This window comes from Armigeres subalbatus, chromosome 1 (genome assembly GCF_024139115.2).
Source record: "Armigeres subalbatus isolate Guangzhou_Male chromosome 1, GZ_Asu_2, whole genome shotgun sequence".
NCBI lineage: Eukaryota > Metazoa > Arthropoda > Insecta > Diptera > Culicidae > Armigeres > Armigeres subalbatus.
Window position 1 is genome coordinate 229,738,693 of NC_085139.1, and position 131,384 is coordinate 229,870,076.

Consider the following 131,384-nt stretch of genomic DNA (forward strand, 5'->3'; position numbering starts at 1 on the left):
AACAACTGTGGAAGTGCTTAATGAACACTAAGCTGCGAGGCGGCAATGTCCCAGTGGGAGATGTAATGCCAATGAAGAAGAAGAAGAACAGCAAGAGGAAGTGGAGTCTCTGAATTCTCCACTTTCTTCTGAGAAACAAGGCCAAAGCACGGAAAAATAGAAGGAAGCTGGAGACTTCAGATGTTCCTTCTAACTCTAACATTGGAAATAATTCTTCTCCTATCGAACTGAGCAATCAGTTTGATTTGATTCATGACGAAATTGAGCAAATCGAATCTACTCCTACCCCAGGTGATTCGATCCATGCGAAAGAAGCAAAGGAATCCCCTAAATCACTGGATGAGATTAAAATTGAAGTTTCTCAATTACTTTGATTTTCACCAGTCCAATTACTTAATTATTATTATTAATTATCACAATTACTTAAGTAATTAAGATGGAAAAGAAATCTCGCTCTGGTACTTCCCAGAGTGGTATTGCTAAATGCTAAATGCATCATTTGTGGAACCTTTCACGCCAAGGACGCCTGGTCTGTGAAAGAAAATTCCAATAAAATTAAATGTACCAATTTTGAGGGCAATCATAAATCCAGATTCCGAGAATGCCCTTCACGCAAAAAAGGTTTGAAATTCCATGCAAAATTAATGACGGGAAATTCTAATAGGATGTCTGCTTCCAATTTTGATTGATCCAATGTTCAAAGCAAATACCAAAACTAAAACAAAGGTATCCAATTTACTCAAAGGTATTCAATTAACTCAAAAAACTGTCATTGGACTTCGTTTTTAAGGATCCAAATAATTTTTTGAAAATTAAAATTGGAATGCCCGTTCTTTAAAGGGAAAGGAAGATGAGTTATTCAACTTCCTATCAGTTCATAATGTGCACATTGCCATTATAACTGAAACATATTTAAAACCTGGACTCTTCATCAAAAGAAATCCAAATTATTTTGTTTACCAAAATAATCGTCTCGACAGCGCCTGTGATGGGGTCGCCATTGTTTTGGACAATTTTCCTTCATTGCAGCTTTTCAATGCAATCGGCAGCAAAGGAATTTGTTGAGAGCTGATCTTCAAATTCTAGCTCGCAACATATCTAAGTTCTTCGTAATTGGTGACTTCAATGCCAAATACTGTTCATAGAATAATGCTCAAAGCAGTTCCAATGGTAAAATTTTATTTGCAGATTGTTCTGCGGGATATTATACTATTCCATATCCCAGTGGACCAACTTGTTTTTCTTCCAGTCGAAATCCTTCTACAATTGATTTAGGTTTAACGGATTCAAGTCAGCTTTGTGGCCAATTGGTAACTCATGCTGACTTGACTCTGATCACCTTCCTGTGACGTTTGAAATCTCACAAGAAGTCATTAATAATCTAATCAACTCTACTTTTAACTATCAAAGAGCTGATTGGGATTTTTATAAAACGTATATCTATAGGAATTTTGATGTTGATATTCCTCTCGATTCCAAAAGTGATATTGATAATGCTTGTCGAAGAAAAATAGCAACTTCGAGAATAATTTCTCAAAGTTGGATCCCAGTTCGAAACCCTTTTGGAAATTTACGAAAATACTTAAATATCCTCAAAAGCCAATTCCAGCGCTTTAAGAGGGAAATAACATTTCATTAACGAATGACGAAAAGGCTCAAAAACTTGCTTAGTATAGGTCTCACTAGTTCTATTGAGGATCAGGTCAAGCGAATGTTCGAAGACATTCTCAATCTAGAGAATGTTTTTGACGCTTCGTTGGGATTTGTGATTTGTTGGATAAAGTGATCTATTACTAGAAACCTTAAAAATATGGAAGCCCGGGTGATAATGGTATTTTCTACATACTTATCACAAAACTTTCTGAGAACTCTTTATCTTTTTCATTTCATTCATTTATTTTGTTTACATCTAAACATATAACACTGAATCAACAATTTGATGCCACAATACACGGTTCGAGACCGCATCTCTCTGCGCCCCACGCTCGCCAAGTCGTTTTGCACCTGGTCTGCTCGTCTAGCTCGTTGCTCTCCACGCAGTCTCATACCTGCCGGATAGTAAGCGAACAGCGTCTGTGCAGGGTTGCTGTCCGGCATTCATGCAACAAGCCCTGCCCTACTGGGTTCGCCGTAGAGCTGGGCGAGCTCTGGTTCGAGCAAAGATGGTCCTAAGTACCCGTTTCTCGAATACTCCGAGTGTTTGCAAGTCTTCCTCGAGCATTGTCCATGTTTCATGTCCGTAAAGAACAACCGGTCTTATTAGCGTCTTGTACATGACACATTTGGTGCGGTGGTGGAGCTGGAGCCCGTAGTAGGCCCGACTTCCACAGCCAATGTGCCGTCGTATTTCACGACTAACATCATTATCAGCCGTTAGCAAGGATCCAAGGTAGACGAATTCCTCGACCACCTCGAAGGTATCCCTGTCTATCGTAACACTGCTTCCCAGGCGGCCCGCACTCTCTTTGATGCATTCACCACCAGCCCAACTTTTGTTGCTTCGCGTTTCAGGCGGGTGTACAGTTCTGCCACCTTTGCAAATGTTCGGCCGACAATGTCCATGTCATCCGCGAAACAAATAAATTGACTGGATCTGTTGAAAATCGTACCCCGGCTGTTACACCCGGCTCTCCGCATGACACCTTCTAGCGCAATGTTGAACAACAGGCACGAAAGTCCATCACCTTGTCTTAGTCCCCGGCGCGATTCGAACGAACTGGAGTGTTCGCCCGAAATCTTCACACAGTTTTGCACACCATCCACCGTTGCTTTGATCAGTCTGGTAAGCTTCCCAGGGAAGCTGTTCTCGTCCATAATTTTCCATAGCTCTACGCGGTCTATACTGTCGTATGCCGCCTTGAAATCAATGAACAGATGATGCGTTGGGACCTGGTATTCACGGCATTTTTGGAAGATTTGCCGCACAGTAAAGATCTGGTCCGTTGACGAGTGGCCGTCAACGAAGCCGAGTTGATAACTTCCCACGAACTCATTTACTAATGGTGACAGACGATGGAAGATGATCTGGGATATCACTTTGTTTGCGTCATTAAGGAAGAAGACATTGCAACAAATGTCCAACAAATAATTTCCAATTTTGGACAAAAATTGTCTATTGCAACGATTAGCTCGTTGTACCCTTAGTATAAATAAGGTTAAGTTTAGTGCAAGTTTAAAACATTGTACATAATTCCTACATGGTTCAATTCAACCAGAGAAAAAATCCTAACTGCCAGAAGCAATTGACCTTTTCCGTTAACAAATTTCATTCGCTTGATCGATTCTTTGGCTTATTTAAGGTCAACTTTCCCAAAGAACCCATGTTTTTCGACGCCTCTAATTATTTTTAAAATTTAAAACTAAAATCGAAAAAGTATTTTTTTAAGATTGGCCCGATTTTGAACGAACATCGGATGAATTTTTCAAACCAGTTCACATGTGCAGCACTTTTTCGGTTTTTGTTTTCGATTTTAAAAATAGTTAGAGGCTTAAAAAATATGGGTTTTTTGGAAAAGTTGACCTCAAATAAGCCAAAGAATCGACTGAGTCAATAAAACGAGATACAATTTTTGACGAGAAAGGTCAATTGAAATGTATTAACAATAACCAAAATTGTATCATGGCAAATAAGGATGATAGTATTAAGAAAACACGGAACTCCTAGTCGAAGAGATGAATGCATGTATCAGATAATTAGCAAATAGAAGAAGTTAAAAAAAAGCTAGGAGCATTGCTCATTTTGTTTCTTCAAATAATAAAATTAGGCGAAACCGGCTTAACCTTTCAAATCGAATCACTTAGTGTGAATTTTCCGCTGCGTATGCTAATTTATCACCAACTTCCACCGAGACAGTTGCCTCCAATTTCGTATTCAAGATCACCAAAACCTCGACCTTCACCTATCGAATTTTGGTGTTTATCTGCTAATGGAGATTCCGTCTGCGTGTCAACAAGATCCACGCCTAATCGCTTGGCTCGGCACGACCACCATGCACCGGAACAGTCAGCCCAGGAAAACCAGAAGTCTCCGCTAAAAACGTTTGATACATTCAAATCTCCGCTGGCGTAGTCTCATCGAAGCAATGGAAACGAAAAAAAAAACCCGCCTGTTTGAGTGGCAAGTCCGAATGGATGTGATGCAACATTTTACTCTCCCTTGCGTTTTACTGCTTCGGCTGTTTTTCCGTCTTTTGTTTTGATTGAAGAGCTGAGCGTTGAATGCCGGCCCAGATGACCAAGGCCGCCATTACTGAAAGGTGGATCACATTTGACATTGAAGGAAGGCTTCTGCAAATTGGCTGGCAGTCGCTGATGATTTGCCGGTGGAGATCTCTCTCAAATGATAGATCGGGGCCGGGTTATTGACATTGAGTGACGATCGCTCGTCGTACCATTGCCGGTGGATGATTACCCACCGGTCGATGCTGTGCGGAGATCAAAACAAAACCAACGATAATTGAGTATGTTTATTAGATTTATTGGCACTGCTAGAAATTGCTAGTCGCGGTCACACAGCTGGCTTCGCGCTTAGTCGGTACTTAATTAGGCGATGGGCCCATCGAGAGAACTAACGTTGATTGTTTGCGTTAGTTCCATCGATTGTCGCAATAAGACCCATCGTGAACTGCAGTTGATTTGTTTTCTTATTGGCTTATGTACATTCACACATAATCATTTTCTCAAACCTTACAAACTAGAGGTACCCAGTACATGTTTGTTGAAAAAAAAACACAGTAGTCAATACTATCACAGAGAGATCCCCTTAAATAAGAAATTGGAACATTGCATTCAGGTAGTTTTGCGTTGCCAGCGATCATGGCTTGACCGTGGTGGCATTTTTCCGAGGTTTGATCGCGTTGTTCAGCTCCTGTTTGTAGAAAGCTACGTTGTATTTGGTTTGCTGAAAATGAAAACCGCAATGAATTAGTCAAAACAATCATAAAAAACAATGGTATAAATTTGCGTGGGCATTACATTCCATGCTTCATTCCATTCCAGTCGGAACAATTTTTGCAGTCCTCGGTAGTTACGATTCAGGATGCGACCCAATTCGGCTCGGGAGATTCGATACTTTTCCGTTGTACTAGTTGCTGGGTCAGGGGTCGTCGTTGGCAGAAGGGGCTACAATGATTGTGAATACTTTATTTTTCATATCAACACATTTCTTTTCATTTTGAGTATTCATAAATCTAACATTGATTCGAAGATTTATGAAAAACTCTCGGTTTTGATTGCGAAACGCTATTTCTAAGATCCTAATGTCTAAGTTACGTTACATTTGGCGTCGTGGTGGTGAAGGTATCGGAGAACTCGTTCCGCGCAACATCGTAGACCCCCTGCAGCGTCCAGGTGGTGTCGTTGTACTGCTGGTAGATCAGTTTGCCGATTTCGGCAATCTTCTGGAAGAAGCCAAGTGCACGGGTGTGTCGGATAAGCTGAGCCGTTTTCAAAGTAATAGAGCACACCAGCAAAAGCACACACAAGATATAGACCAGAGGGAGAATAAGAAGTGAAAAATGGAAAAGTAATGCAAGACAAAACACACTGTTAGTAGGTCAGACCCGCAAGTGTCTGTAGGTAGGGTAAATTTAGTATTGATTTAGTAATTTCCAGCCCAATATCTAATTCACTCAAAATAGAAAAGAAAAACCCATTAAAACGCATTAGTACTTACCGATTTCTGAGAAGACTTGGCCTTCGGTGCTGACCTTATGTTGGCTTGAGTACAGCTGGCTGCCAACAGGAATATCACTAAGGCTAGCTTCCACGGGGACATCGACAGGACGGACATTGCTACTACAGGGAAAGGATGAAATGGCTGCCGAATAAATTTGAAGAGACTTTAAGAATTATCTATAAATTTATATTTGCTCGAGTGGGTCGTTTACCATTCACCGTAAATGTTTTTCAAACAAGCTTTTGATAGTAAAATAAAAAGTAATGATATCAAATATTCAATCCATTTTCAATTCAGTACAACACGGAGCTTAATTTCTATTTCAAGAGGATCAAATTAGTTATATTCCATCATATAACCAACGTAGATTTGGTCGTATTCAATGTATAAATAATGTGAAAATCAGAATATGCAAAAACCATGCACTATGCCCACTGCACGCCGAATCATCTTTTGTAGTTGCGCTAGCTCATGCAAAATGTTTTAACGGGTCTTATTCCCATGCAAATGCTGATCTAAATTCTTGCACATTGTTGAACACCCCAGATGCTTATCAGGTGGTAACCTTGGGTAGATGGGAATATGCAAGGAGTGATTAGGCCAAGGCAGCCCTTCCTCAGATTTTATCTAGGGACATGGACATGACAGGACCCTTAAAAAGTAGACGTTATCCATGCGAAAATATAATTTGGAGCGTCTCCATTCGACGAGTGCTTATTCTGCCACCAACGGCAACTTTCGGCCGTCTTCAAACGGTTATAATTTGCCCTTTAAAGTAAATTTGTCTCGACCCAACCTGATAGTCCTGAATAGGACCGAATTGTGTTTTAGTAGGGAAAGCACCTGTCATGCGAACTGGGGTCGTGGGATCAAACCCCACCGAAGGGGCGGTTACCCTCCAATACCTTTTCCGAACTAAATCTATCACTTGTTGTACATATGCATAATCAAGTTTCAGACATAGTAATGTTTTAACACGCCAATCACTAAATCAAGCACCGAATGGTATGAATCTTGAAGAAAATCAGACTTGAGAGCTGCTTCCAGTGTTGAAGGCCACCGATGCGAAAATTTGCCGAGTTCCACTTGATTGCTGCGGGCTACGAAATGGTGAGTTGACGCCTAACATAGACAATTGAACGCCAGAGGGTGCGTCCTGTGGGGTCTGCCTAGGATGTGGTGGGGTTTGACAGTGGGCTCTGTTGAACTTCTATAAAAAGCTGCACGTGTCATCAGGCAGGCCCTTTCAAAGCGACCGTGTGCCGCTCAAAGCGCACTAGCCTAGTCTTGGTGTTGGATGGGACTTTAAACAAATTTGATCCGACTGAAGATCGGATCCGACGAACCATGAACGCATTATGGGACGCAATGGTCTCGGAGAAATGAGCGAAAACAGAGAGCAGTTCGCAGAATTTTGTGGTAATAACGACATGGTGATCGGGGGATCGCTCTTCCCTCATCGACCGGTTCACAAGGTCACGTGGGTCTCCCGTGACGGCTTTACAGAAAATCAAAACGACCACATCTGCATCAGCCGAAAATGGAGACGGAGCCTTCTTGATTTACGGAATAAACGTAGTGCCGATATCGCGTCTGATCATCACCTCCTCATCGGCGAAAGAGCGGAGAGAGTCGGTACACCACACGCCGACTGGAAGATGCCACGGTGAAACGGTCCTTCGTTGAAGGAAGGTGGCAGCGTGGAAGACCTATGGACCGCCGTCAAGAATGTCATCGCCATCAGCGAGAACAATCTGGGCGAACTGCGCACCCAAAGAAAACAATGGATCACCGATGAGACCTGGAGGAAGATAGAGGTGCGAAGAGAAGCCAAAGCCGCGATAGAGCGATAAAAAACCAGAGGAGCAAAAGTCTCACAGCCTGTCAACGATACTCAGCTCTTGAGAAGTAAGTAAAACGCTCATGTTGACGGGACAAGCGAGCGTGGGCTGTCGTAGGAGAGAGAGCCGCCGTAACCGGGGACATTCACCTCCTCTACGATATCTCACGACGCTTAAGCGGGGCGAAGATGAATGCAACGATGCCTGTGAAAGACGCGAATGATTAGTTATTGACCGACCCAACTGACCAGCTGAAACGCTGGTTCGAGCACTTCGAACAACTTTTTCAAGTGCCAGCCCGGCCACCACCTTGACCTGCCTAGGATCCGACGTATAACACGCGTCAATACTGAAGCTCCATCACTGCTAGAGATTCAAACAGCCATCCAAAGCATGAAATCGAATATAGCTCCAGGGGTCGTTCGCATATCTGACCCCGTCCGCTCAACTACTGCATCGTTTATTTCGTAATATCTGGGACACCGCAACTTTCCCAGTCGACTGGATGCAAGGTATCTTAGTGAAGGTACCCAAAAAGAAATTCTGAGAAATTCTTCTAAATTTCTCCTGGACATTTTGATGACAGTTTTTTCTCGGGAAACAATCAAACATCCCTTCTAAAGGAATTTTGAAAAATGACAATATAAGAATTCCAAGCAAATTTTAAATGTTTCCTCTAACATTTCTGAATGAGAAAATTTCTAGAGATTCTGAGTGGTGAATTAGGCAGAACTATAGGCTAAGTTTTCGAGAATAAATTAATTAAATTGAAGATGGGAGTTCAGGAGGAATACACAAAATGGCTCGATATGATTTCCAATGTTTTATTCCTTTGTTACTCTCTACATGGTTATAGCTGTTTCGCAAGTAAGTATTCAAAAAGCACTTTTATATGATTCTCAATTTAGTTACCGTTTTTCAATTTGGGAGTTTCCAGATTTGAAAATAAAAAAAAAATCCAAACTGAGGAGAATTTCGTGAAGAAATGTAAGCAAAGTTCAGCGAAATTTTCTGAAAAAAAAATCAGGATTGTGCAAATGCAGAAGAATTTCTTGGGAAATTCTGGAAATCCTAAATTAGCGTCTAGATTGCTTGTGAAGCTCGTTAAACGATTACAAGAGCTGTTTTATTCACAGGACGCCGGGATAGTTTAGCAGACATTCGCGAGAAATTAAAGAAACATTTTTTGGAGAATTCCAGAAGAATTTTTCATGAACACTTAGAAGTGTTTCCCGAGGAAACAGATCAATGCCCTTGAGAGCCCTGGAGAAATTCTCTGGGAAAATCCGAATTATTATCAATTTCCGCTTGTGATTATTTGCAATTTCAAGAAAAAGTTTCCTGAAACAAAAATCATGTCTAATTGATCTGGAAAATGGTCGTTCCGCAGGCCCGGGATTGTGGCTGATGTGGCCGGATTGGATCCAAATGGCCCAGGGACCTTCAGAATATTATTTCCAACATTTCCGTCATTGACGTCTGTTTTAAAGGGCTTTGAAAAATTATAAACTGCAGTCCGAATCCGAAGACCTGGGTTGTGGCCGATGTGATCGGGTTGAACCTAAGTGGCCCAAGAACCCTTAGAATATTATTTCCTGTAAAACCAAGATGTTTGAGGTGTGATATGATCTGTTTTGACTTAATTTAGGAAATGGCCATTCCGTGAGTCCTGTAGATTGTGCCACTTTTGTACCGGATGTAGTCCAGGTACCCTGAACATATCTTTCTCATCATTGCATTGTGAAATCATGAAGTTTGAGATGTTACACGACGTGATTTGACTCAATTTAGAAAAAGTCCAATCTGTCCTCTGGATTGTGGCCGATGTGACCAGATTGAACCCAAGTGGCCCAAGTACCCCTTAAAATATTATTCTTATCATTGCTTTGTGAAATCATGAAGTTTGAGGTGTTGCACGATCTTTTTTGAAAGAATTAAGGAAACGGCCATTCTAGAGGTCCCTCGGATTGTGGCCGAAATGAGCCCGAGTGGCACAAGAACCCTGAAAATATCATTTCTTAGTGAAATCATGAAGTTTGAGGACCTGTTTTGGTTCAATTTAGTAAATTGCCATTGCGGACGTTTCCCGGATTATAGCCGGATTGAACTCGAGTAGCTTAGGAACTTTGAAAATATCATTCCCATCATTGCTTTGTGAAATCATGAAGTCACCTACACGAATGGCCCCTGCAGTCGGGGACAACTTTCCCATCACGGGACCAGAGTAGATCAATGAAAGTAGATACTAAAATATGGAGCACACAATGCATTGCAAAATGCAAGCACACTATTTTATGATTCATTGTGTTCCAGAAAATGCTGATCCTGAGAAGAACCAATTTTCCTTCCCCAATGCGTTTTTCCAATAACTAACTGTATCCCAACACTTGTCGGAACCTTGCGTTGAAATTTTACTTCGTGTTTACTTGCGATGCATGTACGTGATTGGTTGGTTTTCCGATTTTTGAACTTTTTATCAATTATCGATAATAAATAGCTAAGAATCAGTATTTTCAGATAAATACAAGGAAGTGTTGACTCATCCTTGATCTGATGGTACTCATATATAAATAAAACTCAATTTCATTCCGTTCTGGTCATTCAAAGTAGTTAGTTCGTTTTGAAGTAATTCCCTGTCTTTTTTTTAAAAAGCCCTTCTGGCAATACGAATCCTTTACTGGCGCAGTCGGTAGGATCCGTGAGTGTTGAAAGTTTGTGATTTCGGGAAACCGATTGCGACGGATTATCGCAGTTTAGTGAATTGCAAGTGACACTCCTGGCGGATCGAACATCAACCACCTCTCCCTGGCTTGGACAGACGGAATCCCCGAAGGATTATCGGGCAACCGGCGAAATAACATCGCTCTTAGAAACCGTAAGTAATAAATCAATTCTAAAAAATCTAAGTGTTTAATTTGAAGAGTACAGGTGAAAAGTGAAAATCTAATCACATTGTAGACTAACGTTTAATAAATCAAGTGTTTAATTTAAAGAGGAAATCAAGTGTCGTGAAACATCTTCATTTCAAATCGAATTATATTGCAAATCGTAAAATAATAAATCAAGTAGGACGTGTCGTAAATCATCGCTATTAGTAGTGTAGTGCATGCTCACGAGAGCTATGTCTGAAGATTTAAATGCTAAAGTCGAGGAACTGCGACAGCTCCTAGCACAGCAGAAATCTCAATTAGAAAAATTGCAGAATGCAAACCCAAGGGGAAGTCAATCTGCAGCACCTACTCACAGAATTTTTGATCCATCAATAATTCCCGACGTTATTAAAATGATCCCGGGATATGATGGGACGTTAAAACTCTGCCTAGCTGGATTTCATCGGTAGAGCAGAAGATTGGTTGTGCTGAGAAATTTGTTCCAGCAGCCGATTTAAATGACGCTCGATCGACTTGGGTATCGATCATTAGAGATAAAATCTCCGGCAAGGCTAATGATGCCTTGATTAGCAACAATACTCCCTGCGTATGGGACGAGATTAAAAAATGTTTGAAAGATAGATTCGGAGATAAACGCGATCTTTCGACTATTTTAAGTAAGATTCCTTATTTACAACAAAGGAATCTTAGTATTGAAGATTTTTACTACCAGTGCGATGCCATACTATCGAACCTTCGGGCTAAGGTCACACTGGATAACAATTTAACAGCATGCGCGGGTAACATCATTGACACCTATGAAATGATGTTAACCAATGCATTTATAGATGGGCTTTATGATCCGATATCAGCTCTTACTAGAACGAGTAATCCGAGCAACCTCTTTTCGGCTTATCAACACGCACTAAATCAAGATAACGCTGCGAAACGGCAAAAGGAGCGAGTAAAATTACAATCTAGATCGAATCCCGAACCTCAAAGAATTCAAAAACCTTTATCAGCTCCACCTTATAACGCAAATTGGAACCATAACTTCAGGCAACCACCTCAAAACCCAAACTTTTTCAGGAATTTTAACCAACCACCACGGAACTATAATGAGAATTTTAGGCCATTTACGTACCAACCCAGAATGTTCACTCCCTACAACAACAACTCTGCCAACAGGAACAATCCAACACAACCCAATGCTCCACTTGCCATAAAACAGGAAAATATTTCCCAAAACAACTTTAAGCGGACCTTCCCTTCTACCACTCAAGTAAATTTCCAGGATCAGAGTGAAGAGGTAAATGACGAAGCGTACGGGTATATTACGCCACCTGAAACACAAGCACCGGATAACTACTCTGAAGAAAGTTACGATTACCAACCTCAATATACTCTCCCAGAAAATACTCCTTCCACAAAGGACGATTCGAATTTTCAGTCAGAGTCGAATCAGAATTACGACGAATAACGTCCGACAAATTGTTATTCGAAAATAGATTTAATTTTCTTCCCTATGTCGTTGCTAACACAAATGTAGGACCCTTGAGACTTCTTATTGACACCGGAGCCAATAAGAATTATATAGATCCCGCAAGAATACCACCAGAAACTGTTAAACCTTGCAGAGTCAGCAGTGTGAACAACATCAAAGGAAAATTTAATATCGACAGAAGCACTGATTTGATCATATTTAGAGATAAAGCCCCCATAACTTTCAACCTCTTTAAGTTTCATCAATTTTTCGATGAACTTATAGGTTACGAGACCCTTAGCATTTTACAAGCAGAAATCATCACTACCTCAAATACTTTGAAATTCCCACAGTACTCCATTCAAATGTCTCGGAAGCATCCCGATTCCTACTCTATCACCCTCAATGCATTCGAAGAAACCCCCAAAAACCTTAATACTAAACTGGAAAATGGCGACTTCTACATCGAACACCCAGTTCCGCTAACACATGATATAATGATCATTCCTGGTATCTACACCACGAAAGATCACAAAGCCAACGTCCTCTTGAAAAATTGTTGTAATTTTCCTGTAAGTCTTCACCCGAATACAATTATACCCTCAGAGATAAATAACTTCGAAGAGTTATCACAACAGAAAATGGATAGCTCAGACTCTAAAAACCAATCAATTTTTGATTCTTGCACGATTGATCCAAGGCTAAGGAACCAACTTCAATTGGATCATCTGAACTCGGAAGAGACAAATAAACTTTCCAAGCTCATTTCGAAATACCCACATCTTTTCTACGTCGAAGGCGATAATCTAACTTTCACCAATGTCGTAAAACACAGAATAGCAACGAGTGATGATATCCCCACTCATGCTAAAAGTTATCGGTATCCATATTGCCATAAGCAAGAGGTAGAAAACCAGATAACGAAAATGTTATCCCAAGGTATCATTAGGCGTAGCACATCTTCATGGTGTTCACCCATCTGGATAGTCCCTAAAAAGGTCGATGCCTCCGGTAACCAGAAATGGCGTTTAGTAGTGGACTATCGTAAATTGAATGAAAAAACAATTGGCGATAAATATCCACTTCCTAACATAACCGAGATTCTCGATAAACTCGGAAGATGCCAATATTTTTCCACACTGGACCTTGCCTCTGGGTTCCACCAGAATCCAGATAGAGGTTCACCCGAATGATGTCCCTAAAACAGCATTCTCAGTTGACCACGGGCTATATGAATATGTCCGTATGCCTTTCGGTTTAAAAAACGCCCCCGCAACCTTTCAACGCGTTATGGACAACGTGTTGAGAGCGCTTATTGGCAAATGCTGTTTAGTATACATGGACGATATAATCGCCTTTTCAACCTCTTTACAGGATCATATAGAACATCTGGAAAAGATCCTCAAAGCTCTAAAGAAAGTTATTCTAAAGATTCAACTCGACAAGAGTGAATTTTTACGTAAGGAAGTTTCCTTTCTCGGACACATTGTTACCGATCAAGGAGTAAAACCCAACCCCAATAAAATAGAGGCTATTAAAAAATGGCCATTACCTAAAACTCAAAAGGAATTGAAAGGATTCCTAGGAATTTTAGGCTACTACAGAAGGTTCATTCGTGATTTTGCCAAGATCACAAAACCTTTGACTGCCCAATTGCGTAAAGACCAACATATAGAACATACTCCCTTGTTCAAAAAAACATTTGAATTTTGTAAGACACTTCTGACGCAAAGTGATATCTTACAATACCCTGATCTCGAAAGACCTTTTATCCTGACCACAGACGCTAGCAACTTTGCTATCGGCGCGGTCCTTTCCCAAGGAGTAATTGGCAAGGACAGACCAGTGGCATATGCATCGAGAACTTTGACAAAAAGCGAAGAGAATTACTCCGCTATTGAAAAGGGACTCCTTGCAATAGTATGGGCTACAAGATACTTTCGTCTATACCTTTATGGACAAAAAATTATGCTTATACTGACCACCAACCTCTTACGTATGCACTTAATCTCAAAACACCAAATACTAGATTAGTGAAATGGAGGTTACAGTTAGCCGCATACGATTTTGACATAAAATATCGGCCTGGAAAACAGAATGTCGTAGCTGACGCTCTCTCCAGAATTCCCGCCGAAATAAGCTTAAACGAAGAGGACTCTGATTCCAGTTCAGTTCATTCTGCGGATACAGACTCCTCGGAATTCATTAAATGCACCGAAAAATCGTTGAATGTGTTCCATAATCAAATTATTTTGAGAATTGGAAACGATTCAGAAACTTATGAAGAAATCTTTCCCAAGATACACCGACGGACAATTACTAAAATTAATTTCGGAATGGCAACGTTAATTCGAATATTCAGAGACTGTATGAATCCTAGTAAGGTTAACTGCATTCTTTGTCCAGAAAACATTATACAATCGCTACAAGTAGCATATAAAAACTACTTTAGCCGATGTAAAACATTCAAGGTTCTAATAACTCCAAAGGTGGTAACCGATTTACGAACAACCGAAGAGCAGAACACGATTATAGCCGATACGCATGAAACCGCGCATCGCGGAATTCTCGGAAACAAAACCGCTATCTCCAGACGGTTCTATTTTCCAAATCTCTAACAAAAGGTGAGAAAGTACGTAATTCTATGTAAGATTTGTAATAAACAAAAATATGAACGCCATCCCTATAAAATTCAGCTATCCGAAACCCCCATTCCAAAACAGCCTCTCGATATTATACATGTGGACATTTATAAAGTTCAACCAAACCTGTCTCTAACTATAGTGGATAAATTATCAAGATTCGGCACCATGCTTTCAATTGAATCACGATGCATTGCAGATGTTAGAAAAGCGTTATTAAAATATTTCTCAATGTACGGTACACCGAAATTGATTGTGTCAGATAACGAACCTGCACTTAAATCAATTGAGGTAAGAGGACTGTTGCTCGATCTTAATGTACAACAGTATTTTACACCTTCAAATTGCAGCCAAGTTAACGGAATTGTAGAGCGCTTCCACTCTACAATAAGTGAAATTTTTAGAACCAATAGCCATAAATATGAAGAACTATCCAACAAGGAAAAAATCTTCATCGCTTGTTCATTATATAACAACACTATTCATTCTTCCACGAAACTCAAGCCCCGCGAAATATTTTACGGAATAAAGGATGGAGTTGAAAGACCTCTGAACATTGACGCTATTGTGGAATACAGAGATAAAATTTACGATGAAACTGTTCTAGCACTTACGAAAAATCAGAAAACCCAACTTAGCTACCACAATGCAAATAAAGAACCACCCCCGATTTTAGAACCCGGCTCAAGAGTTCTTGAAAAGTTACCAGGCGTAAAATCAAAAACAAGGAGACAATACAGATCAGCTATAGTTGCAACTGATCGGAAACAAACATACGTAGACTCGAAACGACGGAAATTACACAAATCTAAATTACGCCGCATTAGAAAGTGAACAACCGGTCCCCCTTCTGATAAATTCACATAGCATGTAAAATCGAAAAACATACTAATTCTTTTTCATTTTTAGGCAAAGCCTATGCTTTGGATACCCTTAAAAGGAACACAAGGAATGAATCGTTGGAACCTCAACGTCATAACAATCATCATCCTGAACGAAAATCCCATATCCCCTCGAATCATCCAAATCACTAACCTGGCCCTCAATCCCGGACTACTTACCCTTCAAGACGGTTATAGTTTTCTGAAAAAGGGCGATCATCAACTTTTCCATTTTGATAAGAAAATTATTTTGAGCTTTTTAGTGGAATGTTTTCACCTGTCATAAGACTGTCACTTAACCGGTGGAATTCAATGGGATTGTATAAACTCGTCTTATGACAGGTGAACTTTTCCATGTTATTGACTTAAAACGGTACGGACCCATCTTCAGAAACCTAGAAATCAATATAATTGGTGTGAACTCTCTTGGAAACCACACAGAAATAACTGATCTTCTTAGCTCAAAGTTGAGCAATACTCTGGAACTGTTTAATGAACTCCAGCCAAAGTCTCGTAACAAACGAGGATTGTTCAACTTTGTAGGATCAGGAATCAAAATTATTACTGGAAATTTGGACAATAATGATCTCATAAAGATCTCAAAAAATATGGACGAATTGTCTTCTAAATCAAACAATTTAATCACGGAAAATAATGAGCAAAGACGTATAAACTCACAATTTCAAGATAGAATCAATAGGATTATCAGAAAGCTAGAAGTTCAACAAAATCAAATTACTAAAAATTTAATCGCAGTCAGGAATAAAAGAGTAGCAACGGATTTCACAATATTTAAGGAAGTGTTCAAAATCAATGTAAATCTAGACTTCTCGATATTTCGATATTTTCGAAGCCATCAAACTTTCTAAACTTCAGGTTCTCTCGAAAAACATATTGTCATCATTAGAATTGGAATTCGCTTCAAAAAAGTTAGAAGAAAAAGGTTTAATTATAAATAGCTCAGAAGAAATTTATGACTTTCTAGAAGTTTCCGCCTATCATAATCAAACAAAAATTGTATTTATCATCTCTATACCATTGTTAGAAAATGAGCTATTCGAAAACTTTATTATAGAACCTTTACCAGTAGGGAATAAAATTCTGCAAATGAAATACACCCACGTCATAAGAAGTAACAGTTCTACCTTCATCGTAACCAGTAGTTGCAAACGGATTCAGAAAAGGAAGCTATGCAATCAGGATAATTTGGTCGATATTACTCACGATAGATGCATTCCCAATTTACTCAAAGGACAATCAGCGAATTGCTCGTTCACCGAATGTACCTACACTTCCGAGATCAAACTCATTACTGGAAATCTCATAGTTTTGAAAGCAGCCAAGTCGATTGAGGTAAAGAATACTTGTGGAATCTCTGACAGGAATTTAACAGGATCATATTTGATCGAATTTCATAACTGTTCCGTTCAACTGAATGGATCTCATTTCGAGAATACCGAAATGATCCAAACAGAGTCCCTTATAATATTATCACTCGATGGCCTTTCTATAGCCGAAAGCAGCTTTGAGCTAACACCGACCATCGAAGAAGTTAACATCAAAAACAGGAAATTCCTGGAGCATTTTACCATGGCCCACCAAATTGGCACGTACTCATCATTCACGATGTCCTCCATAAGTTTCATACTGATTATCACCGTAACCAGCCTCATAGTCAGGAGAACGTGTTCCCAGAATCCTAAATCTGATCTTCAAAAGGTACAACCAGAGACGGCAGGAAACGCTAAACGAGAGAAACCGGAAAAGCTAACATCTCTTACGAATCGAGACGATTCTCATCTTAAGAGGGAGTAGTTATTGAACCCACCCCCTGTACCACCAAATCGATCAATACCCTGGAGCATTGCAACAACAACAAGTTGCCACATCTATCAGCCTTCTCCGCCCGGCAACCAGCCACTCCGAAGTCAATGGCGAGCATCAGCAATAACGACAGTGCAGCGGATGATCGTATTTCATTAGGACTTTAGGTAGTTGTTAGTTGTCAGCGAATTCCATAAACCGTTGGTAATAGCATACAATAAAACTCAATTTCATTCCGTTCTGGTCATTCAAAGTAGTTAGTTCGTTTTGAAGTAATTCCCTGTCTTTTTTTTTTTTAAAAAAAGCCCTTCTGGCAATACGAATCCTTTACTTATATAATATATATAATACTATTATCGAAAAGGTCATTTAACCGGATAGTTCGTTTAGCAGAAAGGGCCATTTGGCCGAACGGGGGACATGTGGCTGAAAATGTCGTTTGGCCGAACAGGTCATTTGCCCGAAGCATCGATTGGATAAATAGGTCAAAGTGAAAACTGAAGAAGTAAGAAATGATGAGTAAGAAGTGGATTGACTCGTACTTTTCACCTTTCACAGTGAGATCTTGGAAAAAATGTCTCACCCAACATTTCTCCCTTATCGCCGTAAGAAACAAAAAGTGTGAAGAGAGATAAGACGCTTAATTTTGAACTTCTCATTGCTTATTTTTCACTTCTCAATTCTTACTGCAAAAAGGGGAAAAACGAGACACCTCACTACTCACTCATCAGTTCCTACTTCTCATATCTCACTTTTCTCAGTGATTAGTGAGAAATAATATGAAATGATGAATGAGAAATGAGGCAGACAGCAGACGTCTCACTTGTCAATCCCCATTCATCATTTTTTACTTCTCATTTTTCATTTCTCACTTCGCACTTCTCTCTCTCTTTTCACAGTTCTGCTTAACGAACATCCGGGAAAAACGCCATTTTCGGCCAAACGACATTTTCAGCCATATGACCTTTTCGGCCAAACAACATTCGGCCAAAAACCTATTCGTCCGTATGACCTATTCGGCCAAATGATTTGCGGCCTGATGGATATCAGCTAAATGGTTGTTCGGCCAGGTGGCATTCGGCCAAAAGACCTTTCCTTAGATTTGTGTCAGCCTTTTTCTGAAACCTGAACCCTGCCTGGTGACCTACGGCTTGTACAGGGGTTAGACGAAAGGGCTGAATTTTGTCGAGATTTGAAATTAGCATTACTTTGTTCGAGATAATCCAATATTGATAAAGCCTGAACCAACGTTCCTGCCATCATCCTGACTCTTGGATAGGTCCACGGACATCATAGATGTTCCGAGTTATTTGGGGGACTGCTGAAAAAAATGCATATTTTTTATCTATCTGTCAATGTTTGTGATATGTATTTTCATCCATTTTTATGATTTTCTGTATATAATTTGCCGACCAATATCTTTCTTTCTTCACTGGCAATAAGCAGACCAATAATGCTCGAACATCTATAAGAGACATGTTCTGAAGTATGCTATTTTGCAAACTAACCCGAATATCTTGTGAAACTTTGCGAACATTTTTCGGAGTTCGTTTTCCTGGGGTCTCATTAGACTGCACTTTTGTACGTTGGATCACATGGTTAATTCGTTCCGAATGATACGCTCTAGGTTCGTGCTTTTCTTTTCGGTGCGACGAAAATAAGAAGAATCTTCGTTAGAAGAATGTGGCGAGAAATGTCTTTCACTTGGCACTTTTTTCTCAAGAACAAGCCTGAAAGATAAACGAAAATCGTGCCTACTTGATGAAATTCTTATTTCGTTACATCATTTTTTTCCGCAACGGGACTCGAACCCAAAACACCAACACAAATGGACTGACAGTGAGGGAAAAAAAGTTATCTCTCCCCATACCTTTTTTTTCTTTCCCGAAATGATTTCCCGTCGAAATAGGATCGAATGATTCTAGATTGGAATCAGGCGAATATGGATATCAAACTTCACGGTTTTGCGATATGATGATTATTGAAACATTTTCAGGATCATTTCAGATCATTGCAGGATCATTTCGTTCTAGGTGGTTCGAAACGAAATTCCGCGGAATTGGAGCATGGCGAAATCTGATTTCTTGATTTCGTTTCGTTTCGTAAAATTACAAAAATTTCGCTGGGGGGTCCCGTAGCGTAGTTGGCTACACGTTCGCCTTATAAGCGAATAGTCATGGGTTCGATTCCCAGCCCCTTTATCAAACCCTCGTCAGTCGCCAGAAGGCGCAGTTCGTACGGTGGCGTTTTGGGGAACGCGCCTCACCGAGACGGCTGCCTGATGACGACTGACAAAACTGTTCTTCTCGGAGGCATTCCTCCAACGTACTTCGATTAATGGCAACCGAACAAAGCAACGATCACTGGATTCACCACATGGACAAATGAACACAATGGACTCACGATGATATGGACTGGCAACGACAACAATAACGAATTATGGACATCCAAAAATAGATTCTGTGTGGACTCTGTACAGCAGAGTACCACAGTAGATCACGGCACAGTAGCGGTTAAAAACACAGAGTGCCTACCAAATAAATATACGAATAAAAAAAAAAACAAAAATTTCGCTAGAAAAAACTGAAATTTTTGGCTACGCCGCTGAACAAAATCATAAAGTTATTTTCTAAACTTTATGTTATACATTTTTTCCTATAAACGCTTACTATATCAACCGTCTGAAACGGTCGAATACATTCCACTAAAAGAGCTTTATATATTTTGCTTACTATATAATCCCATTCTGAGTCGTATACGTATTTAGTTTTCTTCTATAAAACGTCTTCAGTGTTTGGTTAGAAATGTCTAACAGGAAACGAAACCCTAGTAGCCCACATGCAACACATAGGTTACTGCAACTCATATATGACCAGTTTTAGTAACAATCAAGTTGTCGTAACCATATGTGTCTTACTTGTGCTATCCGGGAAAGTATCTGTAACTATTCTATCCTTTATTTCTAAAGTGATCCAACTAAATATTTAAGACGTCAGGCTCAGAATGTAAATATAATCAGATATGAATCAGATCAGTATAACTTTGTCAAAAAGGCAAAGCCGTGGCGTGGATTCCTAGGGCCCTTGTGAAGTCGTTTAGAGCGCCTCTTTCTTATTAAAGGTCAATTTTTTCTTTTCCACTTAGGCCCTAAACCAGGATTTAGCACATTAAGCACTAAATAGAGCACCGCTTAAGAGTTAAGAAGCCCCAAAATGCAACATTTTACGTTCAAGCAACAAATTGAATCTTACCTAAAAGTAAGATTCAAAAGTTCAGAGGTTTGAAGATACTCCACACAAAAATCAATATTCGGCAAATCATCGAAATATACTCACAGCCCCAAGATTTAAATTTATATTTTGTGATGTTCTTTAAATAATTGCACAAAATCGATCGTGTTGCTGCTGATCACGGGGCGGTAGCTAGACTAGAGCGAGAACGTGAAGTGAAAAAAAATCTGCCTTGCAGAGCATAAATTTGTTTAATCAGTGTGCGATCAATCGTGTTAATGCTGATCACGCCAGCTAGTGCGGGAGAAGACGAAGTGAAAAAATTAATGTCCGAATCGAAGAGCACAAAACTATTTAGTGCGGAATCGATCGTGTTGTAGGAGCTTATTAAACGAAGCACACTGAATTTGCGTTGGATTGATTGGAAACACGATTTTCGTCTTCGAGTCTTCAAAATAACTTCGTTTACAATAAATATTTAGTCGCTTACCAAGGTGGCGTCACTTGAATTACCTAAATTCAACTAACCAATGATTCCTTTCCCGTGGCGCACACGGAGATGCAGAGAATTCCTCGGTCTCTTTTAACAATTAATGTCAGCCTAATACTCCTCTCCTTATAGCAGGAGTATCCCATGTTTGGTATCTTGTGAAAAGGGAAATTAGTTTTCCCAATTATTTTGGTTGGTTTGACGTGAAATTCGATATTATAAATTTCAAATGTGAATCAAGTGTCTCAAGCGATAAATCTAATTTCAGAGGTTGTTCATTTTGAACGAGTAAGTGGTAATTTAGTGCCAATTTCTTATTCAATTTTGAGGTCTGTATATCAATCGTATCAAGGTAAGCCATTTGTCTTTTATATGATTGACGAGTCGAATACGGTTCTCATATAAACAGTGAGTTACCGCCAGCGACGCTGTGCTAGTGTGTTATCCTCAATTATGGATAGTGTGCTATAAAATACCAATGCATCATTTGTGTAGTTGGTATACCTGTCCCTTTTTCAGTAATATCAATACATGACTACCATACTCAGTCAATGTACGCTTTGTGCACTAGCTACTGCTCGTCTTCTAATAAAGCGCAAGTAAAATCGTACTAAACTATAAATGTCGTACTATTGTACTCAAAGAGTGAGTTTAACTTGCAGTTCTTTCGCTTCCCGAATCAAATTAGATATCAAATCGACCTACATATTCATGGTGAGTAATAAAATTTCAACACTTACTTGTCCATTGGCTGAAATTCTGATAAAATTCCTTAGATAGATGTGGAAGACGATCTTCTAATGTTCGCAGAGAGTGAAAAAGCCACTCAAACCACGGTTGCTGACATTGTTCCTCCACCAATCAAGCGTGTTGCAAATTCGCCAGCCTCTAACGAAGTCAAGACGCCTCGCATAAAGCCCAGTGTATCGTCGGAATCACTTAAATTGGTGGTTAGACTCTCCGAGGACTGTGTCGACGAACAATTTTTCCAGGCTTTGATGACGAAACTCTCTAAGTTTCAACAAAACCATGCTGACGAAGCAACGTTTCCTACATTTTCCGGATCTGGACACTCCCAAGGAACTGTATGGTTCACAGCATGTGATGTCTACAGCAGAGATTGGTTAATCAGTTATCTTCAGCAGATAGCAAGAAAAAGGATTCTTCCAGAATTTGATGTCCAATCTTCTGTATCCATTCAGCCTTTGAGAAAAAATATTTTTTCGGCGCCTATGGTACCAAAGTTGGACAAAACATCTCACCAAATAGTATTGGACATCAAGTTCTGGAAGGTATCCCGTATTTGCCCACCAGTGAATGGTAAACATACTATTATCATGGGATAAAAACATTTTCAAGATTGCAAAACTCACTGGTCCATCAATAACAGGTCCCAAGTGTCCTGGGAAAGCAACCTCGGCTCAAGGTGTATGATCATATTTGAGGGATCCTTTTTCAATGGACTGGCAACAGAAGGCCAACAAAAGTTTGAGTAAATTTGAGTAACATTGAGTAAATTTTACCGGAGACGCATTTTCCCAAAAATTTGGAATAATAAAATCAAATTTACATTTTTCTGCAAATTAACTGTTACTTACATGTTATAAGTGATGTGCCTGAAGATTGTATGTAGTGGGAAATATGTAAAGTTTCTTGACAAATTTATTGGAACAAAATGCACATGAATCACTATTAAAGGGGGACGGGTCATTTGGCCGAAACCCATTCGAAAGCCATTCGACCGCATGCTACTGGGCCGAACAGACCATTAGGCCGAAACCCATCTGGTCGAAAGTCATTTGGACGAAAGGGTCATTTGGCCAAAAGGGTAATTTGACCGAAAATGTCGTTTGGCCGAATGGGTCATTTGGCCGAATAGTTCATTTGATAAGTGAGTAATTAGGAATAAGAAGAGAGACGTTTCACTTCTCACAGTTCATTTTTCTCTTCCCACTGTAAACAATTAGAAGCGCGAAATGAGTAGTGAGACGTCTCACTATCCCCTTCGCACTACTCACTGTAAAAAGCGAGACGAGAAACATGAAGAGTGAGAAGTGAGACGTTTCACTTCTCACTCCTCATTTACCACTTCTCGATATAAATATAGACGTCTCACTACTCACTTTGCGCTTCTCACTTTGACAGCGTGAAGTGATAAATGAGGAGTGAGAAGTGAGATATCTCACTTCTCTTTCCTCATTTCTCACTTCTTACTGTAGAAAGCGAGTAGTGCGAGGTGGGTAGTGAGACATCTCACTACTCTCTTTTTACAGCAAGAAGTGTGAAATGGGGAGTGTAACATGTGGTGTGTCTGTCATTTCGAGATGTGTGAGATTTTCGCGTTTTTGTTCCGTATTATAAATGTAGACACCAAAAACACATTTGAATATGCGTGAAGCATTACAACCACACATCACCCACCGGAAAGGATGCAGCCACACCACAAACCAGTTCCGCTATTCACCACCAGTTACAGCATCACGGGCGGCCATTGGAGGGTGGCATAGAAGGCGCCATGATAAGCGAAAAGCTCGGAGGGGAAAGTAACTTGGTCGAGGGTTCTGGAAGGATATGCGACATTGCTTGGAATCAATTTGAAAGCGATATCCAAACACGACATACGTCTAAACATTTATAGAAAGCATCAATTAGAAGCAAGTGGAAGGAAAGCCTTGTGAGACAGTGGAAGCTGTGAAGTTGAAGAAGCCATCAGGAACCCCTTATTGTTCTTCGGTTGGATTTTCCTTGGTTGTTACATGTGTCTCTGGACCGTGTGGGCTCGAAGAACGTCCAGTGACGAGTTATAGTTCCGGCCATAAGTTCCTAGCCGCTATTCCTGCTCGAGAAGGTCCGCAGAAGCCTTGTCCGTGGTAGCTGCCATTTTGCTTGAAGGGCCGTGCCGCCGTCGAACCCATCCGCGAGCGACTCGGTCAAGGAGCAGCTCCGCTGCGAAGGGACAAGTGTTCATCGCCTGCTTGGAGGAGAAACGGAGGAAAGGCGTCTGAAGGTGGTGAAACGGTGAAGGGGCCCCTTCAACAGAAGAAGCGGAACAAAAAAAGGATTTTGAGAAGGTAGGAGATAGCCGATTAAGAAAGTGGGAGTGAAGGTACCTGGATGCTACGTAAGATAAAGTGGGTTAAACTGCAAAACGATATTCAAGTGTTTTCTTGGTCGCAAAAAGTCAAGCGCGTATGCCGACCCTGAGGTTATGAGGAGGGGAGTCTCATGTGTGCCGAAGTGAGGGCTGCCCCATTAGTTACAAGAGTGAGCAGTGAAAAGTCTCACTTCTCACTCCACATTTCTCACTTCTCGCTAAAAAGGAGAGTAGTGCAAAGTGGGTAGTGATACGTCTCAATACTCATTTCGCGCTTCTCACTTTTCACAGTGAGAAGTGAGAAATGAGGAAAGAGTAGTGAGACTAATCATTCCAAATTTCTCACTTTTCAAATGAACTATTCGGTCAAATGTCCTATTCGGCCCAATGACCAATTCGGCTAAATGACCCTTTCGGCCAAATGATCCTTTCGACCTAATTACCCTCTCGGTCAAATGATACTTTCGGTCTAATGACCCTATCGCCCAAATGACCCTTTCGGCCAAATGACCCTTTCGGCCAAATGACCCTTTCGGCCAAATGACCCTTTCGGCCTAATGACCCTTTCGGCCTAATGACCCTTTCGGCCAAATGACCCTTTCGGCCTAATGACCCTTTCGGCCAAATGACCCTTTCGGCCAAATGACCCTTTCGGCCAAACGACCCTTTCGGCCAAATGACCCTTCTGGCCAAATGGCCCTTTTGGCCAAACGACCCTTTCGACCAATTGACCCTTCCGGCCAATTGACCCATTCGACCAAATGACCCACTTGCTCAAATGACTTTCGGCCTAATGGTCTGTTCGGCCAAATGGTATATTCGGCCAACCAATTTTCGGCCTAGTGGCATTCGGCCAAATGGCTTTCGGCCAAATGACTCTTCCCCCATTCTGAACGGCAGCAAACCATCTTGAAATTCAAAATAGTGTAAGAATCTGTTGCGGAATTTCCCATACTGCCAAATTTTCATTTAAATAACTTGAATTTAGTGGGTGGAACAGCACATGTACCATTTTTCCTGGCAACGAAATGGCCATTGTGATATATACCAGTAATTAAAATGTGCATATCTCCAGATTTAGTTATCAAAAATCGCTTTTTCGTCATTCTCTTACTAGATCTTTGCAAACCCAAATAGAAGTCTTTATGTAAAAATCTCAAAATTGACAATAGTGATTTATGTACCACTTATTCTGGCAGCAGGTCACGTATCTCTGCGTCGGTGTCCGTGAGCTGATGATGAATATTATTTAAAATTTACAGAAAAATACATTTCCATTCAAATCTAATGCTAAATGAAGCAATATGAAGAAGCTGTGCACATTTTTTTGGAGGGAGTCAATATACTAATAAAAAGATAGGAACAAGTGAAAAGCTTAAAGATTTCCGACGAGTTATTATAAGGCCCTTTGTAGAAGAATCATAGGTCGACTTGAACCCATTATTAACGAGAGGAAAGTATTAAGCTCATCCCGGAAATGTTCAAACTATGGCAGTAATATTTATCAGGCCAGCTGGGAATCAAATATAAAATTGTGCATCTGCGTGCGTCCAGAAAGAAAGGACTGAAAGAAAGAAAGTCTGTAGTCTGTACTCTGTACCCCGTGTACCAAAAAAAAACTGCGTGGGATAAATATATGAAAATACATGAAAATTGGTAAGGTAGGGGAAACCAAAATAAAAAAAATGGTTTTAAGATTCAATATTACCGTTTTGACTCAAATCCCGAACACAATTTCTTCGGTTTTTTGTATAGAGATTGCAAAAGAATTCAAGATTCTATGGATCCTACACAAATACAGATTTATGAAAATTGTATCCGGCGTCTCAGATAAGTTAAGATTTAGATAAATTACTAAACACTCTTGATTGAAATATAAATTAAAAACATTGACAATTAGTGGGGTTTATCTTCTTCTTCTATATAAATAAAAATAAATTTATGTCTGTCTGACCCAGATAGACTTGAAAACAACTTAACCGATCGGAATGAAAAATTTGGTGCAGAGTTTTTGGCCCGGAAAAGGATCTTAAAATGGTTCGAGATCCTTACACCATCTGGAAGGGGGGGCTGTCATACAAATGGATCACAAACACAATCAAGCAAAAGGAACCAAATCTCAAAAACATTTTTTTTATGAATTAATTTGAGCACTGCAATCAAAAGCTTTCATGTTGTTCTGTTGATTGCGCTATGCAAATTAAATCATGAAACAATTTTCACTTAGATCCTTTTGAAAAGTTAAGCGAGAAATATGGAGGATTTTGAAGAAAATAAATGTATCTATAATGGTTTGAGACCCCTCCGCACTTTGAAGGAGGTGGTTCCCATACAAATGAAATGCCCATTTTTTAAAATAATCATTTTCTGGCCAGACGAACCTCGACGGGGCTGCTATTACTGTAATTACTGTACAATTTTAAAAATATTTCTTCTTAGATCAATTTTGGTGCGGCTTTGGAAAATCTTCATACTATTTCACATCAACTATTTACACAACACAACCAATTGCACACACTGAAATTTGTCGAGCCCCGGATAAATTCTCGGTTAGATTGTTTGAAACGATATATGTACAATATAAGTCGATGGATGAAACTTATTGTCTTCATTTGAGTTTTTCAAACCATCAAGTAGAAACTGCCTTCGAAATAGTTTTGTTTTATAACACATCAATCGAATGTACAAGGAAGTCGTTAATTCAACCAACCATAAATCCTCAAACACTGATAAAAAAAAAACTAGTCCACCTCACTGCCTCCAATTCTTTTCCGGTCTTTTAGAACTCCCTTCACTAACTGCACTGCCCCTCCTTATGATGCCACCAGCAGCCTCATCTTTGGTGACTGCTAGTCCCCCAGTCACCGGATCGCTGCTGGTGGCAATTCCCCACTAAGTGGTTTCCTTCCGCTTCCAATCCATCGCACTAATTTTCAGACACTTCACTGCTTCGCATTTCGCTTTTTTTATTGTTTCACTCAACTCAATTAGCCACTAAACGCTTGTCAGGGTGCCACCGACCTTGATCTCTAAGGCTTAATGGTTCACCCGAATTGGTGCTGTAGCAGGTGGCCCACAACGCGCCGCACTTTAACCACGCGCGTCGTCGTTGTCATTGCCGTTGTTGTCATTGTCACCCTCTGATCGTTGTCGTCGTCGTTGTAGTCGCCCCGTAATTAAGCGGTTTTCCTTCTTCCCAAACAACTACGAGGGGTCTTGCCCAGCTCACTGTGGCAGCAAGTACCTGCACGGTTCGAATCGCCGACGAACGGATTGCGATTGTTGTTGAACGGCGGTGGACGGCGTCCGGATCGAGACTAAAGTCAACCCGCGAGATGAATCTGGCTCTAGGCTCGGAATTGGCGCGACGCATGACGCGCGGAGGCATCGATCGAACGGCTAGAAGCTTTTTTGTTGTTGTTCCTCGTGCGCGCGTGCTAAGTAGCGATTGTTCGTCGTCGGATCTTAACGTTCTTCTCTATGCGCGCGTGTGTGTGCGCGCGAGCGCGAGTGACCGCGTGGTGCTTGGATGCAAAGTGATAAGGCCGCCGGTGGCTTACTCTATGTAGCGCACCGAGTGGTGTGACGACAATCAAATTTGCGTTCTTCGGCGTGGCCGAAGGGATATTGAAAGGGTGGGGTTGAATGAAAACCTGCAAAATTGGAAACCGAAGGCAGGAGAAAACATTAAACCTATTCTCATCAGCCGGAAAACAATACTTTAAATTGTCTTTAATTTCGACTTTGTGTTCACCGTCCATCATCGTCAAATTATTGGCAATATTGGACACTCACAATATTGTTCTATGGGTACGTAAAACACTCTAATAGACGTCAAATATTTGAACAAATCTTCAACACCCGAAAATCCAGCAGAGTTTCAGTTGTAAAACCAATCTCTGCTTCTTCGTGTAAATCAGCGGTTCTTAACCTAGGATAGATGTACCACTGGGGGTACCTTCGCTGGCCCCAGGGAGTACCTAGAACAAAAATGCATAATGGCGGATGTATTACAATTCCAATAAAAACTTATTGATATAGTTTTGAAATTTCTTATTTCAAAACTTTGTATTGTGCATAATATGCATGGCAATCAGTAAATCAAAGACTTTTGAATCCTGTCTACCCCAAGCAGAGCAGTGTATGTATGAAAGGCTGTGGGACAAAAAATCATAAGGACAAAACGTCAAATGAACAAATGCCTTAAGTTAAGAGACATCAAGGCCTTTTTTCGAAAAGCTCAGTAGCTTCGTTGCAAGAAGATTTGAAGCCTCCTTTCTAGAGGATCCTTCCGAAGCAACTCGTAACCTTCCTTACAAGAAGGTCGGGAGCCTTCTGCCAATAGGCTTGGAAGCCTCCTGCCAATAGGCTTGGAAGCCTCCTGCCAATAGGCTTGGAAGCCTCCTGTCAATAGGCACGGAAACCTCCTTTCAAGAGGCACGGAAGCCTCCTTTCAAGAGGCTCGGAAGCCTCCTTTCAAGAGGCTCGGAAGCCTCCTTTCAAGAGGCTCGGAAGCCTCCTTTCAAGAGGCTCGGAAGCCTCCTTTCAAGAGGCTCAGAAGCCTCCTTTCAAGAGGCTCAGAAGGCCTCCTTTCAAGAGGCTCGGAAGCCTCCTTTCAAGAGGCCTCAGAAGCCTCCTTTCAAGAGGCTCAGAGGCCTCCTTTTAAGAGGCTCAGAAGCCCCTTTCAAGAGGCTCAGGAAGCCTCCTTTCAAGAGGCTCAGAAGCCTCCTTTCAAGAGGCTCAGAAGCCTCCTTTCAAGAGGCTCAGGCCTCCTTTCAAGAGGCTCAGAAGCCTCCTTTCAAGAGGCTCAAGCCTCCTTTCAAGAGGCTCAGAAGCCTCCTTTCAAGAGGCTCCAGAGCCTCCTTTCAAGAGGCTCAGAAGCCTCCTTTCAAGAGGCTCAGAAGCCTCCTTTCAAGAGGCTCCAGAAGCCTCCTTTCAAGAGGCCCGGAAGCCTCCTTTCAAGAGGCTCAGAAGCCTCCTTTCAAGAGGCTCAGAAGCCTCCTTTCAAGAGGCTCAAGCCTCCTTTCAAGAGGCTCAGAAGCCTCCTTTCAAGAGGCTCAGAAGCCTCCTTCAAGAGGCTCCAGCCTCCTTCAAGAGGCTCAGAAGCCTCCTTTCAAGAGGCTCAGGCCTCCTTTCAAGAAGCCTCCTTTCAAGAGGCTCAGAAGCCTCCTTTCAAGAGGCTCCAGGAAGCCTCCTTTCAAGAGGCTCAAGCCTCCTTTCAAGAGGCTCAGGAAGCCTCCTTTCAAGAGGCTCAGAAGCCTCCTTTCAAGAGGCTCAAGCCTCCTTTCAAGAGGCTCAGAAGCCTCCTTTCAAGAGGCTCAAGCCTCCTTTCAAGAGGCTCAGAGCCTCCTTTCAAGAGGCCTGGAAGCCTCCTTTCAAGAGGCCTGGAAGCCTCCTTTCAAGAGGCCCGGAAGCCTCCTTTCAAGAGGCTCAGAAGCCTCCTTTCAAGAGGCTCAAGCCTCCTTTCAAGAGGCTCAGAAGCCTCCTTTCAAGAGGCCCGGAAGCCTCCTTTCAAGAGGCTCGGAAGCCTCCTTTCAAGAGGCTCAAGCCTCCTTTCAAGAGGCTCAAGCCTCCCTTTCAAGAGGCCTGGAAGCCTCCTTTCAAGAGGCTCGGAAGCCTCCTTTCAAGAGGCTCAGAAGCCTCCTTTCAAGAGGCTCAGGCCTCCTTTCAAGAGGCTGGAAGCCTCCTTTCAAGAGGCTCAGAAGCCTCCTTTCAAGAGGCTCAAGCCTCCTTTCAAGAGGCTCAGAGCCTCCTTTCAAGAGGCTCAGAAGCCTCCTTCAAGAGGCTCAGAAGCCTCCTTTCAAGAGGCTCAGAAGCCTCCTTTCAAGAGGCTCAGAAGCCTCCTTTCAAGAGGCCCGGAAGCCTCTTTCAAGAAGGCTCAGAAGCCTCCTTTCAAGAGGCCTGGAAGCCTCCTTCAAGAGGCTCAGAAGCCTCCTTTCAAGAGGCTCAGAAGCCTCCTTCAAGAGGCTCAAGCCTCCTTTCAAGAGGCTGGAAGCCTCCTTTCAAGAGGCTCCAGCCTCCTTCCAAGAGGCTCTGGAAGCCTCCTTCAAGAGGCCCAGCCCTTCAAGAGGCCCAGCCTCCTTCAAGAGGCTCAAGCCTCCTTTCAAGAGGCTCGGAAGCCTCCTTTCAAGAGGCTCGAAGCCTCCTTTCAAGAGGCTCAGAGCCTCCTTTCAAGAGGCTCAGGCCTCCTTTCAAGAGGCTCAGAGCCTCCTTTCAAGAGGCTCAGGCCTCCTTTCAAGAGGCTCAGAGCCTCCTTTCAAGAGGCTCGGAAGCCTCCTTTCAAGAGGCTCGGAAGCCTCCTTTCAAGAGGCTCAGAGCCTCCTTCAAGAGGCTCAGAGCCTCCTTTCAAGAGGCTCAGGCCTCCTTTCAAGAGGCTCCAGGAAGCCTCCTTTCAAGAGGCTCAGAGCCTCCTTTCAAGAGGCTCAGGCCTCCTTTCAAGAGGCTCAGAGCCTCCTTTCAAGAGGCTCAGAGCCTCCTTTCAAGAGGCTCAGAAGCCTCCTTCAAGAGGCTCAGGAAGCCTCCTTTCAAGAGGCTCAGGCCTCCTTTCAAGAGGCTCAGAAGCCTCCTTTCAAGAGGCTCAGAGCCTCCTTTCAAGAGGCTCAGGAAGCCTCCTTCAAGAGGCTCAGAAGCCTCCTTTCAAGAGGCCCAGGCCTCCTTTCAAGAGGCTCAGGAAGCCTCCTTTCAAGAGGCTCAGCCTCCTTCAAGAGGCTCGGAAGCCTCCTTTCAAGAGGCTCGGAAGCCTCCTTTCAAGAGGCTCAAGCCTCCTTTCAAGAGGCTCAGGAAGCCTCCTTTCAAGAGGCTCAGAAGCCTCCTTTCAAGAGGCTCAGAAGCCTCCTTTCAAGAGGCTCAAGCCTCCTTTCAAGAGGCTCAGAGCCTCCTTTCAAGAGGCTCAGAGCCTCCTTTCAAGAGGCTCAGAGCCTCCTTTCAAGAGGCTCAGGCCTCCTTTCAAGAGGCTCAGGAAGCCTCCTTCAAGAGGCTCAGAAGCCTCCTTTCAAGAGGCTCAGGAAGCCTCCTTTCAAGAGGCTTGGAAGCCTCCTTTCAAGAGGCTCAGAAGCCTCCTTTCAAGAGGCTCAGAAGCCTCCTTTCAAGAGGCTCAAGCCTCCTTTCAAGAGGCTCAGAAGCCTCCTTTCAAGAGGCTCAGAGCCTCCTTTCAAGAGGCTCAGAGCCTCCTTTCAAGAGGCTCAAGCCTCCTTTCAAGAGGCCTCAGAAGCCTCCTTTCAAGAGGCCTGGAAGCCTCCTTCAAGAGGCTCAAAGCCTCCTTTCAAGAGGCCCGGAAGCCTCCTTCAAGAGGCTCAGAGCCTCCTTTCAAGAGGCTCAGGAAGCCTCCTTTCAAGAGCTCAGAAGCCTCCTTCCAAGAGGCTCAGAAGCCTCCTTCCAAGAGGCTCGGAAGCCTCCTTCAAGAGGCTCAGAGCCTCCTTTCAAGAGGCTCAGAAGCCTCCTTTCAAGAGGCTCAAGCCTCCTTTCAAGAGGCTCAGAGCCTCCTTTCAAGAGGCTCAGAAGCCTCTTTCAAGAGGCTCCGGAAGCCTCCTTTCAAGAGGCCTCAGAAGCCTCCTTTCAAGAGGCTCAGAAGCCTCCTTCAAGAGGCTCGGAAGCCTCCTTTCAAGAGGCTCAGAAGCCTCCTTTCAAGAGGCTCAAGCCTCCTTTCAAGAGGCTCAGAAGCCTCCTTTCAAGAGGCTCAGAAGCCTCCTTTCAAGAGGCTCAGAAGCCTCCTTTCAAGAGGCTCAGAAGCCTCCTTTCAAGAGGCTCAGAAGCCTCCTTTCAAGAGGCTCAAGCCTCCTTTCAAGAGGCTCAGAAGCCTCCTTTCAAGAGGCTCAGCCTCCTTTCAAGAGGCTCAGAAGCCTCCTTTCAAGAGGCTCAGAAGCCTCCTTCAAGAGGCTCAGGCCTCCTTTCAAGAGGCCTGGAAGCCTCCTTTCAAGAGGCTCCGGAAACCTCCTTTCAAGAGGCTCAGGAAGCCTCCTTTCAAGAGGCTCCAGCCTCCTTTCAAGAGGCTCAGAAGCCTCCTTTCAAGAGGCTCAGAAGCCTCCTTTCAAGAGGCTCAGAGCCTCCTTCAAGAGGCCTGGAAGCCTCCTTTCAAGAGGCTCAGAAGCCTCCTTTCAAGAGGCTCAGGAAGCCTCCTTTCAAGAGGCTCAGAGCCTCCTTCAAGAGGCTCAGAAGCCTCCTTTCAAGAGGCTCGGAAGCCTCCTTTCAAGAGGCTCAGGCCTCCTTTCAAGAGGCTCAGAAGCCTCCTTTCAAGAGGCTCAGAAGCCTCCTTTCAAGAGGCTCAGAGCTTCCTTCCAAGAGGCTCGGAAGCCTCCTTCAAGAGGCCTGGAAGCCTCCTTTCAAGAGGCCTGGAAGCCTCTTTCAAGAGGCCCGGAAGCCTCCTTTCAAGAGGCCCGGAAGCCTCCTTCAAGAGGCTCAGAGCCTCCTTTCAAGAGGCTCAGAGCCTCCTTTCAAGAGGCAGGAAGCCTCCTTTCAAGAGGGCTCAGGCCTCCTTTCAAGAGGCTCAGAAGCCTCCTTCAAGAGGCTCGAAGCCTCCTTTCAAGAGCTCAAGAGGCCTGCCTCCTTTCAAGAGGCTCAGAAGCCTCCTTTCAAGAGGCTCAGGCCTCCTTTCAAGAGGCTCAGGAAGCCTCCTTTCAAGAGGCTCAGAAGCCTCCTTTCAAGAGGCTCAGAAGCCTCCTTTCAAGAGGCTCAGGAAGCCTCCTTTCAAGAGGCTCAGGCCTCCTTTCAAGAGGCCTGGAAGGCCTCCCTTCAAGAGGCTCGGAAGCCTCCTTTCAAGAGACTCAGAAGCCTCCTTTCAAGAGGCTCGGAAGCCGCCTCCTTTCAAGAGGCTCAGAAGCCTCCTTTCAAGAGGCTCAGAAGCCTCCTTCAAGAGGCTCAGAGCCTCCTTTCAAGAGGCTCAGAAGCCTCCTTTCAAGAGGCTCAGAAGCCTCCTTTCAAGAGGCCTGGAAGCCTCCTTTCAAGAGGCTCGGAAGCCTCCTTTCAAGAGGCTCAGAAGCCTCCTTTCAAGAGGCCCGGAAGCCTCCTTCAAGAGGCTCAGAAGCCTCCTTTCAAGAGGCTCAGAAGCCTCCTTCAAGAGGCTCAGAAGCCTCCTTTCAAGAGGCTCAGAAGCCTCCTTTCAAGAGGCCTGGAAGCCTCCTTCAAGAGGCTGGAAGCCTCCTTTCAAGAGGCTCAGAAGCCTCCTTTCAAGAGGCTCAAGCCTCCTTTCAAGAGGCTCAGAAGCCTCCTTTCAAGAGGCTCAGGCCTCCTTTCAAGAGGCTCAGAAGCCTCCTTTCAAGAGGCTCAGAAGCCTCCTTCAAGAGGCTCAGAGCCTCCTTTCAAGAGGCTCGGAAGCCTCCTTTCAAGAGGCTCAGGAAGCCTCCTTTCAAGAGGTTCAGAGCCTCCTTCAAGAGGCTCAGAAGCCTCCTTCAAGAGGCTCAGAAGCCTCCTTTCAAGAGGCTCGGAAGCCTCCTTTCAAGAGGCTCAGCCTCCTTTCAAGAGGCTCAGGAAGCCTCCTTCAAGAGCTCAAGCCTCCTTTCAAGAGGCCTGGAAGCCTCCTTTCAAGAGGCTCAGAAGCCTCCTTTCAAGAGAGCTCAGGCCTCCTTTCAAGAGCTCCTCAAGAAGCCTCCTTTCAAGAGGCTCAGAGCCTCCTTTCAAGAGGCCCGGGAGCCTCCTTTCGAGCGGGTCGGATGCCTCCTGTCAAGAGGCTCGGACGCCTCCTCTCAAGAGGCTCGGAAGCCTCTTTCAAGAGCCTCGGAAGCCTCCTTTCAAGAGGCTTGGAAGCCTCCTTCCAAGAGGCTCAAGCCTCCTTTCAAGAGGCTCAGGAAGCCTCCTTCCAAGAGCTCAGGAAGCCTCCTTTCAAGAGGCTCAGGAAGCCTCCTTCAAGAGCTCAGGCCTCCTTTCAAGAGGCTCCAGAAGCCTCCTTTCAAGAGGCTCAGAAGCCTCCTTCCAAGAGGCTCAGAAGCCTCCTTTCAAGAGGCTCAAGCCTCCTTTCAAGAGGCCTCAGAAGCCTCCTTTCAAGAGGCTCAGAAGCCTCCTTTCAAGAGGCTCAGGAAGCCTCCTTTCAAGAGGCTCAGAAGCCTCTTCAAGAGGCTCAGAAGCCTCCTTTCAAGAGGCTCAAGCCTCCTTTCAAGAGGCCTGGAAGCCTCCTTTCAAGAGGCTCAGAAGCCTCCTTTCAAGAGGCTCTGGAAGCCTCCTTTCAAGAAGCTCGAAGCCTCCTTTCAAGAGGCTCGGAAGCCTCCTTTCAAGAGGCTCGGAAGCCTCCTTTCAAGAGGCTCGGATGCCTCCTTTCAAGAGGCTCGGTAGCATCCCTTCAAGAGGCACCGAATCCTCCTTTCAAGAGGCTCGGAAGCCCCCTTTCAAGAGGCTCGAAGCCTCCTTTCAAGAGGCCTCGAAGCCTCCTTTCAAGAGGCCATGAAGCCTCCTTTCAAGAGGCTCGGAAGCCTCCTTTCAAGAGGCTCGGAAGCCTCCTTTCAAGAGGCTCGGAAGCCTCCTTTCAAGAGGCTCGGAAGCCTCCTTTCAATAAAAATCTATTTCACCCACGACCATTTCACATTTGATCTATATTCAACGAAAGATAAAAAATGCTTTGCGTTAGACTCTAGCGACTACGATGTGCGAAAGGAACACCCCATAGAATGCGCATGAAGTGCAATTACGAAATCCTTCCAATCGCGCACCGTTCGACCCGAGGTGAATTTCATTCAAGCTTTTTCTTCGGCCACTCTATCGGGGAGCAATCGGCAGCTGGAACCAGCTGAAGGAGAATGTCGAAAAACTCTTCACAAAAAAAAAATAAAACTGGATATTTGAAGTGGTTGAAAAAGCTGTTTACCGTGCGCTGCCTAGAAGGCATAAACAGTGGCTCGGTCCGGTTTATTGGCAAATACGAACAAACAACAGTTATGATGGCTGCATTGATTTGCGTTGCACTGCACTAACGAGCGCCAACCGACGACCCGGTCATGCGGCAAATCTACGAGAGGGAACCTCAAGATGGTTCTGTTTTTGCATCTGATCGGATTTTATTGACTTTCCTGAGGACGACCAGTTGGGCAACTGCGCCGAGCTGAAGTTATTTTTATCTCGTTAAAGACTTGCATTTATTCAAGAACTCAAAAACTCTGAGAAATTGAGGGTCGCTGTGACGGTTGCGCGCCGATCACGAAAGGCATACGCAGAACTGCTCAAGGCAATCAACAATCTTGAGAGCGATGCAGCAGCAGCAGTGGTGGTCCTCGGGTGACTATGGCAGATATCTATACTGAAGGTACTAACAAAAGACCTCCATGCCACGGCAAGTGACGAGCCGGTGCCAAAAACCGTTCACCGATTTCCACACCTCGCCGGACAAGAACTAAGCAAATGAAGGAATCTAAGCCGCATACAGCCACATCAAACAACACAATGGGCTAATGAGCGGCTTGCGAGCGTGAATTGACTCCCCATCACGCTAGGTGGGTAATGGTTATGCACATCGGACGGACCGGCCTGACGCGGCATTATTCGCGCGCACCTTCTGATGAGGGGTTCGATTATACGTTTGGGGGCGAATGGGCGTCTTTGTTGTAGGCACCTACTTGTCATAGTTGATCGGATGAGGGAGTTCTGTGCGAGGTAGTAGATCGGTACGCCGATGGATGCTTCATCGATGACGGCATATGAAACTGCTCCACAGTGATGGTGCCGGCTCAGAGATCTACCAGCGAAGCGTTTTATAATCACTGTGATTCGATTCCCATCCATTCATCAACTGTTGACGTTTGGATGCGTCGTCGCGGTAAGCATGATTGCTATCAGTTACACGTTTTGGAATCGAATGCGATGTTTTAACTTGCTTAGTCTAACGGGACTGTTCCGATTGAATGCAAAAGTCTAACGAATGGACGCGTACGTGCACGTAGTACAGGGAGCCGGTCGCCGTCGTCGTCGTCGCTGCAGTCGTAATAGTCGTCATTGTAGGCGATTGCCGGTAGTTGATAGCCGTTATTAACAGCCCGATCGATAGCACGTGTAGATCTTACGCAGGAGGAAGTTGTTCGAAGGGGCTCGTTAGTATGGAACTGGCTTGATTTGGCGTTACGCTCACTCGACATTTTATAACCAAGCCGAGCAAAGTCAGAGTCATGGCGGTGGGGTATTCGTTCGGCTCAACAGGTTGATGCTTGGGTGTGGAATTCTAACCGGCGAGAATGATTTAATTGATGAATGCGAAGGCGTGACGCAATGACAAGTGCTATGCGGATCAGATTGAAGATCAAGGACGCTAATTCATAAATGAGAGTGAAGCTCATTTTGCGTTATGTAAAGCATCGTCGAGGAGATTATTTTGAAATAGAACATCTAAAAGTATGAATTGTCATTCAAACCCATCAAAACGGTCTGTATGGTAAGAATTATTATGATATGAAGCTAAAATTGATCATTTTCAAAGGTAGCTTTCATGTCAGGCGCAGAAACTATCTCTTCATCTAAACAAGTAGATAAAGATTTAAAAAATATGTCTTCATCACCTAGATGAAAGTAATTCACAGAGGTTCACATAATCACTTAATATCTGTGCGAATAAATCAGCTCTATTTCGAGATTTTCTGAAGAAATAAGTCAGTTATGAAGCCTGAATAGTGGTTTTTAAAGCACTTTCAGGTGAACAATTTGGTTGTCAATATAGAGAAAAAAAATATAAAAATCGAGTCCACTGAGTGAGAGTCCGACATGCCATGTCTCAGCCATTTCTTCCAACCAAAATTCATATTTTTAATATTTCATCCATAAAATTCGACCAAAACTTCTGACCTAGCTGCATCCATTTCCAACGAAAATTCATCAGAATTTCCAGAGGATATTTATCCGAATTTCCAGAGGAAACTCATCCAAATTTCCAACGGAAATTCATTCGAATTTCCAACAGAAATTCATTCGAATTTCCAAAGAAAATTCATTCGAATTTCCAACGGAAAATCATTCGAATTATCAACGGAAATTCATTCAATTTCCAACGAAAATTCTTTCAATTTCCAACGGAAAATCATTCGAATTTCCAACGGAAATTCATTCAATTTCCAACGGAAATTCATTCGAATTTCCAGCGGAAATTCATTCAATTTCAACGGAAATTCATTCGAATTTCAACGGAAATTCATTCGAATTCAAAGGAAATTCATTCGAATTTCCAACGGAAATTCATTCGAATTCCAACGGAAATTCATTCAAATTCCAACGGAAATTCATTCAATTTCAACGGAAATTCATTCAATTTCAACGGAAATTCATTCAATTCAACGGAAATTCATTCAATTTCCAACGGAAATTCATTCAATTTCAACGGAAATTCATTCAATTTCCAACGGAAATTCATTCGAATTTCAACGGAAATTCATTCAATTTCAACGGAAATTCATTCAATTCAACGGAAATTCATTCGAATTCCAACGGAAATTCATTCGAATTTCCAACGGAAATTCATTCAATTTCCAACGGAAATTCATTCAATTCCAACGGAAATTCATTCGAATTTCCAACGGAAATTCATTCAATTTCAACGGAAATTCATTCGAATTCAACGGAAATTCATTCGAATTTCAACGGAAATTCATTCGAATTTCAACGGAAATTCATTCAATTTCAACGGAAATTCATTCAATTCAACGGAAATTCATTCAATTTCCAACGGAAATTCATTCAATTTCAACGGAAATTCATTCAATTCCAACGGAAATTCATTCGAATTTCAACGGAAATTCATTCAATTTCAACGGAAATTCATTCAATTTCAACGGAAATTCATTCAATTTCAACGGAAATTCATCCAATTCAACGGAAATTCATTCGAATTTCAACGGAAATTCATTCAATTTCCAACGGAAATTCATTCAATTTCCAACGGAAATTCATTCGAATTTCCAACGGAAATTCATTCGAATTTCCAACGGAAATTCATTCGAATTCCAACGGAAATTCATTCAATTTCCAACGGAAATTCATTCAATTCAACGGAAATTCATTCAATTTCAACGGAAATTCATTCGAATTCCAACGGAAATTCATTCGAATTCCAACGGAAATTCATTTCAATTTCCAACGGAAATTCATTCAATTTCCAACGGAAATTCATTCAATTTCAACGGAAATTCATTCAATTTCCAACGGAAATTCATTCGAATTCCAACGGAAATTCATTCAATTTCCAACGGAAATTCATTCGAATTTCCAACGGAAATTCATTAATTTCCAACGGAAATTCATTCAATTTCCAACGGAAATTCATTCAATTTCCAACGGAAATTCATTCAATTTCCAACGGAAATTCATTCGAATTTCCAACGGAAATTCATTCAATTTCCAACGGAAATTCATTCGAATTTCCAACGGAAATTCATTCGAATTCAACGGAAATTCATTCGAATTTCCAACGGAAATTCATTCAATTTCCAACGGAAATTCATTCAATTTCAACGGAAATTCATTCGAATTTCAACGGAAATTCATTCGAATTTCAACGGAAATTCATTCGAATTTCCAACGGAAATTCATTCAATTTCCAACGGAAATTCATTCAATTCAACGGAAAATCATTAGATTTTCCAACGGAAATTCATTCGAATTTCCAACGAAAATTCATTCGAATTTCCAACGAAAATTCATTCGAATTTCCAACGGAAATTCATTCGAATTTCCAAGTTTACTTTGGAAATTCATTCTAATTTCCATCAGAAATTCATTCGAATTTTCAACGGAAATTCATTCGAATTTTCAACGGAAATTCATTCGAATTTTCAACGGAAATTCATTCGAATTTCCAACGAAAATTCATACGAATTTCCAACGGAAATTCATTCGAATTTCCAACGGAAATTCATTCGACTTTCCAACGGAAAATCATTCGAATTTCCAACGGAGAATCATTCGAATTTCCAACGGAAATTCATTCGAATTTCAAACGTAAGTTTATTCGAATTTCCAATTGAAATTCATTCGAAGTTCCAACGGAAATTCATTCGAATTTCCAACGGAAATTCATTCGAATCTCCAACGTAGATTCATTCGAATTTCAAACGGAAATTCATTCAAATTTTTCAACAGAAATTCATTTAAATTTTCCAACAGAAATTCATTCGAATTTTCAACGAAAATTCATTTGAATTTTCAACGGAAATTCATTCGAATTTCCAACTGAAATTCATGCATGTTTGCAACGGAAATTCACTCAATTCAACGGAAATTATTTCGAATTTCCAACGGAAATTCATTCGAAATTTCAACGGAAATTCATTCGAGATTTCAACGGAAGTTCATTCGAATATCCAACGAAATTCATTCAATTTCAACGGAAATTCATTCGAATTTCCAACGGAAATTCATTCGAATTTCCAACGGAAATTCATTCGAATTTCCAACGGAAATTCATTCGAATTTCCAACGGAAATTCATTCGAATTTCCAACGGAAATTCACTCGAATTTCAAACGGAAATTCATTCGAATTTCCAACGAAAATTCATTTCCAGAGGAAATTCATCCGAATTTCCAGAGGAAATTCATCCGAATTTCCAGAGGAAATTCATCCGAATTTCCAGAGGAAATTCATTCGAATTTCCAAAGGGAAATTCATTCGAATTTCCAAAGGGAAATTCATTCGAATTTCCAAAGGGAAATTCATTCGAATTTCCAAAGGGAAATTCATTCGAATTTCAAAGGAAATTCATTCAATTTCAAAGGAAATTCATTCAATTTCAAAGGAAATTCATTCAATTTCAAAGGAAATTCATTCAATTTCAAAGGAAATTCATTCGAATTTCCAAAGAGAAATTCATTCAATTTCCAAAGGAAATTCATTCAATTTCAAAGGAAATTCATTCAATTTCAAAGGAAATTCATTCAATTTCCAAAGGAAATTCATTCAATTTCCAAAGGAAATTCATCTGAATTTCAAAGGAAATTTATTCCAATTTCAAAAGAAAATTCATTCCAATTTCCAAAGGAAATTCATTCCAATTTTAAAGGAAATTCATTCCAATTTCAAAGGAAATTCATTCAATTTCAAGGAAATTCATTCAATTTCAAGGAAATTCATTCCAATTTCCAAAGGAAATTCATTCAATTTCAAAGGAAATTCATTCAATTTCCAAAGGAAATTCATTCAATTTCCAAAGGAAATTCATTCAATTTCAAAGGAAATTCATCCCAATTTCAAAGGAAATTCATCTGATTTTCTAAAGGAAATTCATTCAATTTCAAAGGAAATTCATTCAATTTCAAAGGAAATTCATTCAATTTCAAAGGAAATTCATTCAATTTCAAAGGAAATTCATTCGAATTTCCAAAGGGAAATTCATGCGAATTTCAAGGAAATTCATTCGAATTTCCAAAGGGAAATTCATTCAATTTCGAAAGGAAATTCATTCAATTTCAAAGGAAATTCATTCAATTTCAAAGGGAAATTCATTCAATTTCCAAAGAAATTCATTCAATTTCAAAGGAAATTCATTCAATTTCCAAAGGAAATTCATTCAATTTCAAAGGGAAATTCATTCAATTTCCAAAGGAAATTCATCTCAATTTCAAAGGAAATTCATTCAATTTCCAAAGGAAACTCATTCGAATTCCCAAGGAAATTCATTCAATTTCCAAAGGAAATTCATTAAATTTCAAAGGGCAATTCATTCGAATTTCCAAAGGTAATTCATTCAATTTCAGAGGAAATTCATTCAATTTCCAAAGGAAAATTCATTCAATTTTCAAAGGAAATTCCTTCGAATTTCCAAAGGGGATTCCTTCGAATTTCCAAAGGGAAATTCTTTAGAATTTCCAAAGGGAAATTCATTCAATTTCAAAGGAAATTCATTCCAATTTCAAAGGAAATTCATTCAATTTCAAGGAAATTCATTCAATTTCCAAAGGAAATTCATTCAATTTCAAGGAAATTCATTCAATTTCAAGGAAATTCATTCGAATTTCCAAAGGAAATTCATTCAATTTCAAAGGAAATTCATTCCAATTTCAAAGGAAATTCATTCAATTTCAAAGGAAATTCATTCAATTTCCAAAGGGAAATTCATTCAATTTCCAAAGGAAATTCATTCAATTTCCAAAGGAAATTCATTCAATTTCCAAAGGAAATTCATCTGAATTTCAAAGGAAATTCATTCGAATTTCAAGGAAATTCATTCAATTTCAAGGAAATTCATTCGAATTTCCAAAGGAAATTCATTCAATTTCAAAGGAAATTCATTCTGAATTCCAAAGGAAATTCATCTGAAAAATTCATCTGATTAATTCCAAAAGGAAATTCTATTCAATTTCCAAAGGAAATTCATTCTGAATCTTCCAAAGGAAATCTATTCAATTCTCCAAAGGAAATTCATTCAATTTCAAAGGGAAATTCATTCAATTTCAAAGGAAATTCATTCAATTTCCAAAGGAAATTCATTCAATTTCAAGGAAATTCATTCAATTTCAAAATTCATTCAATTTCAAAGAAATTCATTCAATTTCCAAAGGAAATTCATTCGAATTTCCAAAGGAAATTCATTCGAATTTCCAAAGGGAAATTCATCTGAATTTCCAAAGGAAATTCATCTCAATTTCCAAAGGAAATTCATTCAATTTCAAGAAATTCATTCAATTTCAAGGAAATTCATTCAATTTCAAAGGAAATTCATTCAATTTCCAAAGGAAATTCATTCAATTTCAAGGAAATTCATTCAATTTCCAAAGGAAATTCATTCAATTTCCAAAGGAAATTCATTCAATTTCCAAAGGAAATTCATTCGAATTTCAAAGGAAATTCATTCCAATTTCAAGGAAATTCATTCAATTTCAAGGGAAATTCATTCAATTTCAAAGGAAATTCATTCGAATTTCCAAAGGGAAATTCATTCAATTTCCAAAGGAAATTCATTCGAATTTCAAAGGAAATTCATTCAATTTCCAAAGGAAATTCATTCAATTTCAAAGGAAATTCATTCCAATTTCAAAGGAAATTCATTCCAATTTCAAAGGAAATTCATTCAATTTCAAAGGAAATTCATTCGAATTTCCAAAGGAAATTCATTCGAATTTCCAAAGGAAATTCATCTGAATTTCAAAGGAAATTCATTCGAATTTCAAAGGAAATTCATTCCAATTTCAAGGGAAATTCATTCAATTTCAAAGGAAATTCATTCAATTTCAAAGGAAATTCATTCGAATTTCAAAGGAAATTCATTCAATTTTCCAAAGGAAATTCATTCAATTTCAAAGGAAATTCATTCCAATTTCAAAGGAAATTCATTCAATTTCAAGGAAATTCATTCAATTTCAAAGGAAATTCATTCAATTTCAAAGGAAATTCATCTGAATTTCCAAAAGGGAATTTCATTCAAATTTCCAAAGAAATTCATTCGAATTTCCAAAGGGAAATTCATTCGAATGAATTCATTCGAATTTCCAGAGGAAATTCATTCGAATTTCCAGAGGAAATTCAATCGAATTTCTAGAAATCCGGGAAGGATTCCCTCCGGAATCCGGGAAGGATTCCCTCCGGAATCCGGGAAGGATTCCCTCAGGGAATCCGGAAAGGATTCCCTCAGGGAATCCGGAAAGGATTCCCTCAGGGAATCCGGGAAGGATTCCCTCAGGGAATCTGGGAAGGACTCCCTCAGGGAATCCGGGAAGGATTGCCTCAGGGAATCCGGGAAGGATTGCCTCAGGGAATCCGGGAAGGATTGCCTCAGGGAATCCGGGAAGGATTGCCTCAGGGAATCCGGGAGGGATTCCCTGCGGACATCCGGGAAGGATTCCCTCCGGGAATTTGGGAATCCGGGAAGGATTCCCTCCGGAATCCGGGAAGGATTCCCTCCGGAATCCGGGAAGGATTCCCTCCGGAATCCGGGAACGATTCCCTCCGGAATCCGGATGTGTTATTTATCGCGAACAGATCCTGTTCGTTTGCTCGTTTTCCTGCTCAGTGTGCAGAAAGTTGGTTTGTTCTGCTATGTGCGACCGAATCATAGTTAGTTAAAATCATTGTGTGAAAAATGGCACGGTCGCATTCCTTATCAGAGTGATAGATCCAACGATTCCTACCGACTAACTGATAATCCTTCTTGTGGTATTTGTGGAGATGCAAATTTAAACACGGTCTTCAAATAGCAAAATCCACCTACTAATATTCCTTCCCTCTTTCTAACAGACTACAATTCATCCAACTTTCCAACGGAAATTTATTCGAATTTCTAACGATAATTCATCCGAGTTTGTAAGAGAAATGCATCCGAATTTCCAAAAGAAGTTCATCCTACTATACAACGGAAATTCATCGAACTTGCCAACGGAAATTTATCCGAGTTTACAACCAAAATTCATCCGAGTTTCCTACAGAAATTCATCTGAATTTTAAGCGAATTTCATCGGAATTTTCAAAGGAATTTCAGATGAAATCGCCCTAGAAAATCAGATGAGTTTACCTGAAAATTAAAAGGAATCAAAAACGTTAAACAGAACTGTTTTGCTTTTAAATTTCGGAATAATCCTCCGTCGAATTAAAGTTGAATTTCTTATAAAGATTTCTGAGAGTATCCAGAATTAGGAATGCCATGGAAGTTCAGAAAGATGGCCTTGGAAATTCAGAAGATTTTTTCGTGGATATTTAGAAGAGGTTCTTCCTTAAAATGAAACTTTTGCGCCCATGTAGTAGCACTTGCGTACATTAAGTAACATGCTTTTGTTTCTATTTCCTGATTTGATATTACGATATCGAAAGCGTAAGTTCAAATGTTGCCAATATATCGGAAAGCAAAAAATAGATACAATTTTTTTCAATAGTAACACAAATATATCGATGTTCCAATACATCAGAAATAATTATTCAAAGTACACCTTGATTTCATTACCGAAGATACAGTGTCGTAATGGTTGTGATTGCAATGTTGAGTGTAATGATGGACAATGCAATCTTATGAGTACTTCACAGGGATGCTCTGCATGCTTTACAGAGACACAATAACTCTCTGTTCCATCACGTTCTATCTCTGCTTTCACTAGGCACGTCATTTTCTGCAGTGTGACCTGATCCGTGGTAGGCCCAAGTAATAATGATGACTTCAAAACGCTTTTGAAGACAGTGATTTAGTTTTGAAGTATGTCATAAAATCATAATAAATCCATCCACCTTACTAGGAGGATTTCGTCTGATAATAAGTCATAATACTGGAATACTTGAAACCATCTGGTCAATTATTATAACGAAAGACTATTGATTTTGTACATTTCTTATGCTTCCGTACATTCCGCCCAGATTCATAATGAATTCAAGTTACTTGTCAGAAAAAAGAATGAAAGCTTTTGGAGAACCTCCAAACAATTGATGAAATATGAAACAAAAATCTCCACAAGATTGAACCGGTTAATGTCCACTTAATTATCATTCTGCTACCGATGGTTTCTTGTTTGCCAGCAAAATTCCCATAAACTAACTCACTCGTGACGAATGCGATACCGTACTCAACGGTGGCACTACGTGAGTCACGGATTAGCATGAAACACGCTGCCCATGCCATTCATCCGCGGCACGTCTTTCGAAATGATGACTTCGAGGACTGCACTCTACTGCTGTTGTCTTCGAAAGCACCCTTCCCCCAATCCTTCGAACAAGGTAATATTTACTAACTTCGACGGCCGAAACAAAGTACTTCTGAGGAGCACTGAGCACTAAGGTCAAACCGGGCGTTAGCATACGTGCATTCATTTACCCACAGTAACGACGATAGCGCCGCCTTGCACTAGGCACCGACCGACTGGGTGAAGTGCCTGCCAATGAATGACGCAGTTTCGCTCGCTTCAAACTCAATCCGTCCAAATGGCAATTGTTTAGGCAAGCCCCTCGGTCCGCCACCACATCTATCGTTCTTTTTCGCTGGTAAGATAAATGAACTTTTATTGGCTCTCTGCCCGCTGAAGACCGGGGAGGATCGTTCAACGCGCCTAGAGATCATGTCGACCTTCAAAGATCGAAGTGAATGCAAGCAAGCAAGCAAACAGAAAGAAAATAAAAGCTCCCAAAGATGGACAGTGGTTTAACGCGTGGACAAAAGAGAAAAACCTGATTTGACTAATCTCTTCAATGTTTTACGAAACTTAAAGTAACTGTTCCATGTCGCATTGACGAATTTATGATACCTCGAAAGTAAGGATTAAAATAGCGATTTAGTTTGTTCTTGTTCAATATACGCAGAGTAGAATTACCACAAACATAAACTTAACCACCCTGAATCGTATTCTTCCCACTGTACATCACCCGCGAATCGTTCGAGGAAGCATGTGCGGACGTGGTCGCGGACGGACGGACGCGATCATGCCGAAGGAAGCACAACCGAACGCGAGGGAAATGTTGTAATTGGCTTTTCTTGTTTTGTGAGTTTTGCTTTGCCGAGCCGCGATGTTTGGTTTGGTTTGGACGTGGTGTGGAAGCGAGAGAAAAAATAGAGTCAAGGTCGTCAGCGCCTGTGAGCTGCGGTGCGTCACACCACACCACCAAGGAGGAGATTCTTTTGATAGCATCTTTTGCGAGTCGTATGCGGACGATGACCATAGCCGTCACGTCGAACCGTGGAAGTGTGAATTAGTCGGGCAACCTGTTTGAGCGTTGGATGCGAGAATGCGAGGTGGTTAATTGGTGGCTGGTAAATGGTGTGGTGAAATGATTCGGACCTTGTAGAATCTTTCGATTATTGTTTTCGGATTCGAATGGAGTGCCTTGCTCGTACTGGTTGACTTTCAATGAGCTGTTGTTTTCCAATTGGTAAGAAAAGGAAGTGAAAAGATGGTTTGCTAAATGGATAATTAAGGAAGGATTTGAAAGTAGGGTAAATCACTACTTGGGCCTATGGACCCGGTTCCCGGCTCACTACACAGAAAACTAATGATTTATACTGTTTGGAAGCCGTAGGTTTATGATTGATAATTTTTAAAAAGTCTCCCATTTATCTTTCACAATATTCAATATCTTTCAATCACTTGTTTTACTCCTAATTGATCCAATTGTAGAAAATAAAAATGTAGATTTCAAAATCTCACTCTCCGATGCCACACCACTGAGCCGGAGTGATTCTTTCCACTTTTACAAAACGGTATCATCAAATAAACACCTACCTGAAAATCGTCCTAGTGCTCGTTATAATCATTGCTTCAAGCTTTTAATCACCACACCATAATGCTCCACACACGCACTTCAATCTAATCACTAGAACGTATCACTAGAACTTATATAAACATAATTAGAATACATTTAAAATGTATTCTCAAACCGAACAAAAAATCACCTCGGCCCAAAAACTTCTAGCCGCACCGTGCTGCCAAAAGGCCAGGAGAATGAAAATGATCCTTCATCGTTGATAGGAAAACTGTTTAATATGTTGACGCTATCATGTTATTTATAATTTTCTCGATTTCAAAAGGTGAAAAAAATATTGTTTTTAAGTATTTGGAAAAAAATTGGATGAGTAAATATATCCAAATATACCAAATAAAAATGATTATGAATGATACCATCTGGCATCTTGTTGTCGTGGAACGTGCATATTTTTGTTTACGTCGCATTTTCTACCGTCCCGAGAGAGAATGAGAGAGAAATGTTGAGAGATTGAGTGAAATTTTGCTTAGGCCGGGAACTGGTTTTTGTGATATGCCGAATGGAAATCGCTATGACTGAAATGAGTGCTGCACCTCGTTATTTTAAATCAAATAAAAGCTTTTTTGAACGATATTTAGCACGAATAGCTATTTTTTAAGCAGAAGTGAACCCCAATGCAGTATTATACAGCCCACAAAATTCAGGAAAAGTTGCTTCCTGTCATAAATATCAATTGAATAATGCAGTCGTACGCATGTTAGGCCGGGAATGGGGTAAGAAACCCTATATTTGAATAATTGATTCCTAGTGAGGAAGTTTACCAAACATATTTTTTTCAAATAATTGTTATAATGACGCGGAAGCGGTTGCTCCTACAACAATGTTTAGCTTCGCTTCCTCTTCCTGGCTGGTGTGTCGCCAAAATAAGAACATCTCCGTTTCACAGCTCATTATGTTTTTAGCACTTCTACAGTTGATAAATAAGCTAGATTTTCATTAATTCATTTGTATTATGGAAGTAAGAAAAAACTTCCACCACCCGAAAGTGACTTGATGCGAACGACATGCACTAAACCAGCGGTTATCAACCTGGGCTACATGTACCCCTGGAAGTAACTTTGCTGATCTAGCGGGGTACCTTTGACAGAAATGCAGAATGACGGATGTTAAACTATAAAAACTCAGATTAATCCACTTAGCGGTGATGGTGCCTTTCTCGTTTCTTTAGAGTGAGTAATTTATACGCACTTTTGGTATGAAAAAAAAGTATTTTGGCCATAACTTCGAAACCCATAGTCCGATCTGTCCAATTTTCAATAGAAAACAATGAGATAAGATTATGCGTCGAATACAAATCGGTCAAGGATAAGTGATTTTACGGCGACGGCTCTTAGCGCAAAGCAATGGACACGAATAGGAACATAGAACGTTTTAACCCTAGCCCATCAAGGTAAATTGGCACAACTTGCCAATGAGGCACGCCGCATGAAGCTTGAGATCCCAGTCCCAGGATGAAGTGAAGTCCGTTGGCCAAACTTTGGAGAACACAGAACGCCGACGCGACAAGTTCTACCATATTCTGGTTTACTAGGTGAAGACGCTCCCCGGCATCGCGGAGTTGGCTTCCTACTAAGAACACGGGTCCGAAACCTTACTATAATCCAATGTTATGCGCCAACCGATGCTGCCGATCTGATAGCCAAAGAGAACTTCTACAGTCAACCTAATACAGTCGTAGATATAATTCCGAAGGGTGATATCAAGATCTGTTAGGGCGACTTCAATACGAAGACCGGATCCGACAACTAAAACCATGAGCGCATTATGGGACGCCATGGTCTCGGAGAAATGAGCGAAAACGGAGAGCAGTTCGCAGATTTTTGTGGTAATAACGACATGGTGATCGGAGGATCGCTCTTCCTTCCTCGACCGGTTCACAAGGTCACGTGGGTCTCCCGTGACGGCTTCACAGAAAATCAAATCGACCACATCTGCATTAGCCGAAAATAGAAACGGAGCCTTCTTGATGTACTGAATAAACGTAGTGCCGATACCGCGCCTGATTATCATCGGCGAAATACGCCTGCGCATTACGCGGATTCGTCGGCAGAAGGAAAGAGTTGGGCGACGATTCAACACACGCCGACTGGAAGATGCTACGGTGAAACGGTCCTGAAAACGGTTGAAGAACTGGAGACGCGTGCTGCAGATATTGCAGAATGTGGCAGCGTGAAAGACCAATTGACCGCCATCAATAATGCTATCATCGTCACCAGCGAGAATAATCTGGGCAAACTGCGCGCCCAGAGAAAAAAATGGATCATCGATGAGACCTGGATGAAGATCGATGAGCGAAGAGAAGTCAAAGCCACGATAGAGCGAACAAAAACCAGAGGAGTCAACGTCTTACCCCGCCAACGATATTCGGCTCTTGAGAAGGAAGTGAAACACTCATGTCGATGAGACAAGCGAGCGTGGGCAGATTCTCTGGCCGACGAAGGAAAGAGAGCCGCAGCAACTGGGAACATTCGCCTCCTCTACGATATCTCACGACGCTTAAGCGGGGCGAAGATGAATGCAACGATGCCTGTGAAAGACGCGAAAGATCAGTTATTGACCGACCCAACTGACCAGCTGAAACGCTGGTTCGAGCACTTCGAACAACTTTTTCAAGTGCCAGCCAGGCCACCACCACCATCCGACGTATAACACGCGTCAATACCGAAGCTCCATCACTGCTAGAGATTCAAACAGCCATCCAAAGCATGAAATCGAATAAAGCCCCAGGTGTCGATCGCATATCAGCCGAGATGCTCAAAGCTGACTCAATGACTCCAACAACTGCATCGTTCATTTCGTAATATCTGGGACTCTGCGGCGGCAGCAGGCCGGATTCCGTGCCGGAAGATCCTGTGCGGACCATATTGTCACGCTCTGCATCATTCTGGAGCATGTCAACGAATTCTAAGAGTCCCTTTACTTGGTATTCATTGACTACGAAAAAGCTTTCGACCGTCTTAATCACCAGAATATGTGGGGCGCTCTGAGACGCAAGGGGATTCCTAAGAAAATCATCGGCATCATCGAGGCACAGTACGAGTCCATCTCGTGTAGAGTGCTAAATAATTGGGTCTTGTCTGACCTTATCCGGCTACAAACGAGGGAGCGCGGTAGCGCATTGAGGCTGACGCCAGTAAGGTCTCAATTATGGTTCTGGCAGGCACGTCATGGCTATGTGTATGGTATATTGTAATATTGTGAAGCGAGGGCTGGCAGTCTGACATTCTACTCTCTTAGTAGGGCCGGGTGACACCGACTCGAAACGGCGAGTGGGCTAATGGCTAGGCTGTCTTCCGTCCCATAAAACCGTGGGGGGTCTTGTAGCAAGCTGCCCAATCCTGCCATCCAGTTTTGCCTGCTGGGTGGGAGTAGGCTCAGAAGCCCTTTCCTGACTTGCGCTGATCTGGCTCTGAACACGCACGTGTCAACCCTCGCATGGCCTCCCTGCTTGCCGCAAGGCAGGCATAGATAATCATGGGATCACTAAAGGCAACTACTCCAGTAGAATTCGGCGGCAGCCGCAAGGGGGACCCATATAGCAATGAGCCTTGTAAGACAAAAATCTTTGGAGATGGAGGTGGTAGATCCCTTTGCCAAAAAGGGTTTAGCGAGGTCCCCTATTAGAGAGGGGGAGAGCGGAGTGACGGTTGTTGCAACTGGCTGTACCGAAGAGTCTCCAGTGGTGGTGGGGAGTAGCCCTGCTTGCACGCCTGATGAGCCACTACCAGGGATACGGGTGGTGGCCGAGAAACTCGATGAGATCATCGAGTTCATAAGCAGCAGGCAGAACACCAACAAGGAGCTTAAGCAGAGCCTGTTGGTGCTTCGGCAAGCTGTTCGAGTCGCAAGACAAGAACAGGACGCTTATATCAGGCGTGTAGCCAAAGGTATCCAGACCAAGGCCCTCTCCTTCCCTAGCGGTGGTACTGCGGCGAATTAGGCGACCGCCCTTACGGTCAGTGAGGGTAAGAAAACGCCAAACTCGAAGCGACCCAAACACGCTACCATTAAGGCAAAACGTCGCCTGGATGGTGCACCGGAGCCTGAAGGGCGTGTGCCCAAGAAGGTGAAAGGCACTAAACAGGCACAAGTTGCTGAGCCACAAGCTGGGTCAGGATGTGCGCAGCGTCAGACGTACCAAGAACGGTGAAATGATCTTGGTACTGAAGCGTGGCGCGCAATCCAGCGGTGTAGCTTACAAAAATCTTTCCCAGGAGGTCTTGGGTGACGGCGCTCAGGTCAGGTCTTGCGTGTGGAAGTGACCATGCAGTGTAAGCAACTGGACGAGATCACGACCGCAGAAGATGTCGTCTCTGCCGTCAAAGAGCAGTGCGGCACAGAGGTTGAGCGGTCCTCTGTACGTCTAAGAGGGGGATTCTTTGGTACGCAGGTAGCCTATCTCAGACTACCGGTGGCGGAAGCCAAAAAGGTAACTAAGAAAGGGAAGCTGAAGATCGGCTGGTCAGTATGCCCAGTAAGCGTGCTCCAGCCACCTTCAGTGGGCAGGTGCACGGGTAAAAATCCGTAACCGAAAACATGACTAAAAAGTCATGATTTCATAAAACTTGTTTGTTCATGATATCATGACTACAGTTCATGATTTCATGACCGAATCAACGATTCCCGTAGCATTTTTTTCTCAAACTACGTTCATAACCGCTCAAAGCGTTATCAAAACTCTATCTGCTTTTTTCATAAATAAAATATTATGACTTGGTGCAATGTTTTCATGACTCTGAGTCATGAAATCATGAAGCTTGGTCATGAAAAATGACGCTGAGTAGTGGAAACATGACTCAGAGTCATGAAAACATGACTCAAAGTCATGAAAACATGACTCAAAGTCATGAAAATATGTCAAAATTATCCGAGTTTAGCGTTACGCAGCTTGTAATTTTTTTTTCTGTGAAGGCGTCCCTTGCAGATGTTTTCGGGTCGTATTTTCGTTTTTAATTTAAAATAGTTAATCAATTAATCTAGTTTGTATAGATTTAGTTGGAAATTTTAGCGGAGTACGCGATGTGTGCGGTTGCGTTTATGTCATCACTGCTCCCGTTATTTTTATTTCGCCCAGCGTTCCGCGTTTTGTATCGTGGCAAATTGGGAAAGTGTCTTTTGGAATCCCGGTCCGGTTGCTTGTGCTTTCGCGGACAGTGTAATCAATGTATACCTATCTAATGATTGCATAAAGTGTTTTTTCGTTGATTTTGTTTTTTTTTGTTCTGTTGATCGGTGCCCGTGTCTCATACCGTTCTTATATTACGGTTGCTTCATAGGAATTAGGATTCGGACAAATAGGTCAAGCGTGGTTGAAATTATTTTCGGTGTAAGCAGGACAGATTTCCGTTTTGTTCCCATGATTAATAATATAATACAGAAAAAAACAATTCGCATCCCTGGGACGCAGCGGCGTGGCACCAAACCAGATACATACCGGAAACCGAGGCACCGGTTATGCCTACTTATGCAACGTTGAACTGAACTGGACGATTTGAATGGGATTACTGTTACAGAACCGCATCTGATTAGAAGGTGGAGCGCCAAGTTTCATGAACACAAGGAGTGTGCTCCCCTTTCTCAAATCAATTATATTAAATTTGGTAAGATTGTTTTATTATGTATTAATTATTATTAAAATTCTTTAAACTCAATACGTGCTGGATTATTTAGAAAATTATTACAGTAAAACCTCCATGAGTCGATATTGAAGGGACCATCGACTCAAGGAAATATCGAGATGTGGAATATACAAACCTTGTGATGCTGTTTGAAGGGACCGTCGTAGTAACCCAGAAAATATTTTTTTAATATAGAGTAATTTGCTTCTATGAGTCGATATCGAGTCATAGAACATCGACTCATGGAGGTTTAACTGTAGAAAGTAAAAATTTAGTTCGCGTCGTGTCATGCTTTCTTCAGTGTATAGTCAGAACGAACGCCCTCTCATTGTTCTGCTTTTTCGTATAACTGTATGAATTGAAATGATTTATTTTATCTGTATTATCGTGATTCGAACATAAAGTCATGAAATATCCTAATAATAAAAATAAATAAAAATAAATCAATTATCATAAATCAATAAAAATCTAAAAAACTAGAACAAAAGTCAGCGAAAATTAAAGAAACCAAATCAGTGAATTGTTTCGACGAATGTGCTAAAATAAATTGAACGCTCATTGATTATAAAATGCATTTGGAGTTAAATGTACCGATCTCCACTGTTCCCGTTTAGCTCTTCACAGATATTGTAGTCAGTAATACATTCCAACTCACGATTTTTATTCTTGAATTTAAATCGACGCCCCTCATTAATGACAGATGCCAGATTCATGAATCATGTTTCTACGTCATGATATCATGACCCGAATTCCCAATTTCCGTCAAATAATTCGGAACCATAAGTGACAGATGCTAGATTCATGAATTATAATTCTGTTTTCATGACTTCAGTTCATGGTTCCGGAGTCCATGCTTCATGGTATCATGACTCTGTTGGTCACTTTTCGCCACAAAATATGTAAAACGTAACGCCAAGCTAGCGTTACAGCCAAATGAGTCATGATTTCATGACCTTTTTTCATGGTGTATTTTCATAACATAAAAAAACACATTTTTCTTGAAATCATGACTCATTTTGCCACTTTTTGGTTCCGGATTTTTACCCGTGTGCTACCGGTGCCTTGAGTCCGGGCACAAGTCTTATGACTGTATGGGCCCAGACCGAAGCAAGATGTGCCGTCGCTGTGGCGAGGAGGGATACAAGGCACAGGAATGCGACAAGGCAACTAAGTGGCTCATCTGCGCCAGTAAGAAGCAGGCCCGGAACCATGCTATGGGCGGGCCTGCGTGTCCCTTCGGAGAAGCCGATCGGAAAAAGCCGTGCAAGTAACACAGCTGAATCTTAACCACTGTGCATCTGCCCAACAACTGCTGTGGCAGTCGGTCTCGAAGTCGAGGACCGATGTCACCCTCCTGTCCGACCCGTACAACGTCCCTGCCAACAATGACAACTGGGTGGCGGACGGGTCTAGGTCGGCGGCAATCTGCACAACGGGAAGGTACCCGGTTCAAGAAGTTGTAGACTCCCGGGAGGGTGTCGCGATAGCCAAGATCAATGGGGTGTTCTATTGTAGCTGCTACGCCCCACCAAGGTGCCCAATGGTACAGTTCAACCAGATGATCGACAGGCTATCGGCCGACCTAGTAGGTCGGAGCCCGTTCGTTATAGCGGGAGACTTTAATGCTTGGGCAGTGGAATGGGGCAGCCGCTGCACCAATCAGAGGGGACAAGCGTTACTCGAGGCACTTGCAAAACTCGACGCAGTGCTTGTCAATGACGGAGCCAGTAGCACATTCCGTAGGAATGGGGCCGAGTCATGGATAGATGTAACGTTTGTCAGCCCCAGTCTGGTCTCGGACCTGGACTGGAGGGTAGACGAGGGCTACACCCATAGTGATCACTTAGCAATTCGCTTCAAGATCAACTATGGTGTGCAGCATCCGAGGGCGGGTGATCCCTGTCAGGTCCGTGGGTGGAAGTCCAATCACTTCGACAGCGAAGTTTTCACCGCGGCCCTGGGACTGGAGGCCAACACCGACAGTCTAAGCGGGGATGCGCTGGTAGCTGTCCTATCACGCGCGTGCGACGCTACTATGCCGAGGAAAGCCCTGCCAAGAAATGGCAGACGCCCGGCATACTGGTGGAGTGCCGAAATTGCAGCCCTACGATCAGTCTGCCTCAAGACTAGACGTAGGACGCAACGAGCTCGCTCTGAGGAGAAAAGAACGACTAGCCGTGAAGTGTTCCGAGCTGCGAGATTGACCCTTAACAAGGCCATCAAGAGCAACAAGAGAGCGTGCTTCGACAACCTGTGTGAGAGTGCCACCGCGAATCCGTGGGGCGACGCCTACAGGATCGTTATGGCCAAGACTGAAGGGGGCTCTACACCCTCGAACGGTCAACAGACCGGTTGGCGAGGATCATCGAAGTACTATTCCCGTCCCGAGCCAGAAATCCCTGGCCTCCGGCGCTGCAAAGGCGCTGGGAGTGTGGCCGAAATGGTGGCTCCGGTGACGAATGAAGAGTTACTCGCAGTAGCTAGTACCCTGGCGACGAACAAAGCCCCAGGGCCTGATGGAGTTCCAAACACCGCACTCAAGGCAGCGATCATAGCGAACCCAAACATGTTCAGTCTAGCTATGCAGAGATGCCTAGACAAGTGTCGTTTCCCTGAGAGGCAGAAGTTGGTACTCCTGCCGAAGGCTAGGAAGCTTCCGGGCGACCCATAGGCGTACAGACCTATATGCCTAATCCACACGACGGGTAAATTGCTAGAGAGGATCATCCTCAATAGGCTCACCCCGTACGCAGAAGGTACGGATGGCCTGTCGAGCCACCAGTTTGGTTTTCGGATTGTTTTTCATGCTATCGGATCAAGAGAGCAAAAACTGCCTTTGTGAGTTTAAGAAATATATGGAAAACCAGGCATGTAAGTGTATGCACCAAAATACGAGTTTTCGACTCTAACGTGAAAACTGTGCTGTTATACGTTAGCGAAACATGGTGTGTATCAGTGGAGAACACTCAACGGCTGCAGGTGTTCATCAACACATTTCTGCGGTGTATAATTCGGTCCTTTTGGCCTCACAACTGGATCTCATCGAGCTCCATCGTCGTTGTCACCAGAGGCCGATAGCAACAGAAATTCGGGATCGAAAGTGGGGCTGGGTCGGCCATATTTTACGTAGAGGCGGAAACGAAATCTGTAAACAAGCATTTGACTGGAACCCAGCGGGACCCACTTGCATGTCCACGGTGGGCTATCGTGTGTTAAGTGGTTCAGATTAGAAAGGTTATTCCAGAAACCGTTGATGTTCCACTTGAGACGGAAATTGACTTTCAGCGAAAGTTTGGGGATCAGTAAAGGAACAAGCAAGCTACCTTGATCCAATCCAGCGGAAGGTAGAGTCGATGTGTTAGATGTACCCGTCGAGTTGTGCTGGTCAGGGGGAAGAAACTAGATTGTGTGTCAAGAAGGTGTCCCTGGACAGGGCTGACAATAGTCATTCTCGTCGTATGAAGAAAGCGAAAAAAATTTAGTCTTCGTCATAACATTGCACGACGCAACACCTATTCGTTTGCTTCGCGCCACATGCGTATCACGACGATAGTCGCGCAGCCAAAAGTTATGACGGTTTTCGTCGTCACTTCTTCACACAATTGATTGCACGTCATTATAGACGGACTGGTTAAAAACATAATAGCATCTCAAAAAACAAGTAGTAGGAACTCTGGTAACATAAATGTATCGATAACATTCACAACGCTTTCATACGTTGCTTAACATTCATTATTACAAGGAATAAGTAAAAATCTTCGCATGGCAGCTGCCGCTTGAAGAATAATGGTATGCAGTCTTCGTTCTTCGATGTCGTCATGACGATTTGGTTACACGTCGAAAGCTAACGTCGTGCGCGTCATTGACGATGTGTAGAGTAGCAACTCGTCGCTACTGTGGCATTTCGTGCTATGACGATGACGATTGTCAGCCCTGTCCCTGGATGTATCCAGAGGGGTTATGTGATTACCGGGAGATTCTTGTACGGTATAATTTGGGTGTTTCCTGGACCCGGAGACAGAGCCAAAAGAAGGAACCGGATAAAGAGTCTGGAAGATGTAGGACTTACAACCAAAGTCGCAGTGCCGGGGGAACCTGGGAGGCTGTGTCTGTTGGGACTTATTGCTCGAGTTGGCCGAAGGGGATGTTCCACAGTTTCAGTGTGAAAAGACGTCAGCACTAGGGGTGGTGGGCAGAAGACTTCTGGGGTATCTGGACGACTGTCCGTATCAGGCAGCGGCTCAGATGTTGTAGTAGTGTGGATTGTTTTTGACACGATAGAAGCTGTAGCGTGTGGAGTGTTTGGGTGCTTGTTGTTTTCGTCCCTGTTTTTGAAATCTCTGAGGTCTTTGAAATCGGGAGATGTGTTAGAAATCTATCGTTTAGGGATATCGACAACCCTAAAATCAACTCTGACGTCGGAGGAATGTTTTTAGCCGTAGTTACTAGGTCTTTGTTCGAAGTCCTCGGTTATGAATAAAAGACGTTCTGCCCCGAGATCTTGGACGAATTGACGTTGCCGTAAACGTTGGTAAACGTGCCTCCGAGGGGAAGCGGCTGTGCTGTTCCGTTGTTTTTTATTCATTCGTTCTCAATGTTGATTGTCTGCACTATGAGGTGGAGGGATTCCAGCTCCTATCGCATGACTCATATCTCAGTAAACAGAGTAGAAACACATTTCACTACTGACGTTGGATAAGTTGGCAGATTTGCTGGGAAGTCGAGTCAAGTACGAGACACTGAAGACGGCCTTACTGTTGAGGTCGAAATATGTATCTGTCAAGGTACAATTAAGTGGTGGAATTAAATGAGATTGTACAAACTCGTCTTATGACAAGGAAAAGGTTGTTTTGGGTAGCTTTCGAGTAAGGATTCACTTTCATCTCCGGGTAGGTACAACCAAAGTCGACTTTTATTATCTGGACATCGTTCATAGCTTTGTAGCTGGGGTATTGTCGACTCAAGATGCCATGCTGATCACTTTTGCATCTCCCGCAAAATTTCAATTCTCAGTTCCTCGTTGATCGGGTGGGTATTTAATCAATTTCCAGAGATTGAGCTTTGAGCTCTTTTGTGGCCGAATGACACACATCTGAAATACCTACTGCATTGTGGTCTCACTGTTGTTGGTAAGGACGAGAAGGGGAATTTTCACCCTTTCATTTCCGACATTTTTGTGATGCATCGCATCATCCATGTCCCCGTGTATAACTCTGCGCTCTTTAAATACTTACAGGATACGTTGACAGATCCCGAAGTCAATCGTTGCCTTAAAAGAAGGTATGCCCTAGGTATACTGGCAGCAATGACTGCCAGCATTATAGCAATAAAGAAATATTTCATTTTTATAGCTTTTTTGAATTACGAGATGTTTCACAACGTAGGGTTAAAAAGCGATGTATCCTAATAAAGTTATCAGTTAAAGTTGAACCTCCAAACCGTAAGGAATAAAGTGTCTTGAATACTCAAAGGTGAATTTTGTGGTGCCCAGTTTTCTCAGAAAGTGACCGTTGTGGATAGTATCCGAACAATCCGTGTGTGTGAGTCCAAAACCCGCCGGAAGCCACGATCCTGCCCTAACAATTAGGTGCCGTGACCAGGATACGGCTTCCTCCCAGAAAATCCGTCACCGCATTTCGAACTACGACGCTACCTGACGCCATCAATCCGCACTATTGTGTGCCCAGCGGCATTCATAAAATCGCCATCTTCCTGCACCCTATTGTGCTCCCGCGCCAACGAGAAGCTTCTCCAGCGTTCCCGCTTGTTTTATTAAATACAAGACCTAATCTTTATAAAATGTATAGAAAAATATGATTTCGGCTCCGTAACGCTTCATGGCAAATGAGCTATTTTTTAGGAAAGATTAAAAGCGAAAGATTAAAAAAAGCCTAATCTTATTAGGTACTCGGTACGTATTATTCCGAGGTGCGCAGAAACTTTCCGCGGGTGCTTTGAAATTTTTCCGATTTTTTTCGGTCCTCCCTATCCGCTGTGGAGCTGCAGAAGTAGTGCCCGTCTATTGTTATCCAACAATAGCTAGTGAGAGACGACGTCATTAGTAGCCGCTTCCATAGCATCGCCCAATGATCCGCTGGATCCGTCTGGATAGCCGTTGCTGTTTTTTGAATTGAAATCCAAGGCCTAAACCTAGCCTTGAGAAGGTTAGTAACGCTCCAAGTTCTCTACTCCGTTTGTCCGGCTCTACCGGGTCTTTCTCTGTGTCGTCCAATCTAGTGCACGCGACGATCATCCGACTCCACAATGGCGGACGAACGTACGAGACAACAGCTCATCAATCGCCGAACTACGCTCACCGCTTCCCTGGGGAGAGCAGAACAATTCATCGAGAAAAACGAGGCGGAACGGGATCGAGGCCAGGTGAAGCTCCGTCTAAAGAATCTTGATACCGTGTGGATGGGACTGGATGACGTGCAAACCCAGCTCGAGGATATGGAGCTGACTGAGGAAGGTATGGCACAAACCCTGTCTTTTCGCTCCAATTATGAAACCCGTTACTTCCAAGTAAAAGCTACCCTCCAATATTACCTCCCCCATGTCGCAGTCTCCCAACTACCGCCCTCCGGGCTTACCGGAATCAAGCTGCCAACAATTTCTCTGTCGGAGTTCGACGGAGATTATAACCATTGGCTCCCATTCCACGACACATTCGTTGCTCTTATCCATTCCAACCCCGAGGTTCATGACATCCAAAAATTCCACTATCTTCGTGCTGAACACTATCTTCGTGGGAAGGTATATCGTCCGTTTACCTCGTAATGTCAATTCCGATCACATGCTTGGTGAGTCGAAATCTTCTGCTCTTCGTCGCTTCCATAGTCTCGAAAAACGGCTGAGCAAAGAACCCCCGTTTGAATACCACACCTTTCTAGCTGAATACTTGGCACTTGGCCATATGTGGCTCGTCCCGCCGACCGAAGCCGATCCCTCTCAGGTCCACTATTTACCTCATCATGCCGTACTAAAAGAAGCCAGTACCACTACCAAAGTACGGGTGGTGTTTGATGGATCTGCCAAAACATCCACCGGTAACTTTCTCAACGATGCCCTTCAAGTAGGCCCAATTGTCCTAGACGAACTTCTGACCCTCGTCCTTCGATTCAGAAAGTATCCCATCGCATTAGTCGCGAACATTGCAAAAATGTACCGCCAAGTATTGCTGCATGCTCAGGACACTTCTCTACAGTGAATTCTCTGGCGATTCAATTCCAATGAGCCGGTGACCACATATGAGCTGCAGACAGTCACATACGGACTCGCACCGTCATTTTTTCTGGCCACACGCACTTTACAACAACTTGCTGCGGATGACGGTGACGGTGATTACCTCCATACTCGGTGGACCTGCTCTGAGGAAAGGTTTCTATGTGAACGACTACATAGGGGGAGCGAACACAGAGGAGGAGGCAATAAAAATCCGTAAGGAGCTGGATCAGCTGCTTGGCAGAGGAGGATTCCAGTTAAGAAAGTGGGCATCGAACAATCGAATCGTTTTGGAAGGCCTCGCACCATCACAAATCGGAACCCAATCAACACTGAAGCTTAACCATTGCGAGCCCATCAAGGCACTGGGTGTCTATTGGGAACCCGAACCAGATCAGTTGCTTTTCGAATCCACAATCCGGACTATCTCCGGTGATGGCTTTCCCACAAAGCGTTCCCACCATTCTCTCAGCAGTCTCAAAACATTTCGATCCTCATGGGCTCACAGTACCGATCGTCATACGAGCAAAAATGTTGTTACATGAGCTTTGGTTACAACCCTGCGGATGAGACGACGAGGTACCCAACACCATACGAATCAAATGGGAGAACTACTGCATCGACCTACCGAAGATCACTACCTACCGTGTTAACCGTTATGCATTTTTGCCGAACTCCATTGTGCAGCTGCACAAGTTTGCAGATGCATCCCAGCAAGCCTGGAATTATGCGCAGCTGTTCTCGCTACACGTCTTTTTTTTTCTTCCTAAACAATGGAGTGGGAATCTGCTCAACAGACATCCTGGGTTGACCAGGAAGTGCGGGGTTAGGGATCACCGAGGGAGGCAGGACTACATCCCCGACCCGCTAAACCGTTTCCATTGCCGCCAAGCCCATAGTCCCTTCGGTACAACCAGAAAGTGATGCTTCAAAGGAGGGCCAGTGCACAACGCACCCTCGAGGTTAGCTGCGTGTCCTTGCAGCACCGAACATTAACTCGCTTTTTTAGAAGAACACCATGGTATCGTGACAGCGCGATGCCGGCTTTCCAGGTGGCCTTACCACGCCCTATGTCCTCGGAAAGTGGGAAGGGTCGACTTCGCGCTTGCTTCCCTCTGCACGACTTGTATCAAGAATGATGATGCCGCGTGCACCAAAAATTCACCTCTCTGCGATAGGACCTAGTCGCCAACACACAGAGGGACTTGCCGACGAGGTGCCTACGCCTGCCCCAGCCTTGACGAGGACCCCTTTCCGTCCTCGGGCTCGAAACCCGCCCGGTTGACCGACGCCGCGAAAGCGACGATACCATGTTGTTCTTCGCGCGACCACTTTTTCGATAAAAAGATCGAGTTCGACCACAGAGCATGAGCACCGGTATGACCCATGAAGCCGACTCCGATCCCATGGACCACCTCTTATTTGCGCCTGAACTTGCCATCCTTGAGTCCACGCGCCACCTTCTGTGTAGCTCCGAGACGATTTGGGCGATAGCCGATAAAACGGTGTTCCAGCCAACTTCATCTTTACACATCCTCCGAACTAGGTTGTCCGGGGTAGTGTCCAGACCACATGTGGCAAGCATGTGGTCACGCATTGCGCGAAAACGTGAGTACACGAACAACACGTGTTCCGCCGTTTCCTCTGAACCTGCGCACACCAAACACTCGGGCGAGGCAGAGTAAGCCAGCTGCGTTACCTGCACTTTGATTTTGCAGCACGCTTAAACCCCGGGCACATCGAACCCCCCATGGGGTGCTTGCTGTTCACAGCTTTGCTGGAACAAATCAAACAATTGGGAGGGTTCGTGCAGCATTGTGCCTTATGTCCCTCCAATCCGCAGCGTCGGCAGAGATTGCTTCTGTCAGGGCCTTTGCAGTCCCATTGCTTGTGCCCCGGTTCCAGGCACTTGAAGCAAACTTCGGGTTGCTCGTATATGCGCACAGGGCATACCGACCATCCCACCTTGACGCTCCCTAACTTGACTACCTTGAAGGCGTCCGCTGCAGATAGCCGAACCAATGCTACCTGCGTCCCTGCTGAACCTTTCCGTAGCCGAACGGTTGCGGTGGGCGTCTCCACTTCACACTGTCGCCGCAGTGCCGTGACGAGCTCTTCGACTTCAGTGATCTCGTCCAGGTCTTTAACCCTTAAATTCACCTCCGTCGTGAGTGCCCTCACCTTGACCGTCTCGCCTAGAACTTCCTCCGCCAACTTCTTATAGGCGGCGCCCTTTGCGAGACGCCCCGCTTCAGCTCGTGGATCATCTCGCCCATCCGGGTACGTCTTATTCGACGTACGTCGGCGCCGAGTTCACCGAGCTTGACGTCACTCCTCATCGCCTTCAAGACGTCAGAGAACTTAGCCTCGTCCGCCGTGATGACTAGGGCATCGCCCTGGAGTGATTGGCGCCTACCCTAGACTTCTTGCTACCCTCATTCGCCTGGGCCTTCTTTTCGGCCCTTGACGTCTTCGGTTTCCTCTTGCTCTTGACCAGGGTCCAGGAGGCGTCATCTCCCTCTATTTCCCTGGTCTGGTGCGGCTGAGAGCTCTCAGCCTGCCGTAACCCCTTACCACCGTCTTTCCTGGGTGGACGGATCTTTCCAGGTCCTTTCTCCCCTGGTTTTGGACGTACCTGCCCGGGGTTCAGCTTCCCAGCCCCAATACCCTTGTTCGGAGTAGTAACCCTCCGCGTTTTGGAGCGGCCCCCAGGGAGCTCATCCCCTGGAGACTGTCTCCCCCGTTTTTGTGTCTGCTCCGTTGGAACAGTCACCCCCGACGTACCCGCAAATACATGAGCCTCAGTCTGGGTAGACTTTGGCACCACCGTCTTCGCTGGCACGCCTTCGGTCGATTCGACATTGCCCGAGTCCGCGAATCCTTGGGCCTCAGTCTGGGTAGACCTCGACTCCACCGATTTCACGGGTTTACACTTGGCCGTCCCGACCGCCCTCTCCAGCTTGGCGTCCAGCAACGACTTTCGAAGTTTCTGCAAGCTCCTCTTGAGGTCCTTGCTGATATTATGCTTCGATGACGCAAAGTCGATGATGGCGTCCAGCTGTTCCGTCGCCACCTCGAAGGCCGAAAGCCCATCGCGTTTGCGGTTCATCGCCTCCACAAGCCATGGGCCGTCAATAACCCCTACCGGCGTTTTTCTAGCCGAGAGGAAGGTTAAGTGACCCACGCTGACGCTGCGCACTGAGCTGCCGACTATTGCCTCTGGCCTCCTAGGCGGAGACCTGAACAACCCACCTCTTGCGAAGGGGTTGTCGCCTACACTACTACCACTAGTTGAAGATTTGCCTTGGTTTTCCATTTTGGTCCCACGAGTTGCTCGGGAAAAGAGGTCCACCACGCCAGAGCCCAGCATGACGCGGTAAGGGACAATTACTGTGGAGGGTGCCCAGGTACCCCACAGGCTCTGTTAAAGGCCTAGCTTATTATTTCACCCCCTGGCCATGCATCCCCTCGGCACGAGTCGCTTGACGCCTTGGGATTAGGGGTTAGGGACGATGATCCCGGTCTAACTCGCAGTGGCCATGGGGAGGGGTCGTCAAGCCCTTGGACAAAGTCCCTGCTGCCCTCGCTACACGTCTGCATAATAAAGTTCGTCTAGCTTTAGACATGCCTGTATCAGAATCCCACTTGTGGTCGGACTCTACTGTGACACTCGAATGGCTACGAACCACGACGCAGGGATCCAGTTGGCACCATGTCGCAAGAAAAGAGAACCCGGCGGACCTTCTTATAAGAGGAATGAGGGTTGATGATTTCCTCGGCAGCACCCTGTGGCATCATGTACCATCTTTGTTAGGTGCTCCCGAGATTGAGTGGCCAACTATGACGCAACAAAGTAGCACATCCGAAGACATCCTCCAACGACGCAGAATGGTGGCGGCGATCCAAAACGGGCCAGAAGACAACGAAGTTTTTGGAACCTCTGTGTCATATCATGGTTGAGTCGAGTAACCGCTTTCTGTCTGCGCTTTATCAAAGCTTGTCGTCGCAGAAACGCATCAACGTCATATTCCGATTCCAAAATAATCCTGCACCCGATAACCGTTGAGGAAATGTCCGAAGCCCGTATGAAACTCATCAAGCTGGCCCAAGCTGATGCGTTCACAGAAGAAATAAGGTACTTGGGGAAGGGGAAAGCCGTATCCAAACATTCCAACTTGCGCCTCCTGTGTCCATTCATTGATCAGCAGGGAGTTCTCCGAGTTGGAGGAAGATTGCGTCTATCCGATCAACCATACTTGACCAAACATCCCATCCTTCTACCCAATTCCCATCCACTTACACGGTTAATTGCCACACATTACCACCTCAAACTTCTACACGGTGTATAACATAAAGAGGTAGCATGCAACTTACCTTTCTTCCCTCAGGGGCTGCCTACTCTGCTATTCGAGGGTTAGACGCTAGGATGGCCCGCACCGTCGCTCTTCTCGCGAAGTGGTCGACGCCGTCGATATGGATCGCCGGTGTAAGGGCGTTAGGACGCGGCGTCTGGACTCTCACCGCTGTTTGTCTAGGTATACGAAACCTGATATACACTAACGCGAGATATGATATTGGGGGGAGGACACTTTTCGGACTTCCGCTTAGAACTTCGGATAGTCGTCGGTCTAAATACCGGAATGTCGCAAGTAGAGACTCGTCACTGATTCCAGGGCTCTTCAAGTTGCCTCCTGGACACTACCGAGTGGATAACCTCACTACAATCGCACATCGCGCACCGCGTGCCCAAGATCGAACCGTTTCACCCGCGATTTCGGTTCGCACTTTACTCCAGGGAGGTCTGTCCTCTGATCGTCGGCATTTGATCTTCGCCAGGAAAATTAGAACCACTTGGTGCCACAAAATATAGCACTAGCACCACACACAAAAGCCGAAGCGGCAAATCTGGCTTTCTCGTGACTGTCTCGTGCACCGGCTCAAGATTAACAACCACGGACAAACGAGTCCAAGCTCCAACCAAGCCCATATCCTCTTTCGCTCTCCGTTCGTAGACGAGGTTTCCGTTCGATCAAGCGTACCAACCGATATTCAGCCATGGTAGCTATACTACCAGCGGACATGGTAGCGGACGGTGTGCAAAAGGGCGGATGAAAAAGAAATATTTTTTTACAAACTAATTGTCTACCTCCTATCATTCAAGCAAATACAATTTTATTATAATTTAATTTTAATGGGACATGGACATGGTTCAATGTTACATTTCCCCCAAGGTACAATAAAAAAAAATAGCGATTATTTTTTTTTTACAAAACAACAAAATATTGAACAAAACATAATGAAACAGGTAAAGAAGTAAATTATTTAAGTATGTATAAACATTTTTTTCAAAAATTAAACTGACTTAGATAAATCGCTTTATTGATAAACGTTTATTAATTATTTAGAGAATGTTCGAGTTGGGTACGCGCATTTGGGGGACCCCCGTGATCTAGCAACGCCATCACGGTGAATCCAATATCTGGTGGATCGAACTCCCCGAACAATCTCGACACTCTGCTTCTAGCTAAGTGATGCTGGTTGACTATTTATCTTCGTCCCACCTAATCAGATAAGCCACAGCAACCTCCAGTTACCGGCTATAGCGGGAGATCTTTCGCTAGTGGATCGAATCATCTTACTCTCAACTCTATCCCGTTCATCACAGAGACCTTAGACTCTCCTTTTGCCACACTCTCTGTGGATATGATCGTTCAGAAATTCCCTATATTGACCAACTTTCCCTATGAAAGACACACTAGGTTTTCTGACAATCAGTGTTGATACTTTTGGTTAAAACTTACTTTTTATTGGCCGGCCATTAAAACATATTTTCATTATCTGAATCGTTTCAGACATGAATTAGATCTCCTATGCTAGTCTTTGATTCACCCTACTCCCACTGAGAGGTACATTAGACGTCACATAGAAGCTTCAAACCACTGCACTCACAGCATGCAAAACCTCTCAGTGCACATGAGAAATTGCTGATGTCGCGTGTATTGGAGAGCGAGTTCTCTGACTCTGGGACTAAAGGATCTCGTTTTAAGCTACAGGAAATAGAATTGAATAGAAAGAGTTATCGGTTGCAAGCGTAACGGTAGAGGAAATTTAAGGTTTAATATGCTCCGCTGGCCAGATTCCTAAATTTTTCCCCACTGGATCTTCCAATTCATAGGAACTAGATCCGTGTTTCGCGATAATCTTACAAGGCAAGTACATTGGAGCCAATTTGGCATTGTAATAGTCCCCTGCATTGGATTGCTTAAAATTACGGCGGTACACTTGCTGATCCACTTGGAATTCTCCCGGTCGGACGCGTTTGCGCATGTTATACCGTTGAGCACCGGTTGCATAGGCTTTCGCTAGGTTTTTGTTGACTATATCATAAATCTCTTTGGAGATCACAGAATGGTGGTCGGTGTCGTTATTGAGTGAGTAGTCTTCTTTTCGACGCATTCTCAGATGATCGTCTCCGCTCTGGGCGATTTCGTGTTTCCGAGTCACATAAAACGGGGTGAATCCAGTGGCTGAGTGTACCGTGTTGTTGAACACGTGCTCGATATCCGCGATTTTCGTATCCCAGCTTCTCTGGTCGTGTTGGCAGTATGTTCGTACTGCGGCATTTATAGACCGGTTCAACCGTTCTACCGGGTTGCCTTGGCTATGATGGCGTGATGTGGTCCAGTGTTTTATACCGTGCCGTTCTATCAAAGCTTTGAAATCCTTGGATAGGAACGTGGATGCGTTGTCTGTTAATACGATTTCTGGTATGGAGTTTCTAAGAAACCAACCTTCACGGAGGATTTTACAAAGATTCCCGGCCTCAATTCTCCGTACTGGATTAAGCTGACACCACTTGCTGAATAAATCCTGGATCACTAAAAGATGGATGTGACCTGACTTACTCTTCGGTAGTGGGCCGATATAATCCATGGCAATAATCTGCCAAGGATGATCCGCTAACTTCTGCTTGCCCATGACTGGTACCGTGGGTACCGTTGCTGGTTTACTCTCCTTACACGTGGTACACTGTTGGATCCATTTTCTCACCTCCGACGCCATGTATGGCCAGTGATACCTGAGCTGCAGTCGACTCAAAGTTTTCTCAACTCCTAAATGGAAACAACTCTCGTGCTCCTGTTCAATGATACGTTGTCGGTTTCCTGGGGGCGGGATCATTTTCCACTCGAACCGTGCATCATACGGTTCATCCTCGACCGGGACATACTTCCACAGCTGGCCGTCTTCATAACGGAAATCAGAATAGTTCTCCGGCTCTTCCTCAATCTTCAGGATCAAATCCTCGTACGATGAAGCTCCTAGTTTGGACACTCGCACTGCGCACACGCTACGAGACAATGCGTCCGGGACAATGTTATCAACACCTCGGCGGTGGACGATAGTCATGTCCAGATGCTGCAGATCCAGACTCCATCGACTGAGTCGGGACGATGGACGCCACTTGTTGTTTCGGATATACTGGAGCGCTGAAGCATCTGTGATTAAGGTAAAATGGCTACCTTCTATGTAGCCTCGGAACTTCTCTACCGAAACAAGCACTGCTAGTGCCTCCTTTTCAGTAGCCGAGTAGTTTTGCTGGGCCGTGTTGAGTTTCTGAGAAACAAAGCTTATGACTTTCTCCGATCCGTTCTGAATTTGAGCTAGTACGCCGGCAACTCGCGTCCGTTTGGATTATGAACTCTAGCTTAAAGTCGGGGTTTGAAAGAATGGGAGCGGCGATCAACCGTTCTTTGATCGCTCGGAATGCTTCGTTCGCTTCCTTGGACCAACGCACATTCTTTGAGTTTTCCTGCCAAAAGATCCGAGATTGGTGCTGAGAGCGTACTGAAGTCGGGAATGAAGCGCCGGTAATAGTTTACCATTCCGAGAAAGCGTCGGACTTGTCGGATGGTACGGGGTGCTTCGAAGTCCAAAATTCCTTGAACCTTCGAAGGGTCGGGTCGGAGTCCATCGCAAGACAGCAAGTATCCAAGAAACGGCACTTCGGACCGGCAAAACTTAGACTTTTCAAGGTTAATCGATAGATTAGCCTCACTTAACCTTCTCGCGACTTCTTCTAGGAGACGGACATGTTCATCGAAGCTGTCACTGGCCACTATGATGTCATCTAAATAGACAAACACCCACGGCTCTAGCTCTCCAGCTCCGAGGATCTTATCCATCAATCTAGATAAAGTAGCCGGACTGTTAGTCAGACCAAATGGGAGACGGGTATATTGGAACATGCCACGTCCTTGGATACAGAACGCGGTAAGAGGCTTAGATTCTTCGCTCAATGGTATTTGAAGAAAAGCGTCCTTCAAATCAATCGTGCTTAAATACCTAGTCTTGCCCAATCGTCCTAATATACGACCGATATGCGCTAACGGGTAACTGTCACGTTTAGTGCGGGCGTTAAGCTTACGCGCGTCCAGACATAAACGGACTGTACCATTAGGCTTTTTGATAGGGACCGCATTCAGAGCCCATTCAGAATATGACTCTTCAATAATTCCCAGACGAAGCAATCGATCTATTTCCTCGTTCAAGGCCTTGCTTATTGCAGGCGAAAATGGGAACGGGGATACCCGTATTGGCGAGGAATCTTTGAATTCCTCCGTCAGTTGTATAGAGTGTTGGACCAGCGAGGTAATCTCGAGCTGGTCTGACATAGCTGGTTTGAACTTCTGCTTAACGTTTTCTAGTGCCGCTTCCTGCTTGGAGCTGAGCTCAACAAGTTCAGGTGGGTTACTGTCCGTAATTTCGTCCACATCTACAAGGAACAGAATGTCTGAGCCCTGTGAGATGTGAAGATCAAAAGCAGAGAAAAAGTCCATTCCTGCAATACAATCTACTGGAAGGTCCTCAACAATGGTGGTCTCTACGATTCTGATTTTATCGCCGAATTTGAAAGGTAGATAAATGCATCCTAATACGGTAAGAGTATCTCCGGAGGCACTAGTGAGAGTTAGATTACTCGGGAGAATCTTAGTTTTAGGACCTTTCCAAAGTGAAACTTTTCTTGCGGAAATGAGAGTTTTCTGACTTCCGCAATCTAAAAGCGTACGGATTGAAACACCGAAAATTGTTGGCGTTATGTACGGTCTGTTATCTGCGATTGTAGTTAACACAGCCGAGACATTTGCTGAAGGCTCGTCTTGACTGTTGGTTGACTCTTCATATCCGAGCGCGGTAAGCGCATCGTCAATGGAGAGAATTTTCGAATCAGTAGAGACATTTGATTGGAAGGACTCTAGTCCTTCCGGCGCTGTCCGTTTTTTGAGCAAAACGGGCAACGATGGGTGGGGAACCCTTGGAATCCGCACACTTGACAATGTACTTTGTATGATTGAGAGCACTGATCAGTCAAATGTTGCTGACTTCTGCAGTTAAAACAAATAAACTTGTCGTTCAGGGGTATATGAGTTCGTAGTTGCGCTTCCACTCCTTTGCTTACTTCGGCCGTTGGATTACTAGGTGCTTCCGAATCACCTGATTGATTCCTCTCCGGCTTGGACTTCGCCGGCGGTTTATCGGTCGGGTTGACACGTGGCCGTTCTCTTTGGAACGAAGGTTTGCTCGAGGAAGTATGGTCGGATCCGGGATCGGGTTTCCGGGGTTGATTTCGTTGGTTAGGGCCCTTTGAAAACTTCTGGAACGACAGTCCACCACTTCTAATTTGGTTGTTCAATGTCGGAGGTTTCCCTGCTATGTGAACTGCGTTCGTCTGGACCGGCGGTTTCGAAAACATATAGGTGTTCGTCGCGTCAACTTCTTGTCCTGCCATTTGTAAAGAGAAAAGATCATAAAATTCTCTTCCAATTAACGCTCGTTTGTATTCGGCACGCATGTTCCTGCGTACGGCATGAACCACTTCCATTTCCGATACAGGGTTAGACAGGCTTTTGAACTTTCTTTCCACTTCCAGGAAAAACTCCAAAAAGGATTCATTTTTTTGTTGTCGTCTTTGGTGGATCTCCATTAATAAATAATGATCTAGATCCGGGTGTCGGAAGGTCGCCTTCAAACTATCGATCAGTTCTGAATAGGTTGTGAATCGATGTTTGTTACTTGTGAACCACATCTTGGCCTTACCTATCAATAGGTTTCCGAATGATCTCAACAACTCAGGTTCTGCCACTTGCTCGGATTTGGTCCAATCATTAACCTCCCACAGAAAACTGTTCAGTCCGGTGCCACGATCATCCCCTGCATACTTCATTGGCCATTTGACAACCGGAATTGTTTTGGTACGATTGGCCACTGGATTGAAATCGAAGTCTCGATAAGGATTAAGACAAGGTGAAGGAACCGGCGAGTGGGACCTAGCATTCTGCAGAGGGACGTGTTCGAGGATTGAATCGCGATTATCTCTAATCCTATTGTGATAGGGGTTTGGGTTCGTGTTTCGAATCGGTGTTCTACGAAGATCCAACCCAAGCAAGTCCGCCTCTGATGGATCATACCTAAGATGAGAAGCATCGGATCGGTGTATGGATTGAGTGTTCGGCGGATAGTTCGACCCAACGTAAGGAGCCGATAATTGGTATGGGGTTTGAGCATGAGCCTGAAATGTGTTCGATGGGAAAGGGCTACTGGGTGTGAATCGTGGGACCGAATATGGATTGGGCTGCGAGGCTTCAGGCATGTGACGAGGAAAGTCGTACGGGTCAGACCATTGAGAGGAAACGGGAATTTCGTACACTTCCGAATTTACGGTTAGTCGCCTGGTTTCGGGTATGTTGGATGGTCCGGATGTAAATACCGTCTGAACAGGAACATCACTTTTTCCGTATTGCCAGCTTCCGGCGTTTGTTTGAGTTAAACCGCTTGCTGAAACCACGGATTTTTGCCAATCACATTGCGCACTCGCGTTTGTTATCAAACCATGTAATTCGGCTGAACTTATCGGAATGTCGCGTCCTGTATCGAATCGAACCTGCCTTGCTCTATGCACCCGCGATGCCACTTGATAACTCGGTGTCGCCCATGTGAGCTGTACCGCACTCGATAATGACTTTGTGACCACAGGTATACTATTCGACACGGTGGTTCCGACACATGAGACTGACGTCGAAGTTATTATTTGCGAAACTATCGGATCTAATTCCGCGGTAGATGATAAAGTATGGTTTGAGTGACATGGAGTAGAATTAGCAACTGTATCTCTAGGGATAGCTCCTATCGAGATGGATAGAGAAGCTACAGATTGTCCAAGATTAATCAAATCATGTGTCGAAGTCTCTGCTTGAGCTTCGAGACTCGCGGCTCCATGCAAATCAACTTCTGTTGTCTGCTGAGGAGTATGGATAACGGACGAACGTAAAACATTTTTGTCGAAATAATCCATATAAGTTTGAATTATTTTCGAAAACAACCAGTTGACTTCATTCGCTAAGCCGCATGTACCGTAAGTTTTTCTGAAAAGTTTTAAACGATGGTAAAGATGCAATAAACCCGTTTTCGACATGAGTCTATCCAAAGAAGCATCTGCTAACTCCTGCATCACCCTACCAAACCTTTCCTTGCATGTTTTTAACTCCCCGTCGGGATCTCGACGGTACACAAAAATACGCAGTTTCCCATTCACTTCTTCACGCAGAGCATTTTTCAACTTTCTGCGGTTCACGCTCAAGCTTCTCTCCCGTTCTAACAGCTCTCGAATCTCGAGCTCAAAAATTATTTCTTCCTCTGTTAGGTATGTAGCACACATCCCAACTAGATACTCATGATCCAGCGACATTGCTGAGTTTGGCTTGGAACAGAGTATAAAATCTACAACAAAATAAATCTAAAGGTGATACAATTGACCACCACTCTATACCATGTACGCTTTAACCGATGAACAATAAATAACAGAAAATAAATGCATGCAAAAGAGAACAAAATTCAGAAAAATCTATCAGCCTTGCTTATACCCCTATTAATTAAATCGATCGTGTGTGTCTTTCCATCAGCAACGTGCTAGGTATATGGCAAATCAATATCCTATCCGCACGCTCTGTCTACCTTTCCTGAACGATCGCTACCTATTGTTCGTATGGATAGAAGATAATCGAAAGCATGTGTTTCGGAAGGGATTTAATTTAGAGAGTTATATTTTTTTTTATTCGTTTCAAACACCTCCAAGATCTCCCCTCTTATCTAGCGAAAAATTAACTCTCGAATAGATCAAAAGTGACTTTTTCGTTAGAGCGCCAAATATAACATAAAGAGGTAGCATGCAACTTACCTTTCTTCCCTCAGGGGCTGCCTACTCTGCTATTCGAGGGTTAGACGCTAGGATGGCCCGCACCGTCGCTCTTCTCGCGAAGTGGTCGACGCCGTCGATATGGATCGCCGGTGTAAGGGCGTTAGGACGCGGCGTCTGGACTCTCACCGCTGTTTGTCTAGGTATACGAAACCTGATATACACTAACGCGAGATATGATATTGGGGGGAGGACACTTTTCGGACTTCCGCTTAGAACTTCGGATAGTCGTCGGTCTAAATACCGGAATGTCGCAAGTAGAGACTCGTCACTGATACCAGGGCTCTTCAAGTTGCCTCCTGGACACTCACTTGTCATAAGACGAGTTTATACCATCCCATTGAATTCCACCACTTAATTGTATCTTGACAGATACGTATTTCGACCTCAACAGTAAGGCCGTCTTCAGTGTCTCAGACGGCCCGACTGTTGAGGTCGAAATACGTATCTGTCAAGATACACCAAGTGGTGGAATTCAATGGATGGTATAAACTCGTCTTATGACAAGTGAAGACATTCCACTAAAAAGCTCAAAATAATTTTCTTATCATCCTGGACACTACCGAGTCGATAACCTCACTACAATCGCACATCGCGCACCGCGTGCCCAAGATCGAACCGTTTCACCCGCGATTTCGGTTCGCACTTTACTCCAGGGAGGTCTGTCCTCTGATCGTCGGCATTTGATCTTCGCCAGGAAAATTAGAACCACTTGGTGCCACAAAATATAGCACTAGCACCACACACAAAAGCCGAAGCGGCAAATCTGGCTTTCTCGTGACTGTCTCGTGCACCGGCTCGAGATTACCCACCACGGACAAACGAGTCGAAGCTCCAACCAAGCCCATATCCTCTTTCGCTCTCCGTTCGTAGACGAGGTTTCCGTTCGATCAAGCGTACCAACCGATATTCAGCCATGGTAGCTATACTACCAGCAGACATGATAGCGGGCGGTGTGCAAAAGGGCGGATGAAAAAGAAATATTTTTTTTTACAAACTAATTGTCTACCTCCTATCATTCAAGCAAATACAATTTTATTATAATTTAATTTTAATGGGACATGGACATGGTTCAATGTTACAGGTGGCGGCCGCGTCCCACTAGCATCAATGCCCCAAGACTATTGGCTAATATAAGGAAGAAGACTACTCAACAGCATCGTATGAAATTGCTTCCGTTGCGTTCGTGCCTCGCCCTTTCCCCTCCTGCAGCAAACCGGCCAGTTACCGCAACAGAGAATCACAGTCAGCAGGCCATTCTCAGTCACTGGGATTGATTTCGCTGGACCAGTCTACATCAAGCCCATCCACAAGTGTGCATCACCAACCAAGGCATATATTAGCGTTTTTGTCTGCTTCGTTACCAAAGCGATACACCTGGAGTTGATGAGCGACCTGTCAACTGCTGCATGCCTCACTGCTCATCGCTCACCGTGGATGTCCGTCGCACATACATTCCGATAACGGAAAGAACTTCGACGGACCCCGCAATGAGCTTCACGAACTGTATCAGCTTCTGCAACGAGAGAAAGTATCCGGAACAATTACCACATTTTGCGCAAACCAAGAAATTCAGTGGCACATGACCCCACCGAAGGCCCCACATTTCGGTGGATTGTGGGAGGCTGCCGTTAAGGTAGCGAAAAAACATTTGTATCGTCAGCTCGGCAATGCAAAACTCTGCTTCGAGGACCTATCAACCGTGCTGACCCAGATTGAGAGTGCAATGAATTCACGTCCATTGACACCGCTAACGGAGGATCCCAATGACTTGGCAGTCCTCACGTCAGCCAGTTTCCTTATCGAAACAACGTTTCCTGCACTTCCCGATACCGATGTCAGCCACATTCCGATTAGCCGATTGGATCATTACCATGCCCTAAAGCACCGAGTTCAACAGTTCTGGCACCAGTGGAAGGCCGAATATTTGCAGGAACTACAGAAGGAGAACAAAACAGCCTGGTAGGATGATAGTCGTCGCTGATGAATTCCTAGCTCCAGTGAAGTGGCCTCTTGCCAGAATTGTGAACAGCATTGAAGATCTAGATGGTCTCGTCCGAGTCGTTGATCTCCATACCAGCAAAGGAATCATCCGCCGTCCGATTACGAAGATATGTATGCTGCCATTTGAGGAAAAAACTAATTGTTGAACTAAAAATATCTGAAATGTAAACAATCTATAATTGGAATTCATAGTAGTAAGCTAGTAGGTAGTAGTAGTATAATATCATGAAAGAAATTGTAGAATTTCAGGTGGCGGTATACTGGCAGCAATGACTGCTAGCATTATAGCAATAAGGAAATATTTCATTTTTATAGCTTTTTTGAATTACGAGATGTTTCACGGGGTGAATGAGTCCCACAGAAAATTCGAGTTGGATTATGGGGGTTGGGGGGAAACTGTAGAGTAGGGTTGTTAAGGAAGTAGAGGAAAATTAAAAACGATGTACGATGGTCCAAGGTTCCATTGGCTTCTGCGGGGAAGCTTCCAGCAACAACAAATCTCCGCGGGGCTCTACCCGGCCATAATACTACTGCAATGCGCTGATGTCTCTTTCTTACAAGAATGTACCAAGGAAGGTACCCAAACTTGAAGCCACCAAACACCCAACGGAAGACACCATGTTTGAGGGTTTTACTTGCCCAAAGTGATAACGGACGAGTCAATAAAACAACACAAATATACGATTAAGTACCGGGAAATAAAACAGACCAGCGATATAACAAGCCCACACTTGAATGATATTCGATGCAAACTAGGAAAGCCTTTGAATTTTAAACGAAAAACTAATACCAAGTTGTACGGGTTCGTTCGTCAAAAAACGGCACAAAGCGTCAACCAAGAGCCGTCCTGCGCACCGACGGTGATCGCCTTCTCTAATAGACGAGGCGAATTATCCACCACTTCGCTACAAAGTACCAAAACTTCCACCGGAGCAGTCAGATCAGCGAACAAATTCACCAGCCTCCCCTGTGCAGCAAAACATCAATGCAACCGTCTCAGTTCCGTCGACACAGAATTCCTTTACTCTACTATTGAGGTGCTTTTAAAAAGGAAGTTGAAACAAACTTCTAATTAATTTCAAACGACGTAAAATATGTCCTCTATAATATAGTCTTAAACCTGTCTGTTCCTAACATTACGTCATATTAAAGTGACTAACGTGAATCGACCTTCAGTCTTAACATGCTTACCTTTTCATTCGCAATGAATTTGTTTGTGCCTACGCACATTTTTTCGCGTGGCGTGTAGAAATATGAGCAAGCACTCGTTTATCAATTCACGCCTCACATGGAATGCGCCGAAAATATATGTCGCCAAAAATTCGACAGTACCAAAAACTAACCCCTCGATTAGTATTCTCCTTGCGTTTGAATGGACTTGACCGAAGTGATATCTCAATAAACCGGCCGTCGTCGTTCGTGTTGTCGTTTGATGGATGGAAGTTCGGTTTTACGACGTGTGACACCTTTATGCGGTCTGGTTGCTTTTTTTATGCTATGCACTCCCCTCCGGTGCAGTATGACATTCCCCGAACCCACCCTTTCGTGTACACACGTTTTGGAACCGATTCTAGATCAAGGCGATCGCGGTTTTGGCGGGGGGTAAGGGTTTGCCATCCTAGTTGCACCTTCCGAGACAGATATTGCGAAACAGGTTCTCCCTTTGCGCGAAACCTAGACGGGTGGACGTTCTCTTTCGTACGCAAACTCATCGTGCATATGAGCTCTTTTTATCAGTAGCTTTGATTTGCAAGGTGGTCCTGAGCGATCTTATTGGAAGAAAATAAAGTTCTGTCAAATAAAAGATGTTTTTGAATTTCAATCATTATATCCCATCCTAACCCTTCTATCCTCGCCATAAATCATTTCTAAATCATCAGATTCCCTTTCGGAAGCGTCAGATTTTCTTTCGGAACCATCAGATTCTCTTTGAAAATCATCAGATTCCTTTCGGAATCGTCAGATTCCAGATTGACGTCTCGGAGACGTCAGATTCCTCTCGAAATCGTCAGATTCTTCTCGGAATCGTCATTTTTTTTGGGTAGCCAAATTCTAGGAAACATTTTACTTTAAAGCGGGTTGTAGGAGCTTTAATATAATTTTTGTTCGCTGGCGCAATCTCCGGGTAGAGGTGAATAACAAACTAATAACATATTAACAGCAAATTATTCGAAGGAATGCCAAAACAACAACTATTTTTACAATCATAACATTTTCTGTTTTTTATTTATCATTTGGATTTTCAGCATAATAATTGATTTTGATATTTTCCTTTTTGCAAATATTTTGCTATTGGTTTGGCAAAAAGATTTTATGAGCCTTTTGGTCGAACAAAGTCTGTTATGCTTTTTGCTATTTTAGCAATTATATTAAACAAACCAATATTTATCAGATTTTGCTTTTCAGTTATTTATATTAATGGTAAAATTTGATATTCTTTTGCTTTTTTCTTCTACCCTAGTCTGCTCAACTGCCGAAATCCATTATGAGAATGAATTTTTGTCAAGTTGACATTCCATTAAATTTGATTTATGAGCATCACCTAGCTTATATATGGCTGCGGACGGACATGCAATAAAATTTCACGTTAACGATCTTTTATGACCCAACTCCTTGAAACCACTGTGCGCTGGGGGCAGCAACAGCAACAACTGCACTTGAGCAGTCGTCCTTTCGCAGCCCAACTTTCGTTTTCACATACGCGAGTTTTCCGTCGTCGTTGTCGTCGTCGTTGCGGTTGGAGGGTGACCCTCGGTCAAACAAAACCGTCACTTACGCCTAGAACCCTCTTCAGTCCGGTTGTAGAGTTGAGCTTGTTCGGGTCATTTAGCGGAGATGAGATCCAAGTGGAGTATCCTGATGCTGGGAGCGCTGCTGGCGGTGGTCCTCGCCAGTGTGGACGCCCTGAAGGTGCGGTCCAAAACCACCACCCTGGCCCCGACACTGAAGGCCACACCAACCGAAAAGCAGGAAGACTCGAAGCTAACCACGGCCAAAGTCCGGTCGGTCAAGGTGGCCGCACTGAAGGAACGCGTCGACGAAGCGGTGCAGAAGGTCAAGGCCAAGTCACGTGAGCAGCGGATGGAAAGCGAAAAGAAACGCGTCGAGCGGAAACTGCGGCGAGATCAGAAAAAGCTGGAAAAAGAGCTGAGCAAGATGGAACCGAAAAATCCGCACAATCTGAAGATGCCGGACTGCGAACCGCAGGGGATGGTTTACAACGGCAGGCGGTGCGTGCCACCGCACAAAATGCGGGCGTGAGTAGAGGGTGGAATTATTAGTTAAATATTTTATAACAGTGCCTAAGATTGTGAAGTATACTAGTTTTAAGGAAACGCATTTAGGGGTTGTTAACAAAAGTTGTTACATAGAAAATAAAAATCGAAACTTAACGAACTAATAAAAAGTGTATTTTTGAAATCGATTTCCATCTGGTTTGATTTGAGGTGTCTACGGACGGTGAACTTTTGCAAATCGACTTGCAAGCGTTGAATGGGTGCGTGCTGCTACCATCGATTGAGTAGGAATCTAAACATAGTGCAATAAACGTCGATCACGTTGCAAGTAGCCAACGTGTGATGGTATGCGGTAAGTGCTAGTTGCATTCTACAACCGGATAAACGTCAACCTGTGAAGCATGGCTATTAACCGGTTGACCTCGTTTAAGGATAACCGGCAGCCCGGTGTCTGCGTTTAGCGTTTGATATATGGTTAAATGTGTATCAGGGGTAATTTGCTTTCAGGGAGAGATTGGAAATTGAATGAAACAATGTTTCTCCATTAGTATGTCTTCCTACTGAAACTTGGCCTACATTTGCACAGCTTTTAATTGCATGCTTTAGAACTTACGACTACTCCTACACCAAATATCAAAATCACCACATTTAGATTGGCAACCCAAAACCCAATGCCAAAAAGAAATCAAAATTGCAGGCTAATGATATTACACATCTAGATTAACTCAAAATAAGTGTAACATATTAGTTGCCTAACAGTAGTTCCAAAAAATGCTAATAACCCCTTCTAAATATGATCAGGACAAAATAACCCTACTGTGATCGCCCATAAAAATACCAATCACAGATGTTACTTGGACATCGTCTCAAGCTGCTTTCCTGCACGCGTTTGCGGTTTTGCTGGAAATCATCATCCGATCGTCATCAGCATCGGCAGCGCTCAGTAAAATTTGTTTAAAATCCTAGTAAAGCAGGTTTGTCGGCAGCGAGTGAAAATGAGAGAGAAAATTGCACTTGCACAATTCTGCTGTTACCGACGACAGCCAATTTACCGATTATTTGCTTCATGTGCCATCTTTGTGAATAATTTTCTGCAGCAACTACTCGACGCCAACCGCCACTGGCAAAAATTCCCCTCAATGCTCCTTTCCAAGGACTAACAGCAGCAAAACGAAAGTAAGAATTTTGCGAGAAAATTTTACTTGTGCGACAATTTCCAATACGGCAAACAAAACCTTTTTCTTCATAAAATGATGGTCCTGAAAAAGGATCGATTAAGTGCGCCTTTGCAATCACTATCAGTATGCAAGAAAATTTTGCTTTAGTACTGCTCCCACCGACGACGAAATGTCTACAGCAACCACCACCGACGGCCATCATTGTTGGATGAATTTCAAAATCTTGATGACAGATGCAGATTATTTACAGCAAACTGGATCTGCAGCAACCGACAATTACGCGAGAGAACACCACTAAAGTCGATACTGGATTCTGTCGGATACATACGTGGTTTTGTCACTCTGTATCTAGCAGGAATTCGCCTTCCAATGTTTGTTTACAGAATAAGTTACGCCCAAATCGCAGATCGGTCCCGAATTTAAATTAAATAGTTGGAAGTCCAATAAGGCCTATACAAATATTTAATTCAAATTTTGTCCTACTGGTCTCCGGAAGGTCGAGGGTAAGTGGAAGTAGCGGAGAAAACTAATAAAAAATCAAATGAAAAAAATAAAAATAAAACTCCTCGGATTTACTAAAGAATGTTTTGAAAATCCTCAAAATTATATACACGGGTAGATCAAACAACCCAAATTTTGAGTTGTTTTCGATCTGGCATCTCTTTCATTCCATCCTTTGATATCAAAAACAGAGAAAGAAAACCACCCAACGATAGCAGTTCGATGGGGAAAGCCAACGATAGGTTAAAGGGGATGAACTCAAATTTAGGTTGTTTAAACCTATTTGAACTTAACATTAGGTGGAAACAACTTAATATTTAGGTACTTTTCCACATGGGATCAAACGGAAACTATTCAAATCCAACTCAAAATTGGCTTCCCCCACCAACTGTCCAAATTAAGTGAATTAAGTGAGTTGTTTGAACTTCATTTTGGGTAGATGAGTTTAACCGTGTATCTCACGCTTAGGATCATAGGGGCGTAACTACGTTGATCGATTTCTCTTCGTCGATGCTTTCTTTTTAACAATGCAGCGAATTTAGACAGTTTGCCATAGATTTTATGGTTTGAGGTGGTAAAGGATGGTTGCATCTTGCTTCAGAAGCAACAATCATGGTTGTAGCTTTGAATCTTTTGCGATATTAACGAAAGAAAAAATCGATGAAGAGAAATCGATCAATGAAGTTACGCCCTTATGAAACTATGCGCGAGATATGATTCGTCACGATTTGTCATGTTTTCTTTCAAACCCCTCTTCATCGTGATGGACTGTGAAGTACGTCGATTTCTTCAATTAAGGCTCAAGAAAAGTTGGACCATGAAAAGAGCTTTCTGAATGGTTTACCACCGGCATTGTGTTGTCTGTCTCTTTCCGTCCTTCGTAGTAGTACTACACCGAGAAATACCACAAACACTTAATAAAAAATACAGATTTGTGTGGTGGTTTGATGCCGATCTTTGTTCCCCCTAAAGTGAAGAAAGAGCTCCCGACTAGAAGTGCATAACAAAAACTGAACACAATTTTAACGCATTGTGATATTTATAACTTATAATGATAAAATGTTATTCTTAGTAGCCATATCTTTCAAATGGTGTAACAAGATTTTATCATAAGGGGCTGTCCATATAACACGTGGACAGTTTAGGGGGAGGGGGAGTATGTATATTGTCTAGGGTCCATACAATTTTTTGAAAATTTATATGAGATTATGTCCACACTGGGCGAGGGGGTTATCTAAAACTGAGCAAAATCTGTCCACGTGGTATACGGACAGCCCCTAATATGAGTTAGAAATGCTCAACGACCTGTAATTCACATTAAACAACATATTTGGTTCTGATTCTGTAATAAATTTCAAACAAAATATGTTATTTTTATGATGATCCTGTAACAAAATTTGAAAACATTTTGTTCCAAGCAGTGTATTTTTGATATAAATTTAGATATGTTAACAACATCCTGCACCAAGTTTCTAACAAATTTTGTTATATCAATTTAGTATAACATAATAACATATGTTGATATAATTTTGATATGGCCTTCTAGTCAGACTGCTATGAACATTTTGAGCTGAACTTGAAGGCCTTCTGCTCGCTCAACTATTGAACAGTGCTTAATAACATGCTTAACCCTGGTTTAAGGTCTAAGTGGAGGTGAAGGCCTCTAGTAAGAAAGACTTCGTCAAGGGCGCTAGGAATCCACAACTTTGCCTGCTAGACAAAGTTATCAGTATAAATAATTCTTATTACGAACATTTAAACTCTAAGCCTGACGTACGCAATTTTTAGCGTTAAATCCGACGCATTTTAGTTAAAATTAGGATAACCCGAAAATTGCTTTTTGTTTTCTGTTGAACATTTCCAACAAAACTCTGAATACGTTTTCTAGGAGAAAATTCAATACGTATTTGTCGACTCAGAATGGGGTACGTGAATAGTAGGCGTCAATATATAGGTAACAACATTTAAGAACAGCCTCTATGATTTTTTTTCCAGCGACGCAGTCGAAATTTTGAGTAATTTGAAATACGATATTGATTCAAATGAGTTTAGAAATTCCGCGGAATTCCGTTGAATTATGTTCAAAGCTAGTTTTTGATGGTTAAATTTATGTAAATTAACGAAACGAAATGAAATAAAAAAATCAGATTTCGTCATACTGAAATTCCGCTAAATTCCGCGAAATTACGTTTCGAACCACCTGAAACGAAATTTTTCGAAATACCGCATATGCTTACCTAATGCATCAAATGCATGAACCAATAGTTAAGTCGTTGAGTTGATCTTCGATTGGCATCATGCAAAACATAAATGATTGCTTATTCCATGTTAATTAGCATTTGTCTGGAACAACGTACATGGTAATTTGGTTCCTTCTTCAATACATACCCAGAAAAAGCTAAAAGAGTGTAAAAGGAAAAATTACGGCATTGGCAGGTTTTGTTCTATTATTGTCAGGGGGTTTTCTATATCTAAGGTTCAATGCTTAAAAGTTGGAGATTTTCATTCTTTTAATCATGGGCAGGTCTTTGGAGTTTTGCATATTAATATTCGTGTTTCACCTGATATTATTTCATTCCTCTTTCAAACATGGGATGTTCTTTAGAATTTACTAGTCAACATTTTGATAAGGTGATTAAAGAAATAATATTTTTTCACACTTTTGATCATGTGTCCTTGGGTCATTTTTTTATAACTCCGACCTGTTGTCCCTTTCTGTTTAAAAAGAAGTACCTAGCCATATACTTTTGTCAAGTATGTTTGTGATGCTTGCTAGCGTAAGAACGACCTGACACTCATACCGAACAAATACAAAAATTGAAAAAAAATGCCCTCATTTAATTTTTTTAAGCTGAGAAGATGCATCATTAAACTTCAATGGAAAAATATTTTTCTTAAAACAATTTGTTCGTTTGTGTTGCCAAATCGGGCGTATGGTCTTTTAGGGCAAATGATCTTTTCGGGCGAATGGTGATCGTGAGAAATTGGACTTCTCACTACTCACTTCGAACTACTCACCATTCACAGTGAAAAGCATGAGATGAGACGTTTCCCTTCTCACTTCTCACTCCTCATTTTTCACTAATCACAAATAACCTATTTGGCTTAATGACCTATTCAGCCAAATGACGTATTCGGCCAAATGACCTTTTCGGCCAAATGACCTTTTCGGCCAAATAACTTTCTTTTTCTTCTTCTTCGCCTCGCAGCTTAGTGTTCATTAAGCACTTCCACCCACAGTTATTAACTGCGAGGTTTCCAAGCCAAGTTACCATTTTTGAATTCGTATATCATGAGGCTAACACGATGATACTTTCATGCCCAGGGAAGTCGAGATAATTTCCAATCCGAAAATCGCCTAGACTGGCACCGGGAATCGAACCCAGCCACCCTCAGCATGGTCTTGATTTGTAGCCGCGCGTCTTACCGTACGACTAAGGAGGGCCCCCTGACCAAATAACTAATTCGTAAAAATGGTCTATTCAGCCAGATGGCGTATTCGGCCAAATGGCCTATTCAGCCAAATGACTAATTCGGCCAAATGACCTATTCGGCCTAGGGCTTCCATTCCCGGAAACAATTTCCCGGGAAATAATTTTTCCCGGGATGCTCACTTTAGTTTCCCGAATTTCCCAGGAAATTATTGTGCTCTAATAATGAAGCTTTTATTCAGTAGATTACTTCCAATATTATAAAAATATAGTTTCATCTGTAGATGCTACAGTATTGTCCGGTTCAACCCTAATACGTGTTTAAGGGAGGCAAAGCAAAGCATAAGTTTCCACCGGTCGTTCATTTATTTGGTAGGCCCAATCACCTGTAAGCGTTACGCAGTCGACAGAACAATCCAGTGTTTGATGAAATTTCTCAATAGCAACAACAAAGTTATTTATTCGTGCAGAGCGACAAATTTCTCCAGATCGCAGATATTTAGGAAAGGACAGAGACGGCGTTGGTAGGTTTATTGTCAGAGGTTAAAGACCTTCATTTTTGACTCAAACCCCGATTCGTGTTCCAAACAGACTCATGTTCCATTTTTGTTTTGAGTTATGTCTTTCTTTTTCTAAATTATAATGAACTATTGGGAATTTACTGTCTGGACATGTCAGAGTACAAAAGTCAACATATTTAGAACTATACTCGCCAAACTTATGCAATTTTATGCGTTTCTGGTGCTGCACGGAATTTCAAATAAAGTCATTCAATAGTTAGGATTTGTAAGGTACGACCATAAAACACTTTTGATAAAACATTTCATTTTTGAATATATTTTCATTTATATGCTTGATGTATTAATCAAATTTAATAGCGAAATGTGCTCAAGTATTCGTTTCCAGGTTCGTATTTTAAATCAAATTCGACAATAATATTGTTTGTATTAATAAAATATACGGACGAGTACCAGGATGGAGGGTGGAGTATGTTAGAAACCATCCGGCAATAACAGAACAAATCCTGTCAAAGCCGTCTTCTCCTCCATATCCAGGAAGAATGCTAACATTATGGAAATGTAGCACGCTTTTCGAACTAACCAGAGAAAATTCTCAGACTTTTCAACAACTTTTTAATCATTTTAACACAATATAACAATATATCAATCCCTTGAGGTCGAGTGTATATTTTTATCCTAAGTTATTATTTCACGTTACGATTTTGAGTTTCGCATAATTGATTTATTTCTCGGGATCCCGGGAAATCCCGGGAAGGTAACATTTTATTTCCCGTTTCCCGGGAAGTTGATTCCTGGGAAAAATGGAACCCCTAATTCGGCTAAATGACCTATTCGGCCAAATGACCTATTCAGCCAAATGGCCCATTCGGCCAAATGACCCATTCGGCCAAATGACCTTTTCGGCTAAATGGCCTATTCGGCCAAATGACTTGTTCGGTCAAATGACCTATTCGGCCAAATGACCTATTCGGCCAAATGACCTTTTCGACCAAATAACCTATTCGGCCAAATGACCTATTCGGCCAAATAACCTTTCCGGCCAAATTACTTTCGGCCCTGTGGCCAAATGGCATTCAGCCGAACGGTATTCAGCCAAACGGCCCTTCCCCGTTCGAGATTCCACGGAGAGTGGTCCCTGCATTGGCAGAGTAGAAGCATAAGTATAGAACGCTAGTGGCGCTGTAGTCATAAAAAGCATTTTGCCAAAATATGCTATGACTAAATTCCGTTGCTTATGAGTTACAGAAACTTTTGTGCAACATGTGTGCTGCTCGGGTTCCACAAGCCTAACTTGGCTGTTTATTATGCATAATGCTGTAGCACATGTTTTGTTTCATCATCAACATTGGCTTGACACGTGTAGTACCGATACTTTGGCTTCCAGATCCTCCAGATTTAGAGATTTGGATCCAGATCCAAACCTAAATGTTAGTCACGCGAACAGGAACGACATTAGCAATCTAATACTTATGCATTAGCAACCCTATAACCAGAGACCGGCGGAGTGAAAAACTGTCGAAATGGCAACGTATGAAAATGCATGATATCGTGAAAATAATACTGGCAGCGCTTGAACTTTTTGCTTGCTTCTTATGGATGCAAAAAGTAAACAAGTCGAAATGGAACCGCTTTTGACGGTTCGATTGGAAACAAGATGGCGTCTTCGCCTATCTTTTATTCTAGTATTTCTATTATGCATCTACTATTGCCAGCGGTGGTACTCGCGTTGGACTCCGCAAGACGCTCCGATCGAATAGAGTGCGCCGCCGTACTAAACAAATCCTCTACGGTCATATTACCGGGAGTATTACGTGAAATCGAGAAAAGAAAAATGGAACATCGTGAAACGGAATGCAGAATCAAAACAAATCAGCAAAGAGAGCAGCCAGTAACCAGTTTTTCTGATGCAAATAGAGTAACCAGAAGTTCAAATTTAAAATGAACCCCGTTAATTTGAATGAGGTACCGTTCAAATTATCGGGGGTCCACGGTATTCTGTTGCCAACTTTCACTTTTGTTCTACCCTTCAAGTGCTCCACGGGAGCGTTCACTTCTAAAGCTTTTTAATTCGATAACCTAGTTATCTACAGAGTGCAAACACGTGAGTTTCTTGTTGCTACTTTTTTGGGGAATGTATAGATGTTTTTTGAAGCTGTCTCTAAATCAAATCTAATACATTTCAATTCATGCGTTTTAATTCGCCATAATAATCATTAGGCGATAACAATACTTCCGCCTCACCAACAAGCATTTGTTTACTTCGCTCGATAGGTAGACGGTTTGGCAGTTCAATAGGTAGATTTGACTTCACTCTTCGCGCAACTCTACACTGAAAACCAAAAGTACCCAAAAGTGGGTTGTTTGCACTCAAAACCGTGGTTTGGGCCAATAACCCAAATTTGAGTAAAATGACGTTTCTGGCACTAGGTAGTTTGCCTTTAATCCCATGTAAACAATTTACCCAAAGCTGAGTTTAATTTATCCGAAGTAGACCTTGATTAACCCAAAATAGAGAATATTGAATTTACTCAAATTTGGGTTATTGGGCTGAAACAACCTCGGTGAGGTGTTTGCATCTTGCTCTAGTTTTCATAGCAATCATGGGAAAGAAAGGGAAAACTACCCAAATTTGGGTAAATTTTTTCTGCGATATTCTCAATAGTGCGTATATTGAACTCAAAGTTTGGGTTGATTTATCTGTCCGTGTATATAATAGACTCTGCTTCAGATTACGGCAGTATAGGCCTTTTCATGTGACACTGCCGAGACTGCATTTGTTTACAACCGATGAACAGGCCTGCAAATCCGAAGCTGTCACTTTCATAGAAGAATTGTCTATTGACGATAAAATCAGCAGGGCCTGGTACCCTCACAACTGGATCGCAAAAACTGGATGGAACGAGTTCCATCGTCGTTGTCACCAGAGGCCGATAGCAACAGAAATTCGGGATCGAAAGTGGGGGCCGGGTCGGCCACACTCTATGTAGGCGCGGAAACAAAATCTGTAAACAAGCATTTGACTGGAACCCAGCGGGACATCGCAGCAGAGACAGATCCAGAGGCTTTTGGCGGCGAAGCCTCAATAAAGAAATAAAAGAAGTCGACAGAAATCTAACCTGGCAACATGTTAAGGGGGAATGAAGGTTGGCATCACACCAACATATAAATCCGTATTTTTTGAATGAGTGTTTTTGATATTGCCCGGTGTTGCACTAACACAATCACAATTTTCCGAAGGACGGAAAGAGACAGACGACACACCGCCGGTGTTGAATCATTCAGAAAGCTGTTTTCATAGCCCAACTTTCCTTGAGCATTAAAGCGATAGCTGGGCAACGCTCAGGATGGAGGTCTTTCAAGTCGGCCCTTTGCACCACCTGAGGTGTACAGGATTCATAAGTAAGTAATTAAGATAAAATCAGCTGTTTTTGAACGTCTCGTGAAAAGGCCTATACCTGAAGCCAAGTTGGCGTGTGGCAAAATGCATTGTGTCGTTATAAAGTGACCATAAATTGATTTCAAGTGACCACAAACGCTACAACGATTGTCGGCAAGAAATCAACGCATGTGATTCAGAGGGTGCATGATCGGAACAAATGTTTTTTCTAATGCAAGGAACAACGGCCATGATAAACAATTGATCCACGTGCATCTCGCAAAGTGTTGATCGGCTGCGGCACAAATCATTTGATAAGATCATTGTGCTGCTCACAGAACAATCCCAAAAGGAATCAACGCATGCCATGCTGGAACCCATCATAGGTCACCTGCTGCACAATTGCATGCACAATTCGAAGCCAACGAACCAATTTGCGCATGCCAAAGGCTCTCATCAGAGGGCCTTTTCTTACAGGTTTCAAACAAACTTGAGTCTGCTCAACAAAAATCTTTTTGCTGCCAGCAGCCAAAAGACCATTCATCCTGCTTCGTGGAGCGAGCCGCAGAACCGCACAAGAGGTGTTGAGTAGACGGGTGGTTAGGCTGTTTGTTAGGGGGCAATGCCATTACTCGCATGCTGGGATGGTGACCGAACGACGAAAGCAATCGCCCGCTATTGTAAATGGACAACATCGGCTATAGCCGTCACAATAGTTGTTGCAAGGATTGTTGGCCGCGCTACATCCATCGGTGCGACAACATTGAGCAGATGCAGCTAGTGCAACACAACGGATATACCCCGTTAGAAATAATGGACGTCAGGTATAACGAACGTTAGGCATAATGAACGATATGTATAAAATGACCCAAAAACAGCCTAAGACATAAAGAAGGCAGAATCATTCCCGACGTCCATTATACCTAACGTACATTATTCCTAACGTCCGTTATGTCTATGGTACTCATGCTTAACGTCCTTATGCCTAACGTACTTATGCCCTACGTCGCAGACCACAACACAACGGGGCCACCAATAGTTCGTGGCTTTAATTCATGAGTAGGAAGATTCGCAAGTATGTATGCAAATAGAAACCACAAATAACCTAGATCCCTTATTGACATGCCTATATTTCGTTGTTTTGAGTCTATGCCGTCAACAAGTCCACGCACATTGTCGCTATAGCTAGCATCCGATTCAGTGTAGCTAGCTGGACTGAAAGGTGTGCCTTGACTTGACGAGTTGTGATCCTTTGCTTCTTTTGGTCATTGCAATAATAGCAAATAATTGCAGCGGTATTCCCATACGAACTGGCGCCACCAAACGGATGAGTTCCGGAATAATTTGATCTGCGACAAATTCTTTTTAACTTCTTGAACTAATTTGTAGAAGACGGCAGCTTTCAAAATCTTACGGATTTATAACCTATAGAGTATTCTCATATATCGATATCGACTCATGGAATCAAATTATGCCATATTAAAAAAATATGTTCTGGGTTACTGGGATGGTCCCTTCAAACAGCTTCCCAAGGATTTTCTATTTCACATCTCGATATTCCATGCGTCGATTAATATCGTGGAGGTTTGACTTCCATATGATCTGCGACAGTTTCGTTTTGACCTCCTGAGCAAATTTGTGGGAGACTACAACTTTCTTAAGCGTACTGATTTCAAAATATCTAACCCAAGGAACATTCCCATACACACTAGCGCCGCCAAGCGGATAAATTCCGAAAGAATATGATCTGTGTCAGTTCCGTTTTGACATCTTGAACAAATTTGTGCAGGACTGCAACTTTCTAAATATTACGGATTCCACAATATCCAACCAAACGAATATTGCCATATACCGTAGCGCTGCCAAGCGGACGAGTTCCGAAATAACATGACTTGCGACAGTTTCAGTTTGACTTCTTGAAGAACTTTGTAGAAGACTGCAACTTCCTAAGTCTTACATACTCCAAAATATTAAAGCTAACGAGTATTCTCATGTACACTAACGCTACCAAGCGGATGAATTCCGGAACAATATGACCTGCGACAGTTTCGTATTGACCTCTAGAACAAATTTGTGGAAGAATGCAACTTTCTAAATCTTACGGATTTCAAAATATCATGCATATATCACCATGAACATCGAGCTGGTGAGCACCAACCACGCAATTTGTATGAAAACCTCAACTTGCTCCGACGTTTTGAGGTCCCGATAGCTCCTGGAGGTCTCAACGTCTTAGACAAATCTTGGAGGACGCGAAACATTGTGAGTCTCAAAATTGTTCAAATCGGATCACCGACGGCTGAGATATAGCGATTTGAAAATAGCGTCCCGACTTTTTTCGAGGCTTGGTCGTTCGTGACTGCATAGTTGGCGACAACGCGACGTGCAGCCATGGACCGAGCTGAATGGAGAAGACTTATGTACTGCAGAGTAAGCATATGCGGTAATTCGAAAAATTTCGTTTCAGGTGGTTCGAAACAAAATTCCGTGGAATTTCGCGGAATTTGAACATGGCGAAATCTGATTTATTGATTTCGTTTCGTTTCGTAAAATTACAAAAATTTCGCTAGAAAAAACTAGCTTCTAACGAAATTTAACGGAATTCCGCGGAATTTCGAAACAAATTTAAACTTAAGCCATACTTTATATTATCAAAAATTTTGGCTGCGCCGCTGAACATAAGTAAAGTTGTTTTCAAATCTTTAGGTTATACAATTTTCCTATTAACGCTTACTACATAACCTCATTCTTAGTCGACAAATTCGTATGTAGTTTTCTTCTATATGAATGCGGAAACGATCATGTGGATGCTGGTCATGGGACGGCAGCTAGTCCGGGAGAACAAAAGATATTTTAGTTACCAGATAAAGATTGTCGCTTCGGTTCCCTTTGTTCTGCTGTCCGAAACACCAATCGCATGTATTTTGCCTTCATTAACAACTAGATCCCGTATCCTCGCCAGCAAAAGATGGTCCGGACAGCGACGACAGCGACAATCTTTATCTGGTAACTAAAATATATTTTGGGAGAACGCGAAGTGAAAAAAATCTACCTCGCGTAGCAGAAATTTGTTTAACCAGTGTACAATCGATCGTGTTGATGCTGATCACGTCAGCTAGTGTGGGAGAACGTGAAGTGTGAAACTAATGTCTGCATCGAAGAGCACAACAATATTTAGTACAGGATCGATCGTGTTGTAGAAGATTATTATACGAAACACCTTGATCTTGCTTTGGATTGATTGAAACACAGTTTTCTTGTTTTCAAAATAACTTCGTAATACATATTTTGTCGCTCACCAAGGGGTTTCACAAGAATTACCTTCTCAACTAACCAACGATACCTTTCCCGTAGCGCTCACGGAGATGCAGAGCATTCCTTGGTCTTTTATAACAATGAGTGTTAAACTAATTTTCCTCTCCTAATCCTAAATTGACTATAAGCACGTGACCAGCATCATTATTGGTCATGAATTGGAAACACCGAAGCAAGTATACAATAAGAATAACTTTTTTGTATACCAAGAATATTATTTCTAGACCAACATTTGAAAAGGGCGTAACAGCCAAAATTTATTCCTTCTGATTCCTCGTCTACATATATAGCTATATACGTAGACGAAGAATCAGAAGGAATAAATTTTGGCAGTAACGCCCTTTTCAAATGTTGGTCTAGATTTAATTGGTGAGCGGTGCATATTTGCTGTTATTCGGTCAATCATGATTAGCAACTACGACGTGTACAATCAAGCTAATAACCCGAGCAAAGCTTGAGAGCAAAACGATAGCTCGTTTTGATGTTGTGAAATCGCCGAATATGATTACTTAATTTGATATCTTTTTGGTCGTTTTAACGGTTAAAATAACAAAATGTATAGGAGAAAAATCTTACTGTGACATCAAATCGAAAACTATTCCTGCTATCGATGAGAGCAGAAACTAAATTTGATATTGGTTCTGATAACAAAATAAGTACACAGTTTGATGTCAGATCATAAAATTTAGAAATCTACAGCAAAATGAGATCAAAATATGTAATTTTCTATATGCTCTCATCATGTTTTCAGACTTTACTCGGGAAGCTCTTCTTTGACTATTTGCACAATATGTGACTATGTAAGGAACATTGCAGATTTGTGGGCATTTCTAGATCTACGCATGGAATTTGCAAAAATAAAATTCAGAACGGGTTGAAAGATCATTAAAATTACCGTCAAATGGGGGGAAGATGATCATTGAGGTGAAGATGATCATTTTATGTGTCAGTCAAAAGTGACAATTTTTTTTATGAAACGGTAGTGTGTGTGTGTATTTTCAATCTAACCCCCACTGTCCGGCAGTGGTATTATGGAAGAAAGCTGTCTTTAATAAAGTCAGCTTTAGCCCGGGAGTTAGAAGGTGTTAGCTCTACTGCCGCTCCAGTAACCCATTTCAGACTGCCTGGTAACTCACGTCCAGTCCGAGGTTACTTTCACTTGCAATAAGCCCCGCCTGTTTATGCTACCATTATCAATTGGATAATGGATCCATAAACAAACTTCCGGATTTTTAAATCCAGCGCGTATTTAGTTTTGGAATCATATAAAAACAAATTGAAACAATCTCACCAAATTGATCAAATTCCGTATAAATGAACTGAGGAAGAAAAGACCACAACTAGTGTCCACGAAAAAATCACTACTCTTCCAGCGCTAATCCGAGCAATTCGTTAATGATCCATATTTTCCTGGTATTATTACACATTCAAACATATTTTCACCAAACACATCCGCGTATACAAACTACACAAACGATTTCGCGCGCTCTAATAAGCATACACTTGAGTAAATGTCACCAAACTCGTAAATCTCAAACTTCAGATAACTTTTTAAACTTTTTTCTTCTACATATGCAAAAAATATACATCAGCCGAATCTATTTCTTGCGGAAACGAACAAAAACGTGACAGCAAATTTAAAAGCAACCATCCGCGCGCATGGCTTGCTGCGATCAAAATCCCCAAATTTTTTTTATGAAACGGTAGACAACAATATTCTCCGTTCAAGTAATGTTACCGCTAGGTAGAAATCCGAATTTTTCGATTATAATCATGAAAATGTATTTCGTGAAAAAAGAGGAAGATAATCATAAATGACGCTATTTTCGTTTCAATTATTGACTTCGTAGACTTCTTTACGTAGTAAATTCAACATTCATACAAATTACCTAGTGTATTTTGACTGATAATGATAAATGATTTTAGTAGAGCTGTCTTGATCAACTTCACCCCCAACCAGATTACTCAAAAAATGTGTGATAATTTAATTTATTTTAATAAATACGAAGGCATTTCAGAAAACTAAAGTTGTTGATTATTGCAACGTATAGCAGTACATGTTTTGGAAATATTTGTTTCGATTTAAAATGTAGACACACATTGTTATTGCATGTTTTGTCTCAAAAATGATCATCTTCCCCCCAGTTGACGGTACTTAAGATTGCTTTCAGCTTATACTGACCATAACAGTTTGTCGAGCTGATTGTATATAGGGTAAGACGGTATAATATGCCTAAGGCATCTCCTTGATAACTTTTTACTTTTCAATGCAATTTATGCAAACTTTATGTTATTTGATAGTTCAAAAAGTCGCAAATGCATTGCTCGTGAATAGTCATATAAAAATATTACAGATAACACGTAATAATGCTTTTTTCAAAAGTCGCGAAAAAATTAATTTCAACAAGTGCCTCGGCAAGACGCCCCACCTTAGTCAAAGACGTTTCATAGCCCTTAATTAGTATTTTATCAATCCCATAATAAAAAGGTTACAAATCCTTATGCGCTTGACATTAAAAACCAACATAGGTCCATTTAGGCTCGTGTGAATTACATTTCAATATTTTCCATACAATTAATTATTGGCAGTGGCTGATTTTCTACTTACCGCTTCCACATTCAGGCGCTATAGTATATGCGCAAATTAGCCAGCATGAGTTAACCGCCAGAAATTTGTATGGCGAAAGACATCTAACGCGGGTTTTCTCTATATGTCGTTATGTAGGAAGGTGTCCGCTACTACGCCTACCAAACATTTTTTCGATGAAGGTGCTTATTTTTGAGAAATCGAGCCTTAGATGCCTTTCGTCATACTGATTTCAGAAACTAAACTCCTAGTGTGCCGCTGTAAGCACGCTCAAAGTAGGCGATTCATTGGAAGCAACTGCTGCAGGCTCGCTGCGCTTGTGTCTTGTGCTTGTGTTGGTAAGGGCATATCGTCCTGCCTACACTGGGGCGTTTTGGCCAGTGAAACATGTTTTCGAAAATCGTTACATTTTTGAAGATGGAAGCAATTTTATATCATATTAACCACTGAGAAAAGTTATTTTGTTGCCCAACTGAGTGTTTCAGTGCAAATTTTGAAGACAGTATGCTAGTGTCGCTCCAGAATGTTGAGGAAACAAACATTGAAAGTTACATCAAAACTGTAACTTTTTGTATTTCGCAAATATTTTCCTTATGTAATACAAAAAAAACTTCCACATTCACATAGTATGATGGTTTTACAAATATTTATAGGTACCAACTGATTTTGACCCTTAGTTAGTTACAAGGAATGTAAAATAACAACATTGCCAATGACAACGACATTATCCTCTCTTGTAAATGTTGGGACAAACTCAACTCGCAATAAGCGTTTGTCCCAAACTGCAACAGAATAGGACAATTATCGCCTGCCACGCATTTTGAGAAGTAGTCGGTTTCCGATGATGTTTTTGGTTAAATTAGTATCAGTTATCATAGATTAGACATAAACTTAACCATCTGTTGACATGATTTGCGTTTTACTTCTGAAATAAACAAGTTATCGCAGTTTGAAAAGTTCACAACAATTACCTCTCCATGTTTGTTGCAAATAAAATGGAACGCAACAATGTCTTTATCCTCTGCAGATGGGGACAAAGAGTTATTGCTATTCTCTTTTGTCACTTGTTTTTTGCATTTTTCAGCGACAATTACATTCCCTGGTTAGTTATAATTTTCTAGAAATCGAAGGGGGGCGTTTAGGCTAGGTGGGGCGCATTATACCGTCTCACCCTAAGACAATGGGTCTGTCAAATTCAATCGGAAATACATATCTTCGTACATTTTAGAAAGGTGCACAGGATTCTTCTAGTGAGCAAATGTATGCTGTATATATGTATACATATATGTAGACGAAGAATAAGAAGGAATTCATTTTGGCTGATACGCTCATTCAAATGTTGGTCTAGTATTATGAATTCTCTATCTGCGTATACGCCTTGCAGATGTGGATACATAATTGAGTATCCCACTAATTAAAAAAATAAATCTAATTAATTTTCTAATTTTGACTAAGTCAGTACTTAGTCCACGCTGACAAGACAATATAGAGTATGCTTTAGCATAATTACATAATTCTTAAGTGAACTAAGGTTTTAAATGAAATTTGAATCCGTATATGAAAAATCCCACAATTTCTTTTTTTTTTATGTACTTACTGATATAAAATTGATCAGATTCGGGAACACACGCTCCACGATGAATTTCTTTGAAAGCGGCACAAATGCTGGGGTATTGTCGTATCGTCAATGGTATATGCGGCGAGAATGTTGTGAATGTGAAATCAGAATTGCGTACATAATGTAAAAACAATTTAATAAAAATTCCGCGGAAAAAAAAAAATTTCGTTTCGTTTCGAAAAATTTCGAATTAAATGAACCTTGATTTCGTATCGTTTCGAAATATCGAAAGAAATCTTTATTTCGTTTCGTTTCGATCCGAATCAACATAGATATTTTAAATTTCGTTTCGTTTCGTTTCGTTAGGAAAAAGTGTGTTATCGCATACCCTTACTGCAGAGGTCATATCGGTCTTAGTCTGAGGATATAAATAAATAATAATCAAGGTGAAAATAAGGTTGGAGCACGGTTAAAAAAATAATCGGCGTGTTCAAAACTTTTCGACCTACGATTTGTTTCGAAACAAAGGTAAAATAATAGTCGACGGCCGTTGTGTGGGGTCGCACAACTCTTAACGAAAATGAAACCATTTGGCAAAAATAACAATAATTATAAAACCTTCCAACTGTTTTTTTTAAATAAAAATCTTAGGAGTTCTTCACCTTTAATCATTTTGCGTAAAGAACAATAAAAATAATACTGCAGTCTAATAAACTTCGCATAGAATTTGGGAAAGTGTAACACAGAGTACAGAGCATTTTGCCAATCAAGATTTTTAATTAAATTTATTTGCAAGTAGCGCTTATTAGAAAAGTGAACAACAATTTCTGAATTAACTAAGGACTGTTCAGTTTATAAAGAGGACACTTTGTATTGTCGATGCTTTTAAACCATAAATCTTTTCCTAAATCTGTTTTCTTTTCATTGAATATATTGTCTGGCCTTCTAGAAATAAAATCCAATTATCAACGAAACCATTTTTATTCAGAAATTTGGGATATTCATAACAATCTAAATTTGTTGGATTTTCAACAGCTTCAACCGTTTATATCCCGTTTTCGTCCTGTCACAGGCTCTACTGTTTCTAAATATCGACAAATCATTGACAGTGTGTTTCTTTCCGATCTTCTTGATGATTTTGTTGACATGCCGATTTACAATTTTCATACAAACTGTCAATTTGGCTTATAAAAAAATCTGTTCGGAAGCTTATGTTTACGCGAAATTTGAGAAGCTTTGACAATTGGCGCCATTTTGTTGGATTTAAACTGTTTTATCTCTTTTCAAAAAGTACAGTTGATTGACAGTATATTATAATATACTATAAAGCAAACTCCATCAAAATTGACCAATCTATCTGCATAATATCGTTATGTAAAAGTGTCCTCTCAATAAACTGAACAGTCCTTACTAGTGAAGTTCTTCTTCTTTGTATCAAATTTCTTCGGATGCTTCCTCAACTTCTTCTAACTTCTTCATCTTCTTTGCTCTTCGACCCCTCACATTGAACGCTGCTAACGGGCTTCTCATCATCGATGATGCGTCATCATCATCGTCATCGTCACCGGGACCGTCATTGTCACCGTCATCGCCATCGTCGTCGCCGTCCTTGACTAAATTCTTCGAATCCGGGGCGATCGAATTTCCGCTGGTATCGCCATACTCGAAGTAATCAACCTTCGCTCCAGCACCCGTTGGGGTTCTTATCTTCTTGCGTTTCATTCTTTTGCCCCTATGTCCAGTGTGATCGTTTGCCTTATTCGAATGATGTTTGCCTTCAGTGGGGGATGTCTGCACTTGTTTGGGATTCTCTTCCTCACAATATTCTTCGTCCTTTTTAACTGGTGGAACCGTTCTTTTGGGTATATGTTTGACTGGCTCTTCTACGCTGTTTTCGAATTCGCAGTAATCTATTCCGGGAGGGTAAACCGTGGCAGTCGGCAAAGCGACCTCCTTGAGCTCTTCTTCTTCTTCGCAGCAGCTAGGGCACATGAAGCACACGTTACAGCATCCCTCCACTAACGATGGAATGATCACAGCATAGAACAGTAAGAAAGTCCACTTTTCCGATAAACTCATTCCAAAGATCACGTTACTAAGTCGACTGGCTCTATTGCAAAACTGAGACCATGTTTGCTCCAATCATCGGGATTTAATCAAAGGGAGCAGTTCGAAACTGCAGACGAGCTCCGGGCATGGGAAATTATAAATGGACATGTGTTTTGCGAACAATGGGTGGCGCTAATCACAAAGTGCCGACACTAATCAAATCGCGGTTTATAAGCTTTTGTGATGAAGTGTGTTTAACAAATATTTAATTGAAGCTGTTTTGAAGCCATGCCCTACCCATGAAAAAGATCTTAGATCTTGCAAGACTGTATGACGGGACGACAGCGGCGTTACATTCCAAACGTTTGTGTAGATTGATCATTTTGATCTTTGGGACGTTTTTTTTTTGAACGAGCTCCCTAAGTGATGGAAATATGTGAGCCCCAAGCTTCTCGGGAAAATCTTCCAAAACTCAGGGCATGGATAATCTTATTTATCGTAAGCAATAAGCTCTACTGCTCACTGTTATTAGTAACTCATTATCTCTCTTACTTGATCAGACGTTAATCTCAATATTTTGCACTAAAAAATCATGAAGCGATCAAGTTATGTTATTTGTGATCAATATCATGTGCTTATAGACATGTTATTCTTGATATTGAAATGACATTTTTAATATTGTTGCTTACTCTTTTATCACTTATATCAATCAAGTCCATGTCATGTTTTGTTATGCTGTTCATGGCTTCTGTCCGGTTAGTACTGCGTCTAGTACGGCTGTTGTTAATTGACCATTAGGAAACCCTGTGTTGCTCATTCTGACTTGAACCCATACCCATATGATCAATGGACCGACCACCTAAAATAGAATCATCTAAAACTGTTTGAACATATTTGAAATCCTGCAATGTTTTTGCATGACATATCCGATCTGGCCAGTTCCCCTCTCGGACATATGCAACCTAGGTATCGTATCTAAGTATCGCACATCATTGATTGGTGTCTAATCACGTGGAGACTATATTCACAAAGTGAATGAATAAGGGTTTCCTAACACATTTGATATTCACAAAAAACTCGATTTGCATACGTGCTACACACGATAAGACCTACCGTCGAAGTTCTTACACCACCTCCCCTTCAAAACATAAAACACATTGCAAATCCCAGCCGTTTGGTTTATGGGTCGGATTACCACCATAGTCTACTGCTGCTCACAATATCGGTACTTAGTAGTGACGTGACACCGCTGGCGCTGTGCTGTGCTGAGTGCTGAGCGAGCTTGGTTCTACACCGTCTGGACCATACCAGTGCTTGATGTTGATAATTATCATATTGATAGCTCCTTTGTTACGTGCTAGCAATTAATTACTTTCGGTTTTTCAATTCAGTCGACACAAGCCACACGCTTAGTGGTTTTACTTTTTTCTATAAATAAAATCCACCATACATTATCATATTAAATTGAGCAAGAAAGACAATGCGTGCTTAGTCAATAAACGCACCTTTCGATGTTGGTCTGCAGTTGCGTTTGCGCATAACCCACTCGATGCTTTGCGTGAAATTTTTCTGTGGTAATGCATTTTCCGGTCGATATCGTACCGAGAACCATTTTGAAGCTGAAGAAATGTTTTTTGTTTTGTTTTGATGCTCGTAACACTAATTCCGCTTTGTTCATCGATTGCCTTCTGAGCTCGTTCAGATTGCCTCACTTCATAATTTGCACACTGGTCAACGTTGGCTTCTACTGACCTTTGCAGGTTCGACTTCGACTAATCTCAAACCGTTTCAATCGAAGTAGCTATGCTCAGTTGGTAGCCGTCTCGTCAACAACGGTGTGTCGCTATGGCGAACAAACTTAGCCGATGGGATTGCATTGCAGCAAGCAGATCGTTGACCTACAAGTCGGCAACTGCTTTGCCTCGTATAGGTAGATGGCTTTATGATCCATCTAACACCGCAGCAAAACGTGAAAATGTGTGAAGAACGAACCATTACCCCCATCACTATGAGTCACAGTTGAGAATTTAGCGACAAAAGTTGTGAAGCATTTGTTCAGGAAACAACTGCAATCATTCTTCGCAATGATTTAATGCACTTTGAGATATTCGGAAGCCAGTGTTTATAGGATGTTTCCCCAAACAATTAAATTAAAATATGCTTTTGGTCAATAAATTCCATTCGTTTCTCATTATGCTTCAGTGCGCTGTGTTGAGGCCAATCACTCCCTTCTTGCCCGCGTAAACCCACTTAAATCCTTTCTGGTTTGATCAATGTTGTTGCCGACGACATCATGTTGCCGCCTGATCACAAGAAGATTAGGTTTGTGCAAAACTGTGTGCATCTGTAGGAGCGGAGAATGGCGCCGTAGGCGATGGCAATACTTAACTGCATGCACTATGCTTAACTGACCTTCGGAATCAGTTTTGCAATCATGGTCCAGGTGAAATAACGACGGTTAAGATCACACACCGTACAGGAGGTTTATCGTGGGCCGGTTGTGCTATGGTGATTAACTTTGGCCATTCATCCATGTTTACGCTGTGGATGTTGGAACTGGTTTTCTTCATTTATATTATTCACCTAATTGCAAAGAACTACCCGTCTTAAATACATTTGGTTATTTGTTTTCTCACAACTCGCGTTACTTATGCCTTTGGTATCGGTACTACGACAACAGCCATCGTTCGTAGCGGGATTGGCATAAGCCACCAATAAATGCCGGGAACTTCTCCTGGAAATTTGGTCTTCTTTTCCACAAGCAATCGACCATCGGATCCATCTGATAACGTTATAGATGGTAATGCAACCGGTGCCGGCCGTGTTACGAGCAACCTTAGAGAATATCAGGTGGGAGCTATGCTGCCGTAATCTGAAAAAGTAACGTATATGCCATTCTCCAAAAATGGTGTTAACGAGTCATACTCAACGAGCTCTTTAACAGAAAAATAGAAAACATGCATGTTGTAATTTGGCGCATACGTCCTTTTGACCCTCCTTTGACGTCCTTTTGATAGCGATTCACATTCAGCGGCTGGATGCCAAAACAGACGCTGTTGGAGCCGCACCTCCTTGGTGAACAGACGCTCGATCAGTCGGGTCAAATTTGTTTAAAGTCCCACCCAACACCAGGACTAGGCTACTGCACTTTGAGCGGCACACGGTCGCTTTGATAGGGCCTGTTTGTGGACACATGCAGCTTTTTATAGAAGTTCAACAGAGCCCACTGTCGAACCCCACCACAACCAGACAGGACGCACCTCTCACTCTAGCTGATGTCAGAAGGACAGTAGTGCCCATGCTACACTACCAGCTAAGTACGCAACCCTTAGCTGGCGGTCAATTGTCGTCGGCAGACCCGTGGAAGCGTGAGTATTGGAACTTGTGAGGACCAAAGTTATGTTAGGCGCTCCTTTCCGGTTGTTAACTTACCATTTTGTAGCCCGGGTTGAACAATAGCGTATACGAAAAGTATGAAGTGGTTAGTAGAAAGAAGTAAAATGCTCGAATTGAGAAATGAAACATAATCCGAAAAGTGAACATTGAGGAATTAATAGTGAAAGATGAGACGTTTTATTTCTCATTCTTTATTTCCCACCTCCAATTTATCACCAAAAATCACTTGCTTGCAGGTTTCGTCTCCGCTCTTACGTGGTGTGAGGCCGGCCTACGTCCATTCACACTGTGGAGTTGCTGTTGATATTGGATTTCGATGGCCCGAGCTGTACAACGTAGACGTCGGCTGATGCATCCCCCCTCGTTTGTCGGGTGAAGATCACTGCGTCCAGATTTTAGGACTATTGTGATATACCCTTTTGCTGTGAAATACGCAAGTTATCTCAGTAACATGTTTGTCACTGAGATACCTTGGTATCGACTGAACTCAAGACCATCTATTATTGATGAATAGAGATCCTGAGTTACAGTATGTGACTCCCCCATTCTGGCGAGACTAGCTTTATGAAGCCAACCACGTCCTTGGGGATAAGATCCATATGTCAGCAGGCCCTAAAAAGGGCTTGCTGAGAACTTTGAACCTACGTTGGGTGAGTGCACTGCAATAGCAGAGGATGTGTTCTGATGTTTCTCTCTCCTCGTCACAGAAGCGGCAATTTGAGGTTTGGATTGCTCCGATCTTTTGTAGATGGTATCTGCAGGGGCAGTGTCCAGTTATTAGACCGGTGTAGATGTTGAGATCCCTTTTGTTGAGACCTAATAGTTGTTGGGTTTTCTTGGGGTTAATCGTTACGAGCCTTTTGGATTGGCTCGTATGGGAAGTGCATTCCAGTTTGATGTGATTTGACTTACCATATATGTGTTCAGTTCCATTTTTACAGAGCAGTCTGAGATCCTGCAGAAGGGCTCAGGGCCAATGAACCTTTCATTAGATCCATTCCTGGCTAGCTCATCAGCAATCTCGTTTCCCTCTAGACCCGTATGTCCTGGGATCCAATATAGGTAGACTCGATTGCGTATGGATAAGTTTTTCAAAGCCAGAATGCATTCCCACACTAGCTTTGAGTTACAAGTGTAGTTATTAAGCGACTTAAGTGCCGCTTGGCTGTCAGAGAAAATACATATTTCAGGCATAATAACACGCATTCTAATATTGCATATATTTCCGCCTGAAATACTGTGGGCCACTGTCCTAAGTGGACAGAAATTTTTGTTGTAGGGCCATAGATTCCGGATCCTGTCAGATTATTCATTTTCGAACCATCTGTGAAGAAATTTATAGAGCCTGTTGGAACGATGGGTCCACCTCCTTCCCACTCCTGGCGGGAAGGAATGAACACATCGTAAGGTAAGTCATAATTGACTACCGTTTCCATCCAGTCACTACAAATTCCTATTGCGGGATTTATGGCAAATTCATTTAATATGCTGAGGTGACCCGTAAGGTCTCCCGACAGCAGTGTTTTTGTTCTCTTTAACCTTAGAGCACTTTTTTCCGCTTCCAGCTTTATGAATTGATCTAACCGGGGCAGGTGAAGCATTGCGTCTAGGGCCAAAGTGGGTGTACTACGAACTGCACCAGTGATGGCTATGCAAGCGGTGCGTTGGATTTTGTTGAGCTTAGCCCTTGCAGCAGCCTCATTAGTTTTAGGCCACCAGACAAGGGAAGCGTAAGTTGTCCTGGGACGGACAATGGTTTTATATATCCACATGATCATACTTGGTTTTAGGCCCCATCTTTTACCAAGGGTGTTTGAACAAACCCAAAGTGTATTGAGACCTTTCTGCACAACTGATTGGAGATGAGAGTTCCAATTAAGCTTTGCGTCGAGTATGACACCTAGATATTTTACTTCACTTGAATAAACTAATTGTGTTTGATTCAAGCAAAGGGGTTTCAGTTGTACCTTTCTCCGTTTGGTGAAAGGGATAATGGAAGTTTTTGTAGGATTTATGCCTAGTTGATACTTTTGACACCAGGAAAAAGTGTGATTTAGGGCAGATTGCATTCTTTCCACGATAACACTTTCGAATTTGCCTCGTACAATAATGACAACGTCATCAGCACATCCAACCACTTCGAAGCCTCTTCTCTCTAAGCTGTCTAGAAGCTCATCCACCACCAGTGACCACAACAAAGGAGAAAGCACTCCGCCTTGCGGACACCCCCTTGTTGCTTTAACAGTGATGTATGAACCGCTAAGCTCAGAGGAGATTTTCCGATTAGCTAGCATGTACCCAGGTAACAATGCATGGGTCGAATTTTCTCCTCAACATTGCTGACCCTATAGACGAATAAGAAGCGTTATCGAATGCGCCCTCAATATCAAGAAATGCTACAAGAGCAACTTCTTTTGCATTAAGTGTTTCTTCGACTTTTTGAACTACCGTATGTAGTGCCGAGAGCGTAGATCTTCCACTTCGATAAGCGAATTGGTTTTTGACAAAGGCATTGCTTTCATAAATTTGTGATTTATGTACTCGCATAGTACCTTTTCCATAATTTTGAGCATTACAGAGGATAAACTTATCGGCCTGAATGCTTTGGGGTTGGTTTTATCTCTCTTGCCTGCCTTCGGAATGAAGACAGCCCGGATTTGACGCCAATCGTTAGGTATGTGCCCCAAAATCAGACTCGCCTTAAAATCTCAACCAAGGGTGGAACCAGTGTTTTCTCCTCTTTTTGGATCAACGCTGGAAATATTCCATCCATGCCAGGAGACTTAAATAGCTCGAAAGATCTCACAGCCCTCTCAACCCTGGCCCGAGTGAAAGCTTCCTTTGCAATCTTTATTGCGTCTTTTATAGACCCAGAAACCCATGGTTGGATCTCTTGTGGATCTGAGACAGCAATTCCAGTGCCTTGGTCGCCGATGCTCGCCCCAGGGACTGAATCAGCGAAGTGGATCTTTAACAATTCGCTCAGTGTATCGCTAGGCTCTACAGTGAGCGAACCATCCGTCTTTCGGAGGCTACCCACACCATTGGAGTGGTCTTTTGAAAGAGTTTTTTGGAGTCTGGCCACTACGGGTGTATTCTCTATGCTTTCACACATTAGAATCCACGATTTCCGTTTGGCTGACCTTATTTCTTTGTTGTAGTTCGTCAGGGCCTTTCTGTATAGGCTCCAATCGCCGGTTCGCTTAGCACGATTGAACTCCCTACGCGCAGTTTTCCTAAGCTTCTCAAGAGTTTTATTCCACCATGGAACGTCTCTACTCGAACTAGTTGATTTAGTTGGACAGCTCTCTTGGTAGGCGTTAAGGATTTTGTTTTTAATGGATTTGGACGCATCTTCCAATTGTGTTATGGACTTGATGTGACTTTCTATGATGTACTCTTCGGATCGTAGGATAGCTGAGTAGGATTCCCAATCAGTTTTCTTAGGATCTTTAAACGTTTTTCCATCGTTAGACCCCTTCCCATTCGAAGATGATGTGTTTATGGTCTGACATTGATATTTCTTCAGAAACATGCCAGTTTTTTATTTTATCAGAGATAGACCGACTACATAGAGTCAAGTCCAAAACTTCCTGACGAATGGAGTTTTCAAACGTGGGCTTGTCACCAACATTACAAATGTCAATGTTCTTGGAAGAGAGAAACTGTAACAGGTACTCACCTCTGGTGTTTATATTGGTACTTCCCCATACGGTGTGATGTGCATTTGCGTCGCACCCTATGACGAAGGGGATGTTGTGTCGGTGGCTGTAGGCTACGAGCGCAGCTATTTCTGGAGGAGGGATTTCGTCCACGTCACCTGGGAAGTATGCCGAGACCACCAAGATCTCTCTACTCCCTCTGGCGGAAGGTACCTCCATTCTGACCGCTACGATGTCCCTTTTATGAATTCTGAAATTGGAAAGTATTTACAGTTGTTATGTAATAAAATAGCCGCTCTAGGAGAAAGCTGGCTGTCATCATATACCAACTTACATGAGTGTTGTGGAATACCTTGTATTCTGGATTTATTGACCCATGGCTCTTGAATGAGGGCCACGGTTAAATTCTCTTTGGTGAACCTCCGACAGAGCACACCCGTGGCGCTCTCAGCATAGTGGAGGTTCACTTGCAGAACTTTAGTCGCCATTTCCGGGATTCCCGCTTTTTCCGGACGACGACTGTCCGGCTTTGGATGTTGCGGATCATCAGGATGTCGTTTGGTATTACAGTCTGGGTTTCTCTCTTCCCTGTAGCAACCTGGCCCGCCAGTTTCGCCTCTGTGGTCAAACTGTCGCTTTTTGCACCCCTTTGCCCTGTTTAGATACCTTTGGTTTGGTACCACTAGAGCAGGGGTCGCATGTAAGCTTCGAGCTTTTCCTTTAGAGGCGGACAGACTAGCCTTTATGGTGCTTTTGGGGTGAGATTTACTAACCTCGCCTGAACCGGAGGCTTCCTCAGTTTTCTCTTGGGTCGGCCTTTCAGTTAGCCGAACCTCGCTTGAACAGGAGGCCTCCTCAGATTGCTCTTGGGTCGGCCTTCCAGTCGGATTGGCGGTAGCGGCAGTCGGTTGATCTGTAATCTTCCTTAGTTGGATTTCACCAAATCGGTAGTTGAGGGTGTATTTGAACTTCTTCAACTTTTCCTTCGACGCACCCTCTACTTTGAAGATCCATTCAACATGAATATCTTTCAGATTGGATCGTTTCACAATACGCCAATTAGTTGTTGTGATGTAATTTGGCTTTCTATGAGAGCCTTTATTCGGTCGTCATCATAGCTGGAGCTTTGTGGGAAGAATGCTCGGATCATCTCTGGACGTGGAATCGCCACTTCGTCCATTGCCATCAGCTCTGCACCTTCCCAGGGTTTCATGGATGGGGATATTCTCTTTAACCACTCAGCAGTCTCTTGATCCTTACAGATTAGAACCATGTAACCGGACTTGTAGATGAGGTTGTTGAATTTGGGTTTTATTGGCTCGTTTCGCTGTTGAACTACTCTGAGCAGGAGTGCTTCTTGTAGAAGGTCTAGCTGGGCTGTAGTGAGTTGGACGGTGGGAAAGTCTTTGGGTATTATCCCGACCTTCACGCTTTTGGCCATATCACTGTAGCTGATACCAGCTGTTTTCCTCATGGGTGGGTTTTGTTGTCCAGACACGTTTTTCTGAGGCGCGCGGTTTCAGGACTGTTGGGCGCGCTCTCTCGGATCCAGATGGTGCTTCACCCTTTTTGTTTGGGGTCCTCTGTGGCGGATTTGTCTAGGTCGTTTCTCGAGCGTTTTGAGGAAGTGGGCTCGCTCTCCTTATTCAGGATTATGGACAAGGCCTCATTCCGGTCTTTTCCCTTCTCCCGGAGAGTTCTAAGCTGCTTCCTCTGCGAGCGTGTGAGTGTGGGGATTTTCTTTCTCGGAGCACCCTTGGCTTCCGTAGAACCCTTGTTATCTTCGGATCCTTTGCTACTTGCTAAAGATTTTTGGGGGTTGATGATGATCCTTATACCATCATCTTCGTTATCTGCCATGTCCAACAGGTTGGAGTCGGTCGATGAGGGAGGTTGTAGATCTGGATCAGCTTTGTCGAAACATGTGCTGCTCCGGGAGATAGGCGTTGAGGGGCAGGATATTTCCATCTTCTCCTGCGAACTACTGAGTAGCTGGTCTTCGGTAAAGCCAAGCTGACTCAGAGTATTCTCCACTTCGCTCTCACACGACTGAGAGAGGCAGTCGTCACCTTGAGGGTTGTTTGTAGAATTTGTACTCATTTTTGGTCCCACGAGTAGCTAGGGAAATAAATGTCCGCTGCACCAGTGCCCCGCCGTAGTGCAGTAAGGGCTGCTTACTGGGGTGTTCGCCCTGGTGCACCCCAGGCTCCGTTCGCGGTTGCGCATGTTTAGAACCCCCCCCCATGCACGGGTCGCATGACACCTTGGCATTGGGGTTTATCCATTTTTGCTTTACACGATGGCCATGAATAACAGCCATCGCAACCTTCCTCCTTTACCAGGGCTTAGGACCTGTAGCTCAAGTTCTCAATAGTTTCACAATCTTTCGGACATGCAACTACAGCGAACCATCATTGCTAGCGGCTGATGCATACTTGATCCTGTATGAACTCTGGTAATACGCATCAAGTCGCACTGGCGTATAACATCACAGATTTCACGTTAGAGTTGAGTATTCGAGGTTTGGTGCATTGCCTGGGCCGATTGGATCTCCATGTTCTATGTTGATCTTGATCTGCCACCCGACGATGGCTGGCTGTGGTTTTCGACCATCTCCACTGTTTGTCCGGCTACCGTGGAGTTGGAGTTGTTCATATACAGTGATGTTGATGAGTGGGAGTGTACTACCAGGTCATTCAGTTTACTGTACATGGTAGAGCGCTGTTGCGTTGGTAGAGGAGTATCATCTTCTAAGTCGAGGTCGTTCGATTGCTCTATGGTGGTGGGCTGCTAGAGCGGCCCTTGATTTCGTCGATTACTATGAGAACAACAACAGAGATATAATACATCTATCCTTGCTCTCACTTTAGCGACACCGTTGCACAGGACTCTCGATTTTCTAGACCTCCCTGGGACTCCCACAGATTTTTGAGTGATTCAGACGATCGAAGGCTTCTCCGTGGCTAATCAGTACCAAATGGGGAAGAAGAAGTTGTTCTAAGTGGTGGAGCCAACGTTTAAACTGATCAGTTGGATGGGTGAGTGGCTGACATGTCGCGTCTTTTTCTGGCATCCACCAATTTTTCCAATCATATACTTCGTGACATATCGTAGAGAAGGCGACTATCGCCGGATTTCCTTCCCTTGCATTGTCGGCTGGGGAGTCCACCCCACCTGCTTCTCCCGTCTGCAGCCAGCAGCGTTTGATTCACTTCTCAGGAGCCGCTTTTAGTTGGCAGGACCCAGATTAATGCATTACTAGGTTTCCAATCTGCCAAATTCATGGAAGAGAAGAAGGCGGGGGTAGAAAATTAATTTCCGATGCAAACAAACTCGCTGGCTCTACCATACTAAAATCCAAGATGGCTGAATCGTGATTTTGGGCCAGATTGGAAAACCTAGTAGTGGGCAGGACTACTATTTGTATTCTTTAGAAATGGTTCAGCTGAAAACGAGACGGTGCCTTCTTGAGTCCGTAATAAACGCAAAGCTAGCATCGCGTTTGGCTATCATCTTATAATTGACCTTAATTAACGAGATCCGACAACGCATTGCCCGGATTCAGCGGCTGGAGGAGAGGCTCGGGCAACGAATCAACATAGACCAACTAGAAGCTCCAACTGAGATCGTTCTTTGAAGAACTTGGAACTCGGGTAGTACATATTCTGGAAGGTAGCAGTGTAGAAGAGAAGTGGGGGCGTAGAATGATTTTATCAAATCTCAAAAAGTAGTGGATGTCATATTTGAATTGTCCTAGACCCAACCGGATTGGATTGATACACGCACCAAAATTCGAATGTACTACTCTATCGTGAAATGCAGATGAAGTCTAAAATTTATAATTCCGACGATAACAGTTGGATATCGTGTCCGAGCAACCGATAAATACCAAATACCGATAACAATAGATGTTCGAAATCGTGGATGGAAATGAGTCGGCCACATATTGCAAGGGATCTTAGACGAAATTTGTAAGCAAGAGTCCCTTTAATATTCGTGACCTGATAGGATATATAATATTTATGCCGATAGAGATATATGCTCGTATTTTCACTTTAAATACTCTTGGTGACAAATATATGGTCTATACACAATGCTCAAAATTAAAAAAAAAATCATTAAAAAACATTTTTTTTTCGCCCCCTCGATTAATTACTTCACAACTCACTGTTGTTCGCCCAAATGACATTTTCCGCCAAAAAGCCCTGTCTTACAAACGACAACTTCGATCAAACGGCATTTTCGTCAAATGATCCGTTCGGCCAAACGACCGAACAACATTTTTGGCCGTCAGTATATGTCTTTCTTTGGATAAATGACATTTTCGGTCAGACCATTTTCGGCCTAATATTCGTTTCGGGGGTCTCCAGTAGCCTTGCGAGCAAAGGCGTAGGATTGCCAATCCGGAGATGGCGAGTTCGATTTTCGGTCTGGTCTAGGATGTTTTTGGGTTGGGAACTTTCTCGACACCCTGGGCATAGTGTATCCATCGTACTTGTCATACAAGATACATACTCATGCAATGGCGGGCATAGGACAGCTTTCAATTAATAACTGAGGAAATGCTAATAAAATACTAAGTTGAAAAGTAGGCCAAGTTCCAATCGGAATGTAGAGTCATTGAAGAAGAAGAAGAAATAAGAAGAAGAATAAGAAGCAGAAGAAGAAGAAGAAGAAGAAGAAGAGGAAGATTTGTTTCGATTAAACGTTCGATTGGGCCAAACCAGAGTCTATCATAGAGTTGTGCAATGATTGAAGCCAAATCTACCAATTGGACTGTCAAACCGTCTACCTATCGAGCAAAGTAAACAAATGCTTGTGAGCAAAGCAGAAGAATTGTTATTGCGAATTGAAACGCAAGGATTGAAATGTATTAGACTTGTTCTAGAAACAGCTTCAAAACACTTAAGTAGCAACACGAAACTCGCGTGTTTGCATTGTAACAACTTTTATTTTATTCAAACATAAAGATGCTAAGCAACATGAAACATATAACAAATTAAAATAATGCACGTTCTCTCCTGGTGCCCTGAGAGAGACGGCTAGGTGGTGCCAACTACGGGAAATGACGAGGTTTCATATGACATTTTGGTTCATCAGCCAAATCCTGCAAATATATTTTTATAGCATAAAGCGCTTTTTGTCTACAGCAATTAGTTTGCTGTATTCATAGCTGAGCCTTTGTATAGGATTATTATCCTATTTGGGCACCTCGAATCAATTAATGCCATTTGGCATCAACGATTCGAGCAAACACTTCTTAACATTTTGTTGCCTAAATTCAGGGGGAGAAGGCGGACCGCTGAATCCCTACCCCGACATGTGCGACATCTGGATTTGGTTCGAAACTATAAACAACAGTGTTAATTCTCTACCACCTTTTTGTTATGGCGAGGTAATTTTTATGCACACTTTTGTTTTATATATTTTATCAAAATCAAACACTCAATCATGCAGCAATATAACGATGTGATATGCTTGAGATACCTGCTTGATTATAGGGACTCGAAAAATAATTTATTTGTAGTAACTAACCGAATAAAAAAATGTTCGCATTAACGATTGCGCCCTAACACCGGTTCTAAGCTTCGATGCAGAGTACACGAGCAGTGACAGGCGTATGGGACCCTTGCCTAAATGAAGGCATCAGGGATGCCAGACATACAGACATGTCCGTATTTATACAGACATTTTGTCTTGCATATAGACATCATATAGATTATACACGCTATGCAGACTTTTGATTAAAGTTACAGACTTTTACAGACATTCAGTTTTCGAAAACTTGAGACCGCCAAAGAGAATCCTGTTGCGCTTTCCAATTAAACCATTTTGGGTTGTCTGAAACTCGATTATGCATATGCACAACATGTGATAGATTTAGTTCGGAAAAGGTATTGGAGGGTAATCGCTTCCTTCGGTGGGGTTTGATCCCACGAAACCAGTACGCTAGACAGGTGCTTTCTTTACTAAGCTACGAAGGATCTCCGTCATCCTCCGCAGCTTAGCGGGTACTGATGCAACCAAATACCCAGCACCGGGCACGTAGCCGAACTCTCCCAATACATTTTTAGAACTCACTCTCTCATATGCATTTTTGTTCAATGCCAACAAAGAAGGATAAATATTTAGTACTGTCCGGCTCCTACACACTTGCTTCATCAGCAACGGCGCTCAATGAAGTAGGGTTGTGTGAGGTTGTGCCAGTTGGTCGGCAATTAATAGGCCAATAGGCAATTAACATTGAATGTACAACATTTTGGGTTTTCAAACAAAATCGTTATGGGGGTTTCGTACGGAATTCTATAAAGTTTCCAAGTGATATCCTTTTGGAATTCCGAGCGGAGCCTTTTAGGTGGTTCTAGGCTTCAGAACGGGATCTCTTTTGGGTTCCACGAAGATTTTTTTTTTAATTTCGAACGGAAGGATTCTTCGATTATTTTCGAAAGCCTAACAAGATTCCACTCAGAAGTCAAAATATAATCCATTCTGAAGCCCAACATGATCAAGTTCAAAAGCCCAAATAAAATTCCATGAAAGTGCCCAAAAGATATCCGTTCGTACGAATTTCCGTACAGAATTATGAGAACGTAATCCTTCTGTGATATCGGAACGGAATCCCTTCAAGTTTCTGAACGAAATTCTTTTGGGCTTTCGAAAGGAATCACTACAGACAAACAGACATAACACTTGTCAAATTTCCATCGTTAACTGATTTACTGGTCAATTCAAATAATCATTAGTTGGCCAATCGATCACTCGTGGCGCGCGCATCGTTTTTGCTCGAGTTTGACGTTTGCTCACTACCGCCATCTGGTTCGTGATTTGCCCAACTAACAGAAATCAACAGATGTCGTTAGTGTTTGAACGACGATGATTTTGATGAGTGAATGTTCAATGTGTTATGTCTGTTTGTCTGTGGAATCACTCTGGGCTTCCCAAAAAAAATCTTTTAGACTTCCAAACGGAATTCTGGTGGAATTCTGAACAAAATCATTCTAGAGTTCCGAACGGGATACTTTCCTACGAATTCCTTTTAGACTTTCGAAAGGAATACTTTTGGAACTTAGAGTAGAGCCATCTGGGCTTCTGAACGGATTTTTTTCTGTTGCAGAACAAAGGATATCCTTTTGGGATTCCGAGGCCTTATTAGGCCGAGGATTTGGTTCAAAGGCACAAAAAGAGTTCCGTTTGAAAGCCCGAAAAAGATCAAAGACAAAAGGTTCTCCGTTTGTAAACCCAAAAGATGTCCGCTCCGTTCTTTGAGTTCCCAAACGGATTTATTCCTTTATTGCCTCTCCTCCGACCCAAACTCTTTTGGACTTCCCAACGGATTTCCAGTTAGAAAATTGCGTAAATACTATCAATTTATGCTAATGTAACAACCTAAATATTGATAAGAACATTATTCAGAGCTTTGAAGCGGAATATCTTCCCTTGTCATAATACAAAATAGTATTATTCCATTTAATTCTACCACTTGATTGAAACTTTAGAGTAAATTCCATAATATGTATTTCGACCTCAACAGAAATCTTACTTGAACTCAGAATCTCGTGCTTGGCTCGACTAAGTCTTACACCGACTTTTGATTAATGAAACCTCGATATTCTACGTTGTTGAAAGCGCATGATTTTTGAATAATTTTTTAAATTATAATTTCCTGTACATTCTTAACTTTATACAGACAAATACAGACATTTTACTAAGATTGATACAGACTTATAAAAATTGTATCTGGCATCCCTGTAAGACATTCTTCTTGATTCCAGACGACACAGACTCAACTTACAAAACTGACGCAATCGAACACAAATGACAATGACTCAATCGAATATTTACAACTATTTGAACAAAATAAAACCAATCGTAACAGCATCCTGTGGGTGACTTGGATATCGAATTTAAAAGCTTTAGAAATGAACACTCTCGTAAAGTCACTTGAAGAGTTGAACAAAAAAAAAACGTTGACAACAAGAGCATCATTCAGAATAAGAGTAAGAAAAGCCTCTTTGCGCCACTTTATAATCAGAAACTGTGGGCGAAATAGAATCTGGATAGATGATTTTCTGCTCAACTTGTTATTCGGTAAAGGAACATTCGTCTTATTCAAAATTATCACTTCGCTATTTTGCAGATGCAAATTTCAGTTTCCTGTTGTTCAGGGGCGTCTCGTGGACTTTTGCTACACCTGTTCTACCATGCTGATAAAAAAAAAATCATCAAGCTGAGTGGTTTCGAATGAAAATTGGGCATTTAATCTAATATTACAACCTTTTCTTGTACAACTTAACCAAATATTAGAAGAAAAAAAAAATTTAAATAGAAAAGATTTACAAAACAATAAATGACTTATTTTTCTCTTTTGTTACAAAAATGTTTTAAATTTAGATGCACTTAAAATTTTAGACTCGGAAATCGTCTAAAATCTAACTTGGTAACAGTTGGGCAATAACTGGATATTGCTCAGAATAGAGATCTTTCATATCGGCTCATTCCACCATTCAGGGTACGCTGGTCCCATCGCCGCTAATATTTAAACTCTCACATATATTGTTGCTATGAAAGAAATGTTATTAACCATTATTAGTATAATAATTATACTATATAATTATACAATTATTTTTTGATGCGACCCCAGGGGTGGCATTGTGCATCTCGATTCGAACGTAATTCTATCGAGTCGAACATGTTTGGCATTACGGGTTTCGATTCGATCTCGAAAACGACTCATCGTTCGAGTATGCTCGAGGAGGTACAAGAATAACGAGATGTTTTGGCATTATGGAAACTCGTTAGCACACTGAAAAACGACTCAAGTCGAATGAAAAACACTCGTCACCTTTATAGCTTTCGAATGTTGTTCGAGAGTTTTTTCTTGCTGAAAGTTTTTATTTATTTTTGTTATTATTTCTCTACGGGAAGAGAATAAATTTTTTATTATTGTCTCTTGAGGAAAAGAATGTCATTAGTATACCTACTTTTATAGTTTCCAGACAATATGCAAACTCTAAAGGTGCCGTTAGACGTTGCACGCAAATCACTCGCAACGAACATTTTGCTCGCAGAAAGTGACAACTGTCAAAAATTTACCTGTCTGACTACACTGAAAGTGATTGCATGCAAACAAATGACAACTCGTAAGCAAACGCTCGCTTGCAATGTGTGACTGCTAAGCGTTAAAAATTTTCAACTCGCAGAAACGAAATTGCGCTTGCTAGTGCAGCACTAGCAAATTTTTCGCTCGCAAAAGTGAAAACGTTTTCAGGTGGCAGTGTTGCACTGCAAAAATAGGAATGAAATTAGATTTTGGGTAAGGGTATGCGATAACAAACTTTTTTCTAACGAAACGAAACGAAACGAAATTTACAATGTCTATGTTGATTCGGATCGAAACGAAACGAAATATAAATTTTCTTTCGAGACTTCGAAACGATACGAAATCAATGTTCATTTAATTCGAAATTTTTCGAAACGAAACGAAATTTTAATTTTTTTTCCGCGGAATTTTTGTTAAATTGGTTTTAAATTATGTACACGCATTTCTGATTTCACTTTTTCGTAGTCAAATAACTGTTTTGCGACCAATAAAGTTATAATAACAGAAAAGGCAGTCTGTGATAAATCACCGCATTTTCGCCGCATATACCATTGACAATAAGGCAATAGCCCAGACTTTGTGCCGATTTCAAAGGAATTCATAGTGGAGCGTGTGCTCCCGAATATGATCAATTTTATATCAGTTTCATATCAGCAAGTATAAAAATATAAAGCTATGTCCATTTAGAATCCGGAATAATAAAACATCTGTATCTAGGTAACGTATTGATATACAAATAAGTTTAATGCATCAAAACAAAGGTAATTTATTGTACTTTGAGGAAAAAATATAAATGCAAATCATTTCTAGTTTTCTAGCGACAATTCGCACTTTCTTCTTTATTCCTCTCATCAAACGCTGCACACCTCCGGAGACAACTTCCTTGGCACATTCGTTCCACATTTTGGTCATCTGAGTCGTGTTCCGAGCTGTTTATCCACTTTTCCTAAGCTTCCGCTTCATTATTGCCCAAAATGTCTCGATGGGCCGGAACTGCGGCCAGTTGGATGGATTATGTTTTTATAGTTGAAACCTACATTATTATCGCGGTACAACTGGATGACTTCCCGGCTGTAGTGGCAACTCGCCAAATCTGGCCAAAACTTCACGGGACCTTCATGGGCTTTCATGAAACTTAGTACGCGGTTTTTGAGACATTCTTCCTTGTACAGCTTAGAGTCCATCGTCTTATTCGTCACGAACACTTTGGTCTTTGCTCTGCAGCTGCATATCCCTCGCCAAATCATCAGTTTCTTGGCAAATTTGTCTATAAAAGCAAACTTAATCTCGCAGGAACAACTCCTTGTGCCGTCGACATGCAGAATTTTTGGCCAGGAAGCTGTCCTAAATCCATTTTGACGTAGGATCCACCGTCGATGAGCAGGACAACGGGGGAGTGCAGATTTTTTTCTCTCCTCGCGGCTTCCATCTGGAACAATTTTTGACTCGCTGCACGAAACACCATGAAATGTAACAGAAAGTGGGCGCCTAGGTAGACATACCGCTGTAAAATAATTCTTGTAGCGGTCACTTTCCGTGCCGCTGTAATACAATAAACGATTCCGGATTCTAACTGGACAGTGCTTTATAGAAATTATGGGATTTTTATATACGGATTCAAATATCGTTTAAAACCTTAGTTCACTTAAGAATAATGTAATTATGCTGAAGCATACTTCATTTTGTCTTGTCCGCGTTATTTTATAGTATTGAGCTAAGTCAAAATTAGAAAATGAATGCTTAGAAAAATCATGTGCCCCTTTCTAAAATGCACAAAGATATGTATTTCGGATAGAAACTGAGCTATTGTCTTGTCAATCATAAGTAAAGAACTTTTTTTTTTCGAATTCCATGCGAAGATCTAGAAATGCCCACAAATCTTCAATGTTTCTTACATATTGTGCAAATAGCCAAAGAAGATCTTAGCTTGATTAATTGTACACATCGTAGTTGCTAATCTTGATTGGCCGAGAAACAGCAAATATGCACAGCTCACCAATTAAATAATATTCTTGGGCTACAAAAAAGTTATATTTATTGTATAGGGGAAGAGGCCCCAAAACGCCCCCCTGAGGCAAAACGGCAAATTTTATAGGCTAGACGAAAAAAGTGTCAAAATAACAGATAGGAAGGCTGAAAAAACCGAAATTTTTCACATTTTGACGAAACATCTAACATTTCAGTGAGGCAAAACGCCCTAGGGCAACTAACCTACAATGTACTACGCGTCTCCACGCACTGTCCATACCAGAATGCTGATTCGCCGACGCGTGGTGCGTTGTTTCCTAATAGCTGCCAGCAAGAAGGCGTTTTGCCTCATGAGTTTTCCGGCAGCGAAATATCACCACTTTTTTGAAATGTGAATATTATCAATTTGATTGAGATTTTCTACAATTTTCAGATGGCATCAGTTAGCTATGAGTAATTCTCGCTGAAACCGGGCCACTATTTGCACTAGGTTCTTAAAAATGCCTAAATTTATATTCTTTCGAAAGCTTTCGGCGAGTATATTAAGGATCCGAGTTAAATTCTTCAGAAAGATGAACCCCTCGTTAGTTTTACACGAAATCATTTTAATGGACCTCTCGATTTTTGTCAATTCTTGGCTCACCAAAATTATCATAACTCCAACATTTCTCAGCCGATCGAAGAGATCAGCATATTGTTGGAAAGAGGAAGAGTGTATCCTCTATTTGCAATAGTAAAAATAGAAGCAGCCATATTGAATTTGTCCGCCATCTTGGATTTCTTTTTGAAAACTATTTTTCTGCCAGTTTCGCAACCACCGATTTTGAATATTAATATATCGATGGAAAGCTTAGCTTATATTGTGCATTGTGTCAAAAAATCTCAGGTGTATGTTTTTTCTATCAAAAGTTATATACTATTTACCAATACCAAATTTCTTGAATTAATTAATACAATAACTTGAAAACGGCTCCGTTATGCTCCAAACTTTTGAGCCCTTCAAATAAAACACTGTAGTAGATATGCTTTTCATTTTTGAATCATATTTGGCTTAGAATAGTGTATGAAATCAAGTGTAGCGACCCTAAACGCCATGCAATAATCATCATTTTTCTTCTATTATTAAAGTATGTCATATAAACGAACAAAAGGAAAGATTGGACAGGTTGGAACCTGTCCATTTATGTTTATCAAATAGCAACCGCTGTTGAAAATAAACAACGGATATTTAAGTATAAGCAAAACTTGGCGAATAAGCTGGCCTAGAAATAGTAGCTGACTCAATTGTTAAATAATTGTTTATTTAGAGAGTACGAATGCTCTCGGAGCAGAATGTCACATGAGAGTAAATGTAGGTAGAATGCAACATTCTGCAACATTATTGAAAATGAGAGAAAAATTGTAAACAATAGCCAGTAGTTATAAATAACGTTTTTTGTAAATAAAGAAGAGAGTCGGATTTTGGACTTGGAGTTAGCAAGTCACATCAAAATTGTTCAAGTGTTTTATTTTTCAAATTGTAATGACTGTTTTCCATAAAACTAACCGCTCGAGCTCGTGCACAAGGAACTGACGTCCTAGTATCATATTAACCAAAAAAATAATGTTCTTTGGTCAGATGGGCCTTCAAAACATAATTTGGTAAATCGTACATAACTTTTGATAGAAAAAACATACACCTGAGATTTTCTGACACAATGCACAATATAAGCTAAGCCTTCCATCGATGTATTGATATTCGAAATCGGTGGTTGCAAACCCGGCGGAAAATTAGTTTTTAAAAAGAAATCCAAGAAGGCGGCCAAATTCAATATGGCTGCTTCTATTTTTAATATTGCAAATTGAGGATACACTCTTCCTCTTTCCAACAATATGCTGATCTCTACGATCAGTTGAGAAATGTTGGAGTGATGATACTTTTGGTGAGTCAAGAATTGACAAAAATCGAGGGGTCCATTAAAATGATTTCGTGTAAAACTAACGAGGGGTTCATCTTTCTGAAGAATTTAACTCGGATGCTTGATATACTCGCCGAAAGCTTTTGAAAGAATATAAATTTAGGCATTTTTAAGAACCTCGTGCAAATAGTGGCCCGGTTTCAGCGAGAATTACTCTATATTGTTTAACTGTTGAATGCACAGAAAGAAATAATGAAAAGTAATCGACGCGTAAATAATAAAGACGTGGAAAATTACACTGTTTTGGGTGTACATGAATCTTTTCCAACAAGTTTCCCCTAAATGTATGCAATTTACATAGCATTATGACACTTTTTCGTATAAAAAGTGTCATAATGCAATACAAATTGCATACATTCAGACGATAATATCGTTTAAATTTACGCTCTTTTTGGCATTCCCTTTATGTGCATTACTTTCGTGTAAATTTCAACAACTTTTTCTATCTGTGTGAGGTAAAAATACCCATGAAAATTGTTACAGCTAAGAAATTAAAGGAGTCTTTGCTTAGGTAGGGCATATTGCCCCTCGTTCCCCTACTTGCTTCGGAGTTTCCAATTCATGGCCAATAACGATGCTGGTCTCGTCCTTACAGCTAATTTAGGATTAGGAGAGGAAAATTAGTTTAACACTCATTGTTATAAAAAAAAACGAGAAATGCTCTGCATCTCCGTGTGCGCCACGGGGAAGGAATCGTTGGATAGTAGAGAAGGTAATTCATGTAAGCCCCTTGATAAGCGACTAAATATTTATTGTAAACGAAGATATTTTGAAAACAAGAAGACGAAAACTGTGTTTCAAAACAATCCAACGCAAGATCAATGTGCTTCGTTTAATAAGCTTCTACAATATGATGGATTCCGCATTAAATAATTGTGTGCTCTTCGATACAGACATTAGTTTTATCACTTCGCGTAGCTGGCGTGATCAACATCAACAAGGTCGATTGTACACTGGTTAAACAAATTTCTGCTACGCGAGGTAGCTTTTTTTCACTTCGCGTCTCCCGGACTAGCTGCCGTCCCAGCAGCAACTCGATCGATTCCGCATTCATATTGTACAAATAGTAAAAAATATCACAAAATACATATTTGAATCTTTGAAACGCTGAAGATGTTTAATAGACGAAAACTACATACGTATTTGTCGACTAAGAATTGGGTTATGTAATAAGCGTTAATAGAAAAAATTGTATAACTTAAAGTTTTGAAAACAACTTTATGGTTTTGTTCAGCGGCGCAGCCAAAATTTTTAATAATATAAAGTATGGTTTAAGTTTAAATTTGTTTCGAAATTCCGCGGAATTCCGTTAAATTTCGTTAGAAGCTAGTTTTTTCTAGCGAAATTTTTGTAATTTTACGAAACGAAACGAAATCAAGAAATCAGATTTCGCCTTGCTTAAATTCCGCGAAATTCCGCGGAATTTCGTTTCGAACCACCTAAAACGAAATTTTTCGAAATACCGCATATGCTTAATTTTGGGGCCGAAAAACAAGTTTTTCGTTTTTGTTTATATTTGCATGAGAGTAAATCTGTCATTTGCTTAAAGTAAAAAATTGCTACGTGTGACCTGGGTGGTGCGGATAGAATCGATTTGGTTGTCAAACTGAAGCCAAAATTTTCTATTGTTCCGGAGCCAAACATTGGAGATTGTGGTTATGTTCGTTTCTGATCTAATATTGAGAAGTATTGTTATTATTTTGGGAAAAAATAAAAATAAACTTTGTTTGAGTTTTGTATTCTTTGTAACAAATATTCTCACATTATTTTCGAGTGGAAAATTAGTTGGAATGCAACTAAAAAGCACTCGTTACGATATTTCACGAGATTTAGCAGCTAATTGGAGCATGAATGTATGTAAGCAATCGTAAAGTGTAAACAATCGTAAAATGTAGAGTCTAGCGCATTTGTGCGCTTTCATGCAACGTGGAAAGAGAAATTCGAAGAGCGGGAAATGTTTGACAGCCAAGTAACTGCAAAATAATTTTGTTTATGGGAATGATTTCAAAATATCCCTCTGCTCGCTTGAGCACAGAAAATCGGCTCTATCCGCAGCACCCAGCGTGTGACTGCAATTGCGAGTGCTCTCAGAAATCATTCGCTCGCACGAGTGATTTGCTTGCAACGTCTGACGGAGCCTTAATTATCCCGAAATCCGCGTAAAAACGACTTCAACTAAAATCGTATTTTTGATTTCGATAAATCGCGTGATAAATCTATGAGGAAAATCTGCGTAAAAACGTGTATATTCCAAAATCTACGTAAAAATAGATGATTTAAATAAAAAAACGCACATACCATACGACCCAAGTACATTTAACTAAGATACATGGAAACATCAAAGTAATTTATTATCGAATCATTTTTTAACTTTAAATTATTTAGCTCAAATTTGGATCTGTGGCATACACTCGAATAAACATAAAACTTATAGTTTGTGTCGTAACAATATCACAATTTACAAAACATGTCGTATCGGCAAAATGTTTTAATCGGTTGCAACCACTCTTTAAATAATATTGCTTTTTAAAGTCATTGAGCACAATTTGCTTTTGAGCACAATTAACTGCCTTTCCAACAGGCATCATGCTATACGCAGATGAAATTACTCTTATTCTCTCTGTTTACTCACATTCGCCATGCGCTGAAGGTTGTCTCTCCAGCGGACGGCATACTAAACACGGAGACAGCTATCTCTTATTCTCTCTGTTTACATTTCGTTTGACAGAACATACTCGATTGAACTAGTACAGCACCATTCGAAATCTTGTACTGCGACTGAATGAAGTCGAACGAAATAGATAATGCCGCATTTTTTTCGAAACGAATCCAAAAACTTACGAATCGAGTGATTCGATTCGAGATGCGCAATGTCACCCCAGATTGTGACGACCAATGAGTCACATTTAGAAGCTGAAAAGTGTTCCAGTTATTTAATTTTTCAAATTTAGTGAAAACTATACCTTTTTCTCTATGTTGATTGATTTTGAGTATTCGTAAAAAAGCATTATTTAAAGTCTCTTTTGAAAACGCAAACATTAATTTACTATTGTTCTTGATGTATTGCATATTCATCACGAGAAAAAAGAAAAACAAACTGTTTCTAATCATCGGCGCGAAAGCGTGCGCGGTGCGCCTTTCGGCAAAGCACAGCCCGACACTACGATCGAGTCTAACCGAAGGTGCGTCGCGTCGTTTATTGTTCTCGCAGCGCGTCGAACGGGTTTGACTCCTGCGCGCATAGCAGAACATGCATCTAAACGTGCTTGCTTCGCATGCGATAGAGGATGATGTGAGAAAACGGAGAAAGCTGGCAACGCTCACGCTGGTTCTCTGCGCGCGGAGAACGAGTGAGCATACCAAGGAGGAAATTATTTCAAATCATTTGTCATGGCGCAAAACTTTAAATTTGACTTCTGGCAGTGCTGCTGTTGGTTCTTCATTATAGATCGCACGACTGGCAAAAGCTTTCTATGTGATGGGGTGTGGTATTTCAGAGAAACACACATTTAGCTGCAATTTGACTGTACGCCAAGCATGTGGCGTTAACTTGATCTGCCTACGAAATATTTTGTTTCTTTAGATGTTTAGATGTTAAAATCATTGTAAATTATTTATGTATTATAATTATTTGCCAAGACATTAATTTCTTACTTCTGACCTAAAAATGATTACCTGTTCCATGAACAGGTAGAACGTATGGACGAGTCGCCCCTGACTGTTGTTTTATGTAACTTTACTCGAATTGCATATTGCGAGTAAGCACGAGAAGTGATACTTTTTCAGTCATAGGGTTTCTCACCCCATTCCCGGCCTAACAAGCGCACGACTGCATTATTTAATTGATATTTATGACTAGGGGCAACTTTTCTGAATTTTGTGGGCCGTGTAATATTGCGATGGGGTTCACCTCTGCTGCAAAAATAGTTATTCTTGCTAAACACCGCTTGAAAAAGCGTTTATTTGATTTAAATTAACATGGTGCAGCACTCATTTCAGTCATAGGCGATTGCTTATCCGGCATACCCCAAATCTCCTCGGCATACGCAATATTTTACTCAATCTCTCAACATCTTACTCTCATTCTCTCTCTCGGGACGGTAGAAAATGCGACGTAAACAAAAATATGCACGTTCCACGACAACAAGATGCCAGATGGTATTATTCATAATCATTTTTATTTGGTTGAGAAGATATATTTACTCATCCAAATTTCTTCCAAACACTTAAAAACAATATCTTTTCCACCTTTTGAAATCGAGAGAATTATAAATAACATGATAGCGTCAACGTATTAGACAGTTTTCCTATTAACGATGAAGGATTATCTTCATACTAAAATAAGACTTATGGCCTTTTGGCAGCACTGTACAACTAGAAGTTCTTGGGCCGAGGTGATTTTTTGTTCGGTTTGAGGATACATTTTTAAATGTATTCCAATATGTTTATATAAAATCTAGTGATACGAACAATTACAAAAGATAGAAGTGCGTGAGTTTAGCATTATTGTGTGGTGATAAACAGCCTGAAGCAATGGTTGTATCGAGCACTGTGACGATTTTCAGGTAGGTGTTTATTTGATGATACCGTTTTGTAAAAGTGGAAAGAATCACTCCGGCTCAGTGGTGTTGCAACGAAGAGCAAAAGTTTGAAATCTACATTTTTATTTTCTATAATTGGATCGATTAGGAGTGAAATAAATGGTTGAAAAATATTGAGTATTGTGCGAGATAAATAGGAGACTTTTTTAAAATGATCAATCATAAACCTACGGCTACTAAACAGTATAAATCATTAGCTTTCTGTGCAGTGAGCCGGGAATGGGGTCCATAGGCCCAAGTAGTGATTTACCCTATCTGTTGTAGCGAAAAAAAGGCTTCGTGATAGAAAAGGTGGCGATCGTTTGATGATTGTTTCTTTCCGTATTACGTTAAGTAGAGCCTGGAAACAAGAAAGACGGAGAGAAAATGTAACTCTGCCAATAGTGCAATCAATCTTCTTTATTCAATACGACATATGAAAAAGAATAAATGGTGTATATAAACTCGGAAAAAATGCATAGGTATATATTTTCGGAAGATTTTGATGCAATGATTGTATTAAAATATTACATCTTTGTTTTTATTCAATACAGTATCTGTAAAAAAAAGAGTTACATGTTTGTATTAAAACATGGCAGTTACATCAAGATTTTGTATAAAAATTGTAAGATTTGCTTTTAGGGTGTGATAATGGGTTTAAAGCAAACATTGTGCAATATACTATTTTTGCGGGTTCTTCTAACGTTTGGATGTTAATCCGCAAACTGATTCTTAGAAGCGAAAAACGAAATTTAACTAAAAAAAAACTACTAGGAACAACGTAATTGCCTGCTTCATTGCCTTCGTTTCTGGTAAATTACCTACATTTGAACCAGAAAAATGAACAATATACTTCAATGCTTCAATCATCATTTTCAACTGCAAATAACCATCAATTACCAACCCCTTCGATGACCATCTGATCCATCGTTTTAATTTAATAATCGAAAGTCATCCATCGCCTAGCCTCTATAGGCTGAAGTGTTTGGTTTTTATGTAGCAGGTACCTTCTGTTCCAGTGAACGCCTGTCGAATCGCTTGAACACTCCGAACGAATGTAAATCACATAAGCGTAGTAATCAATCTCAATGTCGAGTGCCACCTCGCACTAACTGACGACTGCACCGGCAGTCGTAAGGCATGCTGCATTGTCGCCGTCGCCATCGTCACCGTAATCGCAATCGTCGTCATAGCGCATTAATCGACCAGCAATAACCGGTAGAGACCCTCTGCAAAGGAATTCCATAGCACTTACAAACGCCGCTCGGAAACGGCCACTGTGATGGAATAATCACCACAACTGTGACCTTGCTTGGTCGATTTCACGGAGCAAAGCTTGGCTCGAATTGTCACTTTTTTCCCTCGTTTTTGCAAAACAATTCAACGATCCACTCGAGCATAATTAAAAACCGCAAGCCAAGGCAAACCAGAGCCCTTTGACACCGACTTGCAGGTTCACGGTTCACACGACACTTACATTATTTGTTGACTGCTGCACACTCTTCTCAGGTCATATTCCCCCTAAAAGGCCCTTTTTAAGATTTCAATGCCTTCACCTCAAGATCGGTAATGACATTTTTTTCTCGTGTCTCACTTTTGTCTTCTTGACACAATTCACAGAACCAGATAAATAAGCCACCAGAACTGATTGATCGATAACAACAAGAAGTACAACAAACAATCTACCCGCTATCAATTACCGCGCCGTACTGGCAATCGAACCAAGGAATTCCAATCGACTTGCAAATAGAACATCGTAAGAGTCGTCCGTTCCGAGAGTTAGACTTCGGACGGGCTTTACCCGCCACCGCAACTAGGCAAACCCGGTCGGTTGAGCGTGGTGGGTGAGCCAACCGCCAACAACTTGATGGAGCATGTAGTGTAGGTATCCACCATCCAGTCAGTGCAGCTCTCGTCCAACCTGCTGTCCGAAGCAATCCGCCAACTAAGAGCTGAGCGAGGCGCCGCGCCACCATTCATTCGTCGATCGGTTTGGGCCATTCGAACGAACCAAAAGGGTTCCATTGCATCATGAATTATAAACTGCTTTCAGATCGTTTGTTTCACCGTTTCTTGATCGAGCTAACTTTAGCTCTGCATGGGCTATAGTGCCACTGGGTTAGCTGTGCGGCAGTGGTGATGATGACGATGACTAACAATGACTGCACGGTGACGTTCGATAGGGTGGGTAAGTCCGAGTAAGTGGGTCGGTTGGGTGGTTCGGCGGTCAGTGGTGGATTCGATGGATTCGAATGTTAATGCCAGTTGAAGTAATGGTGGGATGAAAAAGCTTTCGTCCTCAGTATGGAAGCTTTTAAGCTTCGGAGTGAGGTGAATTACTTGTTTGCAATTGTTAAGTAATTGTTAATGTTCTGAAATTACCTGTTTTCTAAGTATGCGTTAACAATTTTGCTGAATTAGCGTTTTTTTAGGTCCCACTTGCCCCGGGATACCTTAGTTAAATGCAATTGTTTTGGCAAAAGTTAGACATGTTCAGCTTTTCTTTCGTTCAAGTCAGCTGAACGAAGGTGTTCAGGCTTCCAATTCGCGTTTAAGTCAAGCGATTTGCTCAATTCACTTCTAAACCAAATCTAAACTAAGCATCAGAAGATTATCCAGGCCAAAGTGAGTCGTACTTCCTTTACTCAGACTAAGGTCGCAGTGGCCTATGCTGTACATTAAAGGTTTCTCCATTCAACTCAGTCCATGGCTGCACGTCGCCAGCCACGCAGTCTGCGGAGGGTCCGCAAATAGTCTTCCACCTAATCGATCCACCTTACTCGCTGCGCACCTTGCCTTCTTGTGCCCGTCGGATCGCTATCGAGAACCATTTTCACCGGGTTATTATCCGACATTCCAATTACGTGCCCGGCCCACTTTAGTCGTCCGATTTTCGTGGTGCGAACGTCGAATGGTTCTCTCAACAGCTGATGCTATTGCAACTCTATTCGATCGGAGTGTTTTGCGGAGTTCAAAGTACGAACTGCCATGATCCATCTCCGAATTTATCTGCTAATATCGTTGCTGCAGGTCATCAGTGAACTCAAATACACGAGTACTTCAACCACCTCGATTTCGACACCACTTATTTAAACTCATGGTGGGTGGCTTACATTGTCATCTCTTGAGTGTCTTCCTACACGCAAAAAAAAACGCTCCCGAGTTCGTGAACCAGGAAAACTACACCGTGATTTATTTTATGGATTCGTGAACACCAGTCAGGTTTTCCAGAACGTTCCTGAATCCGTGGCTGTTGTTCACGAAAAAATATACCGTGAACTTGTTAGTTCACTAACTAATGAACGCTTTTTTTTTGCGTGTATTATGTATGTACTTCGTCTTCGTCACGTTGAGTGCTGATGACTAGTCCAATCCGCTTAGCTTCTTTTTTAGTCTGATATAGGCTTGCTCCATCTTCTCAAAGTTATGTGCCATAAAATAAATATCGTCGACGAAACCAAAAAGCTGGACGGACTTCGTAAAAATCGTTCAACTCGTGTCTATCCCTACCCTTCGTATTACTCCCTTCAAAGCAATGCTTAATAGCAGGCAACAAAATACCAATATCTTGCGCGGGCATACTGCAACTAGACTTGTGCGCCGATTGAAAATTTATCGGTGGCGGCGTGATAGATCATTTTCAGCCAGGGGCGGCGGATATTCTTCTGCAAATCATTTAAATTATTTCCCCGACGACTCCCACGGAAACTTTCTCCATGAATTCACCCAGAAAACCCCAAAGGATTTTTCCAGGAAAATGCCTAGAAAACTCCTCCGACATATCGTAAATAAATTACTCCGGAAATTATCCTGCTTTTTCTTCTTCTTTAGAGAGACTTCTTTAGAATTTTTTCAATATGTACTTCTCATAAAAATGCCTGCAAGAATATCCGCAAAAATATTTTTTCTGTTTTTTTTTTTTATTTTTATCGGTGATGAAAACTACACAATTTCCGTTTTTGCCTTTCTCGTACAACTAAGTTGTACCGAAAGGCTATCATTTCACTCCAAATTCGAACTTTTGATAGAAGTCCCGGAGACCCATAGTGTTATATACCATTCGACTCAGCTCGATGAGCTGAACAAATGTCTGTCTGTCCGTGTGTGCGTGTGTGTGTGTGTATGTGTGTGCGTGTGTGTGTGCACAAAATGCCATAAAAAACATTAGCCAAATTTTCACATTGAAACTCTTAACCGATTTTCTTGCAACAAGTTGCATCCAACTGAGACTAAAACGCTGTTGATCACTATTGAATTTCATAATAATTGCAAATTGCAAAAAATAGATAATATTAAAATAGTGATGAGATATAGTCACATAGAACAATAATGTGTTATGAAAAATGCCTTGCATCTATGAATATTTTATCCGTGGCTTCCCATTAAGAGTTTCATCGCACTATAAAGATGCTCGTGTTGCACGCATTTAGGCGTAAGTATGCTATTCGTTCAGTTTCATAGTATTATGAAATTGACCGAAAGTCAAAATTCGAACATAGGAAATTCGAGAAACTTTTGGCAGTGCCATCTGTCGTCTAGTAGTGTAAATTTTCTATCATAACATTAGACGGTGTAACTGTTTTGCCTTTCTTGCACATCATCGAGGTGTAAGCGTAAAGGCTACATTTATTACCTTTTTGCGCGAGAAAGGCGCCATCACCGTTAGGTGGATTAATCTGGGTTTTTAATAACGTTTCGGCTTCCTCCATTCAGCCATCATCAGATCTGTGATCGATTTTTTTTATTAGTTCAAAATATTCTAATTAATTACAATTTTCTTTTCTCCCACTTACATTGAAAAACGTACACTTGCCACCAGTGTGGTTTAATAACTAACCCCCCTGAGTCTTATACTATCGAATTCCTTCTATGTGTTGTACCATGTGCGTCATCGTGTCTACCGAGTTGCTGTTCGTTTGTGTAACGATCGGATTTTGCACACTAGTGCGTTGTACGCCGAGTCGATTCCACCGCATTCTCGTTGTAGGTTCACCGTTGCATCGTTTCCCATCATCTTTATGTGGAAGGCCTCTGCGATGATCCTGCTCTCCTGGTTTTCTATCCATTCTAAAATTTTCGTATTTTCAAAATCAAAATTGTGTCCTTTTGTCATATAGTGTTGTGCCAGGCCAGTCTTTGCTTCCCTTTTCCTTATGCTGGTTCTATGTTCATTGATTCGTGTTTCCAGCATACGGCCTGTTTGTCCCACATAGACTTTGTTGTCACCTGCACTGCAGGGAATTGCATACACTATATTTTTGGTTTTGTTTTTTTGGAATCAGGTCTTTTAGTTTACTGAATACGGTGTGTTTAGGTTTGTTTCGTGGTTGGTATGCTAGTGCAGCGGTTCTCAACTTGGGGTACATGTCCCCTGCTGGTACCTTTGCTGGCTCTAGGGGGTACATCGGAAAAAGATGCGTAATGGCGGACGTATCACAATTTCAATACAAACTTGTTGATAAAGTATCAATGATTTTTGATTCTAAAACTTTGCATTGTTCATAACATGAATGACGATCAGTAAATCAAAGACTTTTGAATCCTGCTTACCCCAACCAGCACACTAAATGAAGGGCTGTGAGACAAAATAAACAAAGGGACAAAACGTAGAATAGACAATCTTCAATGTAATCCACCTGATCGAGACGAATTGTTGAATAATATGTTAAGAATATGTTTCAGATCTGTAATATAGAATCTAAAGGTTCGAAAGACTTTATTCGAGAGGCTAGAAAGCCTGTTTCAAGAGGATTGGAAGCCTTCTATCAAGGGGCTCGGAAGCCTTCTTTCAATAGGCTTGGAAGCCTCCTTTCAAGAGGTTTGGAAGCCTCCTTTCAAGAGGCTCGGAAGCCTCCTTTCAAGAGGCTCGGAAGCCTCCTTTCAAGAGGCTCGGAAGCCTCCTTTCAAGAGGCTCGGAAGCCTCCTTTCAAGAGGCTCGGAAGCCTCCTTTCAAGAGGCTCGGAAGCCTCCTTTCAAGAGGCTCGGAAGCCTCCTTTCAAGAGGCTCAGAAGCCTCCTTTCAAGAGGCTCGGAAGCCTCCTTTCAAGAGGCTCAGAAGCCTCCTTTCAAGAGGCTCAGAAGCCTCCCTTCAAGAGGCTCGAAGCCTCCTTTCAAGAGGCTCAGAAGCCTCCTTTCAAGAGGCTCAGAAGCCTCCTTTCAAGAGGCCTCAGAAGCCTCCTTTCAAGAGGCTCAAGCCTCCTTTCAAGAGGCTCAAGCCTCCTTTCAAGAGGCTCAGAAGCCTCCTTTCAAGAGGCTCGAAGCCTCCTTTCAAGAGGCTCAGAAGCCTCCTTTCAAGAGGCTCAGAAGCCTCCTTTTAAAAGGCTCAGAAGCCTTCTTTCAAGAGGCTCAGAAGCCTCCTTCCAAGTGGCCTGGAAGCCTCCTTTCAAGAGGCTCGGAAGCCTCCTTTCAAGAGGCTCGGAAGCCTCCTTTCAAGAGGCTCGGAAGCCTCCTTTCAAGAGGCTCGGAAGCCTCCTTTCAAGAGGCTCGGAAGCCTCCTTTCAAGAGGCTCGGAAGCCTCCTCTCAGAAGCCTCCTTTCAAGGAGCTCAAAAGCCCTCCTTTCAAGAGGTTTGGAAGCCTCTTTTCAAAAGGTATGGAAACATTCTTTCCAGAGACTTGAAATTATTCTTTCAAGAGGCTTGAAGGCTTCTTTTCAAGATGATCTTGAGCCTTATTTTTAGGCTCGGAATATTTTATTCAAGAGACTCGGAAGACTCCAAATGCCATCAAAGTTGTAATGATGTCTAAACGTAAATTCAATTGGAAACTTTCATTGAATTACGAACATTTCAGACAATTTTCTGGATAGCCATAAACTAAGTTAGTTCTCTGGTCTGTTTTGCATATATCTTGAGAAAAACGCTTATTTTTTTACAGCGAACCCCCTATTTTGTTCGCTTGTTTGTACCTCGATAAATGCAAAAGTTCGAAGGGGTACCTCGCAAGAAAAAGATTGAGAACCGCTGTGCTAGTGTAATGTTATGCTTTTCGAGAATTTTTGACAATTTATTACTCAAACATGGTATGTATGGCGTTGACACGTATTTCGTTTCGTTCCTTTTGTCGTCATTTTGTTGTAGAGTGTTGTATTGCTGGTGGGTTCTGTGTTTAAGAATCTTATTGAATAATGAACCATTGTGGGTAATGATTCTTCATAAGAAGTGAAAATCCAGATACCTCTCATTCGCATGTTTTGGTGTCCAAGTTTCCTTAATGTGTTGAGATGTCCTGTGTAGTATCATGTCCAGAAACTTGAGTTTGTGTTCCTCCTCCTTCTCTATCGTGAAGTTCAATTTCTCATGAAATTCATTGAACGTGTTAATGATTGTGTCTATGTGTTGTGTTTTGGCAATACAGAAACAATCGTCCACGTAGCGACGGTAAAGCTTCATCACTATTTGCTTAGCCTGCAGCGTGCATATGTTCTCTTGTTCCAGTAGCTCTATTGCAAGATTGGCAATCACAGGCGATAGACGAGGACCAATGGGAACACCGAAGGTTTATACAATCCCATTGAATTCCACCACTTAATTGTATCTTGACAGATACGTATTTCGACCTCTGTCAAGATACAATTAAGTGGTGGAATTCAATGGGATTGTATAAACTCGTCTTATTACAGGTGAAAACATTCCACTAAAAAGCTCAAAATAATTTTCTTACCGAAGGTTTGTTTGTAGAAGACACCTCCATACATGAAAAACGCTGATTCCAAAACTATTTGAACGGCTGCCACAAAACTGTTTTGGTCGATCGGTGTATGGTCATCAATTTCTCCCCAGCGTTGGTTTTGATACTCTATTGCGTAGTCCATTGCGTAGTAGTTGGTTTATAGAGATATAACTTCAAGCGAAAACATTACCTCGTCCTCATCGATCTGCGTTCCTGACACTTCTGTTGCGAAAGTGAAGCTGTTGATAACATGGGGATCCGTTTTCCCGACGACTTTTTCCAGGATGTTTGACAAGTACTGTGCCAACATGTACGTGGTAGATCCAATTCTTGACACCACGGGGCGTAATGGTCTTCCCTCTTTGTGGATTTTTGAAAGACCGTATATGCGTGGAGGATTGCAATTCTGTGGGTTTTAGGTTCAATGTATTTGTTTTCTTTCCATTCATCCAAGATGGATTTTATTTTGCGGGACACCCGCGCCGTCGGATCAAATGAGATTTTTTCGTAGGTGCTGGTGTCTTGTAGCATTTCCTCCATTTTTGTCGCATACTCCACTGCCGATAGGATGACTGTTTTGGTGCCCTTGTCTGCTTTGGTGATTAACAGGTTTGGGTTTTCCTTCAACACATAGAAGGAATTCGATAGTATAAGACTCACAGTGCCACAGTGGCAAGTGTACGTTTTTCAATGTAAGTGGGAGAAAAGAAAATTGTAATTAATTAGAATATTTAGAACTAATAAAAAAAATCGATCACAGATCTGATGATGGCTGAATGGAGTAAGCCGAAACGTTATAAAAAAACGGAAATAGTGTATTTTTCATCACCTATAAAAATCAACAAACCAGAAGATATAAAATTTTACGGTGACCGAAACCCCAAATTTGTTTTTATTCTTTGTCAAAGAGGCTTACAGCTCTATGCTGGCTCACCGCTGGGCCAGGAAGTACTTCTTTCATGAAGAATTCACGACGGAATTTTGAGGAAATATCCGAAGGAGTTCATGGAAGATTTTAATGAGCAATGCATGAAGTATTTCTTGAAGAAATCTGCAAAGGAATTCTTGAATAAATTTCGTGTGGATTTCCCGATGGACTTGCAGGCAAATTTTCAAAGGAATTCCCAAAAGAGTTTCCAAACAAATTTCAAATGAAATTCTGAAAATATTTCCAAACCAAAATATTCCGGTACGAGCTGGCGAAAAAGTTCTAGGGCCATTTCTTCGAATTCCTTAACCTTCCTGTTGCGTTGGGTCCATTTCGACCCAAGCACACCCAAACTTTGTAACGCAACAGGATAAAACTTTCGGAAACTAAGATTCCATGAGGAAATCAGCTTCCAGCGACATGTAGGGGAGGCGTCACAAAACAAAAGTGACACGTTGTGCAATGGGCTACATTTTGACCCAAGATTTCATCACGATCACAACAACTCAAACTTCAACCGATTTTCGATCTTTAGGTACAAAACGGAAGCTGTAGATTTTTGGAACATGCCCATGGCGTGATGCATCCAAATTTACCTCTCTAATTCTATTGGAACCTGTGCTAAATAGGTACTGTTTGAGCTTCTCAATTTGGTAGGTAATTTTCGAGTTTCGTGTTATGAAACATAAAATTGTTTGCAAATACTCTGATGATCCCAACTGTTTTTGCTATCTTGTATACGTCATTTCTGGGTAAATTTATTCCTCGAGCGGTCATCGGAAAGCCCTCTGGAAGATCCGGAAATTTTTTGGTAACCATTCATTCTGGCAAATTGTGGGTGCAATCAATAGTAATTGTCTCCTGTGACCTACACTGCCCATGATCGCATAAATGTAACATTTGCATTTTGGTTGATTTTCTAAATCGTTTGTCAATCCTCCCCACAAACTCAATCATTTTCAATTTATCACAGATAAGCAAGATAGTAAAGCCTATTTTACTGCTGTGAGGTTAGATGCAGTAAATTGAGCTTTCTGAACGATTCACAGGCTTTTTACTAAACGAACAAAAATGCGAGTGTTACAAATATGCGATCATGGGCAGTACAAATGCCCCAGAAATCCGTAAAATGGCTGATTCAAAAAAAAAAAAAATCCCAGGGCTTCGCGATTTTTCATAGCAAACCGTCCTGGTGACTTGAGGGTGCAATCAATAGCGAAAGTCTTCTGTGACCTACAAATGTCCCAGAAACGGTCCTCCGGAAGATTCGCAACATACGTGAAAGTGGCCAATTTCAAAAGTTCATCCCAGAGCATCGCGATTATTTCGTAGCCATTCATTCTGGCAAATTGTGAGTGCAATCAATAGTGAAAGTCTTCTGTGACCTCCAAGTGCTTAAGAGACGGTTCTTCGGGAGATCCGGTACATCTGTAAAAATGGTCAATTCGAAAAGTTTATCTCAGAGCATCGCAATTTTTTCGTAACCACCTATCCTGACGAATTGTGTTTGCAATCAATAATGAAAATCTTCTGCGACCTCCTAATGCACCCCTAACGGTACTCCGGAAGATCCGGAACGTCCGTGAAGTTGGTTAATTCCAAAGAGAATTCACGGAGAAGCTTCCAGAGGAACTTTCAGATAAACTTCCGGTCGAATACCCGGAGGAACTTCTGAAGGAACTTCCGGATGAACTTTCGGAGGAGCTCCCGGAGCAACTCCCTGAGGAATTTCTGGATGAACTTCTGGAGGATTGCGGTGACACTTCCAGATGAATTCTCGGAAGAACTTCTAGAAGAATGCCTCTAAGAACTTTCTGAGGAATTACTTGATGAACTTTGGAAGGGATTACCGGAGGAACTTCTGAACGATCTTCCGGAGAAACGTCTGGACGAACATCCGGAAAAAGTTCTTGAAGAACCTTCAGAGCACGGTATACAGAAAACAAGGTAGGCTCGTTAGAAAAATGACACTTCGAATGTGACGCATATTTTATCGCCACATGTTGGAGTACAAAAGTAAGCATGCTGCGACCGTAGAGCATCGTCTCGGTCCAGCTTGTGCGAAGATAGCAGTGACATGTTTACACATGTTTACATTCAAACTGAATGTTTACATACGTGATGAGCCTGCCTTGTTTTTTGTATGCCGTGCTCCAGAGGAGCTTCTGAAGAAGCTTCGGAGGAATTCAAGGAGGAACGCCGCCACGCCGCTGTCGCTGGATGATGATAATCTGCTAGGCTATCTTTTGGAATTGGCCACTTTTACGGATGTTCCGGATTTTACGAAGGACTTTTTATTATTGATAAGAAAATTATTTTGAGCTATCAGTGGAATGTCGTCATTTGTCATCAGACCAGTTTGTACAATTCCATTTAATTCCACCACTTGATTGTACCTTAGACAGATACCTATTTCTCCATCAACAGTAAAGCCGTCTTCAGTGTCTCGTATCTGATTCGACTTTTATTTTTGTCATTGCATATCATGGAGGATTTTCACTATTATGGTATACACAATTCACCCATATGAAAGGAAGCGAAAACTATCAAAGCTATGTGATGATCTTTTGGAATTGACCACTTTCACTGATATTCCTGATCTCCCGGAGGACCGTGTAGTGGACATTCAGAAATTTCCACTTTTGATTGCACAATTACTTCCCCGCTATGGATGGTTTTGAAATAAAATGTGGAGCTCTGGGATAAACTTCTTGAATTATTTTAGGAATTATATTATATTTTAGCGGATGTCCAAAATTTCCCGGAGAACCATTTGATAATCATTGGCGATGAAAAATGATTTTTGCTGTAAGTTACATGTGTAACATGCCGTTAACAATGTTTTCTAAAAAATCGAATTTGAATTACTTTTTGTAGGTCACAAAGGACTTTCAGTATTGGCTCCACATATAATTTACCATTACTACGTGGATGCTAACAAAAATGCTCAGCTCTGGGATCAACATTTAGGATTAACCTATTAATAACTTCGCTGTTATAAACAGTTTCGAAAATTTGCCCGTATGGATTGTTAAGAATGGAATAGCGATGCTCTGGAATGATGTGTTGGTATATCGACCACTTTCACGGATGTTTCGCATCTTTTTTTTAATACTTTATTAA

At 42.0% G+C, this 131,384-nt stretch overlaps 3 protein-coding genes across 11 annotated transcripts; 1 reads left to right on the forward strand and 2 right to left on the reverse strand.

Annotated features, from left to right (window-relative positions):
• Positions 1-4,456: 4,456 nt before the first annotated feature.
• Positions 4,457-121,446, reverse strand: LOC134205849 (uncharacterized). 9 transcript variants are annotated; one of them, XM_062681483.1, is made up of 5 exons: positions 121,143-121,446; positions 5,675-5,796; positions 5,277-5,435; positions 4,975-5,121; positions 4,457-4,900 (listed from the first exon to the last, which is right to left on the reverse strand). In XM_062681483.1, exons 2-5 carry the CDS (start codon positions 5,789-5,791, stop codon positions 4,814-4,816), a joined length of 510 nt encoding a protein of 169 aa, XP_062537467.1. In that variant the 5' UTR covers positions 5,792-5,796; positions 121,143-121,446; the 3' UTR covers positions 4,457-4,813. The 9 variants fall into 9 exon arrangements, with proteins under 9 accessions (XP_062537467.1, XP_062537463.1, XP_062537459.1 ...); XM_062681479.1 differs by having other exon boundaries at positions 5,675-5,818; positions 121,143-121,418; XM_062681475.1 differs by lacking the exon at positions 121,143-121,446 and adding an exon at positions 27,262-27,506 and having other exon boundaries at positions 5,675-5,818.
• Positions 72,828-73,211, forward strand: LOC134207068 (uncharacterized). Its single transcript, XM_062682793.1, has one exon. The coding sequence runs from the start codon at positions 72,828-72,830 to the stop codon at positions 73,209-73,211; it is 384 nt and encodes a 127-aa protein (XP_062538777.1).
• On the reverse strand, positions 94,387-95,031 carry LOC134207069 (nucleolin-like). The gene has a single exon (XM_062682794.1). The coding sequence runs from the start codon at positions 95,029-95,031 to the stop codon at positions 94,387-94,389; it is 645 nt and encodes a 214-aa protein (XP_062538778.1).
• Positions 121,447-131,384: the final 9,938 nt, after the last annotated feature.

Bases quoted from the DNA above. Each gene is read 5' to 3' on its own strand.
- LOC134205849 (XM_062681475.1), bottom strand. From the start codon at position 27,420: ATGCCTCCGCGCGTCATGCGTCGCGCCAATTCCGAGCCTAGAGCCAGA. The intron at 5,819-27,261 runs GTGAGCTGGGCA...TTTATTCGGCAG, and splicing joins TGCAGGTACTTGCTGCCACA to CCATTTCATCCTTTCCCTGT. The intron at 5,436-5,674 runs GTAAGTACTAAT...AAAACGGCTCAG, and splicing joins CCAAGTCTTCTCAGAAATCG to CTTATCCGACACACCCGTGC.
- LOC134207068 (XM_062682793.1), top strand. From the start codon at position 72,828: ATGACCCCACCGAAGGCCCCACATTTCGGTGGATTGTGGGAGGCTGCC.
- LOC134207069 (XM_062682794.1), bottom strand. From the start codon at position 95,031: ATGAGTTTATCGGAAAAGTGGACTTTCTTACTGTTCTATGCTGTGATC.